Source organism: Nuphar pumila, chromosome 12 (genome assembly GCF_984573655.1).
Source record: "Nuphar pumila chromosome 12, dmNupPumi1.hap1.1, whole genome shotgun sequence".
NCBI classification, from domain to species: Eukaryota; Viridiplantae; Streptophyta; class Magnoliopsida; order Nymphaeales; family Nymphaeaceae; genus Nuphar; species Nuphar pumila.
In genome coordinates, this window is record NC_143260.1 from 62,008,019 (window position 1) to 62,129,914 (window position 121,896).

The following is a 121,896-nucleotide window of genomic DNA, read 5'->3' on the forward strand; positions in this document are numbered from 1 at the left end:
AGTTAAATCGACTAACATGAATTTAAACTAATGGAAAATTAAAGTAAACTAATATAATGACATTAGAATAAAAATAACACTAATCTAATCTATAAACAAGAAGAATTTGACATGAATCAAAAACTGCAAATAAAAATATATTATAAAATATTACTATCTAAAATGGCTACTAAGCAAATCTATCTAAAATGATAATCGATGACTTTAAACAACTAAATCTAATCAAACTAATGAATAGAAAATTTCTGGAATAAAAAAACTAACTATTTAACTGTTATAAGAAAATAAAACAGAATTTAATCTAAGCTATTGTAAAAAAAATGATAACTTGATAAAATAAGGCATATCGGCTAAATAAAAAAAATTTATTTACTAGATCGAAAAAGCACCGAAATAAAAAAACATGAAACAAGCTATTATAAACTAGATCTAACCTAAACTAATCAAGAAACACGAAAATATACAAAAACCCTATGTTAAAACTAACGATCTACTTAAATCAAGATTTTTTCTATTCATAAATCAAGCAATGGCTACACTATATCAAAACAAAATATATTTTCTTCTATTTATTTTTTCAGATGTAAGAAAACTAAACTAACTAGATTAATATGCAGATGATGTAAAGATCGAACAAAACTACATGTGATGCTATGCTTTACGCGATGCAAAACCTAAACTACGGTGAAACAGATGAGAAAGAAGCAAACTGTCGTTGATCGCCTCCGACAGATTGGATGAGAGGAGAAGGTAGTTAATCCCAACTGCAAGCAAGTACCTCCCCGATGAAAAAATTGTATTGCCGACAATAAGAAGGGCTAAAAGCAAGAAGAATAAGAGGAGAAAAAAGAAGAGGAAGAATAAGACGAAGAGGCGGAGAAATCGGCATGGAGAGAAAGGAAGGGAGTAAGAAGAAGAGAAGAGAAGGGGCAAGAGAGAGGAGGGCTTGAGGCTGCTAGAAAAAATGTGTTTCTAGTCCTCAATAAATCTATTTATACTAAAATATTTGGGCTACCCGTTTCTCTCAGAAAAGCTCCTCTTAATTTTCAAAAATTCCAAATAGTTCTTCTAAGAAAAACATGTTTTACAAAAAGGTTTTTTTTAACTAATTACAAATTAATTTAGCAAATTCTAATCTAACTGATCTACAATTAAGAAAAATCTATTTAATAAAAATGCTGAAAATGCAGGGTAGGCTCTGAAAATGTGATTTTTCTCAAAAAATTCAATTTAAACCAAATTCTTGAAAACAGTGATAAAGATGGGTTTTTTATACGATTTTATTATGGATCATGCATAAATAAAATTGAATAAAATATGAATATTATGCATGATCAAATACCCACATGCTTATCGTTTAATAGTCCCCGAGCAAACTGAAGCAAAAAACTAAAATACTAAATTAATCAAAACAAAACTAACTCACTCGCATAAGAATCACGGTTACATTTAGCATATGCAACAAGCCCTTTCAACCCCTGAGTTACCCAGTGGACGAGTAAGGTCTTGTGAGGGTTTAAAGTGATGCTACCCACAAACATCTTTGTCGTGTATGTATAAAAATTTAACTTCAAAAAGTATTAGGCAATTGAGGAGTTTGTTTTCGTAAATATTCTATGTTATTACATTATCAAAACATAATTGAATTCTTTTACATGCCACCACAGAATAAAATCTTTTCTTCTACTTTTCTAAATAACATAATCATTTACCTTTTATTCTCATAAAATCAAATATATACATGTTATTATTTACTTATCCTCACTCATATGTTTTATGCACAAGTTTTCTCAAAATTCGCTTCTAAGCAGTGAACTTTTTTTCTTTTACGCTCTTTTTATTTGATTTTTTATTTTTTTACCCTTTTCTTTCTTTCTTTTATTGAGCACTATATCAAATTTTTAGTTTTCATGACCCGTGTAACGAGCTTTGGGTCAATGACTCCTAGGCCAGATGACCTTAGGGCACCAGATATAAAGTATCCCTCGAACTTAATTGCTCGAGTCACTAGACCTTCAATTTTTATAGTTTACGTATAATTTACTTCTTGTCATGTGCAATGTCAACATCTATTAAGCTCTGTATAAAGTTCATGTAATGGGCTTTCAGGTTGATAGCTCCTAAACCAGATGACTTTAGGGCACCAGGTATAAACACCCCTCAGGCTCTACTTGCTTAAACAAAATAGGCCTCAGATATCAACTAGACATAAAAGTGACTTTTTTCATTATCCTTTTCAACATGGGAATCAAACACTTCAACTTGTGTCTGAGCCCAACTACTGGAGAGTACGAAAAGATTAAACAACTAAACGTATACTCTTTTCACTTTTTGAGCTCTTATTTTTAATGTTGTTCATTTGCTTAGTTTTTTAAAAATAAACTAGGCATATTCATACTTATGATTCAAAATAAACTCTAGCATGAATCTATAATCATTTCTTTGAAATCCACATAAACAACCATGTTTTTCTAGATCAGTGTCAGAAAAAAATTTCCGTGGGGCTTAAAAATCCTCTAAAAATAGTAGATTTTGCAAATTAGTCATATAAGTTAAAACTCGTTCCTTAAAAGCTCATTTTTTATGAGTTGACATAAAAAATGCAAGTATAAAGACAAAAAAATCTGGGTGTGCAATTACACCCTCCCCCATGCTTGAATGACACTGTCCTCAGTGAAACTCCTCCATGCTTGTATGAAACTGAGTGAATGCATATAAGAATGAAAATAAATTAGAGAAAATGAGTAGAAGTCACATGATCTATACTGTGAAATCTTACCTGATGTGGCATGTGAATGGCTCTGCAAAGGTTTCATCTGTCTCACGGTTTGCAACTCATAAACATATACAAAAAATGCAATGCATACATGCTCTATCATTCACGCTCACGGAAAAAGAAGACTAACTAAAAACAGAAAACTACTAAGACTACTAATAGTATATCACAAATATGGGTTGCCTCTCATAAAGCGCTAGGTTTTACGTCCTCAGCTAGACAGATCTCTAGAGACCCTTCATCGTCCATGAGATCAATGAATGTGAAGTCATGCTCAATGAGGGGCTCTGAGGAAAAGAGTGTCATCTGTGACACTGTGCACTATGTTTTCTCCAACTCTACTCCTATGTATCCTATGATGACTCTAGAACATAGGATGAATGAGCTTAGTCTCTACGTGGAGACTACTCTCAAATGGTGGTAAGTCAAAAACCGAATGACTAGGAAGATACGCGCTCAATTGTGGATCGGATTTTTTCTCTGTGGCGTTTGTCATGTGGAAGCATTCGTCATTTTCTATCACTCTCGTGGCAATATCAAAGATATGTAATCATAAATGCTTGTTACCAAAAGAAACCTACATCTCTCTGGTATGACAATCTATACGAGCATGGGCAGTAGTCAAGAATGGTTTGTCCAGAATAATGGGGATCTAGTGAGTGGCATCAGTGCCCTCCATGTCCAGAATAAGAAAATCGACAGAGAAGTAAAAGTCCTCGACTTTGACTAACACATATTCCAAGATTCCTCGTGGATGCTTGGTAGACCTGTCAGCCAACTGCAAAACAATCATCATGGGCTTCAAGTCCTTAATCTTAAAAGTGTCATATAAAGAACCTGACAAAATGTTCATGCTTGCCTCAAGATCGAGCAATGTACGCTCGATAGTCATGTTCCCTATAACACACGAGATAATCGGTGCCCCAAGATCTTTGAGCTTGGGTGGGGCTTAGTGTCGAAACATGGAGCTCACCTGCTCTGTCAAGAAGATCGTCTTGGGCAACGACCTCGATTTTCTCTTCTACGTGAAAAGCTTTTTGAATAACTTTGCATAGGCAGGAACTTGTTGGATGGCACCAAGCATGAGAATGTTTATATGAACTTGCTTAAATATGTCAAGCATTTCATGCATGCATACCCCTGCTTGCCAAAATCATGTGGTTTGGCCAAGGCTTCAGGAAAAGAGGCTTTGGAAATATACGAAGAAAACACAGGATGTGGGGCTCTGCCCATTCTCCTTAGGCTTAATGGAGGAGATCGACTGGTCAGTAGGTGTGGCAGTGGGCTCGCCGATCGATTCCTGAGTAGGGTGAAATGCCTTCCCGCTATGAATGGTCATAACAAAGTTGATATGCTCTTGGTGAGACTTTGAAAGGTGCACGCCATGGCGCATGGGTTTCTTATCCTTTGGGTATATTGACGACAGACTGACTCAAGAGGCTTCCCTCGTTTCGGCAGTTCAACGCCTCAACCAACTGTCTCATTTGGGTCTCCAGCTTCGCCATCGACTGTGTGTGGGAACTGAGGTTGGCCTTAATGCCAGAAAATGCCCTAAGCAGCTTCTCCTGAAAAGATAAGCTCGAAAATAGCGTCAAATGGTTCCATAGAGAGAGATTATCCTGATGATGCAAAGAATAAAAAAAAAAGTAGGTGGGTGCACGTCAATGACAGAAAAGAGAGAGAGAGAGAGAAATTAATGTGATGACAAAGAAAATTGGGAAAGAGTCTGTGGGTGCATGTCAATGGTGAGAGAGATGTTGGGACTCTTCAACTATGGTTGAGTGAAAAATAAAAAAGGGTAAAATAATAACTTCGCTCTTATATGCATCCAGGGCCATTCGTAGAAGATTTGCTTGTCGATCTGACCAAAATATAATCAAATCTGCTTTGGCTTAGAAGAATCGAGTTAGGAACTTTTGGCTTAGAAGCTACCTGCTTAGACTCAAATCGGCTTCCACACGAATTTAAGGATCAATTGGCTGAGGCTGTGCACGATCCTATTGAGCCCCACCAAAAAGCAATTTGACCCATCGAAGACTTTCCTATCTATTTCATGTGCAGATTTTAGCTGGCCAAGCAGCGCATGTTCAGTGTTTACCATAAAGTATGTCGATTAACTTCTCTATAACCTTTACAATGTCATCCAAGTGTCATCCATTTGCCAAAAGCCTCCGTGCTCTCGGTTTTTCCTACCATCAGGGCACCTCTTCTACTCATATTACCCTCAAAAACTGATACTGTTGGGTCCGGCGAGGATTTCCGGCGAGGCGGCATCACTGTAGCAGTGGCCCTGCAAAAAACAGAACAGAAAAACAAAATATAGACAGCGTACCTGATGCTGCCATTTACAGAGGTCGGAGGTCGCCGGAATTGGTCGCCGAAATTTCTGCTCAGCCGGACTGTAGCCCTTCACGAGCACAGGCTACCAGATGCAGTCGGTGAGTAGACCTTCGATCTCCTTTTCCACCGTATTTTCTTTTTTCTTTTTTTTACCTGGGTCGCTCATGATACCCAGCCTTTATATGCATAAGGTGGGAACGGTTACGCACCGTTCCCCTTTATCTCATGCTGATTTATCGGCATGATCATCCCTCAATGGGGATGTATCCACATTGTGGATAACCACCACGTTAATCGTGGTGGTTAATCCAACATTCTCCCACTTGATCCGACGATAAAACTTTTTAACCAGAAAACCTTATGGAAATAACTTGATGAATAGAATGGCCTTTATATTCTATTCTAAAGGTCCTTAGTTGAATCTCTAATCCTTATGAGATTAACAACAACCATAATGAGAATCAAATGACTGAAAGTGATCACTTTATTTATATGCATATGTCAAAAAGAGTTTTAACAATCCCATCCTCATTACATGTTCGGAATATAATCCCGGTGCTAGCCCTTTAGTAAGAGGATCAGCGATCATCTCTTTGGTACCAATATTGACAATATGCACTAAATGATTCTCCGTCCTTTCTTTAACAACAAAATACTTCAATTCCATATGCTTGCATGACGTAGTACTTTTGTTGTTGTTTGAAAAGGACACCGCAGCTTCATTATCACAGTAGACCTTCAGTGGCTTCCCAATGGAATCAACCACCTTTAACTGTGATATGAAGTTCTTTAACCATATAGCCTGCGAAGTAGTCTCGTACAATGCAATGAATTCTGCCTCCATGGTGTGGGCAGCAGTGGTCGTCTGCTTTCCACTCCTTCAAGAGATCGCTCCCCCAGCAAGTAAGAAGACGTACCCAGTAGTAGACTTTCTACTATCAAGGCATCCTCCTAAATCTGCATCTGAGTAGCCAATGACCTCGAGGTGATCAACTTTATGATACGTTAACATATAGTCTTTTGTCCCTTGCAAGTACCGCAAGACTTTTTTGGCAGCCTTCCAATGGGGTAAACCTGGATTAGACTGAAATCTGCCAAGTACCCCTACTGCAAAAGAAATATCTGGTCGAGAACATGTCTGCGCATACTGCAAGCTGCCAACAACTGATGCATATGGATAAGCACTGATCTGTGCTTTGTCAATATCGTTCTGTGGACAATCCTTTAGGCTCAGCTTGTCACCTTTTGATATGGGTGTAGAAGTAGGAGAACAATTCTCCATCCCATATCTCTTTAACACCTTTTCTATATAGGATCTTTGGGAGAGGCCTAGAAACCCTTTTGCTCGGTCTCGATGAATCTTAATGCCAAGAACATAAGCAGCCTCACCCATATCTTTCATATCAAAATGTGATGCAAGAAACTGTTTTGTCTCTAAAAGTAACTTCATATCGTTGGTTGCAAGTAAGATGTCATCCACATACAACATCAATATAATGAACTTACTCCCACTTTCCTTAAGGTATATACATTGATCAATAATGTTTTCTGTAAACCCGAAAGTCACAATGACTTGGGAAAATTTAATATACCATTGTCGGGAGGCCTGTTTAAGTCTATATATTGATTTGTTAAGCTTACAAACCAAACAATCATTTTCAGAGAAACCAAGAGGTTGTTCCATGTATACCTCTTCATTCAGATCCCCATTGAGAAACGTTGTTTTCACATCCATCTGATGTAGCTCTAAGTCATAATGAGCTACGAGGGCCAGAATAATCCTCATTGACTCCTTAGTTAAGACAGGAGAAAATGTCTCATTATAGTCAATGCCCTCCATCTGGGTGAATCCTTTAGCAACCAATCTTGCTTTATGTCTCTCTATGTTACCTTTGGAGTCCTTCTTGGTCTTAAAGACCCATTTACACCCTACGGGCTTTACTCCTTTAGGTAACGTGACAAGATCCCACACTTGATTTTTAGCCATAGAGTCTAACTCTTCTTTCATGGCTTCAATCCAGTGCGAAGATTGTTTGCTTTCAACAGCTTCCATAAAATTCAACGGGTCATCATCCATATATATGAAATCCCCAGGCTCCTGAAGGTACACCACATAATCAAGATGTATGGCAGATCTCCTAATCCTTGTGGATCTCCAAACAGGTCGTTCCTCAGGCTCAGATGAAACCTGATCATCCTGCTCGTGCTCTTCCGCATTGTCCACAATAGGTTCACTTTGGATTTGTGCATTAACAATCGAATGATCAACCACACCATCATTAGGAATAACAATATGGTATTTTTCGATGTTTTCCTTAACAGGTGATAAAACTGGATCCTGTATTTCCTCAAAACCAATGCTTTGAAGTGCACTTAATCCTACTGAACCATCTTCTAGGAATTTAGCCTTATCCGTTTCAACAATCTGTGGTGAGTGAGATGGGCAATAAAATTTGTACCCTTTTGATCTTTCTGGATAACCAATGAAATATCCACTGGTTGTTCTTGGATCAAAGGCTTTAATGTGGGGGTTATACAGTTTAGCCTCTGCAGGACATCCCCATATGTGCATATAAGACAGTGATGGTTTCCTACCTGTCCACAACTCGTAAGGAGTTTTAGGCACAGATTTCGTAGGAACCTTATTCAAAATATGCACAGCAGTCCTTAAGGCTTCACCCCACAACTTTATGGGAAGTGTTGAATAATTCAACATAGCCCTGACCATTTCTTTAAGCGTACGATTTCTCCTTTCAGCTACACCATTCTGATAGGCACTACCAGGCATGGTATATTGAGGCACAATGCCTTCCTCTTTAAGAAATCGCGCTAATGGTCATTTCCTTTGCCCCATCTCAGTAAACCTACCATAATATTTGCCACCTCTATCAGACCTGACTATTTTAATAACCTTATCGGTTTGTTTCTCTACTTCTTTCTTAAATTCCTTAAACATCTGAAAAACATCAGATTTTTCGAAAATCAAGTAGAGATACATATACCGTGAATAGTCATCAATAAAGGTGACAAAATATTTTTCGCCTGTGTAACATGGGGAAAATGGTCCACATACATCCGTATGGACTATTTCTAATATCTCATTACTGCGTTTGGCACCCTCTTTATATGTGTTTGTATGCTTAGCCTTTATGCAATCAACACATGGGTCATTGTTAGTAAAATCTAGAGATTGCAAGATCCCTTCATTTACCAGTCTCTTTATTCTCTTTTCAGAGATATGACCCAACCTTCGATGCCAAAGCATGTAAGATTTATCATCTGTCATGCTACGTTTATTTCCAACCAATGCGTAATCAGAAGTCAAAGACTCCTGAGTTTGGATCTTCACATTCAATCTATATAAACCATCATAAACAGATGCAAAACCAATTTCAATTGAATTTCTGAATATGAACAATTTGGAATTTTCAAACTTAAAACAATATCCAAATTTATCCAACTTTGAAATTGAAATTAAGTTTCTACTATACGATGGAATATAAAAGACATCATGAAGATCTAAAACTACGCCTGTATCCAGAGTAATCCTGCAGGTTCCAACACCCTTCACATGTGAATGCATCTTGTTTCCCGAATAGATGCTTTTCTCATGCATTGTTGGTTCCCTTCTGCTCAGGAACAACTGTAGACAGTTGGAAATATGAACAGTAGCACCAGAATCAATCCACCAACTATTTTCAGGAATTTGTAATAAATTACATTCATGAGAACAAATGACAAATTACCTCTCTTTTCCAACCACTTCTTGTACTTTATGCAATCTGCCTTTATGTATCCCTTCTTGCAAAAGAAGCACTTTATGGGAGCAGAGTTGGATTGCTTATCTTGGGATGACTTATCTCCAGTTAGCTTCTTCCTAGCATTTCTCTTCAATGCATTCTTCCTTGGTCCTACTTTGGACGTATGAGAAGCCATATGTGCACTCTGCACCTTCTCACCTTTCATTCTCTCTTCTTCTTCAACACACTTGGACATGAGTTCATTAAATGTTCATTCATCATTATGTGTGTTGTACGAGATTTTGAAAGGTCCGTATTCCAAAGGTAAGGACGTTAGAACTAAATGCACTAGAAAAGAATCAGAGATGGTGAGCTTCATGTCATTCAGCTGAGACGTTATGTTTCTCATCTCCAAAATGTGCTGGCGAATGTTTTCCCCTCCAGTATATTTCATAGATATCAGTTTTGACATCAGGGTACTGGCTTTGGCCTTGTTTGAACTCACAAACTGTGCCTCAATGGCATTCATGAATTCCCTCACTGTTCTGCATTGTGGGATAGCACTCTGAATGTTCTTAGCTACTTTAGATTGCAAAAGCAATAAGCTAAGTCTATTCGAGCGCTCCCACTTCTCAAAAGCAATCTTTTGATCAGCAGTACTTTGATCAGTGAGGGCAGCGGGTTCATCTATCCTTAGGGCCAGATCTAGATCCATAAAACAGTTTCTTTCCAATCACTAAAATTGGATCCATCTAAAAAAGGAATTGAGCTAGAGCTATCTAAAATCACAGAACTAGAAACTGCATGACAAAAGACACGTATCAAGAAGCATTCATACGAGACTAAAACTTTAGTGGAAAAAGCAAAATAATAAAGGCCCTTGATATGCTTCTTTCCAGGCGAGTGAAGGGGGTCATCGGAGTCCTACTTTGGTAAGAGCTCCGACACGCGAAACCACTTCGCCTACCGACCATATTCGGTAAAACTAAGGTTCTTGTGAAGATAGACCATCAACACAAGGTATCTTTGGATACACATGTGTGATGTATCTCGACACATTTACCTTATTCTACCCTACTTAAATTCCAAACACGATAAAACTACCTTTGGGTCGTCTATCGTTTCATGAATATAAGTACAATGTGCATATCGGCTTAGGAACTGTATGATAGTATAAAATTCATTTATGACTCACGTGTATTCAGTCACTTTGGTGACATGAAAACACTGAATCATCTAACTATCCTTAATGCTAATATGCAAAATTATATCTTAAAATGATCCGTAAACCGAATGGACTAGACATATGACTCTCGAAATGGTTCTAAACTGAATGAATCTATCATATGTTCCATGAACCGGTCTTAAAGCACTCTGAACCGGTCTGAAACAGCCCCAAATCGGTCATCCAAGGGTCCGAACCGGTTCTAAATCTTATGAACCGGGTCAAATATGAACAAAAGTTCATTAAAACCCTATAACCGTATGCCAAAACCCCTGTATTTTCTTATATTTAAGAAAACAGGGTCTTAACATCTCAGAACCGGTTAGAAACTAGAAGGAACCGGCCAAAAACGGCTCTGAACCGGTCCCGGAAGGGGACTGAGTCAGTCCTTGATCCGGTTCAGGCCAAATAGTGCCTGGACCCTTCTGGATCCGGGTCAGACCCGACTGCTTACTGGATCCGGGTCAGACCCGGGGTTATCCGGATCTGGGTCGGACCCGGTACAGTCCTGATTCGGGTCGGACCCGGTTACAACCGGATCCGGGTCGGACCCGGTTAAGAACGAATCCGGGTCGGACCCGGTTAAGAACGAATCCGGGTCGGACCTGGTTAAGAACGGATCCGGGTCAGACCCGGTACATACCAGATCCGGGTTAGACCCGGTACATACCGGATCCGGGTCTAACCCGGCTCAGATTGGATCCGGGCCGAAACCCGGTAATAACCGGATCCGGGTCGGACCCGATAACCGCTGGATCCGGGTCTAACCCGGAGTTTACCTTATCCGGGTCGGACCCGAGCGGGTCCCCACCCGAATCCCTTATCCGATCCGGGTCACCTTATGGATCGGATTCGGGTGGGCGGGTCCGGTTCAGAAAATGAACCCGACCCGAAAACAAAAACATTTTGAAAAAGGGCAGAAAACCCGATCTTTTAGAAAAGAGGGGTTTTCCCCTTTTTCTCATTGCCGGCAACCGATGTCGTCGGTCGGCGACCAACGTCGCCCGCCGGCGACCCACACCGCCTGCCGACGACCAACGCCGTCGTTCCGATGGCGCTTCTCCTCCAGCGAAAAACAACCGCCGGTGAAAACTGAAGCCGCAGAAAAACTTCCAGAAATCTGGCGACTCAATAGTCGCCGGCGACGGTCCCAGCAGTGATTTAATGTCGGGTGTGGAGTGAAGCGTCGGTGCTGACCTCGCCGACAGAAAACCCCCAAAAATTACAGAGGTGAGTTTTTTTTTATTATTATTATACTGTCGCCCAACGGCGACAGTCGCCGGTGCCGGCGACAGGCGCCGGTGACCAGCAGCAGGGTCACCCCACAGTGACCTGCGTTTCTGGTCAAAACCGGAGCACACCCCGCGCAGCAGGAAACGGGGTGTGGGCCCATAACCCAATGTTGGGTCCGGCGAGGATTTCCGGCGATGCGGCATCACTGTAGCAGTGGCCCTGCAAAAAACATAACAGAAAAACAAAATATAGACAGCGTACCTGATGCTGCCATTTACGGAGGTCGGAGGTCGCCGGAATTTCTGCTCAGCCGGACTGCAGCCCTTCACGAGCCCAGGCTACCAGATGCAGTCGGTGAGTAGACCTTCGATCTCCTTTTCCACCGTATTTTCTTCTCTTTTTTTTTTTACCTGGGTCGCTCATGATACCCAGCCTTTATATGCATAAGGTGGGAACAGTTACGCACCGTTCCCATTTATCTCATGCTGATTTATCGGCATGATCATCCCTCAATGGGGATGTATCCACATTGTGGATAACTACCACGTTAATCGTGGTGGTTAATCCAACATACTGCATAGCAACCGCAGCAGACTTGAAAATCCCACATTGAGAGCAACGAATAAACGAAACCCATCAACCCAAACCATTTGTTCACAATGCGTGAGAGAAATAAGGGGTGTCTGAATGGAGCAGCAAGGGAACCCCAACACAATCCTACGAAACCTTGTAGTTTAGAGGGTCCTCCTCGTGCCTGCCGGTGGGGTAATGCGGCAGAGGTGGTAGGGCAAGATTGGTCTGCCAAAGAGGTGAAATGCAGCAGTGCTCGCCGATGAGATCATTGTTCGTGCCTGTTGGTGGGGTGGTGCGCGTGAAGGTGCCATGGCCAAGGAGCTTGATTGCAACATCGATATCATGTGGTTGATCCTGGTGACAGACTCTTTGCCACAAAGTTTTGTTCTTGCACAAAACCCTATGGAATGCTGAACGGAGAACGAGTGGGACAGGGGCAGAATACTATTGATATTAGTTGAAGCAGTCGGAGAGGTTACTGCCTATGCTAAACGATTTGGAAGTTGGACCAACGGCTTAGTGCGGTCAGAATGATTAATGGGGTTTAGATTATATAATGATTAAAATCCAACAAAAGCAACTTTAACTTTCAACATGATGTTTGAATGTTCAGGTGGCAGAAAGGCAAAAGTGTCAAGTAAAAAGTAATGGCTTAGGTATTTTCAATAAAACTCAGGAGGAATGAAAACCTCCACAGTGAAAATGGTCCCAAACGTATCAAATGCAATTTTTTTGGTGTTTTTTCAAAATCCTGACCATACATATGTGTTCAGCATGATTGATTTACTAAAAATGGATACTTGGATCATGAATTTTGGATATAAAAAATAGTATTTGGAGCCTCAAAAAATTATAAAAATTATAGACCGTTGATTTTTGAAACTTATAAAAACTTATCCATGCATCGAAATCAAATGCTCTGAGGACCGACTGATTCCTATCAAAACAAGAATATAGATCACATATGTACTGTCAAAATTTTGAAAAATACCAAAAATCCAATAAAACATCCATTTGGTAGGTTTGGGAGGGTTTTTGATTGAGGAGGTTTTTAAAATCCTAAAACTCAGTGCCAGCATCTTTGTCCAAAAAAAATATGGTGGTTAATTAAAAAAACCCAAGAGTTTACTACCAAGTTTGCTGTTAAATGTGATGTTGAATTACTATTTTACTGTCATATGTACGAAAGATGGAACTTAAAAAAGGGCGCTTTGAAGGGTAACTTGTAATTTTTTGTCCTGGGTTAATGATAGCTTAGGTTAAATGGATGAAAGTTCATTTTTTATTAACGGCGCCAAAATTTAAGGTTGTTTTTTAAATTTTCAAAACTCAAGTGTGTTTTTTATTAATGCCCAATCTTTAGGTGCGTTTTTTAAAATTTCCTAGACTTTCATTTATGGTTTCCAAGAGGAGTTCCCTGCCAATATTTACTGTTGGTATGCTTGATAAGACACACACTGGGGAATACCAAGGCAGCTTTGAGAATGCAGAAATGGTATCATAGGCAGTTATTGTCCTTCTTTTATGAGTTTTAAGCAGAAATAGGTTTTATGACCTTTTTCTTATAGTTTATTTTTACATGGTTATATTTGGTTTATTTTTCTTAATTTTCAAACCAATATTATAATTCCACCCAAAGGAGGGCTTGCAGTAATATCAGACTAATGGCATTAAAGGAGAACCCTTCAATGAGTTATTATTGATGTTTGGCTAATTAGATTCCAAAAAATGATAGTATTGTAGAGATAATTTGACATGATTCCCTAAACACCTTACAATTTTTGATATTTCTTTTTATATCCTAACTTGTACATATCAAACATCGTTAGGACCCTTTTACCTTTTGCAACTATCAATTGATGCATTATTGTGATAAAATTGTACCGCCTATCAGCCAGTGCAAACACATACTTAAATCTAGAATCACACATTTTTTTATGTGGACCTCACAAACTCGCATAAATTTATTTGCAAATTTTTAGTGAAACTGAAACCACCAAAATCGTAAATATCTTATCTTTTCGCATATACATCAATATTTTGCATAAATATATTTAAACACCAATCACAAATATCCTATTTTTTCATATATACTTCACGAATTTGCATAAATATATGTGTGAAATGCCAGAAACTATAAATTCACAAATATCTTACTTATTCACATATACTTCAAGATCTCGCATAAATGTATTTGTGAATCTCTTTATGTCACAAATATCATACTTTAAGTATTTACAAATTTATGACAAATATGTGATATTGCTTATTTTTTTATAGATTTATCAAATCATATATAAACCCGCTATGGTCCTCAACCTGCTTATTTTCTCATAATGTAAAAAAAAAATTGTCTTTGTCCCCCAACCAGTAGTCCCTAACCTGCTTCTTTTTTGGCAACTATTTTCGACAAAGAATTTCAGCAACTATTCATCATTGTTGAACTATCGACAACATATTTTTTTGATAAGCATAGTGTTTCCTTTTATTTAACAGCTGAATCAAATAGTGTTTTCTTTTGTTAATTTAACAGCTAAATCAAACAATGTTCCCTTTTGTTTTTTTAAAAAAAATTTCAATACTGTTATCGACGGTGACTTGTTTGATTATTCATCCTCACAAATAGCTTGTTTGTTTTTTGCAATGCTTTTTCAATATTTTATGTCTTGTTATTATAGAAATTTTTAAATCTGCTTATCAATACAATATGCTCAATAAAAAATTTGTCAATGGGTCCACACACACATCATCTTCTAGTGTTATAGCACAACAATTAAAACCAACGAAGAACTGCAAATTAGGTCTTCTTGATAATTTGCAAGCAAGACTTAGTGTGCGCAAGTGGGTAGAGAGGGAGTCACATTCAAATTCTAACGTTTTTTACAAAAAAAATGCACCCTCGATAACCAATCACCCTTATTGTGCTCAAATAGTTAGCTGCAAAAAAAACTTTCATTGTCATACAAAGAACAGTTATAAATTTCAAAGTGGCCTATACCTAAGGCAACCTAAGGCAACATGTGCAAAAAAATTTGAGCAGTTTATGGGCACATTATTGTCTCTCATCCTGAAAGCATCTAAGGAGGGAGAGGAATGACCCATTGGCTTGTACTAAGGTTGTTGCTAACCTTAATGCCCTAAATGAAGCTAAAGATGCAGCCACCTGCAATGGTAGTGGTGAGAGGGCGAAGGAGGTACCTGACCAAATGACTGAGGTTAATATAGACCCTCCTTAGGAAGTAGATGAAAGTGAGGGTCATGTGGATGGATCAGATGTGAACTTTGTTCAAAAGAGTTTGATGTTGTTCTTCTTGCGAAGGAGAAAGTGTAAGCTTCAACAAAGAGGTCGCATCAGGAAAGAAGGTCTAGTGCTCGTGTACAAGTATTTTGTTCATTTGTTATTTTGTAATAATCAGTTACAATTTTATATTCAATCATTGATTAAATATATATATATATACTACATTCAATACTTGATTAGTTTAATGTTGTTACTATCCATAAATGCAATTATTTAGTTTGTCACGTATATGAAACATGTAAAAATTCATTGAAATTGACTTATTTCACTAATATTAATTTTGATTATAGGATCTTCAACCAATTGATTCAGAAGAGTCAACATCCTGCATGCACTAATTCTATTAAAATCAAGCATACCAATGATTTTTAACACTATCGAAAGAAGCGAAGGAGTTATTGTATCAGATGCATTTTTGCAAATTCTTAGAGATCATACTATAGAACATCTGTCACCCCCTTCTTAGAGGTTGTTGTGCAGTTTTAGAATCCAATAACCAACACATTTCAGTTCAGAGATGTTGAGATGACCATCACGTTGGAGGACGTGACATGAATCACCGAACTGAATTACCATGAAGAGCTAGTAGTGATGGGGAATCTTCAAGCATTTGTGTGTTATTTACTTGCAAGCAAATGGTGATGTATTCGAAGGCAAAATGATCATGTTTTCATGGCTAAGGAGCTATTGTGACCTTAGTAAGGCAAGGAAAATGAGGGAAAAATTGTCGTGTGTTGAAGGAAAGGGAAGTAGTAGAGTGAACATGTCAGTGAAAGTATTTTTGTTATACCTCTTCGACTTATGCTTATTTATCGACGCTGGTGGGAAGATAATCCATTCATCATACATCAAACCTTTGGTAGAGCTGGATTGCGTCGATCAGTACGCATGGAGAGCAGCCTCACTTGCACACTTGTATGCAAGTTTGAGTAGCACGATGAGTGGAAAAAAAAACCTTGCCGAGATGTTGGTATTGTTGAAGCTATTTATACTCATACACTATACTTATATATTGAGTTTTGATACATGTTGTGTATTAATCATTGTTATGCAGGTTTGTATATGGGAGCACATATCTATTGAAAGGCTGAATTTTCATGTGCCTCAATGTGGAATCGGTCATGCAGCGAAAAAGGTCATGATCGAAGATTGGCGGGTCCTTGCATGTCACTACAGAATACGTTACATCACTTCACAGGAAGACTAGGGCAAATATAAGTATTGTTCTTAATATTTCATATTTTTTTTTAACAAATGCATGCCTGTAGGCTTAAACCATAAAGAAAATGTAGGTAAACTGATGCCCATATGAAAGCACATTGGAGGAGGAGGAGGAGAATGTCGACGTTGTTGTATATAATGTCATTTGAATGTTTATATAATTAGTTTAATAGTAAATTATACTATTTTCTTAAATTCATTGTTATTTGAGTTGTTATATGCGAAACTCCACTTAAAAAAAAACTGAAATCGCTAAAATCACAAATATCTTATTATTTTGCATATACTTCATAAATTCACTTAAACATATGTGTGAAACTTCACTTAAATTGAAACCAAAAAAATTACATATATCATATTGTTTCACATATAATTCACAAACTCACATAACCACTAAAATAACTAAAATTGAATTTGCAAAAATTTGAGTGTTTCACAAAAATCTTACTATTTTGCATAATCGCTTTAACAACTAAAATCGCAAGTATCCAACTCATTTGCATATAATTCAAGAATTTGCATAAACATATTTATAAAAATTCTACTGATTCGCAAAAAGCCGATTGTTTCGCATATGCGTTACTGTTTTATATAACCGATTTAACAACTAAAATCACAAATATCCAATTCATGTGCATATAATTCATGAATTCACATAAACATATTTGCAAAAATTTTACTGATTTACAAAAAACTGACTATTTCGCAAAAATCTTATTATTTTGCATAATCGTTGAAACCACTAAAATCACATATATCATATTTTTTTGCATATATTTCATGAATTTGCATAAAATATTTGCAAAAATCTTACTAATTCACAAAAATCTGACTGTTTTGCATAAATGTTTCAAAATTGCATAAACATATTTGTGAACCTCCATATTGCAACATTGCAAATATACTTACTTATTTTTCTAAATCTAAACACAATAAAGACAGTGTCCAAACCAAAAAAAACATCCTTAATTTTATAACATTGTCCATATCATTCATACATGTGCGTGTGTAAACATCCAAACTATAAAAAACATCCTTAATTTACAACAACATTGTCCATAGCTGATATCAATGTGTAAACATCCTTAATGTTTGAAGTTTACAATTACAAAGTTATAATTGGTGCATAATTGTCCATAGCTCAGCTAGCAAGAGCGACTCTTCTGGCACCTCTCTAACCAATGTCTCTTCCTTTTCATTATCTTTCGTATCTTTGGAAGCCTTGTCCTTCATATAGTTGTAGAACTTGATCATAAGATTCCTTATATTTGTAACATCTCTTAAAATAATCTTTTATTAGCAAACAACTAACTACAATGAACATCTCAAAGAAGTGAACAACTGACATATAAACACATGTCTGTGTGAAGTTCAATACCCAGTTTCTCTCCAAGTACTGCATATATTGTGTGACAAATATACTACAGTCATACCTGTAAAATGAGAAAATATGAAGCAAAAATATATATACATCTACGAAATGAGTTAACAAACAAATGCAAAGTAATTATTCATTCTCTTATTGAAGAATACCCTCCGTGATTTGTGTTGTTCAAACGCAAATTATGCTAAAAAAATAAACTTGCAACACACATACACGAGAAGGAGATAGAAAAAATAAACAACAAATCAAGTATATTATTGAGTAAGTTATATTATCGTATTATTTGTTTGAAGTTTTTATTTGCTAAATATGTGTTTAGTGTGAAATTGTATATCCTGAAATTATTTTCCTATATGTTCATTTCCCAAAGAACCTAGTGTTTGTTGCCTTCAGTTAAAAGGAATTAAGAGTTGTAACATAAATCTAGTTTAATGTCATTGTGCATATAAAAATTTATTTGTAAGTATGCAAAGTTGTGTAAAAACATACCTTATCAGCATCATGAAAATGACATAGCAAGTCATTGCTCTCCAAGCATCAGTTGCCCCAATTTGTTGCCTTTCAATTGTGACCATTTGTTGTGAATAGACAAGGTTTATCAGTTAGTTTTTATTAATCGGTAGTAAAACAATATAAACAACACTTTTTGAACTCATAGAGAAATATAGGGTGAGTTAAAGGGTCTTCGGCAAGTTGTCTTTTTCCCTGAACTCATTGTGAGTCACTTGGAATCTTTCTATAAATCTTGCTAGATGCTACATAATAAATCCAATGTGGTAACAAAATAATAAACAAATAAACATGCAAACGTAACAAAGAAACAAACAAAAGAACATGCAAAACTAACACTTACATCACTTGCTAGGGGGGGGGGGGGATTTTTCCTAATTGGTTTTGACTCTTAAACTATCCTAATTAGGCCCTAATTAACCTAGGACTCCTAATACTATTAAAATAACTTCAAATGTGGCGCCACCCCTTGTGGATCTCATTTGGGTTTTTGAAAACCCTAATTTTTAAAGCTTTAAAATCAAAGTTAAAAACAAAAAGTAAAAATGAAAGTTTTAAAAGCAAACTTTGACTCACCTAGACATCTAACCTAAGTAGGACACTGACTAACCCTAGTCTAACCCTGACTTTTTCAAATGTGGCACCACCCCGAGTGAGCCCTACTTGAATCTTTAGAAAGAATTTTAAAACTTTAAAATGAGAGGTTTTTCAAAAGATATTCAAAAGTAGACTTGATATTGAGAGTTTTGAAATGACACAGAGTTCTGACTGGGTCAGAACTCCTCTAGATATGGCGCCAACTGAGTGGGCCCTACATCAGAATTTTGAAAAAATTGAAATAAAGATTGAAAATGGCTTTGAAAAGGGGTTAAAATTAACAAATGGAATTCAAAGGTTTTGAAAATAGAGTTCTAAGCAAACTGGAACTCTGGACCAGAGTCCTGAACCAATTAGGACTCTGAGATTTTAGAATTTTCAAAGTCAAATGAAAAAGTTTTTGAAAGATTCAATAGAATTGGTAAAAATAAGTTGGAAAATGCAGTCAGGGTTACATTCCTAACTGAATTAAAACTCCGAAATAGAGTCCTGAATCAATCGGAACTCTGCAAAATGACCTAATTTTTAAAGAACAAATGAAAAAGAATAAAAATGGAAGTAAAAACAAACTTCATAATAGACTCCTAATTGGATTAGGACTCTAGAATAGAGTTCTGATCGGACTAAAACTCTAGATTTTTTTGATATTTTCTGAAAAACAGATGCAAGAACTTATAAAAATAGTGAAAATAGCAACAGGTATTGAAATCAAAATAGAGTTTTGATGCAATTAAAACTATGGGGACAGAGTCCTAATTGGACTAGGACTCTCAGAATTTTGGATTTTCTGATAAAACAAATGAGAGGATCTTGAAAAATAGGTGAAAATAAGATAAAATTGAAGTCTGGTTCAGAGTTCTGATCTGACTAGGATTCTGAGACTTTTTTATTTTCTAAAAGCAAATGATGAGATTTAAACAAAATTTTTGAAAACCGGTGAAAATGGAGTGAGAAAGTGAACTCAGGATAGAGTCCTGATTCGATCAGGACTCTATGATAAAATCTCAAAATTTTGAAATTCTATGGTAAAGGTGTGACAATTTTAAAATTTGGGAAGATAAATAAAGAGATTTTTGAAAGATTCTCTCAAAATTGAAATCAGGGTCAGAGTCCTGATCCAACTAGGACTCTTGGAATAGAGTCCTGGTTCAACTAAAACTCTTAGTTTTTTGACTTATTTTGAAAGATTTGATTGAAAATAGATAAAATATCCACGAAAGATAGTGTCCTAATTTGACTAAAACTTTGAAGAAGAGTCCTAATCCAACTGGGATTCTTAAAAAAGAGTCTTAATTCAACTAGAACTCTAGAATTTTTGCCAAAATGAAAGATTTTGAAAGGTTTTGTCAAAAAGCAGGTAAAAAGGGTAGTAAAAGGTAGAGTTCTGATCCGACTAGGACTCTGAAAAAAGTCCTGATCCAACTAGGACTCTAAAATTTTGACCAAAATGATAGAAATGGACAAGGGATATGATCACAACTGGTTTAAAATAAAAAATGGAGTTTTGAAAAGATTCAAAAAGATGAAAATACAGAGTCCTGATCCAACTAGGACTCTGAAATTTTTGATAAATAAAGGAATCCAGAAGCGACACCACCTAAATGGGTCTCATCTAAGAAGCGAAATCAATTGAAATTGACTTTAAAACAAAACTAGGTTATTTTCTGAGAAAAACATTTCGAAATATAAGATCCTGGGGGGTTGGCAAATGATAAAATGTTGATTCAAAACCCAAGTTTTGAAATTGATTTCGAAAGAAAAGTTTTAAAACTCGAATATGGATTTAATATTTTGAAAATAGGAGTTCTGGATCTCGATAATGAGATGCAATGACATGCAATGCTATGCAATGCAATGGAATGATATGCCAAATGCATGAAATGATATGCACTGACACATGAAATGTAAACTCTGGATGAGGGACTTGGAATCCCGAACCCCTGGCAAAGACAAAGAACTTGGAGATTCTCATCTAAGGATGAGAACTCATAATTGAAATTGGTGCCCAAAAATAAGGATTGGATCTTGATTGTGGAATGAAGTATTGAAATTTATTGTAAGATTTGCGTCGTGAACAGCCGTGGCCCAGATTTCGACCAGCTGGTTCCCTGAAGACTTCAGAGAGTAGGTCCCAGTGGCAAGAGGAATGTGTTTGTGAATGAGGGTGAAAATTTAGGGTGTTTACAAATGCCCATCTTTGCTACTAAGCTGGTTGAAAGCCATGCTTAGTGAAAAGAAAAAAAAACACCAAATTTGGGCTATAAAAATGACCGAGTTTGGAGAACCAGACTGAGTATGAGAGAATTTGCTCTGGTGATGATGATAGGTATGGAGAATAAAGAAAAAAGATTCACCTCATCGAGAAGAGGCTCAGGTTTAGCCCTTAACCTGGATGGGACGATGAACAAAATCCTCGAATGAAGAAACCATGATGAGACCTTCGAATTTTGCACAATAAATTCGGGAGGGGTTTGCAAAAGGCAGAAAGAGGGTTCCCTAAAGATTGAAAAGGGATTGATCTTAGGTGTCTTATTGTTGAGACTGGATGGCTTTTAAAATAGATGACCTTTTGCAGAAATAATTCAGGTTTAACCCTTACCCTAAATGGGAATTGTCTAAGGTGGGACAGTGGGCTACACAAGGAAGTGTGTGAATCTGAGTGCTCAGGCACTCAGATCGAAACAAGAAGAAAAGGACCTTGAAAACTTCCGTTATCAAGTCCTAAAAAGGGATAAAAACAATGCTAGGATATATCAAAATAGACATCAAGCTCTCACTTCATGTCGGGATAACTTAAAAAGATTGCCAATAAGATAAAAAAATTATAGTTGATTAAAAAAAATTGAAATGTAAGCACACTTATATGAAAATATATTCCCTCTTCTGCCTCCAATATTACCTCCAACTAGGCTAACTTCATAGAATCCGGAGTCAAAATCAAATTTATTGTTGATGGGTTTCTTCAAGGAAGTTGTCCATTTCCTTGTATGAAAAGGAAAGAATTTGTTCTCAGTTTTATAAAAGCAATTGATGAAAAGAAATTGATAAAAGAATTTCACATAAATAAAGACGATTCTTGGTAGTTTTGGCAGTTAGATATCTGGGATTTACCCATGATGATCTTTTTTAACTCTTTTTTAGACAGAATTTTGAGCTCTCTTAGGGTCTCGCAAGAATTTCACCGCATCACCTTCAACTTGGAGATGTTCTGATTTTCTCTAGAAGAACATATCACAAAACCTTCAACTTGGAGATAATCTGAGTCTTCATTAGTCCCAAAGATTATATTGATAAAATTGTCTCTTTGATTGAAATCTCTTTTGATGATAGCATTGATCAAATATCTTTTAGGGATTAGTAGGAGGTTCATCGCATCAACCTTCAACTTGATGATGATTTGAACTTTCCCTTGATGGACACGTCACAAAACCTTCAACTTGAAGATGATTCGCGTCTTCTTTACCCCCGGGAACCTGACTCGCCCATCGTCTTTAACTTGATGATAGTTGAGAGATCCCTTTTGCAGTTAGTTGATTGTAGTTTGACTGATTGAGGAGATATTAAAATTGAGATTGAGTGAATTTTATTTTTATATCGCCCAGGATATTTTCACAGCCTTATTACCAGAAGTATAGTCTTTATAAATGTGACATAGATGAGATCAATATCGATTCACTTATGGCTTCTCAATGTCATTGATTTTTTTCTTTGCCGGTCATAGCAAAGATTTTTCTCTATCCTTTTGTTTGACCAACAGAAAAGCTTGAATTTTACTCTTTCTTTACAAAAGCTTCATCCTTTTAGAGGGAATACTGAAGGTAATATGAGGTACAGTTTTGTGCAATAAAGATTTTAAGATCAACAACTATTTTTCATGACAATTTGGAAAAATATTCTTGGAATCCTTGGTGAAAGAAATTGCTTGAGGTCTAAATGACACATCCGTGGCTAGATTCTCCTTTCCTTTCCCCAAAGGAGAGACTCAGGCTTTACCCTTACCTGAAGGGGTAATAAAAATATACTTCTCTCTTTCCTGAAGAGGAGGTGTTTTCCAAACAAACTTTCGAAGAGAAATAAAGTTTTTGTCAAAACTCCTTATCTTTAGGCTTCTCTTATGGAAAGGGGGCCGCTAACAAAGGTTGGGAAGGATGTCATAGAGGAGCGAGTCCATCGCACTCTCCCTGGAAAAAGGGTCCTCGATGATGGGATGGCCTAACAAAAGACATTTAGGGTTACAAGGAGGACGAGCTTTCGTCGAAACTCTCCCTAAAAAAATGGTTCCTTGTATGACAACAAAGATTGCTTTGTAAACTTTTCGTGAAGCACGAGTCCCTTCAAACTGTCCCTAGAAAAAGGGGTTCATCGAATGAACGATAAAGACATGTGAAAAAAATGAGCTCCCTCAAACTCTCCTTGGAAAAATGGTCCCTAGCAAGAGAAAATGATTGATAATTGATTTTGATAGAATTTGATGACCCAAAGATTTGCTTGATAAAATTGATGGCCAGAGGTCTAACAAAATTGATGACCCGAAGGTTAGATTGATAGACTTGAGTGACTCGAAGGTCTGGTTAACAAAAATTGTTAACCCAAAGGTCGGATTGACAAAAATTGATTGACCCGAAGGTCTGATTGACAAAAATTGATTGACCTGAAGGTCTGATTGACAAAATTGGCCTTGATCTTGATAATGGAATTGGCATAAAGATTGATTTTAAAAGAATGACCAATACAAATATGAGATTTGGTGAAAAAACCAAGGCAAGGTTAGATTTTGAAAAAGAGACCAATTCAAAAATTGGATTTAACCGAACTGATGTAAAACAGGGTTTGGCAGGAAGATTCGAATCGAAATTCAAATCTTCAAGACAAAACTAGATGAATTGGATTTTGAAAGAAAATTCAAATCGAAACTCGGATCTTCTAGACCAATTACTAAATTTGTAGGAAAGTTCAGGCAGAAGTTTGAATCTTTAAAAAAAAGCTAGACAAATTGGATTTGGAAGAAAATTCGAGTCGAAACTCTGATTTTCTAGACCAATTCTAGCATTTGAATTGGAATTAAAAGAAAATTCAAGTCGAAACTCTAATTTTCTAGACCAATTCAGAAAGAAAAGAAATTCGGGTCGGAACTCGAATCCTGAAGGAAAATTAAATCAAATTAAATTCAAAGGAAAGAGAACTCGAGTTAGAACTCGAATACCAAAGGAAAATTTTGAAGGAAAAAATTTGCTTGATGTCCAACTGACATATCCATGGCTAAAGATTGAGCCCTGAGAGGCTCTGTTTTTTATGAAAGATCAACTCGAAAGTTGAATTTTTGGAAAGACTAGTATAGGACTAGATTTGGTGAGAGGACCAGCACAAAAATGAGATTTTGTAAAAGATCAACGCAAGGCATGATTTTGTAAAAGGACCAACTTGAAAATTGGATTTTGGAAGAACCGACGCTAAACCGAATTTGGAATGACCAATTCGAAGATTGGATTTTGGGAAGACCGATGCTAAACCGGGTTTAGAAGGACCAATTCGAAGATTGGTTTTTTTGAAGGGCCGATGCTAAACCGGGTTTGGAAGGATCAATTCAAAGATTGGACTTTGGGAAGGACCGATGCTAAACTGGGTTTGGAAGGACCAGTGCTAAACTGGGTTTGAAATGACCGATTCGGAAATTGGATTCTGGAAAGACTGATGCTAAACCGGGTTTGGAAGGACCAATTCAAAGATTGGATTCTGGAAAGACCGATGCTAAACCGGGTTTGAAATGACCAATTCAAAGATTGGATTCTGGAACGACCGATGCTAAACCAGGTTTGGAAGGACCAATTCAAATATTGGATTCTGGAAGGACCGATGCTAAACCGAATTTGGAAGGACTTGACTCGTAGGTCGAGTTTTGAAAAAGATTGATGTTTTGAAAAGTGTTTGTTATTCGCGATGGGAGATTTTCAATCTTCATCTTCGCGACGACTTTTGGACAACTTGTCGGGGTCTCAATATTATCCCTTATTTTGAATGGGTAACTCAGGTTTATCCCTTAACCTGATGATGAAATGAATTTAATGCAAATGAATGTGAATGAATGCATACAAATGCAAATGAATGCAAAATGAGAGATTTGTTTGATCCTGCCTACATAGAGGGTGTTTTGAAGACAATTTTAAAAAATAATGCCTCAGTGTAATAGGGGAAGCAAATTTTGGATAAAAGGAAGATAATTGATGTTTGAAGGATACTCTTTGAAGGTAACAAAATAACTGACTTTTGATTGATTCAGGAGGGACTCTAAAGAATATCACTCTTCGCGAAAGAATATTCTTGTAGAGAAGGAGAATAAAAGGTAGCATCAAGCTTATGAAAAAATTGATAATTTTATTGATGCATTGAAAGAAAAGTGACAAATCAATGAAAGATAAACGAGATTTACATCATCCCTTCAAAATAACAAAAGCAAAATGAGAAATGGGAAAATGCTGGCATTGTCAGCTTTTTGAGTGATTGAGGAAAAGCTTGATCAAGACGACTGGCTGGTATCTTTTTCATCTACCACAAGGAGCTTTTTGTCAATGTAGTCTTGAATAATGTTCTTGAGGATGAAGCAACGCTCAGTATCATGCCCCATTGCTCGGTGGAACTTGCAGAAATGATCTTTCCATTTTCCTAGGGCGACTAGAGGATCAACAATCCTTGGAAGTTTAATCAAATCTTTTTCAAGCAGGTATTCAAGAACTTCCTCAAGTGACTAATCTAAAGAAGTGAATTCGCGATCATAACCCCAATCGTCACGCTTTATCTTCTCTCGAGTGCTTGGTTTTTGCGATGAGCCAGAAGACTTGTCATCATGCTTGAGGGCATTACCCTTTTTTGCTTTTCATGTCGCTGCTATTATCTTGGCCTGTGGTGTTGGTTGCGCAAGTGGCTCACATTTTTCCTTGGTGTCTGAGCTATTTTTTGAGAGTGTGAGGCTCTCATATAAGCCATTTTTTATCCCTATTTTGAGTCATTCATCTCGTTCTATCAATTCAATGAAAGATCATGCCGGGGAAGTAGAGATCAGGGCTCTCAAAGATTAGGAGAAATTATTCAAGATGACTGACAACGCATGTCCTGATATCGGATCCTTCATTTGATTGCAAGTGAATCTTCATCTGTGAATGAAGTCTCTAGCCTTTTCTTCCTTTTTTTGTTTCAGATTGTAGAGATGATTGAGGGTTGGCAGTGCCTCTGTGTTGAACAAGAATCGCTCAATGAAAAGATTAACCACCTTGTCAAATTCTTTCAATTCAATGGGATTGATGTGCTCTAAATACCACCTTGCTGCGATGCCTTCTAGACTGCATGGGAAACAAAGGAACAAAGCTCGATTGTCCCTCCTGAACTTGGAACATTCTGCGAAGAATAGGGCGAGATGTGCTTTTGGGTCACCCGAACCATCAAATTTGATAAATTTTTTTGGTATGTTATAGAGATTGTCATCCACATCCAGTCTGTCATAAAAATCTTTGCTAGTAAAGACCTTCTTGCCCTTGTCACAGGCCTGCAGATCCTTGACCATCTTAACCACATCTTGGTGTTGCGGCTGATCAGGGTCGTTAATAGACTGGTTCTTGGATTTATAGGTCGACCCCTATCCTTGAGTCAATTTTCTAAATGTCTGCTGGGTCTCGTATTCCTCATCTGTATCGCCCACTAACTATGTCTCATCAGATGCTTCCGCATGACGACTCTGCCTTTTGGAGATCTTCACATTCTTTTTCACTGTTTGACCCTAGACCTTCTTCTTAGTATGAGTTCTTCCTGAACCGGCCCTTGTCTCTTCGGACAACATCTTGCTCAGCATTCTCTGAAACAATGAATACATCTGAGGGTCGATGTCATCATGGGCATGTTGGCTTCTGTTTCTGGCAGATCGTGGAGAGGCCATTTCTTGTTTTGAAGTTGTAGAGTGACTGATATGCTGGACGGGTGCGATTTTCCTGCTGAACCTTGTTTGAACCATATAAGTTTGTGAATGCTCTCTGCAGAACAAAATGGGCCATTAACTTGGAAGAATAGCCTTGGAATAAAACAAAGTGGGAAAAATATTTGACGAGGGTTAGTTTGACAATTTGAAGGATATCCCATTACCCGAGATTGGGTCATTGTTGAAATCACAACAATTGCATTGATATTCTTTATAAAAAGAGATAAACAACTAAAATATGCTTTGTTACCTAGGCAAGGTCGTCAAACCATAAAAGAATGAGCATGATTGAAGGAAAATAATTTTATTAATAATAAGCTTGAGAGAGAAGGGGAGGACAAACAATTTGCCACCATTCTTTATAATCAGAAGACACTCGAGGACCAGGAAAAATAGTAAGAGTTACAAAAGAATCCCAATTGTATTTGGCAGAATGGTATGTCCCGGGCCACTGGGCAGACTTTAGATTAAACTCTGGCACAATGTCTGACAATAATTGAGCTTCAATGCGCTTTTGTCTCTGCGAGAACTGTCTGACACATCGCTCTGGCTGATAATAAACTAAGAAGAAAGGTCCAAGTAACTTGAATCGCTTGTCATATGCATAGGTGTACCGAGGGAGTGATTCATGACGGTCGAAGTAATCCTACACAATTTCTTCTTCATCGAGATTCTTGATCACAAATCTGTACCGAGCAAGGGGTAGTGGCTTCTTGATGTTATATCTGAATGAGCTGGCTCGAGTTGGTACATGTCGGATAAACCAAGACTGTAGTGTGTAGATGCATCCTTCTACTAAGATTGAATCTTTGAGCACGAAATGAGACAAGCCGCGATATAAAAAGGTCAGTGCGGCCATGTCAATAGAGAGGCGGTTGGTCTGCTAACTTCCCCATCTTCGTAAAAGTTGTACTATTCTGATGTCAACGTAATTCTGTCCATCTTGAAAGGAGGGTAGCCCTACGGTACACAAGATCATTGCATGTTGTATCCTCTCTCAAGCTGCTCGAGATAAAGAATCGACCTCTACAAAAGCTCCATATTGTTGATATAACTCGAATAGATCGACATGTTGACTCTCATATGCCTCGATCAATGGCCCGGATCTGCATCCAGTCATACGGGCTAAAGCATCTCGGGAGTCAAATCCCTTGACATTGATCAAGAACTGTTGCTCTATCGGATCATCGGGCTGACCAGCTGGCTCAGGTAGACCCATATGTAAAGTCTCTACATATCTCTGACTATGGCCACAGATATGGATCAAATATAACCCATTTGACTCTAAAAGGATGAAAATATTTAAAAGATTGAAATATGCAATGGTTTTTTAAGATAACCTAAGAGTGTAGGCTGATTGTGGCTTAAAAGAAGATGATAAATCTGGATTTTGTTTGTATTCTGACTATGGCCATAAATACAAACTCGATCGAGTTTACCAACTTCCTAGAAGCTAGTGCACGTGTCATTCGTTTAGACCATGGTGGAATTGAAATATGTGCATGAATGACAAGCATAACAGTTATATATCAAAGTTTAAACTATATGCAATACAAATCCTAATCTAAGCATAAATTAAAATTCTTATTTCAAATTTAATTATAATTTACATCACTAATTGAATTTAAATAAATGAAAATATAGCCTTGAAATATCCCAGAAAAACCAGAAAACTTGTTAGTGAAGATATGTTGGCTTTTCTAGATTTATCCAGTAATATCTGAAAATTATTGGATTTTACTAGATATAAGCCTTTTTTCATGATTCTCTGAAATAAACATAATGAAATATGAAATAAAATTGAAGAAATAACAAACATAAATAACTTTAAAATTCAGAATTTGGAGAAAAATGACAAAAATATCCCTAAAAATAAGACTATGGCCTTGAAATTAGGGTTTTCAGAAAATATTTTGGTAAAAACTTTGGATTTAGGGTTTAAATAAAATCAAATATGAAGTGTACTAGCATAATTATAAACATGACCAAACCCTAAAAACATAAACTTATACACAAAAAATCAGAAATATCATGAAAATCATGATTTTGGCAGTGTTTCAGGATCCTACGGGCACCCTGTTTTGCAATATATTCAATTCAAGCATCAAATGAATTCTAAAATCAATACAAATCGACATGTGAACTCTTTATAACCCTAAACTTAAACTGGAATCATAAAAATTCAATTTTGACATTACTTCAATCCAAAATTTGCACAAAACCCTAAAATATGCTATTTTTACCCGTGGGCACATACCTGTTTTAGTGTCAGACCCGAATCAGGGATCAAACCACCATGAAAATTTATAAACATTTATAGAGGCATATTAGACAGAAAAACATAGATTCTTCTTTTTACAGATCAGAAAAATCATCTCTAGTTAGGGAGATATCATTCCAGCAATCTGTAATTGAATTTCACGAATATAAAATCTATTGAAATAAGCAGATTCGGTTTTGAGGGCAATGAAAAATAGCAAATCACGTCAAAAAGTTCTAAAATTTTAGAAGTGAATATCAGACATGCACATAAGAAAATTCTCTTTTTACAGATCATTGATCGGATCTTCGATTAGGGAAATACAATCAACACAAGTTGAATTAGGGTTTTAACAAAGCATAACGAGTTATAAAAAGTTGATCCTGATTTCTGACAGAGTAAAATTAACAGACAGTGACAAAAACATATAATAAAATTACAAAAAATAATAGACATTAACACGAAGCCACTGCAATTTACGGATCATGAATCGGATCTCAGATGACAGAAATATCACATCCGCAATTTCGACCTGAATATCAATAGCGATTTTAAGTAAAAGAAATCACGATCCGACTTTGTATTTTTCTAACCGGGTTCCTGAACCCAAAAGCCTTTGATTTTTTTACAGAGACTTATTGACAAATTCGTGAACTAAATATAAAAAAATTAGATTTTTCAAACAAAGATTTAAACACAAAATAACATGATTTCTACAAACCTAGAATCAAAATACATGAAAATCTAATAAAACATTAAAAACTATGATTTAAACATGAAAAATAATGAAAAAATACCTAAACAGCATAACAAAATTTAATTTAATGATAGAATATATGAAATAAACATTAATACAATAAAAGAATAAAAAAATACAAGGAATCCATGGCTTAAATTGATTTTTCTTTTGAAAATATGGATTTAGTCCATTTAACGGGTAAATCTCATATTTCATTGGTTAAGAACGTAGAAGACATACCTCTAAACGATTCTAACAGATTAGAATCCTGGAAAACCTCATCAAACTGAGTTAGATAATCTTCTTGGGTCGATTTTAGGGTTCTTGATGATGAACCATGCTCAAACTCATGAAATAAGAGGCGCCTATGGTGAAATCCATTGAAAATTCATTAAAAAAATAATAAAAAGCATGAAGTAAAGTATAAAAAATTACCTTGAGGCTGCAACGGCAATGGAAGAAGGAAGACGTACTGGAGAGAGGAGAGATAGACCACAAAATTTAGGGATAAAAAGAGCCTAGGGATTGACCCCCTTTTGGCTTCTATTTATAGAAATAAATTAGCTTTTCTAAAAGAGTCCTAAAAAAACAAATTGGTTTTGCTAGGGGGGCGATTTTTCCTAATTGGTTTTGACTCTTAAACGTTCCTATTTAGGCCCTAATTAACCTAGGACTCCTAATCCTATTAAAATAACTTCAAATGTGGCGCCACCCCTTGTGGGCCTCATCTGGGTTTTTGAAAACCCTAATTTTTAAAGCTTTAAAATCAAAGTTAAAAACAAAAGGTAAAAATGAAAGTTTTAAAAGCAAACTTTGACTCACCTAGACATCTAACCTAAGTAGGACATTGACTAACCCTAGTCTAACCCTGACTTCTTCAAATGTGGCACCACCCCGAGTGGGCCCCACTTGAATTTTCAAAAAGAATTTTAAAACTTGAAAATGAGAAGTTTTTCAAAAGATATTCAAAAGTAGACTTGATATTGAGAGTTTTTGAAACGACATAGAGTTCTAACTGGGTCAGAACTCCTCTAGATATGGCGCCAACTGAGTGGGCCCCACCTCAGAATTTTAAAAAATTTGAAATAAAGACTGAAAATGGCTTTGAAAAAGGGGTTAAAATTAACAAATGGAATTCAAAGGTTTTGAAAATAGAATTCTAAGCGAACTGGAACTTTGGACAAAAGTCCTGAACCAATTAGGACTCTGAGATTTTAGAATTTTGAAAGCCAAATGAAGAAATTTTTGAAAGATTTCATCAGAATTGGTAAAAATAAGTTAGAAAATGCAGTTAGGGTTAGATTTCTAACTTAATCGAAACTCTGAAATAGAGTTCTGAATCAATTGGAACTCTGCAAAATGACCTAATTTTTGAAGAAGAAATAGAAAAGAATGAAAATACAAGTAAAAACAAACTTCTGAATAGACTCCTAACTAGATTAGGACTCTGGGACAAAGTTGTGATCGGACTAAAACTCTAGATTTTTTTGATATTTTCTGAAAAACAAATGAAAGAACTTATGAAAATAGTGAAAATAGCAACAAGTATTGAAATCAAAACAGAGCTTTGATCCAACTGAGACTCTGAGGACGGAGTCCTAATTGGACTAGGACTCTCAGAATTTTGGATTTTCTGAGAAAACAAATGAGAGAATCTTGAAAAAAATGTGAAAATAAGATAAAATTGAAGTCTGGTTCAGAGTCCTGATCTGACTAGGATTCTGAGAATTTTTTATTTTCTAAAAGCAAATGATGAGATTTAAACAGAATTTTTGAAAACCAGTGAAAATGGAGTGAGAGAGTGAACTCAAGATAGAGTCCTAATTCGATCAGGACTCTGGGATAAAATCCCAAAATTTTGAAATTCTATGATAAAGGTGTGACAATTTTAAAATTTGGAAAGATAAATAAAGAGATTTTTTAAAGATTCTCTCAAAATTAAAATCAGGATCAGAGTCTTGATCCAACTAGGACTCTTGAAATAGAGTCCTGGTTCAACTAAAACTCTAAGTTTTTTGACACATTTCAAAAGATTTTGAAAGATTTGATTGAAAATAGATAAAATAGCCACGAAAGATAGAGTCCTAATCCGACTGAAACTCTAAAGAAGAGTCCTAATCTGACTGAGATTCTTGAAAAGAGTCGTAATCCAACTAGAACTCTAAGATTTTAGCCAAAACGAAAGATTTTAAAAGGTTTTATCAAAAAGCAGGTAAAAAAGGTTGTAAAAGGTAGAGTTCTGATCCGACTAAGACTCTGGAAAAAGAGTATTGATCAAACTAGGACACTGAAATTTTGACCAAAATGATAGAAATGGACAAGGGATATGACCACAACTGGTTTAAAATAAAAAATAGAATTTTGAAAAGATTCAAAAAGATGAAAATACAGAGTCCTGATCCAACTAGGACTCTGAAATTTTTGAGATTTTTTATAAATAAAGGAATCCAGAAGCGACACCACCTATATGGGTCTCATCTAAGAAGCGAAATCAATTGAAATTAACTTTAAAATGAATCCAAATTGTTTTCTGAGAAAAACATTTCAAAATATAAGATCCTGGGGGGTTGGCAAATGATAAAATGTTGATTCAAAACCCAAGTTTTGAAATTGATTTCGAAAAAAAAGTTTTAAAACTCGAATCTGAATTTAATATTTTGAAAATAGGAATTCTGGATCTCGATAATGAGATGCAATGACATGCAATGCTATGCAATGCAATGGAGTGATATGCCAAATGCATGCAATGATATGCACTGACACATGAAATGTAAACCTTGGATGAGGGACTTGGAATCCCGAACCCCTGGCAAAGACAAAGAACTTGAAGATTTTCATCTGAGGATGAGAACTGATAATTGAAATTGGTGCCCAAAAATAAGGATTGGATCTTGATTGTGGAATAAAGTATTGAAAATTATTATAAGATTTGCGTCGTGAACAACCGTGGCCCAGATTTCGACCAGTTGGTTCCCTGAAGTCTTCAGAGAGTGGGTCCCAGTGGCAAGAGGCAGGTGTTTGTGAATGAGGATGAAAATTTGGGGTGTTTACAATCATCTTTACTGTACACCATTTTAATTCCATGCAATCAGATATCCTTGAAATAAGAACAAAAACAGATTTTATTTATAAGAAGCATTTTTTAATTAAAGCTTTGAAAACGTTTTGGATCTGATATGGGCAATTCATGCATTAATGAGAGAGGGCCCTTCTCTATCCTTAATGCATGAATCCATGCACGAGGAGGCGTATGGCCCACTTGGCCATGAGAGCCAAATCATGATGCAGGGTTTTTCCTCACTATTGAAGACTTTCACTTGCATAAAAAAATCTAGCAATTATATATTTTCTCTTTTACCCATACAAGATATATGTTTTGAAAACAATTATTCAGATATGTCTTTGGTTAAAGGATCTGCAATCATATTAGTGGTAGGTAAGTAACTGACTACAATCTCATTTTTCTCAATCTTGTCATGCACTTATCACAATGATATTTTATCATTATGTTGGCTTTTAGAACTATTTGTTTCACTCTTTATAAGAGTAATAGTTGCTTGATTGTCAAGGTAAATTTGCACACGCCTGTTGCTTCAAATCATTAATGAACCAGTTTATGCAAATAGCAAAGGTTGCAACAGCATTGTAAGCAACATACTCAGTTTCTTGGGTATGCTTAGCTACACAACCTTGTTTCTTGCATGACCAAGAAACACCTCCTCATCCAAGAAGAAAAATGTATCCAGAAGTGGATTGCTATCATCTTTGTTGTTAGTAAAATCAACATCAGAATATCCAATCAATTCTAAGCAGTGTTGCTAGAAGCTTCTTAGGTAGGTCGGAAGTGTGCTTCCCAAAAACTCGCTTCGAAAGCACAATACTTTTCGCTTCTGAAACTTCATGGGAATCTCAATTCCCCCATGCTTTTTCTATGCTTCCCATAGGCATGGTCTATTCTTCCTAATATGCTTTTCTCACATTTTTTTCATGTATTTTCTCTCATACTTCCACTCACTTCCCATGGACTTTCACTAAATTGGTAATCATCATTGTTAGATTTTAACAAAAATTTAACTCTTACTGAAAAATCATGAAATATAAGAATAATCAATTTTATTTTAGATTTTATTTGCTTCTTGTTTGTTTCCTATTTAGTTACCATATTGCTTCATTTTTTATTCCTATATCGCTTTCAAATTGATACTTTGCTTTCCGTTTCCCGCTTCCTATAAATTTTAAAATGCCTCGCTTCTGCTTCCTGTATCGTTTCTCGATTCTGCTTCCTAGTTTGACAACCTTGGTTCTTATTGAAAGTTTGTGTAATATAGTGTATCATAAAGATGTGTAAAGTAACCTATTAGACTAATATGTACATAGCCTATAAAGAAGGGGTATAGTAGACATTTTAGTCTTTTTACTTTTGAAGTCTTTAGGGAGTTGACCCCTTTATTTGTAAATGTCTCTCTTTCATGACTAGGATTGAATAGAATATTTTTGTTCTCTCCTCTAACCCTAACCTCTCTCTCTCTCTACTTTCTGTGTAATTTCAACATGGTATCAGTGCCTAATGCAAGCTTTTAGAGGATTGTGAGAGTGAAGAACAGAGATAGGGACTCCATTTTGGTCATCGATATTTTGTCTTGGGAAGCATGTTGCTGATGTTAGCATTGGGTTCACGAGTGGTAGATGCATCTCCCTTGAGGTAACCTTTAGATTGATCTTGATTTTAGAAGTTGACCCAAACAAGAATCAGGTCTGGTGGAGATTTGAAATTTGTGATTTTTTTAAGTATTTCTAAAAAACACACCTAGTTTGGGGATTGTGTTGATTGTGAGCAAATCAGTGGTTTTGGATTCTCTTAACCTAATTCTTGTTTGGGTCAGCTTATAAAATCAAGATCAATCTAAAGGTTACCTCAAGAGAGATGCATTTGCCACTCGTGAACCACCCCCCCACCCCCACCCAATGTTGACATCTGCAGCACACTTCCCAAGACAAAATATTGATGACCAAGATGGAGTCCCTACCTCTGGTCTTCACTCCAATGATCCTCTAAAAGCTTGCATTAGGCTCTGAAGACTAGAGGTAGGGACTCCATCTTGGTCATCGATATTGCCTTGGGAAGCATGATGATGATGTCAGCATTGGTATTCCAAGTGGTAGATGCACCACCCTTGAGGTAACCTTTAGATTGATCTTGATTTTAGAAGCCAACCCAAACAAGAATCAAGTTATTTGGTGGAGATTTGAAATTTATGTGATTTTTTCAAGTATTTCTGAAAAATGCACCTAGAAGGATCCAGATTTTGGGATTTTGTTTAATTGTGAGCAAATCAGTGGTTTTGGATCCTCTTAAAGGATTATAATCAGGTCATTTTGATCCTAAAAGACTTTTACAAGTGGCCTGGTGACCTAATGTGGTGATTTGGGGCAGATTCATAGTGATTTTGACGTTCCTCTTTGTAGCAATAACCTTGTTGCATTTTTTGCTTCTTTTGACCTAATTGATGGTTTTGTATCACTTAAAAAATGTATAACCAGGTCGGTTTTACCCAAGGAAGCTGATAGAAGTGGTCTGGTGGCTTGATGTGGTGATTTGGAGGTGTGTCGTACTTTTGGTGTGTTTATTGGGAGCAATAACTGTGTTTTTGCTGTTATCACTTGTTTTGACTGTTGTGACAGGACTTGTTATCACAACACACCTGTATTTGTGGTGGCTGCAAGGCATTTTGTGCAATTTGGTTGTGTTTTGGTGTTTGTTGAACTGTTTTCAATGCTTCTAGTAGTGAAATTAGTTGTAGAGACGTTATAGCCTTGCTTGGCTGTTGTAGTTGGACATATTTTGGCAGAAAAGTTGAAATTGTAAACCACATCGTGTAGATTTGGTCAGGCTTTGGTGCTACTATAATAGTTTTATGTTGACTCTTCAAAGTCTAAACAACGAAACAAACTTGAAGCGCTCTCTCTTTCTTTTTTGTTTGAACTTTTTATCATTATCTTCTTCTTCATTCTTCTCCGTAAAACACTGAAAAACCCTCTCTCTCTCTAGAGAAGAAATTAAGGGAGGCAAAGAGTCGGCGATCCAATGGTGATCGTCATCATCTTTCTGCTAGCAGTGACCAGAATGTTGCCCTTGTTCAGCGGGCAACTGATTGTGGTGGCCCCTCTGTCGCCTTCAAGGGACACTTACAATGAAATCTTCCTCCAGTACACCTACAACAGAGTCTTTCAAAGTATAATCGGACTACTGCTACATCGACAATACTTCTGATCAGAGCTATGCCTTCCAGGCTACCCTGATGCTGCTCAACACGGGCATTCACACCCTTAGGTCTTGGCGGGCATTCGTCGGGTTCTGGCACTTATCTTGACCTCCGGCGCCGTGCTCTATTGTGATTTATGTTATTGCGATTTACCGAGCTCTTAGAGACACCTCTAATAAAATAATCGTGTCTCACTATATACAGGTTCATTTTAGGTGTTCTTGGACATTATGGAAAGCTTAGATGTAATCCTTTAACTTTATAGTTAATGACTTTGTTCAATTAGGTACATAGAGCCATGAAAAATCCTTGTCTTTGGTGGACCACCAAAATTTTTGTCAGCAGTCTGTTGAGAAACTCTGTTTTGATGTCACATAATATGATACACTGTCTCATTTGATTTTATATGATATGATAATATGTCCTCTTGAAAAATGTTATATTATGACTGAATATGTTTTGCCATAAATCTAACGAGTATTTGATGCAAGGATATCTCACCCAATAAGGATGGAGACTTCCTGTTCAAGTACAACTATGGTGCAATCATACTCCTTGAAGAAAAAGCTTGATGAGCCATGCATTCCTAAAGTTCAAATAAAGAGATCGGCTACCTCAAGATGAAGACTTTTTTCTTCTTTAGAGTCATATGTAACAGAACCTTCAGGAACTTGCATATTGCATATTACATACTCATTCATAAACACTATATCATAAAAGTATACGATAGTTTCAAAAAGCTCCTTTTTGAAAACCAATAATTGTACCTTCTTACAACCCTTTATGAAAAAGATATTTTATCATGTAATAATTGTACCTTACACTATATACAAGACAACATGAAAAAGAAATGTAGGAAAAAGACAAAAACATAAAATCGGCTACAAAAGAAAATCAAATATAATATGTTTTTGAAAAGACTTTAGTTACCTTCTTTAAAGAAATGTTTTTTAATATAAGAAGAAGACAAAAACATAAATCGGCTACACAAAAGAAAAACAAATATAATATGTTTTTGAAAAGACTCTAGTTACCTTCTTTAAAGAAATGTTTCTAATATAAGAAAAAGACAAAAACATAAATCGGCTACACAAAAAAAAAACAAATAAAATATGTTTTTGAAAGGACTCTAGTTACCTTTTTACAAAACCATAGAATGTCGACTTACTTGAAGTCATCATTCTCTTTACAAAGCATTAAATACCTCCTGTAACAAATCCTTGTTAATATCCTTCTCAAAGAATGTCAACCTTCTTTTGGTCCTCATTCTCTCTGAAGACTTTGAAAAACACAACATAAAGAAAACACTTGACATGACTATGTACAAATAAATATCTCAAAGCACTCATTGTACTTACACTCATTTAAAGTAAAGAAGTACTTATGTACCTCAAATCATTAATTAGAATAAAGACAAAACTACAACCCAACGTTCAATGTACTATTGTAAGAAATAGACTTTTTACATAAAATATGTATTACCTAAAATATTACAACGACTAGTGTACCCTCTATTTTACTTTTATGGAAAAAGGCATTCTCGAACTTCTCTAAAAGATATTTTTGAAATGACATAACATTTCACATTTCAAAAAGTTACAATTCCAGAATGTAACGACTACTTTTTAAAAGTTATATAAACACACTCAAATAAACTACTCAAACAATGGAATGGAATAGACGTGTGAGCTTACAACGAGAAAAATTCCTATTCGATATTTGAAAAGAGAGCCTTGAAAAAGAAAGAGAAAAAGAAAAGAAAGAAAAGAGAAAAAGTCAAGTCCAACTCTTTGACAAAGAGTATCCTCTGAGTGACAAACAGAACATTCTGAGAATCCTTCATTCGTGCATTCATATCATTCTGAAGGTTCTATAGGAAGTATTGTAACTCTGTTATTCACTATATTCCTTCTTTGTTGAAAAAAGTAGACCTCTGTGAAAGAGGGTGTTGCCCTTCTCTGTTGAGAGAAGAAGACCTCTGTGAAAGAGGGTGTTGTCCTTCTCTGTTGAGAGAAGAAGACCTCTGTGGAAGAGGGTGTGCCCCTTCTCTGTTGAGAGAAGAAGACCTCTGAGGAAGAGGGTGTTATACTATTTATCCGGTGACTCGGATGTTATAGTGGAAAGCTCAAGTGGTTTGCTTGGGGACTGGATGTAGGTCTGGATACTGACCGAACCAGTATAAATTCTGTGTTTTATGTGTTGTGTCTTATTGCCTGATTATTTTATTTTATCGATCTTTATCGTATTTCACTATTCACCCCCCCTCTAGTGGAATTTCATTTGGTATCAGAGCAGGTTTGTTGGTTTCGACGTAACAAGTCTTCCAGCACAAATGGCATCTACCTCCTATGCTCGTGATATTGAAGGTCAATACGCATCTCGTCCACCTTTCTTCAATGGCTCCAACTATGGATACTGGAAATGCAGAATGACTATATTTCTCAAATCCATAGATTTTGCTGTATGGAAAATTGTTGAGCATTCATACACATCTCCATCCGCAGACTATAGCTTATGGTCTGATGAAGAAAAGAAAATGGCAAATCTAAATGCAAAGGCTATGAATGCCTTATATTGTGCCATTGATCAAAACGAATTCAATAGAATATCTATATGTGAATCTGCATATGATATTTGGCATTCTTTGGAAGTTATTCATGAAGGAACCAACAAAGTGAAAGAAGCCAAAATTTCATCTCTTGTTAGAAAATATGAGTTGTTCAAAATGAGCAAAGATGAACCCATCACAGAGATGTTTACCAGATTTACCAACATCACCAACGATCTGAAATCTCTGGGTGTAACATATTCCCAGACTGAAAAGGTGAAGAAAATCTTGAGATCTCTCACAACTAATTGGGAGAAAAAGACTACAGCTATTGAAGAAGCTCAAGATTTATCTAAGCTTACTTTGGACGACTTAATAGGCAATCTTATGGTCTATGAAGTCCACATGAAAGAAAGAAGGGAAGAAGAGCAACCAGTAAAGAAAACTCTAGCTTTCCCAGCCCTATCTGAGAATAAAGACTCAGATAAAGAATCAGAAATTGCGCTACTTACCAGAAAATTCCAGCGCTTCATGAGAAGGAACCGGCTTCCAAACAGGCACAAGGAAAGAAAAGATCCTAAAGAAGATCCCATGTGCTTTCAGTGTAATAAGCCATGCCACTTAAGACGTGACTGTCCCCTTCTCAAAAGAAAGTCCAAGACTGAGGAACCAAAGAAGAGGTTCTTCAAGAAAAAGGCTCTGCATGCTCAATGGGATGATTCAGAACCATCCACTAGTGAAGAGTCAAGTGATGATGAAGCCGAAACTGCAAATATGTGCTTCATGGCAAACGAAAGTTCGGTAAGTGAAATCTCTGATTTTTCCTTTGAAGAACTTCTAGATGCTTTTCAAGAACTATTTGAAGAATCTAGAAAATTGAGTTTCAAAAATAAAGATTTAAAATCTGAAAATCTAAAGCTTTCCCAAGAGAATGAAAAACTCAGCAGTAAAAATTCTGAGTTGAAAAAGGAAAATCTTATGCTTATGTCTGAAATTTCTTCTACTAGCTCCAAAACTAAAAATCTGCAAGTAGAAATTTCAGAGCTAAAAAGTAAAACTGAGAACCTCATGAAAACGGTTTTCAAGTTTACTAAAGGTAAAGAGAACTTGGATAAACTCTTATCCTCTCAGAAAGTCTCTTTTTACAAGAATGGTATTGGCTACTCTCATTTTAAAAAGCCTTCTTGTATGAATCAAAAGACCACGTTTGTGAAAAGTTCATCTGAACCAAATAAGAAGTATTATAATGATAATCTTTTTAACTCCTCTAAAGATATAGACAAACCCAAATCCAAATGGATATGGGTTCCAAAGTCTAACAAAAAAGGACCCGATTGGGTACCAAAAAAGAGATTTACTTAATGTTTTGCAGGCTCCAAAGAAGAAGAACAGATGGATACTAGATAGTGGATGTTCAAAGCACATGACAGGACATACAGACCTTTTTGTTGTTCTTCATCATAAAGAAGGAGGAACCGTCACCTTTGGAGATAACAACAAAGGTTTGATAATTGGTATTGGTAATATTGGTAACATAGATAAACCTCTTATCAAAGACGTTCTCCTTGTTAAAGGCTTAAAACATAACCTACTAAGTATCAGTCAAATGTGTGACACAGGTTATAATGTTAGCTTTAATCATGATGCATGCCTCATAGCAGACACCAATGAAAACATCATCTTAAAAGGTAAAAGAAAGAATAATATATATGAAGTATACCTAGAAAACATCACAGAACATTGTCTTATAGCTAATAATGACTCTCAACATTTATGGCACTTGAGAATGGGTCATGTAAATTCTAAGTACATGTCTAAATTAGCTAAAAATAAGTTAGTACGTGGGTTACCCAAAATTTCTTTTAAAAAGGATTACTTTTGTGATGCATGTCAATTAGGAAAATTATCAAAATCATCTTTCAAATCAAAAAATATCATTTCAAGTAAAAGACCTTTAGAGCTTCTCCACCTGGATCTTTTTGGTTCTTCTAGAGTAGCTAGTCATAATCACAATAAATACGTTTTTGTTATTGTAGATGACTACTCAAGATTTACTTGGGTAATATTTTTGAAAAACAAAAGCGACACGTTTTGTCAATTTGAAATCTTATGTAAAAAATTACAAAACGAAAAATCTTGTTCTATTGTTAAAATCCGTAGTGACCATGGAGGAGAATTTGAAAATGAACTTTTTGAAAATTTTTGTAACTTGCATGGTATTTCTCATAACTTTGCCTTTCCTAGAGTTGCACCTCAAAATGGTGTAGTAGAAAGAAAGAATAGAACCCTTCAGGAATCTGCCAGGACTATGCTCCAACACAATAATCTTGCTAAATCTTTTTGGGCAGAAGCTGTTAATACTGCATGCTACATAACAAATAGAGTTCTTATTAAACCCTTATTAAATAAAACTCCCTATGAACTATTCTATGACAGAACTCCAAGAATAGACTATTTCAAAGTCTTTGGATGTAAATGCTTTATTCTAAACACAAAAGATAGCCTGGATAAGTTTGATGCTAAATCTGTTGAAGGCATATTCTTAGGATATTCGAGTCATAGTAAAGCATACAGAGTTTTCAATAAGAGTAATAATACTATTGAAGAATCTATGCATGTTAGTTTTTGTGAATCTATTGATCAATCTGTTCATAAACAAACTAATGATGATGATGTTGAAAGTACAGATTTATTTTTAGATAACACAGCTAAGTCTAATGAAGATGATCATCAAAGAACCTTTGTCGATATCAAAGATCATCCTCAAAAGCAGATTTTGGGAGAACTAACAAAGGGGGTTCAAACTAGAGCTCAGCTAGAACGGATTGCAAACATGGCATTCATTTCTCAACTTAAACCAAAGAAGATTGATGAAGCCATCATTGATGAGTTCTGGATGCTAGCCATGACTGAAGAACTGAATCAATTCCAAAGAAATGATGTTTGGGATCTTGTACCTAGACCAAAGGATCATCCAATCATTGGGACAAGATGGATCTTCAGAAACAAGCTAGACGAAACAGGTAATGTTATAAGAAACAAGGCCAGACTAGTAGCTCAAGGATACAACCAGGAGGAATGTATTGATTTTGATGAAACATTTGCTCCTGTTGCTAGACTTGAATCTATTAGAATGTTTTTAGCATATGCAAGCTATATGGATTTCAAATTATATCAAATGGATGTTAAAAGTGCTTTCTTAAATGGTTTTATAAATGAAGAAGTTTATGTAAAACAACCTCCAGGATTTGAAAATGAACAATACCCAGATCATGTTTTTAAACTCAAACGTGCTTTATATGGTTTAAAACAAGCACCTCGTGCTTGGTATGATAGACTTAAAACCTTTCTATTAAAAACTGGTTTTTCTATTGGCAAAGCAGACTCTACATTATTTGTTAAAGTAGTGAATAATCATACCCTTATTGTTCAAATATATGTCGACGATATCATCTTTGGATCTTTTAACAGCACTCTTTGTGAAGAATTTTCTAAGTCCATGCAGAAAGAATTTGAAATGAGTATGATGGGAGAACTCACCTACTTTCTTGGACTGCATATTAAGCAAACCAAGGATGGAGTTTTATCAATCAATCTAAGTATGCTCGTGAACTTCTGAAGAGGTTCAACATGAACTCAACTGCTTCAAAATCTACTCCTATGAGCACTACTACTGTTTTGGACAAAGATGAAGATGGTAAGTCTGTTGATACAAAGGTATACCGAGGTATGATAGGATCACTTCTTTATTTAACTGCTAGCCGTCCAGATATTATGTTCAGTGTTTGCTTGTGTGCTAGATTTCAGTCAAATCCAAAAGAATCACATCTTAAAGCTGTAAAAAGAATAATGAGATATTTAAAAGATACAGTTGATTTTGGATTATTCTATTCAAAATCCTCTACATTTGATCTAATCTCATACAGCGATGCTGACTTTGCTGGAAGTAAATCTAACAGAAAAAGCACAAGTGGAACATGTCATATGCTAGGGCACTCATTAGTATCATGGTTCAGTAAGAAACAAAACTGTGTATCCTTATCAACTACTGAAGCCGAATACATTGCTGCTAGCCTAGCTTGTACTCAAGTTATCTGGATGAAACAAACTTTAAAAGATTTTGGTTTAAATTTTGAAAATACAACTATTTTCTGTGATAATACGAGTGCTATAAACTTATCTAAGAATCCTATTTTACACTCACGAACTAAGCACATTCAAATAAGACACCACTTCTTAAGAGAACAAGTCTTAAACAACATAATCAAACTAGAATTCATACCCACTAATCAACAGTTAGCAGACATATTCACTAAACCATTGAAACATGAAGACTTTACACGAATTAGAAGAGAACTAGGAATATGCAAACTAAGTGACTTATAAATTAATCACACTTATTATAATACTTCTTATAAGTTTTGTTAAAATCTTATTTTAAATAGCTTTTCTTCTTATCGATTTTTGTTAAGTCAAACTAGGTTTCCATATTCACGTATACATTAAACTCTTATAAGGCACATGCTTTATGTCTTTCAACTTGTCATCCTTCAAGTACACATCCATTATGACTCCTTGTCCTATCTCCTTTCACTCATACCCATAAAAACCAATTATATTAAAAGCTATCACAACATCTCATAACTCCTTTATTATTTTTGTCCTTTTGTGAAAACTTCTCTTACGATAAACTGTTTCACCTTTCTACTTGATAACATATTAGTTTATGAGAACTCATGCTTTTCATTAGTTAAAATCGAATGATTATTTTTTTTTGTTCTTTTACCTTTTTCTAAAAGATCTAGTTGCTATGTTCTCACGTAAATTTTTTTACTATATCATCTGTTATATCATAGATTACGTACACTCTATTATATCTCACGTAAATTTTTACTATATCATCTTTTATATCATAGCCTAACGAACTATCTATTATCACCTCTTCATGCTTTACATCTTTTGCAAAAAAAAGTATCATAAAAAAACTTGTACTCCACCCATTAGTACATTTTATATCACCTTTTTTATCTATCTCTCTCTCTTTATATTATACGTAGCTCCTTCTCATATATTTTATATCTCTCTCCAATCGAGTTTCTTTAAAAATATGTTTATCAAATAAACATTAATTCATGTCAATCATAACTTTATTTTATATCTTTCATCTCATATCAATCATGAATTTTTCTCTTGTTTTTTATTCCTATCCTACTCGAAAATCTATATATGTCATCTCACTTTTCTTTATGTCTACTTTTACTCCTTCCACGCATATCCATAAAAATACTTCCTATAAAAAAAATTATTACTCTTCACTCATGAATATCTTTTTGTCTCATCATCTCTCTTACCACTATTCAAAGTCAAAGTGTGTCCTTCTCATATTTACGTATACTCATAAAAATTACAAATATGAAAACACATTAATCATGACACATTTTTTTAAGTCATTCTTTTCTTTCAAAATGTCATATCTTTCAAAGTACACATCACATGATCACCCTATGACCTATTTCCATAAAAACTATTTCTATATTAAATAAGCAATCATGACATTTCTTTCCATCCGTGACCATGCCTCTCTCTTACATTGTATATCTCTCTAAAATCGAGAATCATTAAAGTCTTGTATCCAAGCAAAACTTTATTTATTCTAACTCTACTTTATGTCATATCTAAATCAAGTAAATGTTGTCCTTTATAACCTTTCTCTCTTCTCTACATATCCGTATCATCTTTTTATATCTTTCACTCTCCTTTCACGCTTATCCATATATATAAATAAAAACTATTATTGCCTCTCACTCATACCCCATGGGTTGTCCTATTCTAAACTCTCCATTCACGAATTTAGAATACCTACACATAAAGTAAAAAGTTGCTTGTTTTATTAGGCCATTATTTTCAAAAATCCTTCACTCTTTTACTTCAAACATGACACCCCATACTCTATTAATGGCTTCTCTCACTAGTCGATAAACTCACCCATAGTAAAATCTATATATATACTATATATTTCAATACTATGTCCTTCTCAACCTAATATAATACACTATCCTCAAACATTGATTTGATTTGTCATTCACAAGTCTCTTAACTTACTCCTCACGGATTTCCTTATTTGACTAAAATCTAAAAATCACTCACTTCCAATGTCATTCAAAACCTATCAAAATTATTTTCATTCCTCTATTTAATGGATTGGTTCATCACACACCAATTCCACTCGTATATATCTATCATCCTACAAACTATTACCCACTTCAAACTCGCCCTTCTTAGTCCTCCTTTTTTTTTTCCTTACAAACTCTTGCAATGGCCTCTTCCTCCTCCAACAATGTGATTACTGCAGCAGATCTAAGGTATCCAGATTTGTTTCACAATTACAACTTACTATGCTCTCGCCCCATTCATGAAGGTAAATTGGTTAACTTTGACGACTTCATGCTCTTTGACTTAGACACCTATCTCCCTGAACTCAAACCTCTACTAGGATCTTCATCCCAAGCTGCCTATTATCCCGAACTAGTTCGACTGTTTTATACCAACTTCTCTACTGATCATGAACAAACCAAAATCACCAGCAAAGTCCGAGGAAAGCTGATGATTTTCGATGCTTCCGACCTAGGTAGAATTCTAAACCTACCTTCCACCGGTACCGACCTCAACACCATAGTACTAATCGAACGATCGGTACTTCGAAAAATACTTCTCTGCACCAACTGCTACCAACTTCCATGGCACATGAGGAATCTCCAACCTCATGCTCAACTACTTGCCCAGATTCTTCTCCACAACATCTATCCCAAGCTTCCCCGCCAGGGATTAGTTCCTCGAAAAATCTCTCTTCTTATCTACGCAATTTTTTCTTCTCTTCCGATAAACTGGTCATCCATTCTTTTCGACCTTTTTATTCGTTATCAAAAATTCGATCATCTTTTTTTTGAGTGTTTCATAACTCCCATTCTCAAATACTTCAAAGTACCCCTTCACAACGAAGTCATCCTCCGTCCCTCTCAGGTCCTCGATGATACCACCTTCAATCTAAGGTCCCTGCACATGCCCGGCTCTGATGAAGCAGATCCAACATCCTCCTTCAATTACTTTTCTGCTATGATGGATATCGAGCACTCTTAGGATCGTATCCTTCGTAATCAAGCCCTGTTGCAGCAGACTCGCAAGTGGAATCGTGCCGACTGAACACATTCACCTCCTCCACCTTCGAGATAAACTCATTTTTTTTGGTCTGTAATAACTTTTAATTACTTTTAGACTGTAATATTTGGTCTGTAATAACTCTCTTACTCTGATCCCTTCCTTTTTGTCCATGACAAAGGGGGAGAAAACCTGTCTCCATTATTAGAGAAATACTCTCTTTAAACCTTTTTCAAATATTTTATCATATTATTATTTCTATGCATAATGTCTTTTTGACAGGGGGAGCATATTTTGTCATCATCAAAAAGGGGGAGAATGTTGAGAAACTCTGTTTTGATGTCACATAATATGATACACTGTCTCATTTGATTTTATATGATATGATAATATGTCCTCTTGAAAAATGTTATATTATGACTGAATATGTTTTGCCATAAATCTAACGAGTATTTGATGCAAGGATATCTCACCCAATAAGGATGGAGACTTCCTGTTCAAGTACAACTATGGTGCAATCATACTCCTTGAAGAAAAAGCTTGATGAGCCATGCATTCCTAAAGTTCAAATAAAGAGATCAGCTACCTCAAGATGAAGACTTTTTTCTTCTTTAGAGTCATATGTAACAGAACCTTCAGGAACTTGCATATTGCATATTACATACTCATTCATAAACACTATATCATAAAAGTATACGATAGTTTCAAAAAGCTCCTTTTTGAAAACCAATAATTGTACCTTCTTACAACCCTTTATGAAAAAGATATTTTGTCATGTAATAATTGTACCTTACACTATTTACAAGACAACATGAAAAAGAAATGTAGGAAAAAGACAAAAACATAAAATCGGCTACAAAAGAAAAACAAATATAATATGTTTTTGAAAAGACTTTAGTTACCTTCTTTAAAGAAATGTTTTTTAATATAAGAAGAAGACAAAAACATAAATCGGCTACACAAAAGAAAAACAAATATAATATGTTTTTGAAAAGACTCTAGTTACCTTCTTTAAAGAAATGTTTCTAATATAAGAAGAAGACAAAAACATAAATCGGCTACACAAAAGAAAAACAAATAAAATATGTTTTTGAAAGGACACTAGTTACCTTTTTACAAAACCATAGAATGTCGACTTACTTGAAGTCATCATTCTCTTTACAAAGCATTAAATACCTCCTGTAACAAATCCTTGTTAATATCCTTCTCAAAGAATGTTGACCTTCTTTTGGTCCTCATTCTCTCTGAAGACTTTGAAAAACACAACATAAAGAAAACACTTGACATGACTATGTACAAATAAATATCTCAAAGCACTCATTGTACTTACACTCATTTAAAGTAAAGAAGTACTTATGTACCTCAAATCATTAATTAGAATAAAGACAAAACTACAACCCAACGTTCAATGTACTATTGTAAGAAATAGACTTTTTACATAAAATATGTATTACCTAAAATATTACAACGACTAGTGTACCCTCTATTTTACTTTTATGGAAAAAGGCATTCTCGAACTTCTCTAAAAGATATTTTTGAAATGACATAACATTTCACATTTCAAAAAGTTACAATTCCAGAATGTAACGACTACTTTTTAAAAGCTATATAAACACACTCAAATAAACTACTCAAACAATGGAATGGAATAGACGTGTGAGCTTACAACGAGAAAAATTCCTATTCGATATTTGAAAAGAGAGCCTTGAAAAAGAAAGAGAAAAAGAAAAGAAAGAAAAGAGAAAAAGTCAAGTCCAGCTATTTGACAAAGAGTATCCTCTGAGTGACAAACAGAACATTCTGAGAATCCTTCATTCGTGCATTCATATCATTCTGAAGGTTCTATAGGAAGTATTGTAACTCTGTTATTCACTGTATTCCTTCTTTGTTGAAAGAAGTAGACCTCTGTGAAAGAGGGTGTTGCCCTTCTCTGTTGAGAGAAGAAGACCTCTGTGAAAGAGGGTGTTTTCCTTCTCTGTTGAGAGAAGAAGACCTCTGTAGAAGAGGGTGTGCCCCTTCTCTGTTGAGAGAAGAAGACCTCTGAGGAAGAGGGTGTTGTACTATTTATCCGGTGACTCGGATGTTATAGTGGAAAGCTCAAGTGGTTTGCTTAGGGACTGGATATAGGTCTGGATACTGACCGAACCAGTATAAATTCTGTGTTTCATGTGTTGTGCCTTATTGCCTGATTATTTTATTTTATCGATCTTTATCGTATTTCACTATTCACCCCCCCTTTAGTGGAATTTCACAGTCAAGAACATCCCGGATGGTGTCTGGTATTTTCAAGATATTTCCCAGCTCCCTCCATGAAAACCGGATATTCTTGTTCATGTGGAAAGCTAACACATATCTCCACACTTTTCATGTTCAGCGTTATGGCTGAAACTGTGCGTAAACATCCCAAATTCATCAGTCTTTCGGTTGGTGCTGATTTATAGTGTCTTTCGATAAATCTCTATTGTGATTTGTAGTGTCTTTAATAAATCTCTATTGCAATTTACAATGTCTTCAGCAAATCTCTATTACGATTTACAATGTCTTTCGTAAATCTCTATTGTGATTTATGCTATTACGAATTATAATGTCTTCCATAAATTTCTATTGCAATTTATAATCTCTTCAGCAAATCTCTATTGTGATTTATGCTATTGCGATTTGTCGAGCTCTCAGAGATACCTCTGATAAAATAACTGTATCTCCTTGGATATAGGTCCATTTTAGGTGTTCTTGGACATTATGAAAAGATTAGATGTAGTCCTTCAAATTTGTAGTTGATGACTTTGTTCGATTTGGTTCGCAGAGCCATCAAAAGTCCCTATCTTTGGCAGACCACCGGAATTTTCGTCAGCAGTCCAGAACATCCCAGACGGTGTCTGGTATTTTTGAGATATTATCGACTCTCTCCATAAAAACTGGATATTCTTATTTCTATGGAAAGCTAACACGTATCTCCACACTTTTTATGTTTAGCATTATGGTTGAAACTATGCATAAACATCCCAAATTCGTCAGTCTTTCAATTGGTGCTGATTTATAGTGTCTTTCGGTAAATCTCTATTGTGATTTGTGGTGTCTTCAATAAATCTCTATTGCGATTTTCAATGTCTTTAGCAAATCTATATTACGATTTATAATCTCTTCAGTAAATCTCTATTATAAGTTATGCTATTACGATTTATAATGTCTTTCGTAAATCTCTATTGCGATTTATAATCTCTTTAACAAATCTCTATTGCGATTTATGTTATTGTGATTTGTCGAGCTGTTAGAGATACCTCTGATAAAATAACAGTATCTCCCTGGATACAGGTCTGTTTTAGGTGTTCTTGGACATTCTAGAAAGCCTATATGTAGTCCTTAAACTTTGTAGTTGATAACTTTGTTTGATTCGATACACAAAGCCATCAAAACTCCCTGTCTTTGGAGGACCACTCGAATTTTTGTCAGCAGTCCAGAACATTCTGAATGGTGTCCGGTATTTTCGGGATATTTCCTGGCTCTCTCTATGAAAACCAAATAATCTTATTTCTGTGGAAAGCTAATGCGTATCTCCACACATTTTATGTTCAGCGTTATGGCTGAAACTGTGCGTAAATATCCCAAATTTGTCAGTCTTTCGGTTGGTGCTGATTTATAGTGTCCTTCGGTAAATCTCTATTGTAATTTATAGTGTCTTCAGTAAATCTCTATTGCGATTTATGATATTTTTTGGTAAATCACAGTGCATTTATAACTTTCTTTAATAAATTGTTATTGATAGTATCTTCAGTAAATCTCTATTGCGATTTATGGTGTATTCAACGATTTGCAGCTTTCTTCGATAAATCGCTATTCAACTTAAGACCAACTTGTCAGGGGCATATCTCTCTAACTGGAGATCATATTTTTGATCCGTAAAAAGTAGTGTCTTTGTAATTGAATTTAGTTTATTCATATCAATTTTCAGTAATTTTTATGGTCATTTCATGTTCTAGTTTGATTAAAAACCAGACCCCTATCATTCTACATTCTTTAAGTTATACAATTTTTAGTTCATTTTGTTAGAGTCATATCTCCTCAACGGGAGATTCTTTTTCAGATTTGTAAAAAGCGTTCTTCTTCAATTTTTGTCTAGTTTTCCATGACAAATCAAGTAGCAATTTACGAAAAATTCATAGCGAGAAAAAAATTAAAAAATCATGAAAAAGGGTGTTACAAAAACCTCGAGCATGAAGCAATAGAAGGAAACATATGAGCGTCACGATCAAACACAACACTTTATTGTTCCTTTTTTACAGTTACAAGAGGGAAAAAAAGAAAGAATTTATGCAAGGCCCCCAAAACAATTTTGTTCTGGGGGGACGCTACCCCCCAAAAACCCCGCTAACTGAAACCGAGCCTCAAACATAAGCCCAAGAAAAAATTTGGTCCAGGGGGCGCTGCCCTCCGCAAGGGGCAGCCCCCCTAGACCCGCTGATTGTGCAGCGGGACCCATGTTGGGGGGAGCCCTCGAACCCCCCTTCTGTAAGGGCAAAAACTCTGAATCAGACTTCACAATTCATCAAGTTAAACCATGCTACAGTCAGTGTGCAGGTCAATCGGTGCTTGATAGATCAATGTAGGATCGTCTGCTGGATGTGCACAAAAGCAAAAGGAGAAAAGAGAGATAGAGGGTTGATGTTCATGGCCTTCTCCAGGGGGGATTCCTTTCTCGGATAATCCTACAGTGCAAGGACTGAGTCATAAATAATCATCTTCAGGGTACTTAAGTCTTTGCAACTACTCCTTTTCTAGAATCATCATTTATTTTTGGCACCAATGGAGGAAAAAGTGCTTAAGTCTTTACAACTGCATCAGACTTCAACACAAAGTGATGCTCACAAACATGGGGATACGAGCCGCACATGCTTACATACGTGGTGCTCTTTGGGACCCCCGAACATGAGATGTAGCTACCTGCCCTGTTCGGGGGAACATAGAGCCTACTTCGACCACTCACCCATTGAGAGTCCTAGGAAATAGGAACAGGTCTTTAGAATCATTTCTAGCAACCTCTTCCTAACTAGGGATGGAAGTTGATCGGGTGAAAAGGGAGCCCCACCCCCATCTAGTAAGCTTTTCCTTTGCCCCACTCCTTCATCCATCCTGGTTTAGGGATGGCAATAGACCGAAGAGAAACGAGCCCTGCCCTGCCTCGCCTCATTTGGATAGTGGATGGAGGCAGGGATAGAGGTTAAAATAAAGACCGTACTGGAATGGAGGCAGAATTTTGAGATAGTGGGTGGAGCCCTTGTTCCCGCCCCGGTCCAGTGCCATCCCTATCCTAACATCCAACTCAATAACCCAGACCCGACCCGCACCATCTTTTTAATTTTTTTTCCTCCTCCTCTCTCTCTCTCTCTCTCTCTCTCTCGTTCCCCATCCATCGCTCTCGCCACCTTCCTTCCTTGGAGTTCTTTGTCTCTCTCCACCCTCGTCAGGGATGTCATGGCACACCTTCGGGCAGTAGTCGACCGACGATCTCCTTCAGGTGCAGGGACGCATTGCAGAATCTGGTCGGATCTCTGCCATTACAAACGCTGGTTGTCTCTCTCTCTCTCACACACACTTACATTGTCGATCTCGTCCTCTCCTCCGTCCTCAGCCGCGATCTGATCCCTCATCTACGCGGCTTCTTCTCCGGATCTGAGCTTCCCTGCCTCTCTCTCTCAGCATCCTTCACCATCTCCATCTCTATCTTCTCATCTGTCAGATTGGATTGACCGATCAGTTTCCTGATGTGGAGCTCATAATCGGAGGAGAAAGCACTACTCGTTGTGATTTTAGTTGAACGGTTCTTGTTTTGATATGTGATTCCAGCGAAAAGTTGGAGAGAACATAGTTCAGATCGAGCTTACGTGGCGATTTAGATTGAGATCTTGGCGTCTGAAGCCTAAGACTTTCGCTCCTGGAAACTTAAGTGAGAGGTACAGGTTTTAAAATTTGTCGATAATTTCTTTGATCCATATTGTTTTAGCATTTCTTTGCAATTTTTTTGGAGAGTTTAGGCTATAAACCTAAATGTCGTGAGCTGGTTTCTTCCAGAATGCTTATTTTCCTTTTTTTTTTGTCCTAGATTTTAATAGATTTGGGATCAAACATGAATGAGCTAATTATCCAAATCTCACAGAGGAAACTATCTTCTTGTAATTTTCTTAATAAGTTTCTGTTGTCTTTAATTTATCTTTATAGTCTATAGATTAAGATTCTTTAAGAAATATATTTAATAATATTGTAAGCAGGAAGATCGTAAGGTTAATACTTGTTTTTCTCTGTCTTGATTTGGTGATAATATATATAGGAAAATGCCGTAGGTACTTGATGAATAGGTGCTTAACCACTCTGACCGTCCATCGCACGCCTGTGATGAACGGTCAGCACAAAAAAAATGGTAAAAAATGCCAAACGCCGCTAAATGGTCTCTAAAAACACGTGTGGCATTCTGAAAAAGGTTTTTAGTTGTGTTTTTATGCGTAGCTAATACCCTTTTTGTCAGTTTTTGCACATTTTTGCGTAAAAAAGGGCTGAGCGTCCATCGTGCACCTACGCACCTCTCTCTCTCTCTCTCTCTATATATATATATATATAGGAAAATGGATCCGTGCTAAACCACATGCTCAATGGGTTTTTTGGGCTTCTCCGATGCTTTTTATGCGGTTCTGGCCCCATAAATGTGTTGGGCATGGCCGATTTACTAAGAATCCATACCTAGATCATGTGTTTTTGATGAAAAAAATGATGTTTAGAGCCTTGAAAATTTATAAAGATTTTGGACCGTTGATTTTTCAAACTTTATAAAACCTGCGAATGTGTTGGAATCAAACTCTTCAAGGGCTGATCCCTCTAAAATCAAATACATATATCACATCTGTAGGGTCAGAATTTAAAAATAAAATAAAAAAAAGCCCCCCAAAACCATTTAGCACGCGGTTTAGAACCAAATGGGTTTAGCACGGACCCATTATTATATATATGATAGAAAAAGTGGTGGCTGCCCAGCTACAGTGGGACGACGCTACGGCCATCACCTATAAAAAGGGGCAAAAATGCCAATTTGCGCCACTAAACTCATGCATAAGGATGCAAGCATCATTACTAAAATTGTATTTAGTGGCGGTCGAAAACTGCCGCTAAAGGGGTAAAAACAAGCAAATTCGTGTTTTTACCACTTTTTGCTTTTTTTCTATTGTAGCCATCCATCATGCCTTCTGATTGATAGCCACACACATCCCGTCGGTAGCTGCGTGATCATGCATATATTTTTGGATGATTTCATACTAAAATATGCATGGTTTAATGAGAAAATGTTTTAAAAACCCAATTTTATTTTAGTTTCAAGTAAATGTGTTAAAATGATTTAAAAATAGAAAATGCTTGAAAAATAGTGTTCTTTTGCAATTTAATACATATTTTAATGTTTGTCATTAATGTAGTATTGTTAGTTTTTACACAATAAAAAAATTAGAATTAAAGTAGAGTTAGTCTAGATTTCTTTTAAAAACATAAGTCGAAATGAGGTTTTTGGTAAATAAAATTTTTAGGATAGTTTTTTTTTAGATTTTTTGAAAATCTTGTAACAACCCACCCGATGGCTTTAAAACTCAATGAAAGGGAAAAACCGAATGGTCTCTCCTCTACGCAGCCCTCTTCTTTCCTTCCCCTTCCTCTCCAATCGGCCTTCTCTTTTCTTCTTCTTCCTTCCCTCTCTTTCTCTTCCCTTTCCCCTTCCCTTCTTTTCCGGTGGAGTAGCAAATCGGCGGCGGCGCACGTGGTGGAGGCCACCTCTCCTCTCAACCCCTCTCTACGGTAAGTGATTTTCTGCAATTCTTCTTTTTTTTTTTTTATCTTCTTTCCTCTTCTCTCGTATCCTCTTTCAACTCCTGCTGGAGGAATAGTGTATTTGAAAGAAAAGAAACAAAAAACAAAAAAAAAATTCATGCATCGGATTTCGATTTCCTGCATTCCCTATTTCCTCATTGATTTCCTGTATTTCCTGTTTTTTTTTTATTCTTTGTTTTTCTATTTTTTTTTTCATCTCTCGATTTTCTGTTTCATTTGTTGATCCGATCTCTTGTTTTCATTCCCTGTAATTCTTGTTTACTTTCTTTCATTCCTCGATTTTCCTGTTTTATTCATTTTCGCAAGTTCCTGTTTATCGTTTAAATTCCTGTTATGCATCCGAATTCCTATTTTTTTATGCATCTGATTCCCTGTTCTGTCAGATTTCCTGTTCTGCATTTTCTGATTTCTTGTTCTTTCCTTAATTTTCTGTTTGTTTTTTTTAAAGCATCGTATTTCCTATTTTTTTCTATCCCATATCCTGTTGTTCATCGTTTGATTTCCTGTTTTCCATTCATTAAATTCCTGTTGTTCATCGTTTAATGTCCTGTTTTTTTTTTATCTTTTGATTTCCTGTTGTGTTTTTTTTATTTCATATGCTGTTTTCAATTCAATCATTTCCTGTTTTGTTTTCCTTTGTTTTTAATTCATTTCCTGTTTTTTTAGTATAGATCTCATCTCAATTGTATTGCCTGTTTTTAATTTCCCATTTTATTATTGAATTACATCTCAGTTTTTCCTGTTTTGTTTACATTTTTTTCCTGTTTTCTTCCATTTGTTGAGTTATCATTTTTTTTTTTTCAAATTACTGAATTCCTGTTCTTTCTTCTTCCGGTTTCCAATTTTCCAGTTTTTTTAAAGTCCTTTCCTGTTTTACAAAGTTACCTCTTGTTTTGTTTTGTTTTTACATTCAGTTTTTTCAGTTTTTTTTTTTTTTGTACACTTTTTCTGTTTTCTTTCGTGCTTTCATTTTCTGTTTTGTATTCCTTGATTTCCCGTTTTTCAATTAATTTCCTGTTTTTCAAACAAGTCATTTCCTATTTTTTTTTAATATCGAATTCTTGTTGGTTCAATATGTTTTTTTTTAACAGTTTCATTTCCTGTGTTAACTAGGTGTTAGTTGTTAAGTGAATTTACTTAGTTGCTTAGTTAAATAACTAGTGAGTTGTTAGTTTATCAATTTGTTAAGGATTAGTATTATCATTAGTCATTAGTTTAATATAGTTTTAATTGTCATTAGATTTCTTTCATGATTTCATATTTTTAGCATTTAGTTAGTTCAACATAGTTTCTACTTCTACTCTTGTGCTTCTGTGTCACTTGATCACTTTCGCTCTGCGCCTGTGCGATCCTGCACAAGTCAAACGAACACGAGCAGTACACGAGATAGAAGTAAAAACTATGTTGAACTAACTAAATACTAAAAATATGAAATCATGAAAGAAATCTAATGACAATTAAAACTATATTAAACTAATGACTAATGATAATACTAATCCTTAACAAATTGATAAACTAACAACTCACTAGTTATTTAACTAAGCAACTAAGTAAATTCACTTAACAACTAACACCTAGTTAACACAGGAAATGAAACTGTTAAAAAAAAACATATTGAACCAACAAGAATTCGATATTAAAAAAAACAGGAAATGACTTGTTTGAAAAACAGGAAATTAATTGAAAAACGGGAAATCAAGGAATACAAAACAGAAAATGAAAGCATGAAAGAAAATAGGAAAAGTGTAAAAACAAAACAAAACTGGAAAAACTGAATGTAAAAACAAAACAAAACAAAACAAGCGGTAACTTTGTAAAACAGGAAATGACTTTAAAAAAACTGGAAAATTGGAAACCGGAAAAAGAAAGAACAGGAATTCAGTAATTTGAAAAAAAAAACAGTAACTCAACGAATGAAAGAAAACAGGAAAAAAAATATAAACAAAACAGGAAAAACTGAGATGTAATTCAATAAGAAAACGGGAAATTAAAAACAGACATTACTGCACACCTACCATTTACTATATATATAATTTATTTGTTCATTTCTAAAAACAAAAACATCTATGATTTTATATGTATAAATGTAAATAAACAAATAAAACACACACACACACACACACACACACACACACACACACACATATATATATATATATATATATATATATATATATAGAGAGAGAGAGAGAGAGAGAGAGAGAGAGAGAGAGAGAGAGAGAGCTACCATCTGAACTGACCATTTCCAGCACTTTTTTTTTTTTGCAAATCCAACCATGTAGATGTGTTCAGCATGGTGATTTTGCTAGAAATCAACTGTTGGATTGTGTATTTTCAATGAAAAAATAGGATTTTTGGATGCTTGAATACTTATGAAGATTATGAGCCATTGATTTTAAAGCCTTAAAAATCTGGTTTATGCTTCATACTTGGATGATTCAAGAGCGCGTCCTTATAAAACCAAGCTTGTAGATCACATCTATACGGTTAGATTTTAAAAAAAGAACAAAAAATCCATGAGCATCGCAGTTTCAACGGTAGTTCTCATATTCCAGTGACCATGTATATATATGAAACATTAGAGTTAATTTACATATTACAATTTTCTGGATGGGTTAATGATATGATGTCATATCACATTGAATGGGCTTGGCAAGTTATTCTTCAAGTAGATCTTTTCTGAGTGAATTCTATATATGTACATCCTTATAGGCTTTGTGACATTTTAGCTTGAGAGTAAAGCTTGATCTCATGCAAGAATTATAAACAATTTGTGAAATGGATCATTCTTTACTTAATTGAAAGATTATATTGATTTTTTTCTCCTATATGTGAATCTATTAATAGAAGGAACCAGTAATATGTGCTCTTGGATCAGAGATGACTATAGGCATTAGGGCTTCAAACTAAAGGACCCTCTTCTCAAAATGCTGGCAAAATCATTTGTATGCTTGTGTAAGGCAAGAATTATCACAAATTCTGAAACTTTATATTTGGCATCATAGTGTTTATTTTGTCACATTCAAATATTTTTTGGAAGTGAATCCTTTTGGCCAACTTTGAATTTATGCCATTTAGTTGATTATTTAGTTTGTTTGGATAACTTTTTTCCTTAGCTTTATATTGATTCATTTATTATATAAACTAAGTCAAGACATGGATTTTTGATATAGGTGACCCTATTCCATGAGCATAGCATGGTACATAATTGAAAATATTGTGGAATTACTAAATTGAGTGGATGAGACAGGAAGTAGGTGAGGCTTTGGAAAATGATATGGCTGACAAAGAGGCCTCCACAAATGGGCTTTCCATAAAAACATCAGATGTAGTGGCAATGCTCGACGAAGGAAACATTCAGGAGGCAGAGTCTTCGCTTCGAGGAGGCCTATCACTTAACCATGAGGTAAGTTTGTATTTTGTGATTTCTCTTTTGCTCATGGTTTTGAAGTATAGTGAGTCATCAGTCATATTTTATGATTTAAGAGCCATAGTAGCATGAGAACTCAGTTGAGAAAATATTGACATGTACATATCAACTCCTTGTGTTGTTTCTACTTCATCAATATGCACACAACATACACATAGTAAGGCACACAGATATAGGTATTATTTTGAATGTCTATGTTACCTGGGCACTGATATGAACTTTGATGCTGTTGATCATGTGGACTCGAAGAAACCACTATTGCTAAAAAAAGTCCTTTGATCTCTGTTTACATTTCTGGCTCTGTTGCATATTTAGGCTTGGTATTTCATCTGTTTTCCTGTGAATTACATTTGGAAAAGAAAAACTTCGATAATTTATTTCTACATGTTTTTATTTGATTGGCATGGTTATTTCTTGTTTGTTTTGTCTCATTATTTTCAATATGCAACTTCCAACCCAAGAAAATAACATGTACCCCCAACGCCATCTCAAATATCTGGCTAAGTAGCACAGATTTGAAAGCAGAAATGGGGTTAAATTCAACATATTGATTCCCTACACAGTTTTAATGAATAAATATGCAATTATAATTTATAAACTCATCTATGGGTTTGGATTAAGCAAAAAACACTTGCAAGGTTTTATATATATATATATATATATATATATATATATATATATATATATATATATATATAGAGAGAGAGAGAGAGAGAGAGAGAGAGAGAGAGAGAGAGAGAGAGAGAGATTCCTGATCAAATAAATAGGTAACTTGTTATATCCTTGGGGTATAGATGAAAAATCTTCTGATTCTTTCAAAAATAAACTCAACCACCGTTTTAGTGCTAGTGCCTAACGTTATTGATGATATAACTGATATTTGGGACAGGTAAAAAAGGTCATTTGCTTGGCACTAGACACTCAAGTTTTTAAGTGTCCATACACTACACATTGAGTGACAGACAGTGTGCATACTGTCAGGCTCTCAGAATGTCCAATAAGTGTTGGCATTGGCACTTTAAAGTTTGAAGTTATCACTGTCAAAGCCATTGTCAAGAAGTGACAGTGCTGGACATGTCTGGATATCAACATTTTCATGAAAATAAAAAATATCATAAGATTCTTAAGTTGGTAAAATTTTAAAATATAAAAAAGTTATTGGAATATATCACAATATTATCATTTTATTTTCAAAATATTTCTAGTTTTTCCTTATATTTTAAGTATGTTTTTATTTTCACCTTGTTAATTTAAAATCTTCTCTATATTTTCCTTGCATGTTTGCAAAAATGCTAAAAGCTACTCTTTTTATTAACTTATTTTTAAATGTAAATATTTTTCTGAGATTCATAAAAAAAACTGTAATATCCCTTGATTTTTGCCATGTAAAGTGATGGCTGAGATTGATATATCATCTTCATATATATGACTGAAGTGTGTACATACATATTTACTGATCTCAAATATCAGAAGGCGCATGCTAAGAACATGCCTGTAGCGGTGCTCTGCGAGCACTAACAAAGATCTTTGGCCTTTTTTTATTTAATATCACGCTGCCCAGGATTGATCCACATGAGTTATAAACCAAATTGGGTTCACTACTTCTAGTAGCCATATATATACATACTAGTAAAAAAAACATGCATTTGCATGAGAAAAAAACATAGTAATGATCAGATTGGATCCAAATGAAGCACACCTAATTTATGTACAAATTTCTGAACTTTTCAATGTTTTGAAAGAGATTTTGCACTTTGTAAGTAGTTTTGATGTGCAAGTTTGCATTCAAGAATATATATAGAAAATTGTATTATTATTTTTTCAATGAAATGCTGCAAATCATATTTGTTGTAGCAAAGGGTATTGGACACAAATCATGGTACAATAGAAGGAATTTGATCATGACCATATTGAAACTGAAGCTTAACTTTCATACGAATTTAACTGTTTGTTAAGCCACCCAAAAGTCAGTCATGGTCAATGTTGCCAAACTATGAAGCGGAAACAGGAAAAGATATGGGAAGAGAATGCGAGAAGCGATGCGTTTTAAAATGTATAGGAAGCGGAAAGCGAGAAAACAATATAAGAATTGAATGAGAATCAAAATGGAATGTAAATAAAAGTGACTATTCTTAAATTTCATGATTTTTTATTGTAAGAATTAAATTTTTGACAAATTTTAAAAATGATTACTGCCAATTTAGAGAAAGCACATGGAAGTGAGTGAGAAGCGTGAGAGAAAACGCAAAAAACATGAAAAGTAGAGTGAGAAAACATATAAGAAGAATGGATGAAGCATGTGGAAAGCATAGAAGTGTGGGAAAATCAAGATTCTCATCAAGTTTCGGAAGCAAGGAGTATCGTGCTTTCGAAGAGAGTTTCTGAGAAATGGGCTTCCCACCTATCTAAGAAGCTTCCGGTAACTTTGGTCATAGTTCATCGCAAACAAAAAAATCATGAAATATGAGTAGATAAACATAATATCGTCAATCATTAACAAACAAATGATGCACTCATCTAAAATGATTACTTCTAAAGATCAACCACTATATATTCCATAATAAACATAGATCTGACATATGTTGCTTATCTGGATACAAATTTGGATTTTATATTAGTGATCCATGTCCAAAGTATTGGATCTGGATCAGATATCAATATGATTCTAATTGATCCTAGTACTTGTTTGATGTTGCAAGGCCTGTCAATAGGTCTATATGACCTTATTCTAAATCTTAATCAGATCTAATAAAATCCAAGTTTGGCATTATTGAAATAGGTTTGATTAAATATATAGGTCAAAGATAGAATCCAAGTTTGGTAATACTAAATCAACAAACTTAGTCAGGATTAGAAACTTAACAAATGAATGTAGAGAGAGAGAGTTTGTATTTTCATTTTATTTTTAAACATAGATAATGTAGCCTAGGTGACATGTCAATCCAAGATCCCATAGGAAGATCCTATTAGGAGTATAGGGAGATGGTAACCTGTATATCGTCCACTTCTCTGAAGAAATCGACAGTTGTTAAGGAAATGTGATTGAGAAAGAAAAGATGAAGTACCTAAATGAAATTAGTCACAGGGAAGAGGTAGCCAGTAGTTACCTCTTGTAATCAGCTAGAAGAACAACTTGATTTTCTTTTCAAGAATCCATTACAGTTAGTTGTCAAGATCACCATCATCTGTTAGAGCCTTCCTGTTAAGGTTCTTTTATCTGTTGCATCTTGATTGTAGATGCAGCTATTAAAGCTCGTTAGTTCGTTTCTATACGAGTCTTTGTGACTAAGGCCACTAAAAACCAACCAGTATGAAAACCAAGTCTTTAAATTGAAATAAGATTTATACATTAACCATCAAAACAGAGGATACTAATACCATTTATAACGACCCCAACTCATACCCAAGAAAAAAGTGTGATTTTTTTTAAACCATTGCGAAAATCTTCCCAGAGACCCAGGGGCCTTTACAGTTCCAACACAACTAGAAAAATTGACGAACCACAAGAGATCTTACACCCATCATCCTAACCATAGCAAACAAACTTTATTAATTAAGAAATAATAGTCATGAGACAATTGCAAAAATTATTTTAGTGCATAAACATTAAATGAAAAGAAAAGAGTCACGCTGTCTAAGTGAATCTATCAAGCAGTCATGTAATCTCCTCATAGCTCCTCTCATGAGCTGGTTACCTCACTCACTGGGCATTTAAGGCTGTGAAAAACATAAAAGTATGGGTGTAAGAAATCCAAAGAATTCTTTATACGAATTCCTCTAATATAACAAATAAGTATAAAGAATACAGAAGAGATTCATGCAATAATTTAGATGGATGTAACTATGACAAATTAATAATTTAAGCACTCATTTAACTAACAGGGAATAAGTGTTAAACAAGAGAAAACAATTATCATTAATAGAGAACATTAAATATGCAATAAAGACATGTAATCATGCAATAGAAAGCACATATCATGCAATCATCCATATATCACAAGAGAACAAATAAAGATGCATGATCTAATATGTAGCAAGAATATGCATTGATTTTTGTGCACATGCATGAATAAATTATTATCTTTTATCAGAGTATTCTTTTTATACGCATGTCCCTATTAAATGCACACAATTTAAGTTTTTCTTTTTATTACCCTTGCCCGTGGATAAACCAAACGGGTAAAATTTCTCGAGGTCAAGTAGGGTTCCCAGGGTAACTTAGCACACAAGTTGTATTTTATTACTGGGTTTCAAACTTAGTCCTCGATCGAATCAACCTTCGGAACATTAGACCTCTACATCTAATGTCGGGACACTATGAACCTTCACATCAAATATGACTACTTTTTTATATACCAAAACAACAGTTGTGTCTACACACCACCCCCCAAGTAAAGTGACAGACTCTCTCTAAAATCGTGATCAGGAGAAAGAACTTCAATATCGGGTTCATGGGTAACAATAATGCACACAAAGTTTTTGTATTCTCGTTGTTTCTCAAAACCGAAACTCTAAGAGTCTCATTCTAACTATGAGATATCTCAGAACGTATATTAGACTGTTCTTTTCTTTATCTTGTTATTAATGACCAATTCATTCATTTGCAATTCAACATGCAAAAATTAATATACAAGCTCGTATATCTCAACGTGAGACCCATCACGGGACTACAACCCGCAGAAAAACATATAACCTATGTCACACAGACTCTTCTAACAGGGCACCGCACCTGTGTCGCACTCGCACCCAGGCGGGTGTGACACTTGAACACTTCCTTTATGTTAGGTGAAGTCAATCACGCTCAGATCCATTTTTATTCAAAACTAGATTCAATTAACTCTAATCAAGTCTATTTTTATCTATATTATATATATAAATACATAAATGCACACAAATACACATAGTATTAACTTAAAACTATGAATATATATATATATATATATATATATATATATATATATATATATATATATATATATATATATATATATATATATATATATATATATATTCCGCATCCCCGCACCCAAGCTTTTTTAAAGTACCGCTCCGCCGCATTCACACCCGCACCTATGTGACATAGCATAGAACAACGCAATACAGTGAAACAATAATAACGTGACTTCTGCGATACATTAAGACAAATAAAGAAAGAGCAAACTAAAGCTCAAGGCCCCCCAGGCCTACGTTGATTCATTTTGATTATCGATGCATCATACGCAGAAATCATAACATGCAATATATACGATGATGTTACATGAAGAGCGAGCAGGAACCACCATTCAACCTGCGATGCTTAGAACTTTAGTATGCTAAACCATAAAGAAAACAACAGGAGGTGAGTCCGACAAGACCCGATGCGAAGCAAAACCAGTGACTTCGCTCCCTGCAGACATGCTGCGGAAGCAGAGGCCAGGGGCACGAGCCCTGCTTAGCGCGACAAGAACAGGGGAGGAGAGCCCTGGCTTTCTGCCAACGAACAGAGGCAGGGAGGCATGCTCTCTGCCAGCCAAAGCAGACCAAGAAAACAAGTAGGGAGCAGCCGCTCCCTATTTGTAGAAGACTCAGGCGGCTAGGGCCCAGCCCCTGCCGACCTGCCAGAGGACGAGGGGGGCAGAGCAGAGCCCCCCTGTTGGAACAACAAACGAAGGCAGGGGGCGGCAAAGGCATCACCCCTACCTTCCGACCAAAACGGAAGGTGGCGACAGAGAGGCGTCGCCTCTGCCAGTCCGCTGGAAAAGAAGGTATCAACAGGAGCATAGCCCCTGTCGGCGGTCAAAAGAAAAAAAAGAGAAGGGAAGGGGGGGTTGCGCCCCTTCCCTGACCTCACCGAGCGGAGGGTGCCGAAAGGCTGGTGCCCTCCGATCGGCCAGCAAGAGAGAGCAGGGAGGGAGGTCGCGACCCTCCCTGTCAAACGAGAAGAGAGAGAATAGGGAGGGGGCCAAGCCTCTTCCCTGTCTAATGAGAAAACAAAAGGAAGGGGTTACGCCCCTTCCCGAATATCAGCGAGCAAAGGGAAAGGGGAGCAGCCCCTCCCTGGTGACTGAGAGGAGAAGAAGCAAGAGGACAGAAGAAGAAGACGAGGGTGCAGGGAGGGGGGCTCGACCCCTCCCTGACCAAAAGAGGCAGCAGGGAGGGCTCGACCCTCCCCTGCTGTAATGAGACTCAGGGAGCAGGGAGCTCGACCCCCTCCCTCGTAACAGCACATAGGGAGGGGCTCAACCCCTCCCCTGCTAACAGAGGCATCGGGAGGGGGCTGGGCCCCTCCCTTGCAAAACCCATCCCAGGGAGGGGGCTCTGCCCCACCCCTGGGGTTTTAAGGCAGCAAGGAGGGGGCTTTGCCCCTCCCTTGCGATTGAGGGAGGCAGGGAGGCGACTCAGCTCCTCCCTGCACAACAGAGAAGTGAGGGAGAAAGTGACAGACAAAGAAGGAGAAGAGGGACGAAGGGAACATACCTGGAGGTCGCCGGATAGAGAGGTGTCGCCAGCGAGTCACAAAGGGAAGGTTGTCGTCGACAAGGGTGGGCTCCGGTGGTGCTATCGCCGGCGGTGGCGGCCTGACAAGATTCTTCGGCAAGTCACAGAAGAGGAGGGAGAGTTGGGGGGTATCAGGGAGAGAGAACGAGAGAGGAAGAAGGGGACGGGGGTTCTCTTTGAAACCCCTGCCTCGCTGTCTTCAAAACACGGGAGGCGGTGCCTCCATTTGGGTCCGGGTCGGATCCGGATCCGACCTAAATCCAAACTTAATTAAATTTTTTTCCGGTTTATTACAAGGGGAAACTACCTTTGTAAAGCCCGTGAAAAAAAAAATTGCGTCCGACTCGTGTCAGACACGTGCCCTGCACGTGTCAGGGGTCTGGGCCGCTTTGTCGGGCCCGGATCCGGGTCCGTGTCGGACCCGAGCTCAACCCGGACCCGGGTTCTCGAATCCTCGAGAACCTGCGTCTTTTAAAAGACGCAGGCGTCTCGGGCGAGGGTTCAAAACCCTCGCCCCTTCTCTCTCTCTCATCTGCTCCGCCCCCCTCACGCCGCGGCCGCCGGCGACAGGAGACGCCGGCGAGCAGCTCCGTCCGGCCACCTCCTCTCCGTCCGGCTGGCTTCTCGACGACGCAAGCACCATCACTCCCCTCTTCGTCCCCGGTGTTGCAGGATGTCGGCGATCGATGCCGACGACGGCGTCTGAGTTCCGGCGACCAGCGATCCTCCCTGCGGCCACCGAGCGCCGACGACTCGTCGCCGGTCATCTGTTTCTTCCCCCTTTTCTGCTGTTTCTCCCTACAGCTGCTGCCGGGAGGCGCTGTCTCCCCTTCAGTCGTCGGCGACTCGCAGCCAGCATCCCCAGCCACCAGCGACCTAAGCAGCTGCCGATCGTGCCCCCGAGCTTCGCTCCAGGAATCCCCCTATCTGCTATCGACTGCGCCGGCCACCGACGGCCTCTTAGCTCCGACTTCCCTGCTTGCCACTCTCCACCTTTCAACCCTCCCTGTCTGGCCATTGGCTGTGCCAGGGACCTCGTGCGCCGACAACCTTCGAGCCTTGCCGGCCATCGACGTTGCTACCCTTGTCGAGGCAGCTCAACCGACAGTAGCCCTCGACCTTCCAGCCTGACGACTCTCCTGTTGCTGCCGTTTTCGGAGGTAAACCCTCCCCTCTCTTTCTCATTTGTGCAGGGTGGATCGACAGGGGGGCTGAGCCCCTGTCGTCACCGCTTGTTGGCAGGGGGTTAAAACCCCCTGCCTCCCTTTTTGCTGTTGGTCGACAGGGGGCTGAACCCCCTGTCGATTGACTCTTCTTGGCAGGGGGTTCCACCCCCTGTCACTTTCCCTTGTTTCTCGGTAGGGGGCGGAGTCCCCTTGCCTTTGTGATCACCTTCGGCAGGGGGCTTCGCACCTATGCCTTCTTTTTGTTTCCCGGCAGGGGGCGAGCCCCCCTGCTCTCCTGTTGTCCCTCGGCAGGGGGTTCTTCCCCCTGCCTCCTTTTGGTTTTCCTGCAGGGGGCGAAGCCCCCCTGCTCTCCTGTTGCTCCTCGGCAGGGGGTTCTGTCCCCCTGCCTCCTGCATTGTGCTAGCAGGGGGCGAAGCCCCCTGCCCTGTTTTCGAGCAGGGGCTTGCCCCCTGCATCTCGGTGTTTGTTCTCCGGCAAGGGGCTTTGCCCCCTTGCCTTGTTCTTGCTGCCGACAGGGGGCTGCGCCCCTGTCTCGTGCTTTGACAGGGGGTGTTCCCTTCTGCCTTGTTGCAACAGGTGTGGTGGGGAGCCTCTGCTCCCTCCCCTGCCTTTCTCTGTGCCGGCAGACAGGGAGCTCATGCTCCCTGTATCTGCTGCTGTTGCCAAGCAGGGCTGAGGCCCCTGCCTCTGGCATCCTTGTCTGCAGGATGCAGAGTTCCTGCATCTGCCTTCTGCAGGCAGGGAGCCTTGTTGTGCTTGTTGCTTCTCGTTTATTTTGCGACTTATACTAATGATCTAAGCTCTCCAGGTTGAACGGTGGATCCAGCTCGCCCTCTGTGGCTCGAGCTCTTGTTTGCCTACGCTGCATGCGTACGAGGACCCGCAACCCCTTAAGGTAGGGGATTCTTGCGTGAAAGGACAATGAACTGATAAATGCTAAAATAAGAAAGATAACTAAAAGCGGACGATATATGTATACATATAATATATATACGTATGTCTTTACCTTCAAGGACACGGTTTCGCGATCCTTGTCCTCTTTACTTTCTCGCACTTTCCTTTCTGTCGCCGCTGCGCTATATGTGCCTAGGCTTTTCATTCCTGTCTTTACATTTCATGTCTTTTAACTCAAGGACGCGGTTTCGCGATCCTTGTCCTCTTTATTTTCCCGCACTTTACTTTCCTGTTGCCCCGCGCTTTGCGTCCTGGCATTTACTTGTACATGTCTGTCTTTTACTCCAGGACATTCTGGTCCTTTATGTTCATGCACTTTACCTTCTTGCATTTGCTTGTTGCCCCACGCTTTATGCGCCATGGCCTTGTTTCTTGCTTTACTCTTCGTACTTTGCTTTCTGTGCTGTCGTGCTTGCTCTTGCACTTATCTTTTGTATGCATTCGTCTTTACCTTGTTGCCGCACTTCGTGCATATTCCTTGCTCATCCATGTATTCTATCTTTGTCGTATGCTTCTTTACTTGTTTACGCTTATCGTTTAATCGAGGTGCAACCCCATGCCTCGTGAGTCGTCCTTTATACTTGCGTAGTCAGTATAGGATCTCATACCTCACGAGTTGCTTGCGTAGTTGCCTGCTTGTGCGTTACGATGATCGAGGTATGATCTCATACCTCGTGTGGAGCTTTAGCGTTCTACCCTCGCGGTGCAGCTTCGCCCATCGAGTCTTGCCTCTCGATTTGCCATTGTATTAGTATGTGCACGGGTTTGTCCCTTATCAGCTTGCACTCCCTGAGTGCAGCTTCGAGTGCATAGTGTATATCGTCTCACTTGTCTTACAAGCCACGACACACACTTATGCACTTCGGTTCTCCAAAGACATCGTCTTAGGTGCAAACCTATTTCTAGGATGTATAGCAGAGATAACAGTTGAATCTCTCACACCGATGTATTTAGGAAAGGTGTGTCACAACCTTAGTCTACCTATCTGATACGACTCAGATAGCCCTGTTTAGGAGCCTATGCACGAGTAGGACGAGGATCCTAGCGAGGTACTTGGGTCATCGCTAGATCGATATGCAAGACCTAGTTCTAGGCTTTCTGGTCAAACCCAGATTGTAACGCCTTTCTTCCTTCGTGAAGGTATTGTTGGATCTTTTACGAGGGATCCATGTTCCTCCTCTTGTAGTTGTACCTTTAGTTACGTACGATATGTTTGGACTACGAAGAGCAGGACGAGAGGTCTATAGTAACCTCTAAGCGTGTATTGACACATTAAGCTAATCCTGTTATGTTGATTTCGCCTAATAGGCAGATTGCTTGCGATGGTCTAAAGGACCCGAGCACGATCAGTTGGAACTGAAATGAGTTCACTGTAGGCTTCTGTAAAGCAGAAGCATTGGGATTTCCTGCGATAGATCCATACCCCTCTCATCGTGGTTGTACCTTTGAACATGTATGTTGCGTACTACGATGGGTAGGATGAGAGGTCTATGTCTGCCTCGAACATGCAATGACATGTGTTTAAGATCACAAGAGTGATGTTTCTACCCTCACTATGGATTGACCCTGTTCATCATGATTGTACATTTGAATAGGTACGATGCGTACTGCGGTGAGTAGGATGAGAACTGTGTGGTTGCCTCAAACGCGCAATGGCGTGTATAACTCACCTAAATAATAATCATGCGCCTTCACAGGCAAGATGCTCGATTGGGTTGAAAGACCAGAGCATATAGAATGAGATGACGGTCAAGAAACCCTCTCTCGTGCTCATTCGGGACGGTTCATCAAGAGAGGATGGATGGTACAAAACTCCGATGGACAGTCATTAATGACAATCTCGGGCAAAGATCCGACCTTCCACAGTCATCGGAGGTTAGGGGAAATCCTTCGGGCCACTTCTGCAGAAGTACGGATGCGCATCCTTTGGGCCCTTTGTTTGCCTTTGGGGATTTACTCTCTTGGTCACATACCGTCCCCTTAGGAAGCGGACTCAGTCAGTCATTCGGGGTATAATAAAATACATAGCATAATGGACCCCCGAATCGATCTCGGCTGTTTCTACGTTTTGCCTTGTGCGTACCCACAACGGCCTGCTCAATAATGAGACAAGATATAACTTATGCACATGATCATGAGATATGCGTGTTTAACGTGCATTGCTTGCTTGCTGGTTAGCTCGGTAGTTCGGTATGCTACTTGTTGAGTTATGTACGCCTGTCGAGGTGTTACCCTTGGTTAAACTGCCTACGCAGTTCCTTGGTTAGTAATAACTAGCTTCTCATACTAGTTGATTGCTTATCCTGTGTAGCTTATGAATTGTTTGTGATGCAATAGCTTGTGCCTCACGATTAATGTAATCACTTGTCGATGGACTGAGCCATCCTATGGTACTTGTATATGTATTATGAGTGTTATGAATATTTGTCTTATGCAATTGCTTTGCTTGACTGGTGGATAGAGTTAGTTACTCTTCACCTATTATATCTGTGGGATTGCTATAGTTGCTTGTTTAACACTATAATCCTTATTGCTCTTGTGTGTAGCTGTTTGCTTTACTAGAGCTTTGCTTACTCCACAACACATTTGGTTAGATTTGCTAGTCTTGCTTGTTCCGGCTTGAGCTAGCGTTTATCTTGCTTATTGCAGCCTTTGTTCTTTCTTGTCCTTTGCACCCCTACTAGTCTGTTGTGAGACTGACCCATTTTCATGGGCAGGTGGTGAACAGGTTGAGACAGCTTGCGATGGCATGATGACGCGATGCATTCAAGGCAATGCCCTTTCCTGACGTTGTGCTCATGGGGACTCTTTTGATAGATGTGGTACAAAGTTTCTTTGAAAGCATCTCTTTTGATTAGAACTCTGCATTTCTAAAACTGTATTACCAAAACGTGGTTCTTTTTTTCATTTCAATAAAATATCTAGTTGAATTGCAAATCGGTTTATAAGGGACGTCTGCATTTGGTTGTAATGCGCCCAAGGTCTAGGGACTTGCTGTTTTGAACCTGATCTTCCGCTGAACTTCTGTTTTAAACTCTGATAAATGATTGATTTCAAAGCTTTCAACCTTTTCCATAAAAGGTTTCAAGTCCACGATTTTGGGGGGTTATAACCTTGGCTTCTTGTGTAAGAGAGAGAATGTTAACAGAAGGCCAAAGGTGGCATTGGGGAGAGAAAGAGGTGGAAAAGAGTGAGGTGGTAAGCATCGGTGATGATGCATTGGGTGAAGAGAGAGATGGGTATGGTAGGCATTGGGAGGAGAGAGGGGTGAGGATGCATGGGGGGAAGCCAAGAGGTCAAAACTAAGCATTAAATGTCATTATTCCATGATGAGAAGGGCATAGAGAAAGGTGAGGATGTGTTGTGTGAAGATAAGGGGGGTACAATAGGCATTGGGAGGGGAGAGGGGTGGTGAGGATGCATGGGGGAAGCCAAGAGGCGAACGCTAAGCATTAAGTGCCATTATTCCATAATGAGAATTGAATTAAAACATGTAAAATTTAGAAGCTTATAGAAATTAAAGTGTGTGTTGGAGGTAGAGAGGCACTAAAAGCTTTCTATTAATGCAAAGGAGAAAGTCCATGTAACATTAAACAAATAATGATTAATTGATCCATCCATCTTGCACCTTATTTTGATTACCCATTTACATGAAATGGGTTGAACTTCTTGTGGCTTTGAAACTAGGTCCCAAGTTTGACTTCTTTGGAGAGAATCAATCGTCTCTTTCATGACGGTCTCCAATTGGACATTTCCTCTTGCATCTTTATAACAAGAGGGTTCATCATCATCAATAAGACCTCCAAAGAAAAATTAAACAACATCAACAAGGTTAGAGAAATCAACATCCCCATATTTCATGAGACAACGATCTTAATTTTTATTCATTTTCATCGATCTTCTTTTCTTTGCTTCATCATTTTCTTCACCTTGTCTCCCCCTTTCTTTAAAGTCCTCACTTCATGATGAATAAGACTTATTTTGAGCATCCGAAGAGGAACTTAACTTTTTGGTTTCTTTTTTACCTTCACTACAAGAATCATTCACATAATGTGTTGAAGGTTGTTGCTCATAATAAGAAGATATTTCATCAAAGACTACATCCCTTGAAGTAGTACATCTTTGAGTTTGGGGATTAAAGCACCTCCAGCCTTTTCTTTGAAAATCATACCCTAAAAACACACATTTTAAAGCATTTTCATATAGCTTCTTTCTATTAGCATTCGGTATATAAACAATAACATATAGAACCAAACACTTTAAAATGAGAAACCAAAGGCTTAATTCCATGCATCACTTTATGAGGAGATTTCATAGATATGTTACTTGATGGAAGTTGATTCATAACATAGCATGCAAAATTCATGGCTTCCACTGATAGCTGTTTAGGCAAATTTTTTTGTATAAATCTGACTTCTAATCACTTCACAAAGGTTTTTTTACTTGTACTTATCTACACCATTTTGTTATGGTGTGTAAGCACAAGTAAATTTCCTCTTTATATGGTTACACCAACGATACTCAAGAAACTCATTGGACACATATTCTCCCCTATTATCCATTCTTAAAAAAATTATTTTTATTCGAAATTATCCTTCATTCATGTGCTTGAAAAGCCTAAATTTGGCATACACTTCGGATTTTTCTTTTAGAAAATGTACCCATCTGAACCTTGAGAAATCCTCCACAAGTACTTGCACCCCAAATAGCTAGGCACTTGACATGGTCCTAGCACATCAAAGTGAATCAATTTCAATGTCTATTGCTTCTAATAGAAGGCTCTTCAAATGGGAGTCTATTAGATTTCCCATATTAACATATCAAAATTCATTGATATAGGAAGCCCTCTTAATAAAGTTTTGAAAATAATCACCTCTAAGTTATCAAAACCCATATGACCTAGCCTAACATGCCATAAGCTAGCATTATCATTTTTGCTTGTCTTGTTCACATAAGTAAGATTTTCCAATTCAACAAGAGTTAAAAATTTAGTTTACCCTTGTAGAGAAGTAACAAATGACAAATATTTACTCTTTGGGCCACGAAGAATTTGCCTATACATTCGAGTCTCACTAATAGTCTCATTAGGATCAAGACTTAATTTCATGACATATGTTTTTCACTTTAAAAAAGAAAGAAGACACTCATGTTACCTTTCTTCAAGTTTACCAATTCATTTTCTAAGAATTACATGTGGGCTTTATTCTTTTTTTTAAAAAGACTTTCAAGAGTATCTCATGCCTCTTTCAGGCTTTCAAGATTTTGGATGTGATCAACAATCACCTCTGAAATAAAAGCTCTTAAGGTCAACAAGACTTTTCCACATCAAATCTTTCATTTCCTCTTTGCTTCGGTATTTGCTTTATTCTCTTTCATTATGGTAGTTTTGGTTCCACCAACAACCTCTCACACATTTATACCTTGGAGGTATGCCTTCATACATAGCCTCAAATATTGGTAATTAGAGTTGGTAAGCTTCTCTACTCCAAACTTGTCTCCATGATGGAATAAGAGTTGACCTCTTTCTTGATTCTCCAATGATTACCAAGAGCACCAAGCACCCTCCTTTCCTATAGCTTTGTTACCTTATAGGAAAAAATCCAACTCTTAATCAAGAAGAAAATACCCAACCCAAGAGAGAAAAAAACCAAGGAAGAAAAGATAAGTAATTTACTAATAATTCACTTTTTCACATAAAACTACAAGTCCCATACAATATATAGGCATTGGGGGCCTTTGTACACATTCTATCATAATTTTCGTAACTTTTGGCCTTCTCATAAGCCCCAATGCAAGTTATGAAAATTCAGTTTTAATCACTCACTTATGCATAAAGACCCTTCACATACCAATGTTTCACATTCCTATGCACCTCTACATGGACCCTTCACATAATAACCTTTCACATGCCCCACGACATTCATTATACATTAAATAAATTGTATGCCCATGCTACCCACACATAATTATGTAAATATCAACTTTACCCCTAAAATCTCTACACAAGACAAATTGGCTAGAATGCCCCAAACACATAACAAGAAGACAAAATTGGTCTTTGACCAAGACCCAAGCATACACTACAATTTGACAAAAATTGGGACTTTTATATCTATATATATATATATGACTTTCAAATGAGTTTTTCTTTTTTCATTTTTTTGTTGTTTTTAACGAAACTAACGTTACAGATGTGATCTACATGGTTTGGTTAGTGGGAATCAGCTCTTGGATCATCCAATCGTGACACAGGCATGATTTTATGCGCCTTGAATACATATGCAATATTTTCTTAGCTCATAAACTTGTGTTTTTTCATAGAAAAAAACCACAATTCAAGAGTTGGTTCCTAGCATTTGGAGAATGATGATTCCATCTATGAGGTCTGATTGGGTGGACGTGACTCATGGTTATGATTTATAATTCTAGCTCATTCAGACGGTCAGGTAGACATGACCACACACATACACACACACACACACACACACACATATATATATATATATATATGTTGAGAATAGGTGGTTTTTAGGTTGAGTTCTCCTATATTAGAGGTTTTCTGAAATATTATTTTCATAAGGACTTAGATGTAATTTTTCTGTTTTGCCTCTCTCTATTTAATATAGAGAGAAGCCCTAATCTTAAGGAACGAGTTCTATTGTGCAACCGTCTCTCTCTCTCTCTCTACACTCACATGTGGTTGTACACCCCCATCTCATTCTACATGGTATCAAAGCCCTCGATCGTGGGAGCGTGATTTTCATCAACAGGGACTGATTTTCATCAACGAGGAGCAACAACCCTACGGCTTCTTAAAATCAGGTTCGGTGGTGGTTGACTGGGGAAGATCTGATCACAGATCTGGGATGTTACCCAGATCTGTCGTCAGTTCTAAGGAGAAGATCTACTGCGACCTAGTGTTGCCGAGACTTGTTTCTACTATGACGTGATTATTTTTTTTTTGTTTGTGGTTTGTCGAGGTGTGTTCCTGCTGTTACAGAATTTTTTTTTCTGTGTTGTCGTGATTGCTGAGTTCTTGTCGAGGTGTGTTCCTGCTGTTTGGGAGCAGCAGAAATTTTTTTCTGTGTTGCCGTGATTGTTGAGTTCTCGCCTATGCTGATTGCGTGTTATCATAATTCTGCCGTGAATGCAACTTTCTTTTCTGTGCTGATTACTTGTGATACTTACTGGATGTCGTGCCTTATATGTTGGAGAACAACAGGTGTAGTGAATACTTTGGTTTGCAACTGCAGTCTATCATTTATCGTGATGTGTTTGGGCCAGCAATGTTCGTGATTTCTGTGGTATCAACAGCAACTGAAATTTAGTTGTTTTAGTGGGTTGGTTTATTTCAGAATGTGGCTGCTGTGTCGAGTTTTTTTTTAAGGAAACATGGTAGCTTAAGTTACTGTGTCGTGGAAAATAGCAGGTGTGATTTCCTGCTGGGCTGAATTTTATTTTGTGTGTGGGTTGCTGTTTGCTGTGGAAACAGCAGGTGTGGTTTCCTGCTGAGTTGAAAAAAAAAATTCCTCTTGAACACTTGCTGTTCAAGTGAGGTATTCTTTTTTTTTTAGTATGGCTGAAACTTCGAATGTGATTCCAAACTGGAACATATTGGGGAGTATAAGGCTTTTGCCAACCCCTTCTCATATGGCTCTTCCGTAAGGTTGAATGAAACCAACTATGCCAGGTGGTCCAGAACTTTTATGATGTCGGTATCTGGACATCGTCGAAAACATATTTTGTTGGAAGGCGAACCCACTGAGAAATTGGGAAAATATGTCACTTGGGATGAAGATAATGACATAGTTATGTCATGGATCATGAATAGTGTCGAACCCCATATTGCCGATGGATTGATCTACTATAATACAGCCAAACTAATGTGGGACAATCTTCGTGATACATACTCACAAGAAACGAATGTGAGTCGTATCCTGCAAGTTGAACAAGAAATATATAACTTGCAACAGGGAGATCAGACCTTGGCCCAGTACTATGCCTCTGTCAAAGCTGCGTTTGAAAGACTTAATGCTCACAGGCCTCTTTGTTGCTCGAAGCAAAAGGATCATCAAGAACAAACCATGGTTGCTCGTTTTCTTACAGGTCTTTCTTCAGATTTCTCTGTTGCAAAAGTTCAAATGTTGTCTGGTTCAGATGTTCCCACTCTTGCTGATGCTTACAATCGTCTGAGTAGACTTGCGATCTCTCTGCCACAATCTCAGCCTGTGACTCAGTCATCTGCTCTTATTGTCCCATCTAGTTATGGGCGTGGAAATATTCAGAATATCAGAGGACGAGGACGTGGACGTGGTATGGGAGGCAGAGGAAAGCTTCAATGTACATTCTGTGGAAAATCTGGACATTTAGAAGATCGTTGCTGGGATAAGCATGGTCGGCCAATCTCTTCTTCATCAAAGTCATATACCCCTAAAGCAAATGTTACTACTATTGAGGCAACAAATGCACCAGAGAATATCACTGCAAATGAAAGTAGTATCACCCTTAGTCGTGCGGAATATGATGAGTTGATTGCTCTTCGACCTTTGAGTTCCCCCACTCTTATAGCTGGGGTTGCCTATTCAACCGAAAATCATCTCCATCCGAATGATAGTAAGTGGGTTATTGACTCTGGTGCATCCAGACATTTGTGTGGAAATTCACGTGTTTTTTCAGATCTAAAGGTATTTAAGGCTCAACTTGGAGTCTCATTAGTCGATGGGAGCTCCTCCCCGGTTGTTGGTCAGGGAAATATTTCTATATCCTCCTCATTACAATTGAAAAATGCTCTTCATGCTCTAAACTTTCCTCAAAGTTTACTTTCTGTTAGTTGCCTTATAAAAGAACAAAGCTGTAGAGTAATATTTGATCCAATGGGTTGTCATTTTCAGGATTTGCTGACGGGGAAGAAGATTGGTGGAGGCTATGAAGAAAATGGACTTTACTACCTACATCATCCAATGGGTTCTATTCATGCTGCAGTGGAACATTCATTCAGTCCTGTTCAGTGGTATCGTCGTCTTGGTCATCCTTCATTGTCAAAGCTTCGGTCGGTCTTTCCTCAGATTCCTTTCACCACATCATTTCAGTGTGAAGCATGTTAGTTGGGCAAGGATCATCGAAGCTCGTTCCCTTCGAGGTCAGAATCAGTCTAGTAATAAAGTTTTTGAACTTCTTCGTGCAGATGTATGGGGTCCTAGTAAGATTCCTACTAGGACTCAGTGTCGTTATTATCTTGTTATTATTGATGATTTCTCTAAGTTATCATGGGTATTTTTAATAAAAGAACGATCTGAAGTTCCAAGTCTTATCAAATCCCTAATTCTTGAAATAAAAACTTAGTTTGAATCTATTGTCAAGATTGTTCGCACTGATAATGCTCTCGAGTTTAAATCAAAAGGTCTGTTACAATTTTACCAAGATCATGGCATCCAACCCCAAACTTCCTGTGCCTATTCATCTCAACAAAATGGGGTGGCTGAGCGAAAACATCGGCACCTCCTTGATGTTGCCAGGACCATTATGATTCAATCAAATGTTCCTGCCTTATACTGGGGTGATGCGATTACCACTGCTTGCTATCTGATCAACCGCATGCCTTCGTCTTCTGTGGGTGATCAAATTCCATTACATATCCTAAAATCTGATGCCCCACTTTTTTTCTTATCATAAAAAATATTTGGATGTGTTTGTTTTGTACACAAACTTGGCCCTGACCGTGATAAATTAGCCGCTCAAGCTACAAAATGCATATTTATTGGTTATCCAAAAAATCAAAAGGGCTATCGATGTTATGATCCTATTTTTCGCCGAGAGTATGTCAGTGCGGATGTATCTTTCTTGGAATCCTCTCCATATTACTCTAGTTCCGGTTCCCCGCTGCAGGTTGATCCAGTTGAATCTTTTCCATTACCTATCCCTCCTTTTCCTTTGGAATTTGTGCCCTCCTTACCGAACCAAACTTTATTCTCTTCCAGATTTAATAATCCTCCATTGGTATATATGCGTAGAGCTTCACTTCCGCAAGAGCCTTCATCTTCTTCTTCTCCTGAGGTAAGTTCTACTGACAATAGTGATCTTCAGGATGATGATAGTAGGCCTATTGCTCTACGAAAGGGGACAAGACAATGCACCTTATATCCCATATCTCATTATGTCTCCCATGCCAGAATTGGACATCAAATGAAGTCGTTTATTTCAGCCTTGTCTGCTGAAACCATTCCTCTGAACTATCACCTGGGCACTTGATAATCGCTGGAAGCTGGCTATGCAAGAAGAAATGACAACTTTGGTCTCTCAGCATATACCTGGGATCTAGTTGATTCCCCAGCAGATGCTGACATTGTTGGATGTAAATGGGTATATACAATAAAGTACAAATCTGATGGTTCTATTGACATGTACAAGGCCAGATTAGTCGCGAAAGGGTATACTCAGACATATGGAATTGACTTCTTTGAAACTTTTTCTCCTGTGGCACGAATGGGTACCATCCGTCTTGTTCTCTCAGTAGCTGTTCAGCATGGTTGGAGCTTGTGTCAATTAGATGTGAAAAATGCATTTCTTTATGGGGATCTATCTGAGACCGTTTACATGCAACAACCTTCAGGTTTTGAGGTTGAGGGGGAGTGTCAGAAGGTGTGCAGATTGAGAAAGGCGATTTATGGCTTGAAACAAAGTCCTCGTGCATGGTTTCAAAAGTTGTTTGAAGTGATGTCAAGCTTTGGCTTTAATAGATCGGCAACAGATCATACACTTTTTATAAAAAAAACTAGCTCTAGCATAGTTGTTATGGTGGTATATGTGGATGACATCATTCTTACAGGAGATGATGTGAAAGCTATTGAAGCCACAAAGGCTCATCTTCAAAAACACTTTGTTACAAAAGACCTTGGTTCACTCAGGTATTTTCTGGGTATAAAAGTTGCTAGAAGTCGTGAAGGGATGGTTTTGTCTCAACGGAAGTATGTTCTTGACTTATTAAAGGAAACGTGCATGTTGGGAGCTAAACCAACAAATATTCCCATGGACCATAAAGTTCAGTTGTTTGAAGAAGGGTCAAAACCTGTTGATAGCAAAAGCTATCGCTCCCTAGTAGGGAAGTTATTATATGTAACTGTGACCAGACCAGATATTGCTTTAGCAGTAAGCAAAGTTAGCCAGTTCATGGACACACCAACTGAGGTACACTGGAATGTAACCATAATGATTCTCAGATATCTAAAATCCTCTCCTGGAAAGGGGTTACTGTTCAGGAAAGGTGGAACTCTGGAGATAGTAGCCTATTCTGATGCTGACTATGCTGGATCTGTAGTAGATAGAAAGTCTACCACAGGATTCTGTGTGTTTTTGGGAGACAACTTGATTTCATGGAGAAGTAAGAAACAAAATGTGGTTTCCAAGTCGAGTGCAAAATCAAAATATCGGGCTATGGCCCAAACAACTGCTGAATTGATATGGGTTCGCACTGTTCTTAATGATCTCCAGGTGAAGGTTTCCTCTCCAATGACCATGATGTGCGATAACAAAGCGGCAACATATATAGCAAACAATCTTGTCTTTCATGAGAGAACAAAGCACATTGAGGTTGATTGCCATTATGTAAGAGATATGATTCAAGCTGGTCATATCACTACAAAATACCTAAAGTCTGAAGACCAAGTTGCAGATATGTTTACAAAGCCTCTTGCTAGGCCAAATTTCTCCAGATGTTGTGACAAGCTGAGCATGATAGATATCTATGCTCCAGCTTGAGGGGGAGTGTTGAGAATAGGTGGTTTTTAGGTTAAGTTCTCCTATATTAGAGGTTTTCTGAAATATTATTTTCATAAGGACTTAGATGTAATATAGAGAGAAGCCCTAATCTTAAGGAACAAGTTCTATTGTGCAACCGTTTCTCTCTCTCTCTCTCTACACTCACAGGTGGTTGTACACCCCCATCTCATTCTACAATATATATATATATATATATATATATATATAGAGAGAGAGAGAGAGAGAGAGAGAGAGAGAGAGAGAGAGAGAGAGAGAGAGATGCTTACCACTTTTCTAGCTAATCGGGTTTTTGAAGTGTTTTTTCTATGTTTTCCTTTACTAGGAAATGATACTTGGATCATGTTTTTTAACAAAAAATATGACTTTTTAAGCCTTGAATATTTATAAAAATCTTAGACTCTCGATTTTTAAACCTTAACAAAACCTACCTGTATATCAGAATCGGATGATCCAAGAGTTGATTCCTCTAAAATCAAGTATGCAGAACACATTTGTACGGTCAGATTTAAGGAAAGTGTGAAAAAACCCTTCAATAGCCTGGTTAGCTGGCGGTTAGCTAGAAACGTTGTTAGAGGCTACCATCTTCTCTCTCTCTCTCTCTCTCTATATATATATATATATATATATGTAGACTAACATACATGCATGCACATTCGAATAAATGTGTATTGCATGTTTGAATATTTGATATGCTCCAACAGAACTGCTCACATTGTGATAGAATTCATGAATTAAAGTGATCTGGTGAGAAAATGCCATGCTTTAGATTATGGAAATTAAATGTTATGCTTGTTTTTTTTATTGATGGTCCTACTTGCATTGAGATAGCCCTACAGAAGAATAGATCTTTTCAAAATCCCAATACGGTTTTGGATGAACTTACCTAGAGTGTGCTTGTAATTTTTATAACATATGGAAATTACTCTTAAAAAGGATTCCTTAGTTTTAGAAAAGCCAACTAGCTGCAGTTATACGAAAAAAAGGAGAGGAAACAAAGTTGCACTATCCTGGATGAATAACTACACAGATTTTGAAGTTTATTCAAGGGCACTAAAAATTGGTGAAATTGTTAAAATTCACGACTTTAATGGTTGATAGGTTTTGTTTTCTTCATTTCTTTCTGTCTATTCACAGTTTTCTGTAGATCAGATTGATGCTTAGCATTAATTTTCTTCATTAGTCAGTGATTTTGTGAAAAGATAAGAGAATTAACATAAATTTCTTAGCATTTTCGAATTATGACTAGAAAATATGGTTTGAATCCTTCTACAAAATTAGAAAAGTGCCTCACCAATGCCAAAACATCAAGTGCACATCAAAATTTGTTAATGCAAAAAATTTGTTTAACTATGATTATTCATCACATTGGTCTTTATAATATGGCAGGAAGCTAGAGCTCTCCTTGGTAGGCTAGAGTATCAGAAAGGTAATATTGAAGCTGCTCTTCGAGTCTTTGATGGTATAGATCTTCAGGCTGCTATTACTAGATTTCAAACTCCGGCTGAGAAACCTGCATCAAGGAGGAGTCGCTCTCGCAGTGAATCACTAAGTTCAGCTTCCCAGCATGCAGTTAGCCTGGTGCTTGAAGCTATATATTTGAAATCCAAGTCTCTCCAAAAGCTTGGGAGGTTAACTGGTGTGCATTGTTGTTAGCAAGTTTTGTTTGACATCTTAGATATCTTGTGCTACTATTTTCTCATGCTCATGCAATAAATTTTCCCTTTACTTTCTCATCATGTGGATATTCTAGTAAAAAAGACACTTTTTGTCAACTTTTCTTGGCCCATAGCCACTCAATATTTGCCTATCATCAGTTTCAATGACCTGTAAGGATGTGGCTGAATTATGATGTAGACCATGCATGTAAAATTTTTGCATCTTTTCACAATGCGTGAACACAAATATTGCTAATATTTTGAAAATATAGCAATATTAATGTCTTTTCACAACAACTGATGAAAACATGTAACTATTTTCAAAATATCTCCTTAAAACAAATATCACGATAATAGTGTCATATTTTCTAAAAATTTTCTTATATATATAATTTTTTTAACTATATAATTTTTATTCTCTGGTTCTTTTATATTTTGAAATTTTCTCTAACAGTCTTTATATTTTTCGTAAGAGAAATACCACTGAAACCTATTATTTTATTTTTATCATTGTTTATATTTTATAATTTTTCAAAAACAGAGATTTTCCTGATATTTCTTGAGGAAAACCAGTTTTTTTTAATTCTCTTGAGAAAAAACCTCCTAAGAACAACACTGGTGGTTATAAATACCATCCTTTTAACTCATCAAATAATCAAATTAAGCACTTGGTAGCTGGTACCATCAGTTGGCATGCAATATTCTGTGAAGCATGTGCAAGTCTTCCTGGTGTAGTATATATATAAAGTGTCATCACTTGATTTCTGCTTGTCGTATTATGCTGCATTCACTACAATTGAACACTACATCATGTAAACTCATTGGAATTCATATGGTGTCAAGGGTGAGGAGTTAAACTTTCAGTCACTTAAGAGTAGGCAAAATTCTTGCTTGAACATCTAATTTCATGTTGACAGGTTATATAGATGCTTAATGCTTGGAAATAAAGATGAAACAATGCTACCCAAGGTTCCTATAGCATATGGGTGCAAGGTTGTAAAAAGCATATTGGCGCCCGTATAAATTAGAAAGTTTGACAGTCTCAAGGTTAGCATGTGTTGTTCAAGAAGCAATTGATATCATTGCAATAGGGTGTCGTGTTTTTCTTTAAGTTTGTATTTATGTTGTTAAGTGGAAAAAACTCAACAATAAATTCATTTTAATAGCCTTCTTTACTTTAAGATTCATAAAATATGTAGATAGGATTTGTCGGTTCAGGCAAGCTCTGGAAGCATGATAGAAGTCCATATAAATGTGTATTGGAAGATTGGTTAGTTTATGCCATGTGCTTCATTTTTATTACAAAATAGATAATGTTTGATATGATAAATTATGTCCTACTATTGAAACGTTGTGTCTATATCAATTATATGGAAATTGTGAACCGTTTCTGAATTGACAATTATGTTACTTTCATGGTAGGTTTAAGTGTAATGTATTTCATTTTTTTGTATTACCAGGATTAGAATTCATTGTTTGATAAGTAATTGATGTCATTAACGTATGTTCTCAAGTTTCCTTCAAATTTGTGTTTGAGTGAAAAAACTAGAAATTAATTTTAATAGCTTTCTTTAGCTTAAGCTTTGTAAATTGTGTAGATAGGTTTGAGAGATATACGTAAGCTCTGGAAATTGGCAGAAGTCCATATGAAAGTTTGGTTAATTTATGTTTCATGCTTCATTTTATCATAAAATGAGCAATGTTTGAAATGATAAAATAGATCCTGTTATTGGAATATGGTGTCTCCTTATCCTTTAATGGAAATTGTAAACTTTTCTTAATTGACAATCACATTACTTTCATGTTAAGATTGTTTAAGCTTGTATTTCATTTCATTATATTATTGACGTTAAGATTTCCTTTTGTTCTTTTTGTTATTTTCTGTGGCTGATGTTTGATATGGATGTCTCAGAAGCTGCTAATGAATGTAATAGCGTCCTTGATGCTGTTGAAAAAATGTTTCCTCAAGGTATACCAGAGGTTTTGGTGGATAATAAGTTGCAAGAGGTAGTAAGCAAGGCTGTTGTGCTTCTTCCAGAACTATGGAAGCAAGCAGGGTCCTATCAAGAAGCAATGGCTGCCTACAGACGCACTCTACTTAGTCATTGGAATCTGGATGATGAATGTTGTGCTCAGATTCAGAAGGAGTTTGCTGCTTTTCTTTTGTTTGGTGGTGTTGAAGCTGGTGCACCTAGTTTAGGTGCTCAGATTGATGGTTCATATGTTCCTAAAAATAATCTAGAAGAGGCAATTCTTCTCTTGATGATTGTCCTACGTAAATCTTGTCTTGGCAAGATCAAGTGGGATCCTGATGTGATGGAGCATGTCACTGTTGCACTATCCCTCTGTGGTCTGACATCTGTAATAGCAACACAATATGAAGAGATTACGCCTGGGATATTTACTCGTTGTGAACAATGGATTAATCTAGCTCTTTGCTACATTGGAGCAGGACAGAATAGTGTTGCCTTAAGCTTGTTAAGAAAATTGCTTAGCAAGCATGAAAACCCATCTGATCTTTTGGCATTAATGTTAGTAAGCAGAATCTGTGGGGAGGATTGTTTTCTTGCTTCTGAGGGGGTATCATATGCACAACATGCTATTGCAATTTCAGAAGGCAGGCTGGAACACCTAAAGGGCATTGGTCTTCATTTACTAGGCATTTGTCTAGGAAAGCAAGCAAAAGTTGCATCCTCAGACTTTCAAAGAACTCAGCTGCAGACTGAAGCTCTGAAAGCATTGGATGAAGCAATCTCCTTTGAAAGCAACAATCCATATATTCTATTTGATCTGGGTCTTCAATATGCAGAACATCGTAATACAAATGCTGCCTTACGCTGTGCGAGAGGATTCATTGATGCCACAGGCGGTTCAGTCATAAAAGGATGGAGATTTCTTGCCCTTGTTTTATCTGCTCAGCAACGGTTTTCAGAGGCTGAAGTGGTTGTTGATGCTGCCTTAGACGAGACTGAAAAGTGGGACCAAGGTCCACTGCTTAGACTGAAAGCAAAGATGAAAATTGCCAAGTCTTTGCCCATGGATGCTGTTGAGACATATCGTCTCTTGCTTGCTCTTGTTCAAGCCCAGAGAAAGACTTCTGGACCTGTAAAAAATATTAGTCAGGTTTGCATGACAGACCTTTCATTTATGATATGGTAAATCTAGATATTATGCTGATATGAAATGTTATGTTTATTTGAATTTTTGGGAACAATGATTGATTTCTTTGAATATCATATGTTACGTAGATCATCCTGAAAGGACTCCTGATCATGTCAACATGATTATGTTATGGCACTGAATTACACGTACAGAGTTGCACCCTATAATTCTGAAGACCTGCAGTGATAATAGTTGGTAAAAAAATGCTAATATTTTCATTGCGCAGCTTAATTGCATTCACTAATCAACACTTGGAATGGATATGTTTGCATAGAAGAGAATATGGATTATTGGCAGGCTATGGTTATTGCCAAATTGATTGACAATCCATCTTTCAATGAGAAAGCACTCTTCTCTTTTTTCATTTTTTTCACTTTATTAGCTCACTTATGCACGTAATAAATGATTATCTTTATTCATATTTTGGTTGCATTTATCATTGTGAGCTTCTTATTTTCATGGAGTGGATGATCTTAGATGTGTCATTACATGAGAAATTATCTGAAAATGATTCACAATGAGAATCATGCTTGTATATGTGCTTGATTGTGCTCCTATGTGTGTACATGCACATTTTCTTTCAATAGTACTTGTGATATCTGTCCAATGGTTTTTGATCTTTAGATTAGATCCCTAAGAGGTCATTATATGTTTTCCTTGGGTGGGTAAGAAAAAAGAAGAAAAAGAGAATGAGTGTCTCTTACTATTTGATATGTTTCCTTTCCCATTATCTATTTTAAACATGACTAGAAAAGACTAAAATACCTCTTTTACAAGTGTTAGTTATACAATCTTCCAAAAGTTGAACCTCTTAGTTGATCATCCATAAATGAATGAACCTCTTACAACACTCTCTCTCAAGTTGGAGTAAAGATTTCAATCATCCTCAACTTGCTTAAGAGCTCCATATGTCTAGTTCTATCGATTTCCTCTATAATTACATCGGTTAATCATTATGAATTCTCACATGGGATCTTTGAATATCTCCCTAATTTTCTCACACATGAAGTGATAATGTATATCAATGTGTTTTGTGCACTAGTGGTGCACACGGTTAATAGCAATGCATAGGATTGATTTGTTATCAGAATAACATATCTTTTGTAGAAACACCTCAACCTAGCTTACTTAAAGTTGACTTAAGTTTCATTGTTTTACATGCATCAAGTGCCATTTCTCTATATATTGTATTGGCACTTAATTCTTGTAACCACTTCTTGCTTCTTACTTGTCCATGAGATGAGATTTTCACAAACAAATGCACAAAATTGGATGTAGGTCTTTCATCATCTAATGCTTAGACCATGACCTATTTGATCAAAATTATAATAAACTAGCCAAGTGATTATTAGGAAATTTAGTTTGCCTACAAGCCTTTCCTACACCTTTTTGTTCTTACAAGGTTCTCCACCATCTTGACAAAGTTTTTGTTAACTTTTTCCCTGGGCGTATCTAATGGGCCTACACCCTATCTCAGTGTTTCGTTAATAAAATATTTTCTTTGACAAATCAGCTACCTTTATATGACTTTTAACCATAGTTTTAAAACCCAGTGACTCGCGACTCAACTTGGCATGGGTTGACTCATGACTCGCCGAGTGAATTTGGTGACTAGGCCAAGTCATGGCGACTTTATATTTCTATAAAAATTATGTATATAAATTTGTATATATTGTATAACTAATTATTACATATAATATGTATTATAATATATATATATACTATGTATACAAAGTATTATATTACAATATTAATTATGCAAATATATGACTTATATATAATATACATAATATATATGACTCGGCCATGACTCTGTTGACTCGACCGAGTCAAACCATGAGTTTTGTTAAGTTATGGGTTATTCAATAATTTGACATAGTGAATGGCCGAGCCAAGCGGAGTCACCCGAGTCTCCGAGTTAACTTAGTGAGTTTTAAACACTGCTTTTAACTAAAAACACTATTAATTCTATGAAAATACTTCTGAGTCTTTATATCAACGACTTATACAAGTATTACTTCAACCTTGAGGTTTTATTTTTGTCATTTCCCATCATCTCAATGTCATTAATATTCACAATAAGGATGTTGATAGTTCACACTTTTTAATGAGCATTTCTTTGAATCCTGAAGTTTATTATTGTTGCTTTCAGTCAACCCTAGATTGTATTTTAGAGAGACGAGAGAAAGGGAGATGGATGAGAGAGAGAGAGAGCTTTATTATTCATTAACCCTAATCACCAATTTAAATAGGTGATTAGGTGGAATGAGATTACAAGTAGGCATACATAATTATACAAAATTACGTATGACCACCCCAAGATTTATGAAATTAATATTTAACATTTTAACACTCCCCCTCAAGCTGGAGCATATATGTCTATCATGCTCAGCTTGCTGCAACATCTTGAGAAACCTGCACTTGTGAGAGGCTTGGTGAAGACGTTTGCAACTTGGTCTTCAAAAGTCACATGACTAGTAGAAATATGCCCCGCCTGCACTAAGTCACGTATATAGTGACAATCAACTTCAATGTGTTTTGTTCTCTCATGAAAAATTGGATTGTTAGCTATATAGGTGGCTGCTCGATTATCACACATCATCAACATTGGGGATGGAATCATCACTTGTAGATCTTTTAGAATGGACCGAACCCATATCATTTTAGAAGTTGTTTGAGCCATAACTCTATATTCTGATTCAACACTGGAACTAGCTACTACAGTTTTTTTTTACTTCTCCAAGTAATTAAGCTACCATATTCTGATAATGTCTGGTAGTCTCTTCTCTTAACTCCAATGACTGGGGAGGCCAGATCTTTGCCCGTGGGGTGGTTGTTAACAACCTGTCAATTAGAGTTTTATACCGATCCATCCTCTCCCTTGACAGAAACACAGGGGAGAATGAGTGCATCAGGGGTAAATTAACTGACAACTCATTTTATATGCTCTGGACTTTTGACCAAATGAGCATCTTGTTAAAATATAGCTTGCGTATGGATCTGGATCCTTGCGTATGGATCTGGATCCAGATCCATACGCATGGTATGTTAATATAACACATGCTGTATATTTCTCATTAATGGCATCCTTGTAATATCTCTGATATTACAAGGATAGTTGTATATCTGCTGATTTATTTATATATTGGTTAGGGCTTGGAGGTCGAGCATTCTTTTGCCGCCCCAGCCATTGTGTTCTCTCTCTCTCTCTCTCTCTCTCTCTGTTTCCTGTAGATGTTGTACCAGATCTCAAAACTGATATGGTATCAGAGCCTGCGTGAAGAAACTCTAAAATAGGAGATCGTGAACAACAACAATCAGCAGATCGAGAACAGCGTGTTCAGCGTGAACAGCGTGTTCATCCCAAATCTCATCAGCACCCATCTCCCGATCGTGAACAGCAGCAATCAGCAGATCGAGAACAACGTGTTCAGCGTGAACAACGTGTTCATCCCAAATCTCATCAGCACCCATCTCCCGATCGTGAACAGCAGCAATCAACAGATCGAGAACAACGTGTTCATCCCAAATCTAATCCTCTGAAATCTCCCCTTCTGAAAGTTGGTACCTTTATTTTCCTTTCAGCGTGAACAGTGTGTTCATCGACTGTGTTCATCTCAAGTTCCTTCTTTTCTATTACTCTATCGTCTGTGCTGGTTCCAATTTTTTTTTCTCTTTCCTAAACATCACCAACTATTGTTCCCTTTCCTCTTTGCTGTTTTAGTGTTCTTTGTGCATCATTTTGGTCGTACAGGTATATGCCCTATTACAGTTTTTACTGATTGATTAAGTGATCTCAAATCTGTTTATTTCTTTTCATTCATCTTGTTTGCTTATTCATTATTCCACTGATATGGATTACTCTTCATCTTCGTCATTCGGTCCCTCCGCCAATTTCTTGAGTCAACTCGTTACAGAAAAACTTACTCATTCTAATTTTTTGACCTGAAAAAGGCAAATCCTTCCTTTTATACGGAGTCAGGATCTCGATGAACATTTGGATGGTTTAGTTCCTATACCACCACGGCTTATTTTGCAGGAAACCAAGGATGAGAAGGGTGACACAATTACCATTTCCATTAAGAATCCAGAGTATACAGCTTGGAGGAAGCGGGATCAGTCTTTGGTTGCTTATATTACGTCAACACTCTCTCAAGAAGTGTTGGTTACTCTTTCAGATGATTGCACTGCGGCGGATCTGTGAAGTAAGCTGTCACAGACTTACTCTCAGATATCAGAATCCCGAGTTATGTTCTTAAAAAATGAATTTCAAAGTTTAAAGAAAGGCTCCATGACAATCATGGAATATATAGGCCGCTTGAAGAGTATTACTGATCAATTGGCTGTTGTTGGAAGTGCTATTGCAGATAAAGATAAAGTTCAACAACTTCTCAATGGATTGGGTTCTGATTTTGATATGTTTACCACAGCTTTATCATGCCTTCTTCACTTGCCCACTTTTGACGACCTCCAAGCGAAACTTCTCCAGCATGAGATGATTATGAAGCAAAGGGCAGAAGGAAATGAATTAGCTCGTCCTCATTCAGTTTTGGCCATGGACACTTCTGTAGGTTTTGGACGATGGAATGACGGGCATCAAGGAGGCAGAGGCCGCGGATGTTTTGGACAGGGAGGATGTGGTATCTTGCCTACACCTAATATTTCAGGGGTTTTTAATACAGGGAATCAGAGGAGAGTGCCCACCTGTTTCTTATGTAATAAAAGAGGACATGTGAAAACTGATTGTTGGTTCAATCTACAGAATAGAGGAAAAATAAACAAAATTGAAAATAAATCAGCTACTGTTGTGGACACAAAAGTGCCATCCACAGATGTGCAACAACTTTTGTTATCAGCATTGTCACAGATGACGATCAAGCAAAATGAACAAGGCGAATGGTATGTTGATTCAGGTGCCGCCACACATGTTACGGGTAATGCGGGTAAGTTATCTCACTTATTGCCTTACTTTGAAAAAGGTAGTATAGTTACGGGAGATGGAACTTATCACTCCATTAGTCATACTGGCAATGCACATATCCCTATGTCAAAGTCCTCACTTCACTTGTCCAATGTCCTTCTTGCTCCTAATATTAAAAAGAACATTGTTTCTGTAGCTAAACTTGTTGACGATATGAATTCTTTCGTCGAATTTACTCCCTCTTCTGTTTATGTTAAGGATCTACGAACGAAGGAGACGTTCGCTAAGGGGGAGCGACAAGGAAACATGTACGTCTTCAAGGAGATTCCTTCAGTGTCTTCGTCTTCAGTCCCAGTCCTCCAGTTGCAGTCGTCCAAGCATTCTTCAGTGTCTTCGCCTTCAGAGTCTTTGTTTTTTCCTTCATTGAAAGTTTTTAATTCATCTCATTGTAGTAAGCCAGATATTTGGCATAGTCGTTTGGGACATTCTAGTCGAGGTTTCGTTGAAAATCTTGTATCTGATGGTCTCCTTCCATAGTCTAGTTTATGTTCATTTTCTGATGATAATAATAAATGTTCTTCATGCGAACTCTGCAAAAGTCATGTTCTTCTTTTTCATATTATAAATAAAAGAGCTTCAAAGCCATTTGAGATTATTTGTTCTGATGTTTGGGGACCCGCACCTATTCCCTCTCTTTCTAGCAGTCGTTATTATGTTATCTTTATTGATTCCTATTCCCGTTATACTTGGATATATTTCTTAAAACACAAGCATGAAGTTTTTCAAATATTTTGGGAATTCCATTCGATGGTCAAAACAAAGTTTGCTTGTGATATTGTGCATTTACAATGTGATGGTGGAGGAGAGTATTCATCGAACGAGTTTATTGCCTTTCTTCGGGATAAAGGAATAAGTCAACAGGTTTCTTGCCCTCATACTCCTCAACAAAATGGGGTTGCAGAGAGGAAACACAGGCATATTGTCGAGAGCGCGATGAGCATGTTACATGATAGCAATGTCCCCGTTAGTCTCTGGACAGAAGTTTGTCACACATCTGTTCATATCATAAATCGTCTTCCTATGACACTTTTGGATCGAAAATCTTCCTATTATACTTTATTCGGGCAACATCCCTCTTACGATGAGCTGCGTGTTTTTGGTTGTGTATGTTATGTACATGTTGATTCATCTCTGCGAAATAAGTTTCAGGACAAGGCTGTCAAGTGCAGATTTATTGGGTATGCAGATGAATACAAAGGTTATCGATGCTATGACCCTACTACAAAACGTATTAGGACCTCCAGAAATGTTGTTTTTGACTAACGAAATTTTCAGGTTAATGACTCTGCAGCGTTGCCATCTCGAGAATTAGAAGTATATGATCCATGGATGAGCGCAGATCTTTTTGCTAATACCGGAGAAATATGTCAGACAAATTGTCCTCCCTTCAGCTTGAGTAGGGAATTGAATGACTCACAGATGCATGTTGAATTATCTCCTGTTGAGCCACCCCCAGTAGAACGCTTCTCTGGACAGATATATACTAGACGGGACAAAAATACAGAGCCGAGGAATGTGGAAAGCATCGCCAATGATTCGGCTCAAAGGCCGTCACGCATTAAGCATCCTATTCAACGATGGGTGAGTTATGAGACCTTCTCCCTTGATTTTCAGTTGTTTATGTCTCAGCTCACAAAACAGGATGAACCCACTTGTTTTAATCAAGCTCTTCAATCTCATCATTGGACTGAAGCTATGAATGAAGAAATGGAAGCTCTTCATGAATGCCAGACTTGGGAAATAGTCCCTCAGCCAGAAGGAAAGAATGTAGTTGGCTCCAAATGGGTTTATAAAACAAAGTATAAGCCTGAAGGAAGTATTGACAGATATAAGGCGCGACTTGTTGCTCAAGGATTCACACAACAATATGGTGAAAACTACGATGAAACTTTTAGTCCGGTAGTCAAAATGGGTACTATTCGTGTCATCATATCCCTAGCAGTCGATCGAGGTTGGAGCCTTAGCCAGATGGATGTTAAAAATGCATTTTTGCATGGAATTTTAAAGGAAGAAGTGTATATGGAGCAATCTCCTGGTTATGCCGAGAAGGATCCTACTGCCTGGGTGTGCAAACTAAGGAAATCTCTGTATGGGTTGAAACAGGCGTCTCGTTCCTGGTTTGAAAGTTTCTCTATGCAAATTCAGAGTTATGGTTTTAGAAGATGCTCTCTGGATCACTCACTCTTTATTTACCAAAAGGCAGACATTGTTATACTTCTTCTCATATATGTTGATGACATTGTGATCACTGGGAGTTCAGATAATCATGTGCAAGACGTGAAATAGTTTTTAATGAAAACTTTCAAGATGAAAGATTTAGGGGAGTTGAGGTACTTTCTTGGTGTGGAAGTTGACAGACAACAAGACACATTGACACTCATGCAACACAAGTACACTCTTGACCTTTTGGAAAGAGTCGGCATGACGAATTGCAAACCAGTCAGTACTCCTAGTGTATTACATCAAAGGCTAAGCTCTGAAGATGGTCATCTTTGTGTCAACCCTACAATGTATAGAAGTCTCGTGGGAATGTTACAGTTTTTGACCTTTACCAGACCTGATATAGTTTATGCTGTCAATCAGGTATCCCAGTTTATGTATGCTCCAACGGAGGGTCATATGGAAGCTGTGAAGCGCATTCTACGCTATTTAAAAGGAACTATAGGAGACAGACTTGTTTATTGCAAGAACGATAATCTGCATAGAGGACATGAACTCATCACTTATACAGACGCAGATTGGGCAGGGGATCCAGATGAGAGACGATCTGTCTCTGGATATTGTGTTTGTATTGGACACAATTTAGTGTCCTGGAGCAGCAGAAAACAAAAGGCAGTGGCACGATCGAGTACAGAGGCTGAATACAGATCAATGGCTGCAGGCACGACAGAAGCCACATGGATTAGACACTTATTGAGTGATCTTGGGGAGACAATTATTCAATCTTTTCTTCTATGTGACAATCAAAGCGCAATAAACATTGCATGTAATCCTATCCAGCATAGCAGAACGAAGCACATTGAGATTGATCAACATTTCATACGGCAGAAAGTCGAGATGAAGGAGATAGAACTGCATCATGTTCGAACAGAAGATCAAGTGGCAGACTTGTTTACCAAGGGGTTAATAGGACACCAATTTTGGCTATTGAAGAGCAAGTTGTACATGATCCAAAATCACGTACAACTTGAGGGAGGGTGTTAAAATATAGCTTGCGTATGGATCTGAATCCAGATCCATACGCATGGTATGTTAATATAACACGTATATTTCTCATTAATGACATCCTTGTACCAGATCTCAAAACTGATACATCTTGCTTGTGAAGGCGATCCCATTTTTACGTGTTTACAACATTGTGCATTTAGTACTGTTCGAGGTTGCACGACTGTCTCATCCGATCATCGCAGTACTAGCATGTAGTGCATGACTACAAGTACTCTAGGATGAAAGGGGTATTGCTCCTCAATAGGAGCCCCAACAAAAGTGTTTCACAAAGCTATAATGTTTCTCAAACTTTACTTTTGACCTTCTTTATCTTTTGAAACAACTAACAACTTGTGCCACATTTGGCATGCGATTTTCTAGAATTTTATCCGCTATCGTGGTATCTACATGCCTCGCATGACTTGATACCAGCCTCGATAGACAGGATACTAGTTTCTCAACAGAATCCCCGCTCAGAAGCTTGCTCAAGCCCCAATTTAGGGTTACCCGAGATATATCGGATAGACGAACAAAACCAACCAATCACATCATTTCAAATACTTTGATTTGGGCAATCTTTGATGCTTTTGCGCAACTCCCTAAATTCTCATGTCTACTTTGCAGGACTGCTCACTCGAAAAGCCAAGATCTCTGCTAGGGATCCTTCTCCTTAGACGAGGATGTATCGCTAGCTCCCGACTCAACTCTTGTCGCAAGAGGGAAAGTGGTAAATGCCTCTTGCATCCTCTACGAGGATGCCTTTACAACACATGCAATGAGCGAAAACCTGAGCATCATCTGCAATGGCAAGGCAGTAATGAAACATTTGCAAAAGTAAGAGCCTGGGTGCAAAGCGCAATGGCAAAGTAAAGACATGATAGAAAGTAAAGGACAAGGATCGCAAAACCGCATCCTTGAGTTAAATGCGTACTCATATAAATATATATATGTATATATATTTATTTAATTATTCTTTTTAATTCATTGAACTCAATTCAATTATCCAAGTCCTTCGTGCAATCTTCCCTTACCTTGGGGAGTTGCGAGCTTGTTGGCGTCTGCGGGTGTAGGCGATTGACGACTCGGGCTACAGATCGCAAGCGGGATCCATCGTACGAGCTACAAAAGTGGCGAACTTAGCAAGTTAACACTAAAAGTAGAAGGTCAGGAGCACTGCCGCTGTCTTGACGTGAAGGAAGCAAAGGCAGGGGCATCGTGCCCTTGCACACCTGCTATAAGCGCAAGAAGCAGGGGCAAGGGCTGCGAGCCCCTGCTGACCTGCTGTTAGCAAACAATAGGGAGGCAGGGGGTTGCACTCCTGCCCTAAGAAAGTGAGGGCAGGCAGGGATGCACCCCTGCTTGACAAAGTAGAATAGAGACAGGGGCAAAGCCCCTGCCTGTCAACAACGAAGGGGAGGTAGGGGGCTTCGCCCCTGCCTGACAAACATGCAAAGAGGCAATGGCTTGGCCCCTGCCTGATGAATACGCAAACAGGTAGGGGGCGAAGCCCCTGCCTGATGCTGGAGAAGAGGGAGGCAGGGGGCCTTGCCCTATCGGAAAAACAACAGAGGCAGGGGCGATGCCCTTGCCTAAAGAGAGAAAAGGGTGCAGGGAGGGGGCTCGACCCCTCCCCTGACCAATAGAGGAAGCAAGGAGGAGTTCGACCCTCCCTTGCTGTCAAAGGGAGTAGGGAGGGGTTCGGATCCTCCCCTGCCGTAAAAGGAAGTAGGGAGGGGCTCGACCCCCTCCCCTGCCATAACGAGGAGCAGGAAGGGGCTCGACCCCCTGCCCTACCATAATAGGGAGCATGGAGGGGCTCAACCCCCTCACCTTCCTACAAGGGTGCAGGGAGGGGCTCGACCCCTCCCCTGGGAGGGGGCTCGACCCCTCCCTTACCAAACACGGCGCAGGGAGGGGCTCAGCCCCTCCCTCGCTAAAAGGAGTCACAGGGAGGGGGGCTTTGCAGCGACCCCCTCCCCTATGATTTAGGGTAGCAGGGAGGCGACTCGGCCCCCTCCCTGCTCAACGGAGAGGTGAGGGAGAAAGAAAGATGGAAGGAAAGGAGAAAAAGAGGGGAGAAGAAGCGTACCTGGGGGTCGTCGAAGGAGGTCGGTGGAGAGGAGCTTGCCGGAGGGGGTCGCTGGTGGCGGCTACTCGGCAGACGCGAGGAGAGTGGGAGTGGCGGTCGGGGGAGAGAGAGACAAGAGAGCGAGGGGGGAAAGGGGGTTTCGAGAGACCTCCTCACTTTTGCCTCGCTGTTTTTAAAAGGTACGAGAGGTGGTGCCTCCATTGGGTCCGGGTCGGGTCCGGATTCGACCAGAATCCAAGTTAACTTTTTTTCGTGTTTTACACTTTTATCTCTCCAGTTTCACTTCTTACTTGACAAACTTTCAGTAATCATACTGTAAGTTTGAGGGGGAGTGTTAAGTTGTATCATATATATATATATATATCGTATATACGTATAAATATATATCATTATAATAGGTAATACCCAATAGGGGTATTCTTGTAACGACCCCAACTTCTTCCTTTTCAAAAATGCAGATTTTTTTTTTTTTTTTTTATAGAAACCTTCCCAAGGATCTGGGGTCCTCACAGTTCCACTTTCCATTGGATATCCCATTACCACAAAGTACTGACAATCATCATCAATGAGTAGCAACACCAACCATTTATTTATGAACCGAAGTAAATTTTTATTACCATTCTTCATACAATCAAAGAGTACAAGAATTGAAAAGAACCATGGAGTAAAAAACAAACATAAAATCCCTGTGCCACTGCCGAACTATCCAACTCAAAATGTGAACCTCGTCCATCCATAGTGAACAGCTCATCTCTCACTGTTCTCCATTTCCTGTAAAACCAACGAAGTAGAAGGGTCAGAACAAAATTCTGAGCACTACTAATTCAAGGAAATTAGGTGAGACAAAGATCATGAGTAAGATTTCATATGTTGGTTTGAGTGAGTGCAGATACAACCAACATGCAACATCCAATCATGCATAAGTGTAACAGATTTTTCATACTCACGTCTAGAGGACAGTAAGACAGTAATACATAACAATAATAAAACATTTCAACATGCTTTTAAGAAATGAATTGCATACATTTACCATATCATAAACTAGAGATCATTTCAATTGATGCATGACATAGTGCAAAGAAGAAAATGCATGACTTCCTTATTATCATACATTTACATTTGAGTTTTCTTTCCATATGCATGACCTTATTTAATGCATACAACTTTAAAATTTCTCTTTTAAATTTCCATCGCCCGCGGATACACCAAACGGGTAAAAACCCCGAGGTCAAGTAGGTTCCCAGGGTAGATTAGCACACAAATTGGTATTTTATTACTGGGTCCCAACCTAGCCCTCGACCGAGTCACCCTCGGAACATTAGACCTCCCCATCTAATGTCGGGGACACAAGGGACACTCCACGCCCACAAGTGCCACTTCCTTTGGTACCAAACAAATTCACAGCTGTGACCAACACCACTACTCCCGGGTAAAGTGGCGGGTTCTCCCTAAAACCGTGGCCAGGAGAAAGAACCTCCATATCGGGTTCTGGGGACCAAAGATTCACGCACACGGAGTTTTTTTTTGTATCCTCACAGCCTCCCCAGGACTGGAAACTCTAAGATCTCCATTCTCCAGATGGAAGACCTCAGATCAAAAGTTACACTGTTCTGTATTATGTTTTTATTTAATTCAGTTCTAAATTCTGCAACACCCTATGCGAAAGTGAAGTGTAAAGCTCGCATACACCCCTGCGAGAACTCATATGGGACTCCCGCCCACGAATACCCTGTGAACAGTGTAGTTGTATACCACCATCTTACGTTGTGTAAGTGATGCAGCCAATGTGGAAACAAAACCAATTTTCTTAATAAAGTGCACAAATTACCACACCATATGCATGTACTATCCATGTACAAGTGTCTCTATGACACCCCCTACCTCTTATGCATTCATCCATCGATCATAACTTCATGACAACAATCCATGCATGATATCACATTTTAAAACCCACATTGATCCGTAGATGCATATGAGACTTTAAACAATACATACTTCCATGTAACATGCCACATATTTCAACAAGCATTCATGATTAAGACAAACCGCAGTATACTAACCAAGCTCACATTTAAATATCATGAAATGAAATGCTATCATTCATCCATCCATCAGAATGGTGTAAAATCCCAGCACCTACTATAAGAAGTAGTTAGGCTTGCCACCCTCGGCCTTTCGTCCTACTGTCTAAGTAGTCCACACTACTTAGACTGCTGGCTGTACTAGCTAGATGAGAGCATCCAGCACATCCCCTGCTCATATTACTGCACATACACCAATAAAAAAAACAGAAAAAAAGCAAACAGGCTAATCCCCTACGGCTGGTGGTCTTTATACAAAGAAACCACCATTAGCAGCCGACCATGGAGAGACAGTAGTAGCATAAAAAATGCTAATAATGGCAGCCATCGGTACCCATCGAATGTATCCGACGGGTCAGGCTGCTGTCATGCATGTTACAACATCTGTGCAACCCTTGTACCCAACCTTTTCTATTATAGGATAACAGATTTGACACAGCAACTATAATCTTCCATTGTTTCTTCTAAATTTCAAGAGTACAACATGTAAATTCAGACACAGCAGATTCTTACGCATGCAGAAATAACAGGATTTAACTTCATCGTATTAATAACAAGAAACATGATCTAAATACACCCTCAACTTCATCGATTTTCCCTGCTTTTAAACTATTGTTCCCACGTTATATTCTGAGCAAATAAATTTCAGGTAGGCCAAAGAAATTATCACATTATGCATGCTGGAATTTACTACAAATCAGAGCATACTAAATATAGCAAAGGACTCTAGCTCAACACACCCATACACCCCCAACCTGTGCTCATCGATTTCCAGGCTAAAGAACCCCCAAATCCGGGGTATTCCCAGCAAGAACTGGGCTGCCGTAACCGGCTGTCTTTGCCCTTCACCGATCCCATGTCGGCCAAATTAAAACCCTTAGGATTTAGGGTTGGACCAGCATCATTCCCCCAACCCGGATCGTTACCCCTAAACCCCTCTTTTCATTTCTTGAAAGAAAAAAAAAACCCCGTAACAGTCCGAAATCCTATCCCCATAACCCCTCACATGGAAGATCCGAAACCCCAACCTCACCGATTTGGGGTTTTAGGTTTAGGGCTAATGTAAACCCCCAAACCCTACCCTCAAACCCTCATACAAGATCGAACCCACGTTCGATCCCTCACCCATTTCCGAGAATAGCCGTACCTTTTTACGGTGATTTCCGGCGTGAAGAGGTGCAGGCCGATCGTGTTTCCCCCCTACTGCCATGAGGGAAGATCTTCGCAAGCCTTGACAGGTGCAGAGGGTTGAAGCTCCTGCCGTGAAGGGCTCCTTCCTCCACTGTGTGCGCACCGGTCGTGAGAGGGAGGGAGGTCGAGTGGGGGAAACAAAACCTGGATATGGGGGCTTCCCTTCCTTTTTAACGCCGAGCTCCTCCCCCTTCCCACCTCCTTCCGAGAAAAGAGGGGTTGGTTACGTTCGGCGTAACCTCCCCCTTTCACCTTGCTCGCCTCCTTGAAATGCAAGAGTCGTGCTTGAGGCACGATTCTTGATTTTTGTTTCATAAGGCTTGCACTCGGATCCGGGTCCAAACCCTGCGAACCGTAACACCCAATCCAACATGTGCATGGATCCGGGTCTTTCTGGGCTAATGGATCCTCAGTTGGATCCTTGCGGGTCCAACTGTGGATCCGACCCTAATACCTCAGCATTTTCCTAATTAGATTTATTATAAAAATCTGAATTTTACACCTATTTATTGATTCCTTTATGGGTCCGGATATCGGGTCCTCGACCCAAATCGACTAAATATGCCCTAATTCTTCCGGATATTACAATTCTAGTCTTTTCACTGTATATACTGAGCCCACTAAGGGTACTGGTGTGTTTGTATATTTTTTGTTTCTTTTATTTTTTTTTTTGTTTTGTAAATTTTTGCTTTTGTTATGGGCAATATTGTCATTGCCCAAATATAGCGGTTGGGAGATCCCAACCCCTATATATATATATATATATATATATATATATATATATATATATATAAGGGTGCTTCCCCTTAGATGAAAATGGCTTGTCTCAAGCAATAATCCTAATAAGACTTATATTTTTTACTCTTTGTTTCTTGCCCATTTGTGGGTAGTGATTGTGTGCTTGTAATTGACCCTTATATACACTTTTGTGTGTTTGTAAAGCTCATAAGAGGCACTCTATTACTCTTTTATGTATTTGATTACAACTCTCTCATAAAACTTCTTCTAACTTTCAATTTTAAATATTTAATCTTTCATTATGAGCAACAGAATCACTTTGGGAATGAATTAGATGTATGCCTTAAATGGCTTTTCAGCACTTCAGTGTGTGAAAACATTAGAATGTATTTGATTACAACTCTCTCATAAAACTTCTGCTAACTGTCAATTTTAAATATTTAATCTTGATTATGAGCAATAGAATCACTTTGGGAATGAATTAGATGTATGCCTTAAATGGCTTTTCAGCACTTCAGTGTATGAAAACATTAGAAAGGCTCATGACACTTTGCATGTCCTAAAGTTGTGTTGCAGATCTATTGCTACTCATGGTATGAAAATAAAAATTGCATAATGTTGTGAATCTAGCATCTTATTATTTTCATCCATGTCCTTAATTTGAATGAAATGTTTAATTTTTTAAAGGTCATAAGGTAGGAACCTCATGTCTGGCTCTGTAATCTATTTATGTTCTCTCTTTCATCGTTGTCTTCTTTTTACTGTTTGTTTTGGTTTCTGTGATTGATGTTATACTTTCCTTTCATAGGTCGAGGATGAGAGAGTCAGTGAGTCTGAAGTATGGCAAGGTCTTGCGAGTTTGTACTCCAGTCTTTCACATTGGAGAGATGCTGAATTTTGCTTGGAAAAAACTAGAACATTAAATTATTATTCTGCCACAACACTACATATTGAAGGTACTGAACATAACCTTCATTATTTGGAATAAGGTGCTTTCAGCAAAATCTTTCATAGCTAACAATCTGCCTCCTTGCTAAGTGTATTTTGGTTTCCAAGGATGTTAACAGATAAACACCAACTAGTTAAAATGTTTTGTTTTATATGTCACATGGGTATAGATGCTTGAACAGGACAAAATATGGATACTCTTGGTACAACACACACCAGTTATAAAAAAATTATGACACAGGAACACAGTCATATATATATATATATATATATATATATATAGAGAGAGAGAGAGAGAGAGAGAGAGAGAGAATCAATCAGTACAACAATACTTTTCCTTTAGATGCATAGACCACCACGACTAATAGTGTGCACACACACAAGAAAAAAAAACATACAAAAAGAACAAAGTGGGAAAGAGATAAGAAGATTTAACTCCTCCCTTGCTGGACTGGAAGGATAAAGAATACTTTATATTACACAAGTAAAAATAAGGTTGCCTTCTTTTTATAGCCAAAGGACAGTGCATCTACTATCCTCCCAAAGAAAAAAAGATCAAGCATAAAGGCAATGTTGTTAAAATTTAGGTGAATCGGTCTCTTAAGTACAACCCTGAATGGAATGGAATCGGACATTTAATAATTGATTTTTATTCAAAAAATCAGAAAAATACAAAAAACATGAGAAAAAAAAGAACACATGTTCAGAGGTTCAATCATGAATCCAAACTCCCATCTTGGATCTTCTGATTCCATTTGCAAATTTCACAAAACACCCTTAAAATGAATATAATAATGCTCCAATAAATCGATAATTCCATATTATTAACCATCTATATTATCAATAAACAATAAAAAAATATTTGAAAACTGAAATCAATTAGTCACAACTTCACAACAATTTCACAAAGCAATCAGTCTCTAACATTCTAATAATCAAACTATAAAGTTACCTAATAAGAATAGAACTGTTAAAATATGTATATATATATATACATATACTTATATATATATACATTCGTATATATATAAGTATATATATACATATATGTATATATTATACAGTTTCCCTTTTATTGAAATACCCGATAGGGGTATTCTTGTAAAACCACAATGTAACTTTTTCTTTTTTACTTTTTTCTTTTTCTCCTTTTTTCTTTTTCCTTTTTTCCTTTTTATTTTCTCCTTTTTGTAAGACCACAAGGGCCCCACACTTGTAGTCGTTGGGGCCCCAACGGTCAGATTTATGACTGTTGGGGCTCCCAACGACTACATGGGAGCCCCTTGTGGTCCCTTCCTTTAGTCTCCCTCCTCTATAAATAGAGGAGGTATTCTCCTCTTGTAAGCATTGGGTTTTCACCCTTCTCTTCCTTTCTTCAATAAATCCAACTTATGACTTTAAGTCATTTTCTACTTTTGAGAGTTTTGTGTGTGCACTTTTAGTGTTTGTGTTCTTGGCTCTTGAGGTCACTCTTAAAGAGTGCTTTTTACTTCATTGGAGCTTTCACCTCTTTTCATTACATGGTATCAGAGCTCGGTTGGTGATTGGGCTTCTCTTTATTATCTTGGAACGTGTGCCTCTCAAATTTTAAGAAGAAAGGAAGGATTTGGTGCCGATGGAACATGATTCTAAAGTGGAGCTTTCTTTCAAGCTAAATGGGTCCAACTATCTCATGTGGGCCTCCGCGATGGAAAATCATCTAAGAGGTAAGAAACTTTGGGGTTTTGTTATGGGAACTATTCCCGAACCCTCTCTTGTTCTCACAAAAATCGAAAATGAGGTTGAAAAAGCTTTAGATGGCGATGAGCGCATCAAAGCTATCAATGACCATCAATCCAAAGTTGAGGATTGTGAAAGTAACCATGCCAAAATTTTGGCATGGTTTATGAACAATGTTGACCTTAAAAATTGTGCTAATATTGCCAAATTTAGAAGGGCCAATGAGGCATGGTTTTTCCTTAAGGGTATGTATACCCAAAAGGATCTTGCTCGACAATTTTTTTGTCAAGAAAAAATCCGTTCCGCCAAACAAATGGATATGAGTGTTCGAGACTATTTTAGCTCTCTAACCCCTCTTTGGGATGAACTTGCTCTTCTTGAGCCTAAATGGGTGGCTCCAAAAGATATTGAATTAAGAAGGGAACAAATTGAAAATGAGCACTTCTTTCAATTTCTTCATGGTCTTCGCCCGGAATTTGAACAAGTTAGGGCATCTCTTCTCCATAGAAGCAAAACCTTACCTATTGAAGACGCCCTCGCCGAAATATGCCAAGAGGAAACTCGACTTGGCTTAAGCATTAAGAATGATGAAGTTTTGGCCGTTACTAGGCCCGGATCAAATGTTAAAGCCTATAGACCTCCTCACTTTAACAAAAATAGTAATGGGCCGAGAAAAGGAATAATATGCCATTATTATAATGAACCGGGACACATTAGACCGGTTTGTCCCAAACTTAAAGGAAAAGTAGTCGCCAAAGAAGGAAGAAGGAAGTGCCAAAGAGGGAGATATCAAAGTGACTCTTAATCATATCTCCGAAGTTCTCCATCTCAAGACTTCTTCCTCAACATCCGGAGCCGCCATCGCTTATTCTTCATCACCTCCAGGTATGTGGATACTAGACTCCGGTGCTTCTTTTCATATGACATCTCATAAAAACTCTCTTTCAAATGTTTTTTCCGAACCCATATCCTCTTATGTTTCAACGGCCGATGGAACATCATTGAAAATTGAAAGTATTAGAACGCTTGATTTTAAAAATTCTCAAATTTTTTTCGTTCCTAAAGTAAGAATCGTTCCAAAAATGAATTTAAATCTTTTTTCCGTTTCTCAAATCACCGATCATGGATGTCAAGTCTCTTTCTCACCTAAAGATTGCACCGTGCAGGATCTCCAGTCAGGGAAGCTGATTGGGCAAGGCCATAGAAGGGGTGATCTCTATTTTATGGACTTTTTGACTCTTCCATCTAAGTCATCTTGCAATCTTGTAAAAGACAAAAGTATTGGAATTTGGCATGAGAGACTTGGTCATCTAAATTTTGTAAAAATGTCTCTTTTTTCGTTTTTGAACAATACTTGTAAAGACAATCACATGACTTGTAAAGATTGCATTTTTGGGAAATCTAAAGCTACTCCATTTCCTCAAAGAAGTTACTTTACCACTCGGCCATTTGAACTTGTTCATTCCGATGTGTGGGGACCTTCCCCTATTTTGTCTAAAGGAGGATTTTCGTATTATGTGGTCTTTATTGATGACTTTACTCGATTCACGTGGATTTACTTCCTAAGTCGCAAATCCGAAGTTTTCTCCTTCTTTAAAGAATTCCATGCAATGGTTAAAAATCAATTTTTGGGAAATCTATCTATTCTTAGGTCCGATTCGGGAGGCGAATATATGTCCAATGATTTTCAAAGCTATTTAAAAGGAAATGGAATTTGTCATCAACGTTCTTGTCCCAACACTCCTGAACAAAATGGTCTTGCGGAAAAAAAACATAGACACATAATAAAAACTACAAGAGCGCTCTTAATTTCAAAAAATATCCCAAAATCCTTTTGGGCCGACGCGGTTCTAACCTCAACGTATCTTATCAATAGAACCCCTTCATCCTCTTTGAAAAATCTTTCTCCATTTGAAAAACTTTATAATATGTCTCCCGATTATAAAAGACTAAGGATTTTTGGATGTAAATGCTTTGTTCTAACTCACAAAAATGATAAACTTTCTCCTAGGGCTATTGAATGTATTTTCTTGGGATATGGCGAAAAACAAAAAGATTATAGATGTTTTAACATACTAAAAAACAAACTTTATGTCTCAAAAGATGTCACATTCTTAGAAGAAGAAAATGGTTTTTCGCACCAACCAAATGAAAATATTGATTATTCTTTTTTATTTGACTTATTGCCTTAAGAAAACATCATAGTTGATCATATTGATCCTAGTGAACCCCTTGATGAAGATCATTTTGAACATCCAAATGATGATCAAAACTTAGAAGAAAATGTTTCAAGACAAATACAAGTCTACTCTAGAAGGAATGAAAGAAATCCTCCTTGTGCCCTTGAAAAATTCTCTCAAAGTCAGTCAATCGAAGAGACCTCTCAAAGAAAATCAAATCGGATTTCCAAAATACCCAATAGATTTGTTTCTTATGATTTTTTTTCTCCTAACTTTCGAGCATGCCTACTTTCTCTTCACTCCTTTCATGAACCATCTCATTACAATGATGCTAAACAATATGCTCATTGGAATGAAACTATGAAACTAGAACTTAATGCTCTTAAAAGGGCACAAACTTGGGAAATCATTGATCCTCCCAATGGCAAGAAACCCATTGGATGTAGATGGGTTTTTAAAGTAAAAACTAAGAGTGATGGTTCATTGGAAAGATATAAGGCTAGGTTGGTAGCCAAAAGATATGCCCAAGAGTATGGGGTAGATTATGATGAAACTTTTGCCCCAGTTGCTCGAATGACTAGTGTTCGAGCGCTTATTGCTATAGCCTTTGTTAAAAAATGGTCAATCTTTCAACTTGATGTCAAAAAGGCCCTTTTGAATGGTAATTTAAATGAAGAAGTTTATATGGAACCGCCTCCAGGAATGAATTTAAATGGAAAAATTTTGAAATTAAAAAAGGCTTTATATGAACTTAAGCAAGCTCCTAAAGCTTGGTATGATAGGTTTAGTAATGTATTAATCAATTTAGGATTTTCTTCTTGCTATAGTGACACTGCTCTTTTTGTTAAAAGGACATGTGACTCCATTATTATGCTTCTGCTGTATGTTGATGATATGATCATCACTAAGAATAACAAAAAGGGAGTAAATGATGTAAAGTCTATGTTAAAAGAAACTTTTGATATGTCTGATCTTGGATATTTGAGATATTTTTTAGGAATTGAAGTGACTTATTCCGCGCGAGGATACATCCTATCTCAAATGAAATTAGCTGCAGAAATTTGTACCAAATCAGGAATATCTGATAAAAAGAAAGTTGAGACTCCCGAAGTTATTAATGCGAAACTGAGACTTGAAGATGGTGTTCTTCTTGAGGATCCACCCCCCTCCAGTCAATTAATCGGATCTCTCACCTATCTATTCATCACACGTCTAGATATAGCTCATGCGGTTCATGCAGCAAGCCAGTTTCAGCATGCACCTACTTCGGTTCATATGACGACCGTAATGAGAATTGTGCGATACATCAAAAATACTATATCCAAGGGACTCTTATTATCCTCTTCCTCATCTCTTGACTTAACTGTTTTTACTGATGCTGACTGGGGAGGAAATCCCAATGATCGTATCTCAATAACGGGTCTTTGTATTTTTTTAGGTGAATCCCTCATTTCGTGGAGATGCAAGAAGCAGCAGAAGGTTTCACTGTCATCCACTAAAGCTAAATATCGGGCCATGGCAATGACAACTATGAAAATTATATTGCTCAGGAGTCTCCTTGGTGACATGGGCATCCCCATTTCCACTCCCATCAAGCTCTGCTGTGATAACAAAAGTGCGATATCATTGCCAGCAATCACACTTTTCATGAGCGGACCAAGCATATCGAAATGGATTGCCATTATGTTCGAGACGAATATCTCAGAGGGACTATCTCATTACCATATGTTACTTCAGAGTATCAACTAGCTGACTTCTTCACCAAGGCACTCCCAACTCCACGATTTATGTTTCTTCTTAGCAAACTTTCAGTCTTCTCCCCGTAAAGTTTGAGGGGGCGTGTTAAAATATGTATATATATATACATATACTTATATATATATATACATTCGTATATATATAAGTATATATATACATATATGTATATATATACAGTTTCCCTTTTATTGAAATACCCGATAGGGGTATTCTTGTAAAACCACAATGTAACTTTTTCTTTTTTACTTTTTTCTTTTTCTCCTTTTTTCTTTTTTCTTTTTTCCTTTTTATTTTCTCCTTTTTGTAAGACCACAAGGGCCCCACACTTGTAGTCGTTGGGGCCCCAACGGTCAGATTTATGACCGTTGGGGCTCCCAACGACTACATGGGAGCCCCTTGTGGTCCCTTCCTTTAGTCTCCCTCCTCTATAAATAGAGGAGGTATTCTCCTCTTGTAAGCATTGGGTTTTTACCCTTCTCTTCCTTTCTTCAATAAATCCAACTTATGACTTTAAGTCATTTTCTACTTTTGAGAGTTTTGTGTGTGCACTTTTAGTGTTTGTGTTCTTGGCTCTTGAGGTCACTCTTAAAGAGTGCTTTTTACTTCATTGGAGCTTCCGCCTCTTTTCATTACAAGAACCACAATAATAAGCATAATGCATAAGAACTAAGAAGAGTTCTTTTATTAACCAAAGAAAAAAATTGCATTGTTAAGCAGAAATGTGAAAATGAAGAGGGATGGTGGCAGAAAAGGGCCATGGGTGGCCTTTTCCGGCCACACACACACACACAGAGAGAGAGAGAGAGAGAGAGAGAGAGAGAGAGAGAGAGAGAGAGAGAGAGAGAGAGAGAGAGAGAGAGAGAGCATTACTGGCGATGGGAGGTGAAAACAAAAGTAAGAAAGAAAGACTAAAAGAGGCACCCTAGGGTTGTCATTTTGGGTTTTTCACTTTTTGTTCTTTTTTTTTCATAGGCAAACTGATTCACCCTCGATTCAGGCAATTCAACCAAATCTAGCCAAAATCGATCGATTTTGGAGGGGGGGGGGGGGTCAAATCGAAGCCTGTACGAAATCAGCAGAAGGCTGATTTGATCTAATTGAGTTGATTTAGATTGATTTTAACAACATTGCATAAAGGAAAGTGTTTTTGACCACTATCCCCTAGCTCACCCTGAGCCAAAGGGGTGGCAGCGCAACCGATCGTCACACTGAAATAGAAGTATAGAACACCGTATCTTCGAAGAAAGTGAATATTAGGTGAATGAAACTTGTACAGTAGGAAGCCAGAGGACTTCCCATGAAGTCCCATAGCCTAACCCCTTTTATGGGAGAATCCTATGGTACAAAGACTTAACCACCAGAGATGGAGCCAGGAATCTAAACTAGGGTGGGTACACATGCATAGTAAAAAAGAAAAATTAATTACTAATAAACTATACTAACAATATTTTTCAAAAACATTAAATAGTTATTATAAAGCTTACCTTCATAAAATCAAATGTCTACATTGCACAAATATTTGGATGGTCAAGCTGCCTCCATAAAAGTATAGTACACATGCATAGTAAAAAAGAAAAATTAATTACTAATAAACTATACTAACAATATTTTTCAAAAACATTAAATAGTTATTATAAAGCTTACCTTCATAAAATCAAATGTCTACATTGCACAAATATTTGGATGGTCAAGCTGCCTCCATAAAAGTATAGTTATATGAAAGACTAAAACAAATTACACAAAAAAAAATCCTAAAATCCTACTATAAATCAAGCATAAAATGATGATAATTGTTTATTGAAATGCTAATTGAAAAAAAAAAATAGACAACCCTTAAAATCCTAATTAAACATTCATGCCTTTTGAACAACATAAATCAAAAATCTAAATCCTAGCAAAATTCCTATTGATAAAAAAATTCGTGAAAATTCTAACCAAAATCAAGCTTTTATTATTCATGGATTCATGCTTAATGGTAATTGAAAAACATAGCAAACCCCTAAAATCATAACTAAACATTTATGCCATTTTAAAAGAACCAAATCAAAATCATAAGTCCTAACAAACATCATTCATCGATATGTTAATTGAAAAAAAACCCTAAAATTTTAATTAAAATTAAGCATGCATTCATAGAACCATGTTTAATGTTGATTGAAAACAAAAACTCAAAAATACCTAGAAAGTCTTAAATATTCATGGAATTTGAAAAATCAAAATAAAAAACTTAAATCTTGACAAAAGTAAAAAAATCAAGGTCTTAATAACCAAAATCAAACATTCATTAATGAAATCATCCTTAATGATAATTGAAAAGAAAAAGAACACAAAAAAACCCCAAAACCTTAATTAAATATTCATATCATTTGAAAAAATCTAAATAAATACCCTAAATCTTAAAAAATCAATAATTTATGCTAATTGAAAAAAAACAAAACAAAACTCCTAATATTCTAACCAAACTCAAGCATTCATTATTCATGGAGTCATCCCTAATGCTAATTGACAAAAAATCATAAAAAAACACTAAAATCTTAATTAAACATTCATGTTATTTAGAAAAAATTAAACAAAACCCTAAATCATAACGATCATAAAATTTGTAATTAAAAAAAAAAAAAACTAAACCCTATCAAGCATTCATTCATGTAAAAATGGAAATGATTAATTAAAAAAAAGAAAGAATAAGGCAGGGCACAACAGTGGGCATGGACTCACGTCTGAGTCCTCCCATGCCCATTCCCTTTGATCCATGAGAGAGAGGGCATTCACTGAGGGATGGGGAATCAGGGTGTGGGGAGGGGGTGGGCATGTGTTTTTACATATGGGTTGGGTCTTAGGGTAGGCACTATCCAACCCTGGCCTAACCCACGTTGGGCCAAATCCCTTGTTGGAGATTCTCAGGTCAGGGTGGGCACGTGCCCACCCTGGATCCTATGTGGCTTCTCTCCTGTTAACCACCCATTCCTCTGTCAGCTAGTCACACGCTCCCCAATACCAATCATACTCTATTTTTAAATAGTATCAATAAGGAGGAGGACAAGCACATTAAGGAGCCACTCTCAACCCATCTCACTTCGTAGCAGGTTAGCACACCTTAATCAAAGAAGAACAACCATAACCAAAGATGGAGAGGGCCCGTTCTACTTTACCAATGACGGTAAGCCCAAAAGTCCAATAAGAATGATGAATCATAATGATGGTCTGGACTCTGGATGCCTCCAAAGACGGATGTGATGCAAGCATGGGAAAGTGCAAACTCTTGAACAACAATTCTAAATCACTATATCTAAAAACCTCAAATAATAAAACCAAGTTAAATCGAAATGTAATGTAATTGATAACAATTTTTAAAAGAAAAAGAATGCAAGTAAGAAACAAAATAAGTAATGAATATTATAAAAGGAAATAGATAAAGTTAATGATAGAATGTTAACTATGTGTGACATTAGTTTGACTGTAACCGTGAAATATCTTGGTGTACCCATGTCAACAGGGCATGCACATGCTAAGTGAAGTGTGTTTAACATGGCTTATTTTCTTACTGAAATCTTTGTATATCATACAACATTTATGGAATAATGTATACTTATTCATCTTTATCAATTTGATTACTGATGTGATGTTAAGATGTAATTTATTTGATGCATATCGGTAATGTTTTACTTAATCTTTCCTATGATTAAATAGGTCATTGTGTCCACCGGATATGGTTTAGACATCATATAGTTGCTAGCTGTAACAAATTATGTTAAGAAGGAATAAACTACGAAACATTCCATAATCTTCTCCCCTTATATTAAGATTATAATTTCAACTATAGTAATTCCCTATAACATTATAACTGAATTACAATAATGCTTTCATGAGTTATAACGTAGTGCACATTAGTACAAGGTACCACATTCTAATTTGAAAGACCAAAATACCCTTACCTAATGTTATTATTGTTAATAGACACCCTTAGATGTGCATGATATGACCAAAGATTAAGGTTGTAAGTAGCCATATTTGTCCGGCCCAAAGTTAGATACGTATCATAGCGTAGCATAAAAAATCCTAATTAAATTTTTTTTTTCAAAAATTTCAAAAAAATCAAGAAAAATAAAAAAATTAGAAAAAATTCTAAAAAAATCATTACACATGAATGAATTGCACAAAATATAACCATAAAATCACATATAAATCATTTGTCTCTATGAGCTACATAAGACATCATTAAACAACAACTAATATAGATAATATTGTATGCATATCTCACAAAAACAATACAAAATATTAAATATCTTGCAATCAATAACATGCCACAATACTCATATTTTTATATTACATAAACAAAAACAAAATAACCAAGTTTATGAACACTTAAGTGTTAAATAACATTTTTTTTTTAAAATATAACATCATCCATCATCATTATCTTCTTCTCCTGATGTTATGCTAGGGACTGTAGGATCAGAAGTAGGGTTTGCCTCACTCATTTATGTTTCTTGTCTTTTAGTCTCAAACCAATGAGTAATTGTTGGCATTGCCATTTCACGACATTCGGCAAATTTCTTGACATGTAGGGGACAATATTGTAATGTGTCTCAGTTAAATGATGCTTCAACCTTGGTTTTCAAAGGCACTAGGCAAAGCCTAAGTGGTGAACCTCTAAAAAGACTTGGCGGGTCCTCGGCGGCACCCCAAATAAAAAATATAAAACACACAAAATATGTAAACAAACTGCTAAAATTAATAACAAGCACGAATACAACATAAAATTAATCAACAATAAGCAATAGACAAAACATAACATGTCATCGAACACAGTAAAGCAATTATATTAAATAATCTGCTAAAAAATGAAGAAAAAAACAATTGAATAAACAAACCATACAAGTAACAATATGTGTAAAACCCTGGAAAAAAAACTTTGATTTGGGTCGGATCCGGACCCCACCCGGACCCAACCCGAGGCCACTACCTATTAAGAGCAGCGAGGCAAAGGGGAGAGGTTTCTCGAAACCTCCTTCCCCTCTGCTCTCTCGTCTCTCTCTCTCTGCACTCTCTCTCCCCCTGACACCCTCTCGCTCTCTAATCCCTCTGTCTCCCCTTCTCTCTCCCCCGACTCACTCTGCTCGCGTCTGTCGAGTAGCGGCCACCAGTGACACTCACACGCCGACGACCCTCCCTCCGGCAAGCTCCTCTCTGGTGACCTCCAGGTACGTGCCTCCTTGTTCTTCTTCTCCTTTTCCTTTCGTCTCTCTCTCTCTCACGCACTTTTCCGTTTGCGCAGGGAGGGGCTGAGCCACCTCCTTGCCTCCCTCAATCGCAAGGGAGGGGCAAAGCCCCCTCCTTGCTACCTTAAATCGCAGGGGAGGGGCAGAGCCCCCTCCTTGCGATGTGTTTTGCGAGGGAGGGGACCAGCCCCCTCTCGATGCCTCTGTTTGCAGGGGAGGGGTCGAGCCCTCCCTACATGTCGTATTTGGCGGGGGAGGGGTCGAGCTCCCTCCCTGCGTCTCCTTTTGGCGAGGGGCCGAGCGCTCCCTGTACTCCCTCCCTTCGAGCTACACAAGGGGAGGGGTCGAGCCCCTCCCTGCTTGTTTATTGCGTAGGGAAGGGGTCAACCCCCTCCCTGCTTCCGTGCTTCGCTAGGAAGGGGCCGAGATCCCCTTCCTCCCTCTATTGGTTAGTGAAGGGGTTGAGCCCCCTCCCTGTACCCTCGATATTCAGGAGAGGGGTTGTGACCCTCCCTTTACCCTCGTTGTTCAGGGGAGGGATCGAGCCCCCTCCCTGCTCCCTCTTCTCTGGCATCAGACAGGGGCTTTGCCCCCTGCCTATTTGTGTGTTCGACAGGCAGGGGCCAAGCCCCTGCTTCTTTGCGTATTCGATAGGCAAGGGCGAAGCCTCCTGCCTCCTCCTTTGTGTCTAGCAGGCAAGGGCCTCGCTCCTGCCTCTTTGCTCTTTCGGCAAGCAGGGCGAAGCCCCGGCCTCCCATGTTGGCTTCATCAGGCAGGGGTGCAGCCCCCTGCCTCCCCGTGGTTGCTGATAGCAGGTCAGCAGGGGCTCGCAACCCCTGCCTTTGCTTCTTTCGCGTTCAGCAAGTTCGCAAGGGCATGTTGCCTCTGCTTCCTTCACGTCAGAACAGCGGCAATGCCCCTGACCTTCTATTTTTGGTGTTAGCTTGCTAAGACTAACGCTTTTGCAGCTCGTACGACGGATCCCGCTCGTGCCCCGTGACCCGACCCGTTGATCGCTTATACCTGCAAATGCCAACAAGCTTGCAACTCTTCAAGATAGGGGAAGATTGCACGAAGGACTTTGACAATTGAATTGAGTTCAATTAACTAAAAAGGATAATTAAATAAATAATATATATATATATATATATATATATATATATATATATATATATATATATATATATATGAGTTCACATTTAACTCAAGGGCGGTTTCACATTCCTTGTCCTTTACTTTCTGTCATGTCTTTTCTTGGTCGTCGCGCTTTGCACCCAGGCTCCTGCTTTTGTAAATGTTTCGTTACTGCCTTGCCATTGCAAATGATGCTCAGGTTTTCGCTCATTGTAAGTGCTATAATGGCATTCTCGTAGAGGATGCAAGAAGCATTTACCACTCTCCTTCTTGCGACAAGAGTTGAGTCAGGAGCTTAACGATACATCCTCGTCTAAGGAGAGGGATCTCTAGCTGGGATCCTGACTTTTCAAGTGAGCAGTCTTACAAAGTAGACTTGAGAATTTAGGAGCTTTGCAAAAGCATCAAAGACTGCCCAAATCAAAGTATTTAGAAGGATGTGATTGGTTGGTTCTGCTCGTCTATTCGACATATCTCGGGTAACCCCAAATTGGGGCTTAAGTGAACTTCTTAGCGGGGGTTCAGTTGAGAAACCCGTATCCCGTTCATCAAGGCCGGTATCGTGTCATGCAAGGCATGTTGATACCCTGATAGCGGATGAGATTATAGAAATTGCATGCCAAATGGCACAAGCTGTTGGTTGTTTCAAAAGATAAATAATGTCAAAAGTAAAGTTTGAGAAACATTATATCTTTGCGAAACACTTTTGTTGAGGCTCCTATTGAGGAGCTATACCCCTTTCATCCTAGAGTACTTGTAGTTGTGCTCTACACACGCTAGTACTGAGATGATCGGATGAGACGGTCGTGCGACCACGAACAGTGCTAAATGCACAATATTGTAAACATATAAAAATGGGATCGCCTTCATAGGTAAGATGTTCATTTGGTCAAAAGACCAGAGCATATAGAATGAGTCGTCAGTTAATTTGCTTCTGACGCACTCATTTGCCCTTATGTTTCTGTCAAGGGAGAGGTTGAATCGGTACAAAACTCCAATGGATAGGTTGTTAATAACCACTCCACGGACAAAGATCTGACCTTCTAGTCATTAGAGTTAGGAGAAGGGACTACCAGACATTATCATAGGTGGTAGATCTCATGGGCTTCTGCAGAAGTTGGATGCATCCGCTGTCAAGTATCTGCCTTTGGGAAATCCTCTCTCGGCTAAAGTCATTTCCTTAGGAGTGGACTCAACTAGCTATTCGGGTTATTGAAAATACATCGAATAAAAGACACCCGAACTAGTCTCAGTTGTTTCTACGATTTGTTCGCGCGTACCTGCATGCCAGTAATATCGAAACATAAAGTCTATTCACACTGGTTGATGGGTCATGAGACTTGCTTGTTGCGTAGTAGTTCATAGCTTATGATCAAATGAATCGTCATGCTGCATTTTGACAGTTGTACTGATTACTTGCTTTGAACTACTTACCTGTTTTGAACGACTTACCTGTTTAACTGCATATCTACTTTAAACTACTTAGCATGCTGAATTAAATGCTCTTAATCCAGTTTCTTAGTTACACCACAGGCGATGGGGCGATGGCAAGATGGCTTCAAGATTTCTTTTTCCTGCTCTTAGCTCGCGTCCTGGATGTTTTTGGTTTTTGTAACGGATTTTTCCTTAAGATATCCGAATTTCGTACTATTTGAAAACTTTTTAAACGAAAGTGGTTTTTTCAAGTGTTTTGCAAGTATCATGTGTAGTGAGTTTTGGTTCTTTTAGCTAACGTGCCCAAAGATGTCAGCTTGCCTTTCTAAATTCAACAAAAGAATTATCTTCTACTGATTTCATAAACAAACTATGAAAGAAAAGAGATTTTCTTCTAGTCTCTTGCCTGTTTTTTGAAAGGTTCGAAAGTTTGAAATTTTGGGGCGTTACAATGTGAATGGACAATGTAAAAAAAATAAAATCATGTATACAAAAAAATTAACAAGTCAACAATAGACATAATATAAGCAATAGACAAATAAAAAAAAAATAAACAATTGAATTTGAGTAAACAAACCATACAATTGATAACCTGCTCAAAAAAATTAAAAATAAATGAACAATTGAATAACCAAACCATACAAAAATGTGAATAAATAATATACAAAATAAATCATGCATACAAAAAATTAACAACAATAGACATAATATATGCAATGGACAAATAAGAAGAAATGAACAAAATAAACAATCAGACAACTGATAACCTGCCCAATGTAAATAAAAGGCAAGTAGGCAATTACATAATTTAAACACAATTAAATCCTTAACAATATTAAGTTCACATCAAGTCATACTAAAATGTCGTAAGTCATAATTAAACTATTGAAAGTTCATGATGACTAAAAATATCACATGTAAGCAATGTCTTGTTACTCTTATCTGTAAATTTTCATCTTAAAAGTCTAAACTATAAAGATCTTATTTTTTTATAGGCCAAGAATTAGGACAAAAAGTCCTCATTGTTGCATCCAACTATCGCACTACCGCCTCTTCATATTCAAGCTTTTTTTTAGCAAGTGAAATTAACCGATCTTGACGTGGGTCATCATCATCTTCCAAATCTGGAACAATGGTTGGAATGTCTTCTTTATTCGAATTTTGCAACCTTATTTTCCTTTTAGTTTTTCTAGTTCAACAATAACATCACGAAAAGTGACCGGAATAGATAGATAAGGATATGGACGTACATTTTAAGGAACACCTGAAATATATTTCTTAAACCTATGCATTCCATCTCTAAAAATACAACAACAAAACACACATCTCAATGATGACCTTGGTCCTAATATATTATATCAATGCTTTTGCAGTATTGCCATGCAGGATCATCTCATGAATGAGACATCGAATAATCTAAAATAAAACATAACCATCAAATAAAAAAACCCTTGCAGAAGATCCTTTCATTATTGTTCTAAAGAATCTAAACAAAAAACATGTAAATTTGCTAAATTAAAAGTTGTAAACAACAAATAACATATTCTCATATATTAATATATATGCTGAAATACAATAATAGTATATATAATATATATACTGCAATACATAATATGCTAAAATACATATATATTCAATTACTCAAAACGTATCAATATAATAAAAAAATGAATTCAGCCATTCACAAAACGACACATTGATATATATATATATATAATATTACATAATAAAGTAATACTAAACATGTTTTGGGATTTTATAGAAAAGTTCATACAAACAAATAAAAATTCAGAAAGTAAAAATTATGCATATATCAACAAAATTAACATGCTTTCGGGCTGTAAAAGGCAGACAAAAAATCAACAAAATTAACTATGCATGCTTTCACAGGAAAAAACAATCAACTAATAAAAATTCAGATTATATTGCAGAATATACATAATTACATATTTATAACTGTATATACATATATATTCAATTACTCATAATGTATCAATATAATCAACAAAATATGAATTCACATAAATAAATATAATACTAATTCAACATTTCATAAAAAATATAATACTAATTCAGTATATACATAAAAATTCAGCATTTCACAGAAAAAATCACAGAAGCACAATAACACACCCACATATTTATATGATATATTATATAAGTGAGAGAGAAAAATTGAGAGAGAGAGACAGAGGAGCAAGAGAAAAACTAAGAGAAAGAGAGAGCGAGAGACAAAGAGAGAATAAGAGAAACAGAGAGACAAAGAGGAGCGAGAGACAAAGAAAGTGAGAGAAACAATGAGACAAGAGAGAGAAGCAGCAAGGCAAAGGAGTGAGAGAGAAAGAGAGAGCGAGAGAAAGAGAAACAGAGAGAGGCGTACCTTGGTTGGGTCACCCTCTTCTTCTTCTTGCAGAAAACAAAACTTGGGATAAAAAATGAGACAAAGAGAGGAAGGCGTAAGTTGGTTGGGTTGTCTTCTTCTTGAAAAACCGACAGCGGAGAGAGGGAGAAAGTGCAAAAAGGGTGGCAACCGAGACAAGAGAGTGCAAAAATGGGGTCAAGGGGGGCAATTAGGGCCCCCTTTTTCTCTTTTATATGACTCATATGGGTCAACTAGAAAAAACAGGACGATTTAGGCTTACGCCTAGTCGGTCCCAGCCTAGGCGCTACCTAGGTGCTAAATTAGGGCCTCACCGCCCAATCATAGTCGCCCAAGCGTGGGGGGGGGGGGGGGGGGCTTCCCCTAGCCTTCGCTTTTAACAACTAAGGCTTCAACAGAGAGATACCACCCGAAACAATTTGATGCTAATAGTTGTACTCAATTTTCAATCGGTTTTCACTCAATAATTGAGTACCCCATTTCCATGCCGGATCATTTAATGTCATCTTTCTCTAAAAAAAAATCAATAGGAAGCAAAGAATGCAAATTTGTTACCTTCGCCGACTCTCTTGAGTGAAAAAGGATGGAAATGCACTCTTACGTGAGAAATCCACAAAAGCCCTCTCTCTTGCACACGAATCGGCCCCCAAATCGCTCTCACGCCTCTTAAGGTATGTGGGTTCTCCTCTAAAGGCCTCTACACAAATGAAAGAATCGGCCTTAGGGAGGTCTTTAAAAGCCAAAATTAAAAAGGCTGAGTTTCGGCCCTATCAGACACGTATTGTACGATACACCATGTATCGTACGATATGATACAATACAATATGATAGTTGTATTGTATGATACAACCAATACAAATGCGATAAACACTCGTATCTCAATACGAGTGTGTATCGTATTGAGTTTGGCCATAGTTACAATTCATACCGTATCATACTGTTAAAATATTATGTCTCTTTTAACTGTAAACTGAAATACCCATCAGGGGTATTTCAGTCCTTTTACTCAATAGGTGTCAGCCACCCTAATGAGCTAACATTTTTACTTTTTCTTTTTTTATTTACTTTTGCTTTTTACACTTTTTTTTCTTTTTGACTGTTGTGAAAGGAACAGCTCCATATAGCTGTTGGAGCTGCCCCAACAGTCACAAATGTGACCGTTGGGTGCAGCTCCAACAGTCATATTGAGCTGCACCTGTGGCTTCTTTTTGCATTATAAATAGGCCTTAGTGGCCCTTGTAAACATATTCTTTTTTGTGAGTGCATATGCAATATTGTAAAGCCCCTCTTGGGAACTTATGAATTGAAGTTCATTTTGTTTCATGCTGTTGTGCATGTGTATCCGTGCCTTCGTGCACTTGTGAGTGTTCTCCTTTGTGCCTTTGTGCACTCTTTGTATTTCTTGTATTGTGGTGTTACACACAATCTCTTTTTGTAGAGATTTTCACATGGTATCAGAGCAAGGTTGTTTGGAGAAAGAAATTGGTGTGATTCTTCTCAATATCAAGTGCCTCGAAAAACGTGCCTTCAACTTTTTGGTGATTGGAGTGGAGGCTCTTCTTCATTCAATATTTTAGAAGATTACTGCAACAAGAAAGATTTAAAATCTTATTGTGGTACGTATTCTTTTCTTTCTTCTTTCCTCTCTAATGGGTGAGAAAGACTCCCATTTTTCTCTTGGTTTCAAGCTAAATGGCTCAAATTATCATGTGTGGGCCGGAAATATGGAAGCTCACATCAAAGGGAAAGGGCTTTGGGGTTACATTCAAGGCTCGATTCCGGAACCCGAGCCTAAAATTACTTTGGTTAAAGAAGGAGAAATCAAAATCCTTGAGGGAGATGAAAGAACTAATGCTCTTGAGGAATATAGTAGGAAACATGAGCAATGGGAAATGAAGAATTTTAAGATCTTGTCTTGGATTTTCTCTTCCGTTAAGACAAGGATTAATGCCAACATTATAAAGTTTAAAAAAGCTTCTCAAGCGTGGGAGTATCTTGAGAAGATGTATATTTCTAGGGACTTGTCCCATAAGTATTATCTTCAAAAGAGAGTGTTAACTCTTGTTCAAGGTGATATGTCTATAAGAGAGTATTTTGCGGAACTCTCTTCAATTTGGGATGAGCTTGCCATGCTTGAACCCAAGTGGAGTGGAGAAGCCATAGAGCTTCGTCATAAGCAATTAGAAGAAGACCGATTCTTCAATTTTTTGAATGGGCTAAGGCCCGAGTTTGAGCAAATAAGATCTTCTCTCCTATCCTATTTTACCTCTCCTTCTCTTGAAGATGTCTTAACTAAATTAAGTGGAGAGAAAACCCGTATGGGCATTAGCAAGCAAAATCCTAGTGTGCTTGCAATGTCCACAAATCAAGAAGAATGTGATGGTGTTAATGTCGTTTCTAGACCCGGTAACAATTTAAGAACATATAGACCTCCTTATTTTAAGAATCAAAATCAAGGAGGAAGAAGAGATTATAGCAAAATCTTGTGTTACTTTTGCAAAGAACCGGGTCATATCAAACCGGTTTGCCCAAAATGGAAGAAACTTCTAGCAATGGCAACTACATCTCAACCATCCAAAGAGAAATCTTCAAAAGAAGCTCTATCTCTCAATCAAATTGTGGAGGCTCTTCAACCTCTTCTAAAGGGAGCTATTTCCGGTGCCGTCGTATCCACCTCTTCTCCTTCAGGTAAAACTTCTTGGCTCTTAGATTCGGGTGCATCCTTTCATATGACCCCAAACATTTCATCTCTTTCCGAGTATTCTAAAAATGTGTCACCTTCTTTTGTTTCGACCGCGGATGGTACTTCTCTAGAAATTAAGGGAATTGGAAATTTTAAAACCCAAAATTTCTTTATTCCAAAAATTAGACTTATACCAAAATTAAATTTAAACTTGCTTTCCGTTTCTCAACTCACGGACCTTGGGTGTAACATTCAATTCTCATCTAATAAATGTTTAATACAGGATCACCGGTCCGGGAGATTGATTGGGGAAGGCTCTAGGAAAGAAGACTTGTACTATGTGGACTTTCTTCAAATTCCTAAAAACACCTTTTGTAATGTGGCCCAACATAAAGACATAAACGTTTGGCACAAGAGACTTGGTCATTCCAACATTACCAAGTTATCCTATCTACATTTTGTTAAAGATCTTTGTAAAAATACTTTATCTTGTAATGATTGTATTCTTGGAAAAATGAGAAGTATACCTTTTGAACCAAGAACTATGTTTAGTACTAAACCTTTTGAAATTATTCACTCGGATGTTTGGGGATCGGCACCTGTCATATCCAAAGGTGGTTTTGCTTACTATGTGATTTTTGTAGATGATTTCTCACGATATTGTTGGATACATTTTCTTAAACATAAGCATGAAGTTTTTTCATGTTTTAAAACATATCATATGATGATTAAAAATCAATTTAATAGTAATTTAAAGATATTTAGGACCGATTCCGGAGGTGAATATCTCTCTAATGAGTTTAAGAAATATCTTGAGGATTGTGGCATTGTCCATCAAAGATCGTGTCCTAAGGCCCCACAACAAAATGGTTTGGCCGAAAGAAAGCATAGGCATATCATTGAAACCACTAGAACCCTTCTCATTTCCCAAAATATTCCTAAAAATTTTTGGGCCGAAGCGGCTCTTGCTTCCGTCTATCTTATCAACCGACTTCCATCAAAAAATTTAGATAAAATTTCTCCCTTTGAGATTCTATATGAAAAAGAACCTGATTATAATAGGTTGAGAGTTTTTGGTTGTAAGTGCTTTGTTCTTACCGATAAAAATGATAAACTCTCACCGAAAGCTATTCCTTGTGCTTTCCTTGGCTATTCGGAAACTCAAAAAGGATTTCGATGTTATGACTCTAAGAATGATAAATTATATGTTTCAAGGAATGTAACTTTTTTGGAAAATGATAGTGGTTTTGAAAAAAATGAATCTCATTTAGAAAATGCCGATTACTCCTTTCTTTTTGACCTTTTATCTAAGGATGATGATATCTCTAGTGATGATGAATCAACATATAATAGTGAAAATGAAATGGTTGTGATCAACAATAACTCTAAGCCTTCTACCCCTCAAGAAGAAAATGCATCTAGAGAACCCATCACTTATTCGCATAGAGATAGAAGCACCTTTAGGAGTGCTATTGAACTATATAGTGAACCTAGTGAGACTATTTCCACTCATGATTCTCATCCTAGGAGAACTGAAAGAACTAGAAGGACTCCCTCTAGATTCGTATCTTTTGATTCTTTCTCTCCTAAATATCGAGCTTGTTTGAGTGCCATTCACTCTTATTTTGAACCAAATTTTTTTGGAGAAGCCAAACAATGTACTGAATGGAGAGAAGCCATGGAGAGTGAACTCAAAGCTCTTAAGAAAGCTAACACTTGGGAATTTCAATCTCTTCCCAATGGCAAGAAAACTATAGGATATCGATGGGTGTTCAAGGTCAAGACTAAGAGTGATCGTTCTCTTGAAAGGTATAAGGCTCGTCTTGTAGCTAAAGGGTACAGTCAAGAATATGGGATTGACTATGAAGAGGCATTTGCTCCAGTAGCTCGTATGGTTACTGTCAGATGTCTTATCACCATTGCTTCAATTCGAAAATGGAATATTTACCAAATGGATGTCAAAAACGCCTTTTTAAATGGAGATCTTAACGAAGAAGTTTACATGGATGCTCCACCTGGTATGGAAATCCCTAAAAATAAAGTTCTTCGTCTTCGTAAAGCTCTTTATGGACTGAAACAAGCACCCAAGGCTTGGCACGATAAGTTTAACAATGTAATGACTGAAAATGGTTTCACTTCATGCTATACTGACACTGCATTGTTTGTTAAGAAATCTGATGCAGGGATTGTTATATTATTGTTATATGTTGATGATATGTTAATAACAGGTGATGATATCAAAGGAATCAAAAGCATTAAATCTATTTTGACTTCAAAATTTGAAATGTCTGACTTAGGATTTCTGACATATTTTTTGGGAATTGAGGTTGCCTATTCTCAGAAAGGCTATTTTTTGTCTCAAACTAAACTTGCTTGTGAGATTCTTGATAGATCAGGAATCACAGATGACAAGGTCTGCGAAACTCCTGAAATAGTAGGTTCGAAGATGAAGATTGATGATGGGATTCTCTTAAAAGATCCCACACCTTACCGGCAACTGGTTGGATCCCTAACGTATCTCAGCATTACCAGGCCTGATATTTCTCATGCAGTACATGTTGCTAGTCAATTTCAACATGCACCTACTACAGTCCATATGAGCGTCATCCTTCGCATCATCAGATACATAAAGGGTACAGTAAACAAGGGAGTATTTCTATCTTCTACGTCTGAATTAAGTTTAATTGCTTATACTGACTCTGATTGGAGAGGTGACACAAATAACCATCACTCCACCACTGGTTTCTGTATTTTTTTAGGTGAATCATTAATCTCTTGGAGATGCAAGAAGCAACAAAAAGTATCGCTTTCATCCACCGAAGCTGAGTATAGAGCCATGGCATCTACTACCATGGAGATTGTTTGGATTCGCAACTTGTTGGAAGATATGAATATTCAAGTTCAAGGGCCCACAAAATTATGTTGTGATAATAAAAGTGCAATCTACATTGCCAAAAATCACACATTTCATGAGCGCACGAAGCATATCGAGATAGACTGCCACTATATTCGTGAAGAATATTTAAGAAAAACCATTGACCTTCCTTATGTTACATCAGAATATCAACTGGCAGACTTCTTCACTAAGGCGTTATGTTCTCCAAGATTTAACTTCCTTCTTGGCAAACTTTCGGTCGTGACACCCTAAGTTTGAGTGGGAGTGTTAAAATATTATGTCTCTTTTAACTGTAAAATGAAATACCCATCAGGGGTATTTCAGTCCTTTTACTCAATAGGTGTCAGCCACCCTAATGAGCTAACATTTTTACTTTTTCTTTTTTTATTTACTTTTGCTTTTTACACTTTTTTTTCTTTTTAACTGTTGTGAAAGGGACAACTCCATATTGCTGTTGGAGATGCCCCAACAGTCACAAATGTGACCGTTGGGTACAGCTCCAACAGTCATATTGAGCTGCACCTGTGGCTTCTTTTTGCATTATAAATAGGCCTTAATGGCCCTTGTAAACATATTCTTTTTTGTGAGTGCATATGTAATATTGTAAAGCCCCTCTTGGGAACTTATGAATTGAAGTTCATTTTGTTTCATGCTGTTGTGCATGTGTATCCGTGCCTTCGTGCACTTGTGAGTGTTCTCCTTTGTGCCTTTGTGCACTCTTTGTATTTCTTGTATTGTGGTGTTACACACAATCTCTTTTTGTAGAGATTTTCACACATACAACATTAACAAAAATAGTTTGCCTTTTAAGAACTAATGGCATGATAATTTTAGTCATGGATTGACAACTTGGCCTTTGCTGCTAACAAATTGAGGATAAATCTCTCAATCTTTTACTTTTCATAAACAAAGTGCTGATCTAGTTAATTATGTTTATTAGTCCATGCTAAAATAACATCAAGATGTTATTTACCATATAATGTGTAAGTACTTGTCATTTCATGAAATCAAATATTATCAATGAAGTCTAATACTCTAATGTACTCTAAAAGCCTGTTTGTTTCATGCAAGGCTGGGCTTTCCTATGGAACATGAAACAAAAGGGTCCTGAGAGAAAGTGTGGCCCGCATGGCACCATGGTGGGCCCCACTTTTCCTGCTAGACATGTTTCTTTGTGAAAACCCTTCCTCATGGGGGAGGGGAGTTGCGGTGTGGAAGCCTTTTCCGCAGAAGCACAAACATGGTATTTTTTGAGCTACATGACCTTTTCCATGAAGGGGCATTATTGCATCCCCATGTGGAATGAATGCTCTAATAGTTATTGTCCCTTTTGGGTACTTAATTTAATAGTGTCCATGTTGGACATGATGTCTATACCATATGTCTATGCATCTCCATGGCAAGATCTAGCATTGTGTTGGATAAACCAGAGTTACCGGAAACTCTACTTACACTTGGGAAATCGGTTTATGATACTAGAAGTCTAATATTTCCAAAACTTGTGGAGAACTTGTGAACAATGCATGGGAAACCCATTTCCCATCAATTGAGAAACATGATTTACTTTGCACGGGAAACTTCGTATAGGAGACCCGTTTTCCTTTTGGGAAACATGTTTCTCATGTTTCTTGCATGTTTTCACTAGATAAAAAATCATTTTAAAACAAAATTGAGATACATGTGTTATTTAAAATTTTAATTACTTATTTTAAAAAGCTTTTTTTTTTTCATATTTTTACTGCTAAGAAGGATGAACATATTAGATGAAATAGAGAAATCTCATAATTTATTATTCCTGCAGTATGTTTACCTTATTTCTTGAATTTATTATATCTAACCATAAAACCTTATGTTGCATTTAAACACCGTATTTATGTTATTTTTATTTTATTAAAAATAACACAAGTTATTTGCATAAAATATAAATATCTTGTGTGATCGTTTTATAATTGTAGTCAATGTATTCAAGTATTTTATAAAAGAAATTTAATTTAGTTATTCTTACCAATCAAAATCTAGTAAAGACGTCAATATTTGTGCAAACATATATATTCTTCATATGTATGAATATATTTGCAGCACAGATATATGTATGGGTGACGTATTATTACAAACGTTTGTAGGTGCAGGATTTTACGCCACCATACACATCCTTGCCACAACAGAATATGAATGTAAAAGGATAGGAATCCTGGAAGATGTATCCTAGGAACAAAGTGGGGCAGAACTGTACATTCTTATTTTATTTATTTTGTATCATATGTTCTGACAATCTTTTCTGTCGGATTTTTTTTCTAGTCCTATTAACTGGTCTTTAAATTTATTTGTGGTCATTCTTTTAATGACATCTGTATAATATTGCCAGGCATTATGTATGAAGCCCGTGGACAAATACAAGAAGCTTTGGCTGCTTACTGCAATGGTCTCTTGATGGACCTGGATCATGTGCCATGTAAAGTGTCGCTTGGTGCTTTGCTTTGGAAAACAGGTTCAAAAGCTTTGCCTGTGGCCCGGAGCTTCCTTTCAGATGCACTGAGGCTAGAACCAACCAACAGATCGGCCTGGTACCACTTAGGGATGATTCATAGGGATGACGAGCGTATAACTGATGCATCTGACTGCCTGCAAGCTGCAAGCATGCTTGAAGAACTGGAGCCGATAGAAAGTTTCAGTTCAATCTGGTGATTATTTATTCCTTCAGTGGTTTATAGGTAGGGATGCAGCTTATCAGTTGACACAAGAATCTTGGAAATGTCCATGTCCTTGCTTCATTTTTTTTTGCTTTTTTGTAATTAAAATGGTTGTTGGTCATAAAGCATCGCATTCCATTTGTGGGTGCCTCTGGGTCTATTTTGAAGCATCAAAGTGATGCCATTCTGAATATTTAGTCCATGTCTGAAGAGTCTTTTATTCATTATTTTAGATGG

General features: G+C 37.4%; 1 protein-coding gene across 1 annotated transcript; it reads left to right on the forward strand.

Annotated features, from left to right (window-relative positions):
• The first annotated feature begins 56,929 nt into the window (after positions 1 to 56,929).
• On the forward strand, positions 56,930 to 121,679 carry NPG1 (tetratricopeptide repeat (TPR)-containing protein). Its single transcript, XM_089981873.1, has 5 exons — positions 56,930 to 57,094; positions 78,898 to 79,147; positions 81,079 to 82,289; positions 97,424 to 97,571; positions 121,335 to 121,679. The coding sequence occupies exons 1-5, from the start codon at positions 56,930 to 56,932 to the stop codon at positions 121,652 to 121,654; spliced, it is 2,094 nt and encodes a 697-aa protein (XP_089837999.1). The 3' UTR covers positions 121,655 to 121,679.
• Positions 121,680 to 121,896: the final 217 nt, after the last annotated feature.

Coding starts and splice junctions, on each gene's coding strand:
- NPG1 (XM_089981873.1), top strand. CDS start 56,930: ATGAGACAGGAAGTAGGTGAGGCTTTGGAAAATGATATGGCTGACAAA. Junction 57,095..78,897: donor GCCTATCACTTAACCATGAG/GTAAGTTTGTAT, acceptor ATAATATGGCAG/GAAGCTAGAGCTCTCCTTGG. Junction 79,148..81,078: donor AAAGCTTGGGAGGTTAACTG/GTGTGCATTGTT, acceptor TGGATGTCTCAG/AAGCTGCTAATGAATGTAAT.